The sequence below is a fragment of the Agelaius phoeniceus genome, chromosome 4, assembly GCF_051311805.1.
Source record: "Agelaius phoeniceus isolate bAgePho1 chromosome 4, bAgePho1.hap1, whole genome shotgun sequence".
In the NCBI taxonomy this organism is placed as follows: domain Eukaryota; kingdom Metazoa; phylum Chordata; class Aves; order Passeriformes; family Icteridae; genus Agelaius; species Agelaius phoeniceus.
In genome coordinates, this window is record NC_135268.1 from 65,492,966 (window position 1) to 65,595,367 (window position 102,402).

Here is a 102,402-nt window from a genome sequence, read left to right on the forward strand (position 1 = left end):
GACTTCACATAGCTACTTACTTAATTTAGGCATTAAGAAACAAACTTATAATTCAGCAAATACTCAATAAAACCATTTTATGAATGGAGCAACAGTAACTAATGCATTTGCCCAAGGCCACAAAGTGGTAGAATTGAAGCCAGTACTTTTCATAGACTCATGGAATCATTTTGGTTGGAAAAGACCTCAGAGATCATCAAGTCCAACCTTGATCCAATCACTGCCCCATTACCACTAAACCATGTTCCCAAGTGCCACATGTACACATTTTTTGAATACTTCCAGAGATGGTAATTCCACCATCTCCTTCCCAGCCTGTTCCAATGCCTGACCACCCTTTCAGTAAATAAATGTTTCCTAGCACTGAACCTAAACCTCCCTTGGTGCAACTCGAGGCCATCACCTCTTATCATGTCATTGGTTACCTGGGAGAAGAGACCAACCTCACCTGGCTACAACCTCCCCTCAGAGCTCCCAGACTAAACCATGCTTATCTTCACTTAATTACGAAATTATTATTAAAAAGTATGATTTGCCTTAACTTTGCCTCAAGGTGCACAACATCAAATCCAAGGAGACTCATTCAAATCCAAGGAGACTCATCCTTGGTGCTTTCTGTTTAGAGTGTGGGAGCACATCACATGTACCCATATACCACAATGAAGCACATGGCAAATATCTTTGAAGAATATTACAAATACATACATGCATTCCTCAAATGCAAAAAGTACAACTTCCGCTGTCTTCACCCAGGATCTCAAAAAAAAGAAAAGCAGTCATAATCATGTCACTCTTTAAACTGCTTTGTTAGTAGAGAATAAAGCCAACTTTCTTATCTAATTCCTAGTGAAAACAAAAGCTATGAGTTTTTAGCACCATTAAAAATCTCAGTACTTTCAAAGCATTCCAACTCTAGAGAAGGTATGATCTGCAACAATATTCACCCATGTGACATGAAACAGATTTCCCAAGCCAGGTCTCAATTTGTTGAGATCCTTGCCAAAGTGATGACATGCACTGCCATCTTGTGTTATGGTTTAGAACTGAAAAAGTCAGAGAAGCTGGGTGTCACATCTGCTTCCAGCTTCTGCTGTTTTTACAGCAATTTCTTCCCCAGCCACTGCTCCACATGAGGAGTCTCTCCAGTAACATTTTACATATAGAAATAAAACTAAGATCTAACTCAGGCTGCAACAGATGCAAGCTTCCACATTCCCAAGAAACAAAGTTCATTTTTTTCCACTGATGCAGGTGTTTTCAAGAGCACACCGTTTTTTAGTTTTGCTGGGACAACTGGTGCTGAGTGGCATGGATATTACCTTTTAGGTTTGAGCTGCTATTCCTCCAGCACAAGCAAACAAATCCATTGACAAACACTGCAGTGACACAAAATGTGAGTTAAGATATCAATCCCTTCCTCAACTTTTTCCTGAGGAAGAATAATAGAAGATGTCCCTTTTATGTCCCTGAACTATATTTTGAAGATAGGCATTGTTCTCAAACTCTCTTCTGCAAGAGGAGACTAAGGGTTCCTTTACCTACAATGGCTGGGTATAAGCTGAGCAACTATATTCTGTACCAAGAGCACACACTGGGATAGGAGCTCCAGAACAAAAAAGAGGGATGTGAAGTTGTGGATATTTCAGTGGTGTGCAGCCAACCCAATCCTGCTACATCCATGCCTCACAGGGGACATGAAAGCAATCATCTGTCAAACCTTCCCAAGCCCCACGCTGAGTGTAATGACATTGTGTCCTGCAATTCAGTCCCAAGCCCAGGGGGTGGATCACAGAAAAATATGTGTTAACAAGTAGACGAAAGAAAACTGTGCAACAGTTCTGGGAAAGGACATTAAATATATGATGAGTGGAAGATGAGTTTTCTTAATAAAAAAGAAAAAAGGAAAAAAGAAGAAGACTGCCTTACAATTTGGGTATGGTCATCTAGAAAGTAAAAAAGCTTCTGCTGCCTCTATTCTAAACAGAGTATCAGAGAACCTCTACAAGCGTGCTATCTTTACACAGTTCAAACTCCTAAATCACCCATCTTCTTTCTCACTGGGCATACTATGGAACTGCAAACCACTACTATATTGTTAACCATTTACCTGACAGCAGCACTGAACCTACCCACTTCACTACTGCACTGCTATTAAACCAGAAATTTCTGTATTACCTTCTTGCTCACAAATCATCCACTGAAATAGAAACATTACAGTAATTCACAAAAGCTTAGTTCCAGCAATCAGGAGGCATCTTTCTTGCTCTAGCAGATAGGAGAAACTATCATGTGAGTTGGCAAACAGAAAATATATCAAAGTTGATAAGCCTTCACTGATCAATTTTAACACAAGCTGAAATTCAGTTTACAAAATTTTTTGTATGTTTCTTCCTTCCCTTTCCCCACCCACGTGGAAAAAAGCAAGACACAAGTCATCTGCCATACTAATGTATTCCATCTTTCAAAAAGAAAGACATGATTTTAATATTACTTAACAATATGTTAAAAAAGTAGCCAGTTAGGCTTCAGTGTTAATACAATTATACACTCTATAACAGATTTGATAGTGTGAGTACTGTTCTTTTTTAAATTTTCTCATTCTGCAAGTATTCTTACACAAGCTGGCTACAAGTCAGGAAGAAAAAAATCAAAACACAAATAGCGTAACTTGTACACTCTTAAACAGTAGATTGTGAAAGAACTGAGGGAATACTTGTCCCATAAGAGCCTCTTTTTCATGAAGTCATGTCAGGAGAATTCTGGAGCAGATGAAAGCACAACTGACTAGGTCCATTCCTTTGTCAGGAGTCAGAATGACAAAACATAGCTAGATGCAGAAGTGACAGGAGCCACTGCAGATGATGCAATCTAGTATTTTGGCCTCCACCCAAGCCTAAGCAATTTAAAGTCTCTGAGGCCAAGGCATTCAGAAGGAGCTGGAAAAGAGCTATTGTTCCAACTCCAACAGCATACAGCTACAATCAAGTAAGTCTCACTCACAGACTACAAGCACACAAGCTAACAAATTCAGGTAGAAAGTGGCAATTTTTCAGTCCGCAAGAATTATCAGGCCAAAGGGTTCAGTGCAGATCCACACAGCACTGGGGACAAGGCAAGGCAGCACTGGCTCAAGACCAGATAAGCTCTCAGCACAGCAGGACAGGTAAGTGGAGTTGTCGTTCATTGATTCCTGCAGGGTTCCCTCCCTGTATTGTGTCATTTCAATGTGCAGCAAAGGTGGTTTTTTTTAAGCTAAAATTGGACCAGTTGATGGAAAGTCTCTGCCTTGTCTGTCTGGCAGAATCCAAGCAGAATCTGAAAAGAAAAAAAGCAATAAAGTGAAACCAGCATACTTAAAATCAATCCACACACGTTATCCCTCTTTTGGAGATAAGCTCTCATTCAGAAAGACAAAACCATACATTAAAAAAAATCACTTGTCCATCACTCAAATACATAATAAAACAGTTACTTTCAACACCACTGCATTATGAGAATTAAGCAAAGGAGGTAGCAAAGAATGCTGCACATTCAGCAGCACAGAAGCAAATTAAATGTCAACTAGAAACAGAAATGGTATTGCTGTACTCATCAAAAATTTTGAAAGGGTAAGAATGAGTGGTAGATGATGTGTAAAGCAGCATCACCAATGGCATGGGACACTGCTGCTTCTCTTCTTAAAAAAAGCTACACTGGAGACAACAGACCTAGGGAAAAGAGGTCTCTATAGTAAAGCAGATAAGTAGTCCACATGTCTGGAAAAAACACCCCTAGAACAAAAATTCTCTTATTTGCTTTCACTGACCACAGTTTATGGAATAACTCTAGAAAAAGTTGCCACATGCAAGGCCTTTCAGGGACTGTTAATCTGAGCTGAACTTTATTGAGGCAAGGTGCAGCTTGGTGAGGCTAAAGGCTGCATGACTGCATCAAAGCAGTGCAAATCTCTCTCTGGAAGGTTACACTGCTTCTGTAGCAACTGAAAGCCAAAAAGGGGGGCAGTCAGAAGGAGCACAATTAAACAGGTACAGTGGAAGACTACAATCAGCCTGATTTTTTTCTTTCTGTGCGGGTTAGAAGCAGCGTGCAATATTAATCATGATGTCAGGGTGTAATTAAGGTATCCATCTATTATACCACTACAAAACATGAAGAGAAGATGATGAATGAACTCCAAGTGAAAAATATGAATACAGTCAGCCTGTGCAGCTCATTGCCATGTAGGGTTACTAGAACAAGCCATGCTACTTGCCTTCCAAGTATTATGCTGAGCATTACCAAATGGTAGAGAACCTAGGAATTAAAGGTGCCTTAATGGCATTAAGTAGTTGGTTTTGTCCCCTAAAACAGCACCTATCAGGGCTTTTACACCTTTTCTAAACAGGTATCCATGAAAACCTAGACAGTTAGATACACTTCCTAACAGATGACAGGAAAGGAGTAGAGTCCATCAATTAGAGAACAGATTACAAACAGCATGCTTTAAAGTGCTAACTCTTCAGTTGGATAACATTTGACAAATTTATTCCCAAAATTCAACTGCACCTCTACAAATGTAAGACACTGTTTCATTCATTCTACTGAGAGTAAATAACTGATGAACAGAACTTCTCTATTCACTGCAGATGCTGCAAACTTGAAGGAAGGTAAGAATATTCCATAAGAAAGGCTTATACTGCATCAACACTAGCAGTATCTAACACATGCCATATTTCACCTGTAAAACCTGCATTTTGATTTTAAAAAATCCTTTAATTGGCACCACTCAGGAAAATAATTTTTAAGACTAGAGACCATGTACCTGTGACAATTCCATTGTCTTGCACATTGTGACTTCGTAAGTAATTAGATATATGCATTTTGTAGCAATAATAAGCAGGAGCTGTAGTTAGTTCCTTCCAAGACCCAGACACACATTACATCCCAGCCATGTAGGCCATGAAAATGATATAATTTTAGAAAAGAAATCCATACTGAAAGTCCCTTCTTGTAACAAATGGCTTGTGTTGCTTTGGGAAATGCTACTGTTGAGTCCTAAATTATTCAATTGCAGGAAACCAAGTTATTTGTGCCATTACAGATTTGGCTACCATAATGAAAGGCTCACTAGATGCATTCATGGGGAACCAGCACAACCAAACACTACTGGAGAACAAATTCAAACAGATTTCAGTATTATGGAAGAACACGTGCTACACTGTTTAAACATGAGCTGTCTCCTCATATTTGAGGAATTTAGAGGTAACTAATATCACAGAATATTCTGAGTAGGAAGGGCTAGGATCATTGAGTCCAATTCTCAATATGATGCACAAATCCCAAAATCAATCAAAAAGTAGAGAAGAAAAAAAACTTTCACAAGCACAGATTTATATTATTCTTCTACTGTCACTGTACTAGGTGAGATGAATGAGGCTTTGAGCAACTTGTTCTCGTGGAAGAGATCCCTGCCCATGCCAGGGGAGTTGGGACAAGATGGTCTTTAATGTTCCTTCCAATGCAAACCATTCTATGATTCTAGGATAAGCATCTCTCCTTAAAGTCTGGTGTAAGACCCTACCCCACAGTTCTACATCCCTGCTTAATGTGCAGTACAGAATTCCTAACTAACAGCTTCTGTAAACAAGGAAGAAAACAAAACAATCAAACCTTTCTGAAGTATCTCTTAGGAAACTTAAACCTTTTAAACTATTTATTTTAAAAATAATCACTTTTTTTTTTTTTTAAATAAAAACACTAATCAGTATTTGGCCTGTGTGGCTAATAAAAGAAATATTCACACAAACTTTGCTTATAAATAATGGTAATTGAGAATATTCTGAAGGCCTTCATGAGAACCTAGGAGTCACATAGATAATTCTGCCACTTGCTCCTGAATTTGTGGTATTCAGCCATAAGCTGTGCCCACAGATCACAGCTTTGGTGATTGTTTCAGAATGTCAGCTGTAACAGGATTTCATGTGTTACAACACAGGCTTTTCTGCCAGGAGTTAGTTATTAACTTGGGGGCTGATGTGGTGTTGTTTTTGCTTGCTTTACAACCATGACACATGGAAAGAAGCAACATCAGCATTATGCACGGGGATTACAGCACTTTACCTTTTAAAATACTCCACTTCTCGTTCTGTTTCATCCATTTCCACACTGTCTAGATCAATGTCTTTGGGTAGAAACACATCATCTACAAAGGAAAAATGATGGCACTATGTTAGATTCCATGGGGAAGGGGGAAGGAGAGAGGAAGAGCTGCATTAAAGAGATCTTTGGAGAACTGACTGAACCTCACAGACTGTTCATTATTCATATTTACACTGAATTAATACACACATAATTAAACAGACACTTCTTAAAACCCCTATCTCTGTCCAGACTTGAAGGAGTTACACTGGTAAAAAAGATGATTTAACAGTAAATTCACTCTTTGCATGGGCTGCAAAAGGTACCACAAACCTGGAATGCACATAAGAGTAACCAAATCATACAGAGGGCTTGATGAATCAGATAGCTGTTTAATGCCTGAAATTTTTGCTCTTACTACTAAAAATGTAGCTCTAGAAACATTTCTAAAACAATATTTATAAAGAAAAATACTTGGAAACTTCTGGGTTGTAGAGTTGCTGTACTCCCTCTGGCACATGAGGATCAGGCTGTGTCTGCAAGAGTTTAACTCATGCTAGCAACCAATAGACTTTAAAAAAAAATACCAAACCCAAATATTTAACACATTAATGTATGACTTGAATTGTATGGCCTCAACTATAAGCAAAGAAGTCACCATAGAGGCTGTTGGTATATTGTACTATCCCAGCATATGGTTCTCCTTTAGACTTTAAAAGGAAATGCATTGGAAACCACACATTTTTGTAGAAACCAATTTGAACATTTTCCTCTTGAAATTTTTTTCTCACTGCATAACACTCCAGTCTCATTTCTGAAGCAGCTTTACAATACATTTCAAAAACCAGGTGTGACAAAGCAAGTAACCAAACCCACCAAGTACACACCTGACTAGAGAATCCTTGAGATGATGAGAATACACAACTCATGGTAAAGACACTCGTGGAAGTTTTTACAAGTTTCATGTGTTTGCTATTCAACTTACTTCTGAGGAAGCAGAAAGCCCTACAAACACAGGGCATCCCTAACACTCCTAGCTTTCTCTAGCCCTTTTGTAACAAGGAGTAAAAATACTCTGCCAGAAGAAATTTCTTTAACAAACAGAGATCTCATCAAAAGCATTTACTGCTTTAACACTTCATATGAAAACTCAGTTAAAACCCCCTAGCTTTGTTTCCCTCTTTTCATGTTCTCTCAATTACCCTAGTTCTGTTTTTTTTTTCTCTGTTCAATTTTTGTGACTTTGCTAATTTGGTACATCAACCCTAGATCTTAAAAAAATTATAACTACATGAAAAATCATGTATTACAGTGTCTTTCTTGTAGCTCTCAGGTCAGAACGACTTAAAGGAAAAATTCAGTCTGAAGTCTACAGAGAACAGCACAATTTTTTCTTGACAAATTCAGAAACACATCCCTGTATTTTTTCAGATGTAAACATTAACTTTTGGAAATTTTAAGTATACTTTGACTTAAGCAGGAGAAAAAAAATGTTGGGGGCAGGGAGGAGGATAGGATGCAGAAGGTACCTGCATTCTCCTACAGTAAACACCCCCTCCCATATTTTCTCTTTCAAATATCTCCAGTCTTTTCTTTCTGATCCCAGTTCTGGAGCTCTGTCTTGCTCCAATCACTGGAGTACATTCTTCTTGTTAAATTAAAAGAGGCAAAACCCAAACACACCACAACAGAGTATGCACAAGAACTGAGGTGTCAGAGAAAATGGTTCCATACTGTATTGCTGCTTGGCTGACATAGAATGGAAACATTAGGCATCAGATTAAAAACAGAGATAGTGGGCTGACCCAATCCAACCACAAAATCACTAAAAAAATCACCAGCACTTCCTGCAACCAAGAATTAGCTTTACATTTTTGTAACAAAGCTTAACAAAAGTAAGTATTCTGAAACACTGGCAGAAACTGCCAAGGCATGAAGGTCTCCTGTCTTACCAGTCAGACTGGCAGCAAGAACTGGTGTACATTGAATTTATGCAATGTTACCACTCAGCTACCAGGTGATTCCAGGGGAATGACCAGGTGCTCCAAGCAGACAGATGTCCACACCACAAAGCTGCCATCCCAACTGGTAGTCCCAGTAGGGACCCAGGATGTGCAGGAATAAAGAAAGAGGTGTCTGAGAAAGCAGTTTGGCTATGGTGCTGACAAAGCCAATGGGCAGAACTGTGTGTGTTTCTCAGCCCTGGTATTAGCTGTTGGATGAGTTCAGGCGAACAAAAAAATAAGTTGTAAATAAAATTATTCAAGTGCAACTTGCTTGACTGAATCTTCTACAGTTTTATTATTTCTGAGAAATAAAAATAATTCTGTTGACTAAATAAGTTAATATGGAGAACACACTCAATTTTATCAACTAATTAACTAATCCCACTACAACTTTTCACTGTGGCAAATAAAAAATAGTAAATTAGTTTCTGTATTAATTTATTTACCTGTTGGTGTAATTAATATAAAAAAGGAATTACTGTCACTGAAAAAAATGCATACTTGAACGACCATACATTAAAGACCATTCTTTGACTGAAGAATCCCCTTATTTCCCTTGCCTAAAGAGTAAGACCAACTTCATACTGTACTCTTAGTGCTGTATGAGAAACAATCTTGCTTTTAAAGAAATTCAAAATGGATTTCAACATACTATTGAATTAAACAATATATTTATTTTAAGCAAGAAAAGAAAGCCAGTCTCCTGGATAGCCTAACTGACAAAGCCCCCTAGAAAACCTAGAGCATACGCTTATTCACTTGTTTTTAAAAGCATCCTACACTTCTTTATTAAAACACTATCCATCTCTTAATTGTTGCAATTCTGATGACTTTTCCAGACACCAGTTTTTCAGTTTCTCTGATTGACATTGGCAGGAATGCCTGAAGATAAATATGTCAGACTTCTGGAATTAAATGGTAAGAATAGAACATAAGCCAAATTCTTCAACTTTCCTACACACTTACCAATGGAATTGTTGACTTTGTCCCCTTTTTTCTTCTTGTTTTTCTTGTTCTTGCCTTTTGGTTGGGGAGAATCTGCAAGTATTAGCTTATTATTTTGCTGCTGCTCACTTGGTGATGGGGATTCACTTGTTACGGGTGCTTTCTCTTCCTTTACATGGTTCAACTGCTTTTTGTTGTTATTGTTTAATTTCTTCTCATCCTTTTTAGGCTCTGCAAGTGTTGGGAGCTCTGGTGCTTTTGCTTTGGATTCTATTTGGTTTCTGGTTTTAGTCTGAATCTCAGCTGCTTTGGGGGATTCAACAGGCTTTTTCACTTGTTCAACACACTGTTTGTTCATCTGTTTTAGTTTCTGTTTGCTGTTTCCTTCTTTATGTTGATGCATAATATCAAGCAGAAAAGAGAGGGGCTCATGCTGCTTTACAGTGCCCTCCTTCTGATAGAGCAGCTTTGAGTCTCTAGTGTTGACAGGGTTGGACAGTTCACAGCCTGTCTCTAGAACTGGCCTCTGTTCTGTGTGGTTCACATGTCGTGCCAGTGAACCAGCTGAGGTTTCTATCTTTTCTGATTGCTCAAGGGTACCATTCTGAATGTCTTCTGGGCTGTTTGGGACAGCTTCCTTCACTGCCTGGCAGTTCCTAGTGAGCAGCTCTGCCTTTGCACAGTCCTTACTTGTTCTCTCTTTCTTCTTTTTCTTCACAGCCCGCAGCTGCTGAAGCTCTTGGAGCCGCTGTAACTCCTGTTTCAGTCTCTCTTCCTCCTCTTCCTCACGCCGCCTCTGCTCCTCCAGCAGCTGGTGATGCTCCCTCTCCCTGGCTTCAGCCTCGAGTCGAGCTTTTTCTTCAAGCTGCAAAGTAACAATAGGTTTATTGAAAGTGACAAATATAATGGAAATTAAGAGTTTTAGGGATTATTACTACTTTTCTTTATGAACGTTATAAATCCTAGGATGTGACCATATGAGCATACTTAAATCTGTAACTCTGCAGAGCAACCAAATAAGTATACAAAGGCTGCCCTTTTAAATACATTACAATCTTTTTTCTATTCACATTTTCTGTGTTTCTGTAACTCATTTCATCACTGTTAATACTAACTGTTGATCCTTTTTTCCCTGTTTCTATGCCTAACTTCACATCAAAGTTTTCTACAGCCACAGAACATTCAGCTTCCTTCTCAAAGACTTGTGTGTGTTTCTCAGGTAACTCAAGCTTGCATAGGTTGTATCATTTACCTCTTCTCTTACTATGGTAGCAGAGTTGCTCTGTTTCAGAGATCACAAACATTAGGAAAAAAATCATTAAAAATATTCTGCACCAAAACACTAAGCAAATAATAGTTTCATTAGAAGTTGTCAAAAATCCTAAAGATGGCAGATTTCCACCATCAGACATTAGTTCATTAACCAAAACAAAGACATGAGGGATTTTGCCAGCCATTACTGCCAATGCCTAAAACTTTGCTGGGCAGCATTGATCTTGTATCATGAGCAATATGAAACAAAGTCATACAATGAGAACAACCATGACCATTTATTTTCTTGCACATTCAGAGGCACCTGTATAGCATTACGTTTTCACAGTTACAGAAGTCATTTAAAAAATGGGAATTACTCATGAGAATGACCCTATGGGAATTTTCCACTTCTTACACTCAAACTGCACGCTATGAGCAAAGTGAATTTTGCACTGCAAATTTTACAAAGTTGATTTTATTTATAAATAATCCACTAAACTCTCAAGATGCTGAATAGTGCTACAACATGAACATAATGAATTTAACTTGTGAACATTAGGTCTTCCAAACCCATGGAAGCATTTAAAGAAGGCAGAAGTAATGCCAGAAGAAAATCCACAAACAAGAAAATATTTACAGTGTGATCACAAAACACGCTTACCAGAAATCAAAAACATTCAGCAACCAATTAGATTGTGCCTTGAATTTTATACTTATGGCTGATACTTGAATTACTCTAAGAAAAGGTTTCCTGCCTGTTCCAACTTAAAAAAAAAGGGTATTTCCTCTGTTATTCCTTTTTCATATCTCCTCTATATTATCCTCAGCAAATACTGTTTTCAAAAAAATAATTTCACTATTGTACATTGGAATTTTTTAGAAATCTTTTGTGCCAATATTCATTTAAAAGCAACCTGTAATTTCTTCTTCCCTGCCCCCTCTCTGCAGCTTGCCACTCCAGCTCAGGATAACCCTTTGTGTCATCACGTGGCACAGCACTTAACCTCTGTCAATCAGGGCAGCAAGGTGCTCAGTGCAATTATTCTAAAAATACCAAATGCAACTCTTCCTCTCTCATAAAAGCACTGACCTATGTTTCCTGACATCCTACAGAGACACCTTATCAAAACCATTATCCCAGTACAGAAACACTGACTTTTTAATTTCCCTCACTTTTAAATGTCAATGCTACAAAACAATAAAATTTATAACATTTCTGATACTCAGAAGTAACCTTTGGAAGTGTGGGAAATTCCAATATAAAGCTGACTTGCACCAAAACACATCACAAAGGCATTTTCAGGAATCCTCCCAGTCTAGTACATAACTCCTCAGGTAGCCCCTGAACAGGTAAGCCAGTTATGTAAAAACAAACTGGCAGTGTACCACAAACCACAATTACAGCATTAGGATAAATCAGTATACACTGGCCTACTTGAGGAGAGTGCAGATATTCCAAAGTGTGAGGTCTAGAATAAACATAATTTCATGTCTTACCTTTCTCTGCTTATGCCTGGCTCGCTTGGCTGCACGAGAACTGCTCACAGGTTTGGTTTCAGAGCTGTTTATGAACTGTAGCAAGTCCTCCACCTTTCGATGGTCAACAACACTTTCCCTTTCAGAGATCTGATCTGGTTTCTTCGGCTGCTCCTCTTTCCTTTTTGTTAAACGTAAACGAAGCTTTTCTCGCATCTCTGCATAATTTCTACTGGTTGGTGCAGCTGGAGGCTGAAGGACACAGGACAAAAATTTAGTGACTAAATGGAAAAATTTCACTGACTTAATGCTTTGGAGATTTTGAAATACCAAAATACTCTCCCTTCAAATAACAGGGGAGGTCCAAACCTGACTATCAAACTCATTGTATGTATGTGAACCTAAAGTGTATTTAACAGGCAACAGACCTGCCACACTTGGTGCTGGCTTCTGAACTACATATTCCAACTGAAAGAACAGCTGACCTTGAGGAGGATGGCATGAATAACATAAAGAAATAACCTTCAAAAGCAGGAAAAAATACTGTGACTTATTTCCATAGTCTCTTGTGATTGGTAAGCTGTATTTGAAAATTTCAAAGGAGCAGATGTTTGCTCTGTTTTTATTTCCTGTGAAATCTGTTTCAGAGGTTGGGCTACACAGGCCTCTGGGCTGTACCTGTGAAGGGCTGGATATCCTGCACTGAAGCCTGCCAGCCCACCCTCCAGCAGAGTCCCATCAATAACTCAACACTGCTGCAAGTGGAATCCTTGCATCATGTTCCATATCTGTATTTCCAACCACTGTTCCTGCCTCTCCCCTCCTGATGCCTTACCCCCTCTGCTCCTGTACCAGACCTGGTGCCCATCTGTTCACACCTATACCAGTTCAACTCACTAAACCAGCAAAACAAAGCCTATTAACTTAAAAATCCTGTCACATTCTGCCACTTCAGCAAAATGAATAACTTACTGTGCAGTCAGGTAACCACCAAACACAAATCAAGCATGGACATGGTGGGAGCATTCAAGGACAAATGGGATGCCTTCCTTGGCCCCTCTAAGCCATCAGGGCAGGGGATTTAATTCACTTGAACTAAGATGAAACTGACCTGATCGAATACATGGCAAATAAACTGAGCTTTTACTTCAAATAGGAAAAATGCCAGTGACTCAAATTGTATCAATAAACTGATTATTAAAACAGGCCATACACAGATTTACAAGTTAAGAAAAAAATAATGTGTTATATTTCAGCTAAGAATCTAGAGTTTTTTCTCTCTTTTTTCTCCTTTTAAAGAATTGGAATAAAGTGAATACTTTGAGGATCATTATTTTTACAGCTAGCAGACTAGCTCATAAATTGCCATAAAGATTTAAACTAATATCCTATATAAAGGGTACTTTTACCCAACCTCATCACATTCATTGTAACTACAGTACTACAGAGGAGCAAATGAATTTTCTAAAGTTATTTAAATGGCTCAATGCCCCTGTTTGCAGTTTCAGTCAAACATGCATCTATTATCCAAGTCAGTTGCTTCCTAAATCTTTTAGTCATTTTTATTGCTCTTAAATGCTTTGAACTGGAAAGGTTTATTTCAATCCTTCATTTCAAAGAGTAAAATTACTTTTCAACTCCTTTTACAACCTCTTGAGTGAGTTCCAATGCCATCCCCTAAGATGCAGTCTGATAAATCACTTGCAACCTTATGATGACTAAGTGACAAAAAAGCAAACAAAAGCAATTGAAAATACAAAAACTTACTCCTCCATGGCCGAAGAACTCACAGTAACAGCAGTCACAGTATTTTCCTTCCTTCTGATTTGTGGAAGTTGAGGTACTGGAGCTATGCTCTGAGCAGCTATCTTCATCCTGGCTCTCCTCTCCATCATACTGCTGATGATCGTACGTGGTACTGTTCTCACAGCGATGGCCCTCACAGTCAGGATCACTGTGTCAAATTAAAAAAAAAAAAGCTTATAAAACCCTAATGATAATAAATAAGGTATAATAATAATAATAACCACCAATAACAACAACAATATTATATCATTATTTTTAAAATATATATATATACATGTTCCTGTCTCTAACAGGAACAATGGTTCTCAAACTGGGATATCAGCCGTCCTAAAGCTTTCATCCACTAACTTACAAAAAAAACCAAGCAGTAGGATAAAATGATACACTATAAAAAACAAATTTAGTGATGCCCTGCACAAGCAGCCTAGAGAGTGAGTTTTGGAACAGCTCTTCCTGGCTTTGAACAGGTAAAGCATTTCAGAAGTACTGACTCTGGCTTTTTTTAATGGAATAGTTTTGAAACTGCTGTCCCTCTCACCACTTGTGACATCAAGAAGGTTTCAAATGCAGTTGCAAATCTCCTGGTTTTAGATATATTTTCAAGCTCTTGACTTAAATAAAAAATCCAAGGTCAGCTAAAACCTAAAAGTTCCCATTTCCCTGTCTGCAACTTGATTTTGAAGGGGGAATACTGGCACATCTCTTCAATAAGCAGGTACATGGCAGCTGATTCCCCCAGAGCTCTGTGTAACTGCACACAACATTTCTACTGCCCAGATCTTCTAAAACAGAGGTCAGTTTGCTTCAAAAGAAAGCAACATTAAAAAAATCCCCTCTCTTGTCTATCATTAGTATTTCTTTGTTCTTTTGTTAGAAAGGTGAAAACAGGCCATATTTTCTGCCTTATCTACAGAATATGTATAAATCTTCTTTCTAACCTCACTCCCCCTCACCAGAATGCAATCACTGCTTCTGGGTCTCTCTCAGTTTGTTTTTTTTTTTCCCCAAACAAAAAACACCATGTTGGCAGCTGGAAACAATGATAAAAAGTTGGATTTCTACTGTGTCCATATTCAATTATCTCCCTGCACTAGGTAAGAAAAATTCTTTACAAAACTGCAATAATTTCTCAAGTATGAAAGAACAGTTACTTATCTTGAGACATCATCAATAAAACCAATTGGTAACAGAAACAAGGACATTTTTAGAAGCATTTACCAGACTCTACCTAAATCTCACACCATCTTCCAAAAACTTACAGCCAGGAGACTACATTGATACCATCCATGATCACAGCCCTACAAGTCACAGAACTCAGAGCAATGACTCAACTGCTTTTCTGTTATGCCTCCACCCTTCAGACACATCAAAGGGCTGCCACCATTGTCAGCCTGCCACAGTACATAACATTACCAAAAGACAGCTCCACCAAAGTCCTTTCAACCTCCAAGACCTTTGAAAACCTTCAGAAATCACGACATCCTTCCACGCTAAAACCACAGTATAAATGGTAGGAGTCATTAAGTCACTAAGAAGTCTTAAGTGCAGTCAGGAAAATGTGTCACTACATGGCAGGTTTCAAGACCATGTATGACCTCTTTATATTCTGAGCTAAATTACAGAGCAAGAGTAAGTCTTCACAGCTTTCCACTCCTGCTTGCCATGTAATGCCAAAATGACAGAAAACAAGAGGTTTGTGTCTCAGCAGCATCATTAACCAGTAAATAGAGTAAGAAAGAACAGTTTGACTTGTATATCCCAGCCAATATTTCTAGAAGTGAGCAAACATTTGTTTTCAAGCCTCTAAATTCAGTAACTGGACTGCACAATGGAAATCATATTTGTGAAATCTCACACCAAGTTACATACTAAGTGTCTGCACTTGGTTTCATTTGCTGAACACAAACACAGCTTTCACACTACAACCAGTGGCAAAGGAGAAGAGGTATCTGTATTTTAATTTCCTTTCTATTGTAAAGAAAGAATGGCAAGAATAACAACAAACTTACCTGCAGACACTTGGTGGGGCACTTACAGAGCTGTCTGTGGTTGAAGTAGGAGGTGCAACTGTAGTAGGACAAAGACCTGAATGAGGATCCACAAATCCAGGGGCTGTTGCAGCAGTTTTGGGGAAAGAAGGAGCAGCAAGGTTTGGAAGATGGGGTGTGGAGGCTGGAGACAGTGCAGCAGGAGACAGTGAAGGAAGGGATGCTAAACTGGTAGGACTATTTCGTGGTGCAACTGGTGCAGAATGTCTATGGTCCTCTTTATTAATATTGTGGAACACTTCACCTAAATTGGCAGAAAAAAACCAAACCACTTACAGTTAAAAATTATTAGTAAGTCCCCATAAATTATCCATAAAATCACACAGAGTACTGTATATTCTCAGCTTCTATAAAAATCAGCAGTATTTCAACTAAGTTCTATTACCAATTTCCAACCCTAACATCGAGGTCTCACAAAGTTCTTCAATTCAGAAGTACAGAGACTAACTCAAGAATACTAACAGCAATTAACAAAATCATCAAGATGCATGATTTTACTAAATTAAACACTTATATAAACCCCTACAGTTAGCTACATGTACTTGAGGCAGTTACAGAAGCATGTATGTGAGTAACAAATCCTTACCTATTGATGAAGGTCTCTTGGATGATACTTTGAACTGGTTGCTGCTTGACTGCACTGTAGTTGCTGTGCAGGAGACAGAAGAAGTGGCAGAAGAGGTTGCCATGACAACTTTATTAGCTTCCATAAAGGCATCCTGGAAATTGTACAGACATTTCTTCTTTGCAGCATTCTTTTTCTCTTTGCTGTCAGTAACTGCTGTTGTTTCATTGCTAGATGTAGTAGGAAGTGCTTCAGGTCTTATTTCTGAGAGTGCTGGTGCTAATATATCACTCCCTTCAATTAAAACACAGAGAGTAATTAAGAATCACATAATTACTGAAGTGTCTTTACAGGATTTAAATTACACATTCAATAATTCAGATGCAGACACAGGATATATTGTTAATGTTGGATTAGTAGGATTAGTGAAGGGAATCCTCCTTTCCCTCTCCATCCTCCCAGATACTGTAGGTGTAACAAAATGTGCTGGGAAGCATCAGAGCAGAATCACAAACCCTGAATACAGAATTCTAAGAATGTCACTAAATGTGTTAACAAGCAGCAAATGTGCTACAGATATCTTCATCCATTTATAATTGAAAAATTTTAATTTGACAACATTTTAACATGCTAAATATATAATATCCACTATCTGAAATCCAGGTAGGCCACAACAAAATTGTAAGATGAAACAGCATATCCATTTATGAATATAAAATTATAAACCATTTATTTATTTATTTGAAATTCCAGTTAACAGAAACACCTCTGTGATAGACCTTCCAGATGAGTCTGCCACCAACTATCTGATGGAATAGCTACCCACAACTACATTTGTAAATGGATGAGCTGTCCTACTGGGGAAGTTTTTCTGGATGTTTTTAATGCCTTTCTTTTTAAGTAACACTGTAGTGATTTGAACAACTTAGCAGCAGATGAGTCTGAAAAAGAAAGCCAACACACAAAACCCCCAAGCCTCCTTTTGTATACAAGACAAATAAAATAAAAAAGACTTCTTAGTATTTGCTAAGATGTGAATGGAAAGACTTCTCTCTCTCTCAAATTTTCCTTTTATTCTCTTTCACTTTAACCATTAGGATTTCAAACGCTTCTTGGCTTAACTTAATCTTTTTCTTGATTTGTGCCTCTTTCTCAATGACAATGTGGTTATCTGTGTGCATTATAAGAAGTAGGACACAGTGCCTTGTTACCAGTGCTCTTACTACCCTGTGGAAATAAGGCAGGCTTTTGTGGAGAAGTCCAGAAGTTATTTAAGTTTTCCTTTACAATACTGAACTTCTGAAGACAAACATAACTCTACAATGACCACAGGTGAAAACCAGCACGTTATTTGTTTGCCTTTAGCATCTTCTCCCCAGTACATAAGAATTTATTTTCCAATTTTCTGCCCAACTGGAGTTGAAGTGGCAGCAAATCTGCCAGAATCCCATCTTATAAAGCCATGGTGATAAAATCCACCATTCCTGAAAAGAAACATAAAACATAAGGCTTTTAACTAGTCAGTGTGAAGTAGTAACAAACCCTCACCAGGAATTGTGTCAGGCAAAAATGTAGCAGGATTCCAGTTCTTGTCATTCATCACCTCTGAACCCCAAAGACTTATAAATTTAGAGCTATTCCAATCTGGAGTGCTCCCAAAACAGCTTGGATAAATATGATCTTGGAGAGATGCATTGAATACTTGATGCTTGTTTGTATGATTCTGAACTGGAGCTGGTGGTAATGCCTACAACAAAAACAAAAAGTATTTTCCCCATTACTATTCTCTTTGCTTGCACAGTCACTCCAACAGCAATATTCAAATCATAGTGTTTTAATTGGGAAAAGCATTATCAAAAGCATAATAGACACTATTTCCCAGAAAGATAAAAAGGCTGATTTGTGGATAATTATAATGCATTTAATGTATTACACAGATTGTATGTACATGTCTGTATTTTACACTCACAAAGCACTGCTTTTAGAATCAACTAACTGATGAACAGGAAATACTCAAATCTCAAAAAATAGTTGTGTCAATATATAATTAAAACCAGTATTTGTATGAATTTTGCTAGGAATTACTATCTTTCAAAGCATGAGCTGCCTAAACAAACTAATCTTCTCTGACATGACAATCATTACCACAGAAGACAATTGTGAAAAAGGGATTACAAACATTTCAGCATTGAAAATAAGGGCAAGAGAAAAAGAAATAAAACACATAAACCAAAAGCTAATTATTTTCTTCCTTTCTTTTAATTTTCAAGCATTAAGTGGTTCCTAACTTAAAATTAACAAGCAAGGAATACACTCCTTCCTTTTAAGAACCAAGTGGAGGGAAAAAAAAAGGAAGCACACATTTTTTCTCATTTTACAGAGACAAGTTGTTTGGGCTCACCCCATTTCTTCTGGCTGAAATTGTTTATACACATTCTAAAATTACCTTTCTCCCCGAGATCTCATGCAACATAAACATTATATTCAAATACTGCTACCTTTAAAAAGGAAAAGCAGGTTTTTTTCTCTTTTTATACCAGATTTGATGCAAATTAAAAGCTATGCAGAAGTAGAGATATTATAGATAAAGATATTAAAAATATTTAAAATATTTAAAATATTTAAAATATTAAAAATATTAAAAATATCAGTTGAGTCCAAAGACATTTCAGACATGAAACTCATGGCCAAACAAACTACTTAAATACCTAATCACCCTTTTCTATAAAGAAGGATTTTCATTTTCTGCCTAATGGTGAAGGTGGGAGGTGCTGGAATAACCTGCATTGAAGAAAATTTGAATACATGGGTGCAAAGAAATACTCCCCATGGTTTCAGAAGAACAGCAATGGGTTGTTGCTGGCACATTGCAGCTATGGAACAGAAGTAAGGAAGGGACACCCAAGACAGGAAAACCCAAAGTGGATGCTTAGAAGGACAAAAAGAGCAAGTAAGAGTCATCTTGGTGGATTATTCTTGATCACTGGATCAGAGCAGGAGAAGACAAAGATGTACCTAATGACAAAGGCTTTTTTGCCCCTCTCAGCAGCACCCCCAGTTCAGCTGCTTTAAACATATGTGAAACAACATCCCCATTAAGAGGAATGCTTGGGTTTGACTCATATTTCTGTCACTTGGTCCCAATTCTTGCTCCACACCTTTCTCTTGTTTATTATTTACGAGTTTAAGGTCAAAAGAATTTTGCAGAACCTGCAGAAACACAGGTTCTCTTGAAGGACAAAAAACCTCTTACAAATATGAAATAAGACTCCTATGTCTCTGCTCAAAAAAACCCAACAAATCCCAACCAAAAAAAAAAAAAAAAAAAGAATTCACAAAAATTTTAATTACAAATCTCAGAATATTATTGCCAAAATGGAATAATAAATTTTTCTGATACATATAAAATGAAGACTTAATTAAGTTTTCTTACACTGACTGAAGATCCATCACTGCTTCCACCTAGCAAGCCTCATTTGACTCAACATGCTTTCTAATCATAGTGAAGACATTATCAGTCTTCCTGATGAAAAAATACCCTCAGCCATTCTGCATGAACCTTCCAGCAGTTCTGAATCTCCCTCCCTGCCCCTCAGCATTCCTTGCAAAAGGAATATTATAACCAAACCACAATTTGCAGCAACTTTGCATTGTTCCACTGATACTCAGGCATGCTGGTTTACACAGCTGTACAGAATTTTTCCTGGGATGGGGATGCATCCATCCCCACTAGTCAGGCTTACCTTATTGTGTGTGAAGGGAGAAGCAGTGTACAAGGTGGGATGGATAAGTGGACGAGGCAGATGAGGAATTGTATGCAATGGTATATGTCCATGGATGTGAGGGTAAAGATGAAGTGCAGGATGTGCAGGTTTTTCTGGATTCATAAACTGGTGCCCAGCAGGCAGGCGTCCAGTTGCAAGTGCAGAGACTGTAAGTCCTGAGGCTTCTTGTTTGCAAACATGACATTCACAAGCATTTGGACCTTGGTCAGCCTACAAAAAACCCCAACAAAACCCATTAAAAACTCTAACTACTCAACAGACAAAAAAATCCTACTAATCAGTAGTATTATTTCATTTTGTATACATCAATTAATATTTTCAGAGCATCCATATAATTTTTTTTCTAGTACCAATAGAAAAGTCTCATAGCAAAGCAAAAGCACTAGTGAAGAATCTTTTCCTTAGTTAAAAGAATACCCTAAAAACTGAGATTTCATACCATATAAATATTTAATGTCCAACAAGCAAAATACTGATACAAACCTTGACAGCATTCAATCATTACCAGGCAAACACCCCAGCATGAAAAGAAAACACCTGACTGGATTAACATTTTTCACAATTCTCCAAGCATATGTAAAAAATGGGTGTAGGAAGTAGTGGTAAGAGTTGATTAGCTGATCAAATTGGAAGCATCCTCAGTTGCATTAGACAGAGCACAAACAGCATGTCAAGGGAGGCAATCTCTCCACTCTGCTCAGCACTGGTGACTCCAGTGCCAGGCTCAGTCCCAGGCTCCCCAGTATGAGACAGGGACACCCTGGTGTCAGTGAAGGACCACAAAGATGGGAGCATCTGTCAAGGAGTGAATGAGAGCACTAGGACTGTTCAGCCTCAAAGGGGAGATTCACCCTGACTGGGTGGAGAAGGGAAGAACAGAGAGGACAGCACCAGGCTCCTCTCAGTGGCATCCCACGAAAGGGTCAGAGGAAATGGACACAGACTGAAAATACAGGAAATTCCACTCAAACCACTCATTTGTGAGAGTGTCTAAACACTGGAGCATATCATCTACAGCAGTTCTAAAGCCTCCACTCATGGTGGTACTCAAAACCCAACTGGACACTGTGCTGACCAACTCTCTCTAGGTGATCTTGCTTTGACCAGGAAGGCTGGTCTGGATTATCTGCACAAGCTCCTTCCAAACTCAACTACTCTGTAAATGTGTGAAGCTGACATTTCTCCTAAAAATCTCACAATTCCACCAACCATGAAAAATCCACACTTCAGAAACTTGTACTGATCTCAAGGTATCATCAGCCTCTGTTGTCTCAAAAGAACTCAAGACTTTAGAAGAAAAGCAGCCCAGGAAAGAGCAGCTTCATTTCCCTTTCAGCTCTTTACTTTTTCCAGCCACTGTCACCTGACATTTCACTGGTAGATAATTTTATCAGAAGCAATACCAAGAATACTTCCCAATTTCTCCTTTTCCCACCAATGTGGCAGTTCACATTTTTCTAAAAATGTAACATTAAGATTAGCTATCTAGAGAAGAACTGACAGGTGATGCTCTTCTTAAATATCCCTTCTTCTTAGAAAAAGTAACTCATCGTTATAATTTAAAGGCATTACAGCCTTTATCACAAGGTATATTTTAACAAATAACAGAGATGTCATAAACCAAATACAACAACTGAATTAATTTCATGTATAAAGAAAACACCCCCCCCCCACCTTTCTAATAAAAAAATCAGTACTATCCAGAAATCAACACTAATCTACTAACAAATGAAAATGGAAAAAATATTTCAAACAAACTGAGGAGACTCAAAACCCAATTCTGATTAATTGGGTACTGAAAAGGAATCCAAGAGAAATACAGGTACTGAGTAAATTAGCAAAACCAAGAGGTAATGCCAAAAAATCTCAAATTCACATGACATGTATAAGTGAAATTGATCACTTAAATACAACACTACACTACTCAGCTCTGATTAAAAAGATCAGACTAAAAAAAGAAAGTCATTAAGAGTTCCTCAGAATCATTCTGAAAATACTCTTATTCCTCAAAGAAAAGAAAAAGGCTAAATCCATCTTTTTGTCTTGCATTTTAGTTTGCTTCCCTAAGGCAAGTGGACTTATATAATCTAATTTGATTTTCCACAACAAAAACTGAATCTCTTCACCAGTTTCAAACTAGTTTGACAAGAGGACTCACCCCATGTAATTTTTATGGCACAGGTCAGCAATACATAGAATAAACCCTCAATGTACTTGCTGAAAGAAAATTCCTTTAATACTCTTAATACTTCCAGTGGAAAGTCTTAAAACATCCTAACCAGAGGATAACATCTGCTGGGAGATGATTATTGTCTAAGCTCTCAAAGGTGCACCAATATGCACTCCTCTCATGCAATAAGAAGAAATAAAAGTGACAGTGTCTCTCAAAGCAGGGAGCCTGTGTTGTAGCTGCAGGGTAACTTAGATTGAAATCCTTGTGGTTACAGAGACAAATCCATTGGATCTTTGCTTTGGTGCTCAGTTGTTAAACCAAACACTGCTACTTGCAGAGCAGATAGTCCAGGCATGGTTCTCTATGTGGTCTGATGACCTTACAGTCAAGAGCTTCATAATCTCAAAAAATTAAAAACAAACAAACAAACCAAACATTCCAAGACCCATGCTGTTAAGTCATGCAACTGATTTAAATACACAGGGTTCACACAGGGAAAGGCAATCTTCAAATAGAATATGAAGGAAATATGTGTTAACTAAGTACTCATAACATCCACCCCCCACCCTAATTAATTTCAAATAACGTAACACTAACATTTAGCACAGATCAGGCTGATCTTCCAAACAGAAATGCTTATTAGTTTATGTTTTTCATTCATACAGGTAGGAATAGGCTTTTTCCCTTTTTCCTTAAGCAACTTTTAATATAACTAACATATTTCAGGTTTTGACTAAAAGATTATTTGACGTGACAATGTAACAATTAGTTATTTTAGGTGTCATACTTACCTATGACAACTTAATATTTTAAGTTAAAAAATTAATTGATGATGTAAATGTCTTCTCATTCAACAGCCACATTTCAGAAATTAATCTACTACAAGATGCTTTTAGATGACTGTACCTGCTGACTGGGGTAAGAAGGTGGTGGACTATCCATTTTTGTTTCATCTTTCCTTAATGCCCTTTTTCCTAGAGACATTTCCTCCTTTTGAGTCCCTGGTGGTTCACCACTGCTCTCCCCATCTGCTTCTTCATCATCTGCTTCTGAGGAACTGCTGCTAGTACTGCTCACCTGAGGAGACTGGACAACATTAACTCATTAACATGGGGACATGAATAAGGACCAGGCTTTCTCCAGTGAGCACATCCAAAACCCAGAACAAGCTAGGACACTGTAAATACTGTACCTCATCTTTCAGGGCCATGTTTTCGCCGCCGCCGTTCAGCTCGCTGTGGATTCCGTTCATGTTGGCTACAACCTCTGCATCGTCGTAATTATTCAGTGGGTAGATATCAGCAAATTTTGCTGATAATGGTGCAACATCATCATCATCACTACCACTGAGGGGAAAAGAGGCTTAGATAAATCCCAGTGCTCAGTTATAGTGAAAGCAGCTAGAATATCAAGATGAAATAAAGTTCAAGGTATCCCTTGTATGAATGTTCCAGTTAGGAGTCAATGGATGGTCTTCCAAGTTGTTCAACTGAATTTACTTTTTCCACCAAGTAAAAATCAAACAATCTGCCACATAATCCTACTCAATGTAGCAGTCACATGCCTGAATGACAGACTTAATTGAAAATAAGATTCTCTACTGCTTTTGGGTAAAATATTTTTCAAACACTCTTTTCTGACCAAGAATCTAGGGAATTAATAATTCCAGGACACTGATGACCTTCAATTTGATGAAAAAAGCTTTATGCCAATGTCTTCCTTCATACAAATTGCTAAGTGGAAAAACCCACAATATGAAATTTAAGTTTTTCCACGTTAAATGTCACACCAGTAAAAAGGGAACACTAAACACATCACAGCAGCTCTTAAGTTTCTCAATAGCCATTAGTTTGTAGACAACCCCACATCTGCATGCTTTTCAAAATTAGCTCTAAGATACTTAGTGCAATTTTTTTGCCTAACAGATAGATAGTAAAAGGACATGCACATTTAATTACTCACTCCAGGGAAGTGTTGCAAAGATCAGTTAGTTCATGTTGCTACAATAATCCAGAGCTCTTATAAGAGCTCTTAAACTGTGCACTTTTATCTTGTTGCATTCCATAAAAACTCAGCCAAAATTTAATTACATGATGGCACCATTAGGCATATTTCAAATGTGCAATGAAGAAACAAAACACAGCAGATAGTATGAGACATAAAATGGCACTTCCCCAAGGAGCAGTGGTATTTCCCTAAAAATAGGCTTCTTACAGTAAATAATACTTGGATTCAACTGAACTGGATTCAACTGAGCTTCTGAAGAGACAAAGTGAACAATTTTTGACATTTCAGCACCAAAATTAGTGAGAGTTTATAGAAATGGCAAAGTACACATTTAAGAACATGTAGCTCTTTTCAAGTGCTCCCTGAATAGGTACAGAAACTACAGCTCTGTAATGGAATACTAAACCATTGGTGGTAGTAGATAAATGCTTGGAGAAAATGGAACTTAGTCACTGACAGTGACCAGAAACATCCCACACATCTGCACTGTCCTTGTTCATCACAGTGCATGAGCATGGAATACTGTGGAAAATTCCCCTGACTGCACCTACAGCAGGTATTTCATTATTTCAGTGTTCCCACCATGCAAGTAACTCAAGTTGGGGTTTTTAAGTATTTCTTTAGAACAGCACATAACAGAGGAGACTCCTGGTTAGCTGTAGCCATATTGAGCACAAAAGCCAGCCCACCAGGCAGCCTGAACTCTTTGGAATCACAAAGGGGTAGAAGTCCACCATTAGACTAATGTCTCAAATCTCATAAAGACTTGGATTGGAGTGTAAGAAATCGAGTGGCAGATACTTCTGATAGGGACAAAACTTTTTGATGCAAGACATACTAACACAGGTTCAACAATCCAAAAAGCCATATAATAAAGGCTTTTTTTGGAGCCAAAGCGATTCATGTGAAATAATGATCCTTCAAAGAAAGGAATGCCAGTTACCTTGCTCAGTTTAGGAAAATCTGACATTTTAAGACAATGCTCTAAAGCACTCAGAATCTGATGTCCCTGTAATTGCAAAGCAGGAAAGCACACACTACAAAAACTTATAGCAATACTGGTATTCAGTATCTTCACAAATTTTCAGAAATCTGACAGCATCTATTTTAATATATATTATGTTTGCACAACATACAGCTGGAGTTGTGGCCAGCTGAATACAGTACCATTATTAAATAATTTTCTGAGGCAAAACTAGCATTACATAATGATAGCCTGCCAATGTCATTTGCCTGCTTAAGTTCAATTCACTATAAAAATTTGAAACAGAAAAAGCAACTTACAAAGTTGGTGCAGAACCATTATCTGCGAGGATGAGTCTGGGATGCTGCTGAATTGTGATAGGTGAGCTGGAACCAGATCCTGAACTTGCTGAAGACATACTGGGTGGGCGGATCTCAGATAAATAATCCGGGGCAGAATCAATTTGTAGTGGTAACTGGTTAATGTGGATATCGTCCGTTATGGGAGAATCCATGATGCCACACGTTAAAATGTGTGAAAGGCTGCAGTCATCGCAAGTACACCTGCTCAAAAATTAAATCACAGATTTTTATAATCTTGTTTAACTAGCATTTATTTAAAGTAACCACATTCTTTGTTCCAATAATGTATTTCTTTATTTCTTTTTTTCCTTGAACAGAAAAGTAATGATTTATTATGATTTCATACCAAAAACATCAGCTCACCTTCTTCTATAATTACAGTTGGGACAGTCAGGCATGCTCAAACGTGATGACAGCATGTGTCTCATTGTGTCTGTGAAGTTGTTCTCCCCAGATAGTGCTTTCTTGTTATTAAGCTGAAGTAAATGGTAAAAGTAGTGTTTTAGTAGTGCAAGTCTTCCATTAAAAACTCAATGGCACATAACGACAAGTTACATAACCAAAAAGGGTTCTTTGGGCAAAATTATTTAAAAGCAAAATAATTCAGAATAATTCCATGAAGGTGGTGTTTTAAACACAAAAAGGAAGTTCCAAGTTACAAATGACAAACAGTTGGCATCAATATCCTTCAAATAAAGTCTGTCTCTGCTGTGAAATAGGAAAGTGGACAAGTCTGTCTCCCTAACTCATTCATATGTACATCTTGCACTGTATTTCTGCTGATGCATTCTGAACTTGAGCAGCTTATGTCTTGTTCCATGATATGCACAAAAAGACACTGCTGACAAATGGGGAAAGCAAGCTGACACTTGACTTGCAAATCAAAAAAATTTAGGACTAATTTGTTACCTACAATGGTATGGAGTCAAGAGTAGCTGCCCAAAACAGGACTTGACTGCATTAGTAAAAAATTACAATCCAAATAATCTCCACCTGGCAGAGGCCTAATCCTGAAAGCACCTAATTTCATTAGATACCTACAAGCCTTAGGTTAAACAAGGATGTGCCTAAGCTCCCACTTCTATAGATACCCAGACCTGATCCTTACCTAAGCAGCCATGGTCTTACAGCTCACTTAAGGCCAATTAGGATCAAGGAAAAAGAGGATTCTTCCTCAAGTCCTCTGAGGAGACCTGTATACCAGATGTTCTGAATACATGGTTAACACAGGCTTATGTTCCTTATAGGAAAAAGTACTTACTGATGACTGCTTTGAGACATTGCCAATTTAAGCTTAAGTTTAAGTTTATTAAAATGTACTATCATACTCTCTCTGGCTCATGACTAGCGTTTCTTTCTGCATACTGGTACAGGAACAGAGAGGTTCTCCATCCAAAGTTGACTCTAGCCGAAGCCCACTGTACTCTTATGGAAAGCATGATGCACACTTGAACACTTCTAGGCTGCAGAAGAGAGTACTGAGTCTTAAACAGCAGTTTAAGAATAAGGTAGAAACTTCTACTGGCCCCTCTCTGGTTACAGCTTAAAAAAAGGAACACAGTTCTGCTCAGCCTTTTCCCCAAAAAACAACTGCAGGAGCTATCTCTGGAGTCTCAACAGGTGGAATCTCCTGCCCTGACACTGAGGCTCACTCCTGCACACACACAGGTACTTGTTAAATTCCTGAGCACACTATTCCCTACCATGTACATCAAGACAGCTCCACACTCAATGTATTGGCTGTTTTGGACCCCACTCTAAGGCAACAAAAATTCCACTTTTTTTCGTACAGCTATTTTAAACACCTGGCTTTCAGTCCTAAGACAACAGTGTCTATGTTTTACCTTGCAGTAACTAGATTTCAGACTTTTACCTGCTCTTCTTGGATCTCACTTCTCTGTATTTTAACTGAGCAAATTTCATGCCTGGCATAGTTGCAGAATTAGATTGCAGAGAACTAGTACAACATACTACACTCATGTTTGCATCTTACAAATACATGTGCAGCATTAGTATAACTTAGAAGGGTATGGAAAAAAAATCCTACCTGCTCTTCAATAAAACGCCTCTGTTTAAAAAATTCCCAGTCTTCCTTTAGCATGCGTTGTTTTGTTTTCATTGCCATCTAAAACAGAATTTGAGGAAAACTCATTGATTTAACAATAGAAAACCTACTTTGCTGTCAATTGGCCTGTTTCATTAAACCTAGCTTATCTATACTACTCTCCAAGTACTCACACACTTAGTCAATATGAAACGTCTTTTATTTGCTAATAATTTGAGTCACTTAAAAGATTTTATATTTATTAACACAATTATTCACTTGTATTTTCCACTTGGATTTTTCCAGTCTTACTCCTTATGTTAGTATTTTCTTTCATTACATAGTTTCATAATATTTTTGATAAACAGTGATTGCTATTAAATACTCAACATCTCAGATTGCTTGCAATCCGTTAAAATCGAGAGATACTGGATTTACAGCAAGGCCCCAGTGCAGGATCAAGTGTAAACCCTGAAGTACCACATGTGGAACTAATCAGCCAAAGAGTCAAAGAATCAAAAGCAGTGACCTAGACTAACACTATTTAATCATCAAAGTTTTTCATGCCCCTTGATTTATCTAAGGCTGGAAAAATACTTGATAGTTTCTTGTCTCTCAAATCATATCAACATAAATGAACATAAGAGTCTGTAACTTTTTGTACACAAATGCTATTTTTCTGATTTAGTAAATAAATTGACTCTGAGGGAACACAAAAGCTTTCATGAACTCTAACACAACAAAATGCAAGAACAAAACTCCTCCTGTCATACCTTACAAAATTCTAATATCATTACTTCATCAGTGAGGAAAAACAACTACCTGGGTTATCTTTTATAGATATTTTTAAAAATTTACCTAAATAATAATCATCATCATCATAATCTATCACCTTATAGAATATAAGAGATTGCTTCATAAAATAGGTTAGTGAGCCAAAGACCACTGGGTTACACCACTAGCAACATTCTTTTTATCTTCAAAAGCATGCCTCCAGAAATTTATACCTGATAAAAAGTTTAAAGTCCCACTATTATCTAAGTATATTATAGCTATTATTATTTACTTAGGAAGATAAAATTTTAAGCTGGGGATCTGAAGCAGTATTAAGTGGAAAAAATCTGCCTAATTGATTTCTGAAACTATCAGCATCATATTTTAATTACCACTGTGGATTTGGATTTCCTTTACTCCAGTGAGATAACGCTAACACCAAAAAATTAGTTTACCACATCTACATGTGTTTATAAAAAATAAGAAAAAAAAGGACACCTATGAAATATTCTTAAACTACTCATACCATTTCTCAGACACACTAAAAGGTACTGCAGAGCCTGCAGCAAGCAACATCAGAAATTCCATCCTGGATGAACTATCAGCCCCTGAGAACCCCTGAGCTATATTTAAGGCCAGCAGTTCTCACTGGTTTGGGTGCCCTGACACCTGAACCCTCACCATCAAAGTCAGCCACCTGCATTCACTACACTTGGTAAGAGAAGACTTTTAATGCCAGAGAACGACATTTAAAACAGCCAGTGCATTGACTGGGAGCTGCCTACTCAAGCCTGCCAAGAAACTGTCACAGCAAACAGCACAGGGTAAGGCCTGGTACCTGAGCATTAATGGGAACAGGAGCTGACATTTGAGTTTTCCTGCTTCTACCTTTGCAGCCTTGCCAATACTCCATGTCTACAAGTATCTTAAGTTATTGATTCCATAAATAATAGAAATCCACTTCTCTCCCTCCTTTCTTTTCCCCAGTGAATATTTATTTCACCAGAGCAAAGCAGCTGCAATACAAACCACATGAATCATGCCCAAGAACTCTGCTAGGAAGTGAGAGATAAATTCAAATGCCATCAGAAGAAAAAATTTACACTTCAGTCTTGCACATCTGGACTGAATATGTTATTAACACTGCCCAATGGAGAAGAGAGGGTCACTACCACCCTCTTCCTTCCTCCCTACTTATTTGAGGCTAAAAAGTATTTGAGCTCCATCAGACAAGCAAGACAGGTGAATAACTATTCTTCCATTCTGAAATGGATGAAAAAATATGGCCAGCAGCCTGGTCAGAACAGAAACATAACATTAAATCATCTGTGGAAACCCCTGATGCCCAGACACATATCACAGGATGCTTGTTTCTTCCAAATTTTGAAGTCTGCACCAAATGTAAATCGCATATTTGATCTTCCCAAATTTCATGTGTGAATGTATTTTCCTAGACTATCTCACTAGAAATAAAAAAAAAAAATTCCTCCTATCACGAACTCTCAGCACACAAAAATAATGATTGCTTCAATTATCTATACAGCCACCATAAAGACAAAAAACAATTTATGCCCATATCATTTTGTCTATTAAGTGGACCAGGACTTGAAAAAAAAAATCACAACATTAATATGGAGAGACAAATAAGAAGCTCTGCCTGGGCAAAAGCATTTCAGTTAAAAAAATAAAATTATAATTTAAAAGGAATAAGAAAAGAAAATCCTTTGGCATGAAGCACATATAGCCATTACTTGTTGAAATAACCCAGGACCTCCTAGGTAAATGTAGTTTAAGTTTGGTAAGGAAATCAGAATCTGGATGTAGAGGCTGTATACACTTAAACCTCTCCTTTACTCAAGATACTCCAAAGATTTTCCTCAGATTTAGCATATGATTAATACAGGCACTGATACAGATGATTCCTTATTCTAAACTTTATCACAGCCTACAGACATGGCCCACCAGTGTATTAAGTTATCTCTGTGCATTACACAGCTATCTTACACAGTCTTAAACAATTAATATTTGTATTGCTTGCAAGAGCTATTCTCTTTTTTTTTACCAAGAAGTAACATAGCATACTATAGTGGAGGGTCCATCAATTATCTTTGTTGATGGGCTGCTTTGGGTATAGTTCCACAATACATAAGTGAGAACCATTCTTAAATCTCCTTTCCTTTTTAACTTTTCAAACACTACCAAGAAGTCCTCAATATTTTGTTGAGCCAAGAAGCAAGCAACTAATGAACATGCATTCACTATTAAGTGAATGATCCACAGTTTCTGTAGCAGCTGGGCTTTCTGATTTCTACTTTGCCGACAAAAATATCACTGCAAATTCATGTGTGATGGTTATGCTGAATAATGTATTTTTGATCAAGAGAGTATAACCACAGGTTATCACCAACACAGGGTTTAAGGCATGACTGTGAAAATGCTTTTTCCTTCAAATAAATACCAATAGAAATATGACTATTTTCTTTAAAATTTGAGGATTTAAGTTTTACAATTGTTTTTCCTACAGACCCCCACATCACTGCAGGTACTTTTGGTCATTAGGAAATAAGTCATCACTGGGAGAAGAGTGCCTGTCTGCATAGGGTACAGGCTTCACTGAGCAAATTTAAAAAATGCTACAAGACAGGACTTGTGGCAGCTGCATGGTCACTTGACAAAAAGAAATACAGAAAAGTCAGTTAAGAGCTAATCAAGTGGTTCAGGACAACAGTCAGAAACCAAATATGAATGTGACCCTACAGAAATGCCATTTAAAAAATAGCTGAATGATGGCAGTAAAGTGGGCTCCTTTCTAACCAGAGAGGCAATATCAGACAGCCATGGCACCCTGACATCGTGGGAAAGATGACTTCTAATAGCATAAAATGTGAGGTGATGACATTTTACTGAGCTGCAGTCAAATGTTTAGATGCACAAAAGCAGCCAGACCAAGAGAAAACTTTTTAACTCAAAGCTCACAGATGCAGTCCCCAAATATAGAGTGAACTCTAAAAATAAAATTAGTTATATCCTGTCTCCATCGATAAGGCACTGGAATTAATGGTAAAAGTTCACTTAAATCTTCAGCACAGGGAACAACTTCTGAAGGACATTTACAGTGTATCATAAGACTAAAGTATGTTTGTCATCTATAGAAGCAACACAGTATTACTGAATCTCAAATTAGCTCTCCATATTTTTACTCCTCATAAAACTTCAAAATAGAAGGAAATTTCTATATAATTCTCTATCTTCAGTTGTATTTCCAAGACATCTTTTCTTCTAGAACACTTAGGACTGAATTAAGCAGATATTCACTCTTTTCCTGAGGTGTTTTTAAAAAATTAATTTTTTTTGAGCATGAGGCAAAAGCCACAGGAGAAATTTTTGAAGAATATAAACAACCACTTGCAAAATAAACAGCTATTTTCCTGAAAATTAAGCTCTCACAATGTAGGAGTCAGCACAATAACATGATTATTCTCTGAAATGAAGCACAAATTCAGAATAAGCTATCAGATCATATACTTGATTAAAGGACTGCTTCAGAGGTCTCAAATATTTATGCCTTGAGACAAACTGGAGTTTCCATTTTGACAACTGTACAATGATCATCATGACACTATGAAACATGCAGTAATTTTTAAAATCTACCTCTTCCTCTGCATTTCATTTAATGCACTTATTATTTTGAAAGCTTAGGGGGTTTTGTGGAATGGGTATTTTTATTTCCTGTGGCTCATTTACTGGCTAAGATATTTATGAAATGCTCAAAGACCATCTCTAAACAAGAACACAACAGTCTGCTTCAACAATTTGAATATGTCATTGTACAATCACCACTAAGTATTTTAAGTTCATGCTTTTCTATTGTGAATGACTAACATGAATGAAAAAAGTTACATTTTGTTGCTTCAAAGTCCTAGATAAAAATACCCAAGAAATTTTTCTTCGCTGAAGGCACAGTCCTGCATGGGCTGCTCCCTACATAACCTTGAGACTGTTTGCATGACTCTTACCTGTTCATCAACATAATCATCTATTCTTTTCTGGCATTCAAGCCATGCTTCAGCAACTTGGCCCATTTCCTGTTCCAGCTGATGATACCTTTGTAGCAAGGTACTGTACATATCTTCACTACAGGAATCGTGGGTTGTTCCAAGCCTGAAAGTTCAAACAGCACTTGTTACACAAGAGACATTTCTCTGAAGGATCACACTTAAGATCTGCCAGCCAAAAAGAATGTTGTGAAAATGTGATTGTTGACACACCTAGGCCCACAGAGCTGCTTCTATCCCAAAAATTGAATATTTTTAGTAGTTTTTCAAAAAATATCCAAACTCTGCTTATTCCAATCTTCTGTAACCAACAATAGCAAGAATGTGGGAAGTGCCACATTGCTAGAGCCTCTTTCCCATGAGCAACCAGATGACAAATCTATTTGTTCAAATTTGGTTGCTTGATATATTTATCCTTCCAAATTCTATGGGCTAAATATACATGTTGACTATCCACTGCAGAGCTACATAATAAAAATAAAGCCAGAAGCTTGTTAGGCAGAACTCTCATGACCAATCTAAAAAGAATACCAGACGAATTGGAGTTCCAGGTGGGAAATGTGCTGTAGAATGAAGCAAGTGAGATACAAGCAGTTATCTACTATCACTTGAGCAGCATGGAATTCACAACATGGGGATGCCACTCACTGCTGACTGTGTCTGTGAGGGGGCCCAGAAATAGGAGACACACTTACCTCCCTTCCTACTGCTGCATTTTGCACAGCATAATGTCTCTTAAGCAAATATGCCAACTCCCAATACACTGACTTGACAAATAATAAAAGAAAAAATTCTACTCAATAACATGTGTTTAAACCACATTGAATTGTAATGACCTGTCAAGTGACATAAATAAACTGAAGCTTTACAACATTTTTCTACTCAGTAATTAAGGAGAAGCTGTGTGATAATTAATTAGTCACAGAGGTTGTGTAGCAATCAAAGCCAGTAGCAAAAAAACCAAAATTGAAGCAACACAAAATGTGATATTTAAGCCCAGTTCCAGCGTTTCAGGGAGGTTACAGATTTTCATTGCAATAGGATGTCAACCCAACCTCAGAACCACATAGTGTGGCTGTCACCTGGCAAAGAACTAACCCCTTAACTTGGCAATTAAGCATAATGAAGAGCTGAGCAAACGGACAACTCAGTAAGCACCAAGTTACAGCTGATAGTGTGAATTTGCCAATAAACTCAAATTTGTTTTGCTGTTTTTGCCTAGAACCTGCAACACAAACACTTACGAAGGGTGCACAAGCAACTCTGCACATTAAAAGTTGGGCTGTCCATGGGTTGAAGAGCACAAAAAGAAGTTTCAGTGGATACAGTGCCTTCATGCTACAACACTTCCCTACTATTAGTACAAACACTGTCAACTCCTGTTACTAGACCACAATTTACTACTTTTTTTAGAACCTTTGTTTCTAGTATTATGTAATTATGTGAAAATCAGATCCCTACTATATAAAAATCAGTAATTTGTTCTCATAACTGCTCCTGACTAGTACTCGTCTTTCACACAGTAGTTGTACATTTAATACTCCTTAAAATATGTTCAAGTTAAAAGCAAAAGAACTCAATTTAATAAAATTTGTACTAGCCATGCAACAGCATTTACACTTTAATTTTTTATTGTGACTCTGAGTAAAGGTAACATGATCCTAGTAAATACACTTTCACCCCCAAGGCAAGTATAAAGTAACAATTTAGTTAACACTTCAGTCCTCTTAACAGAGGTGCAATAAGTTCCTCAACTGCAGTAAAAACAAAGGTAATGAAAAGGATAACACATATATAAAATTTAACAAGAATTGCTCACTTTAAAGTAACTGACACTTCCAAGCCATACCTGTTGACAAACTGTATGCCTACATATTTTGACCAGGAACACAATTTTTTTGGACAATGGCACTTACCCTCACCACTGTCCCATCCCATGCTGGCAAAGCAAAGGGAACAGAAAAGCCCCAGATATTGGTCACTTCATTGGTCACCATCTCAAGAAAGCAGTGTGGTGAATTCAGAGGGCATGTCAGAGGCTGCATGTAATCAGAAGCATCTTAGCCCAATCAATATTATTTAACCTCTAAGAACCTCTTCATATTGACACCCTCATCAGGAAGTACTACCCACTCACCTATGAAAGAACTGGCTTTCCTCAAGCACTCATTATGAAAATACATCCTTATGAGATGCTGTGTCTGACCTAGAAGCCCTGCTGAATAATTAACTCTTGCCAAGCCATGGATAGCCCTTACAGCTGGTCTGCAGACTGTGCAGCTGAGCTGCCTCCTAAACTAGCCACAGATGTAGCCAAACAAGACACAACACATGAAGGCCCTGGTAGTTTACCCCAGCAGATGTCCCCTGTCAGCTGTGCAATACTGACACAGCTGTATTGTATCAGCTCAGCAAACTCCATCCCCACAAGGCTGCTGTTTAAACCTCCCTATGTGAACACCTTTTCTAGTCTGACATCTGATAAGTATCCTTGGAACTAACCACAGAACACCTTTTTGAAAAAGCCAGAGATATACAAAAAAATTTAGTGATTTAAGCAAAGGATGAAAGAAAGGATGAACACCCAGAAGCTAAGCGAAGCTGAGATGTCAAAAAGCCATTTCAATTTCTCTTTAGGAAGAGAAAATAATGAGGCCAATGCTCTTTGTAAAGAAACTCTGGCAATACCTTCTCTACTGCACATAAGTGATTCTCTGTTCACCAAATGTCCAGAGGACAAGGCTGATCCCTGCTTTTCCATGGGAGGCTTCTGTGATGGAACATTTCTCCACTCATTTCCAATGGAAGGAAGAAACATATCCTTCCCAGAGAAATCTAATTCTGTCACTTCAAGACACAGAGAACTCAACAATAAAATCCTGAGAGACCATGAACACAAACAAAATCTATGTTTATCAAAGAAAAACAAGACATACACTAAAAAACCCAGAAATGGGAAGCTTGTGCTGAACCTTTCCTGTCAAAAAATTATTCATGTCAACCAAACTAGGCAAAACCATAAGTTCAAGGGTGTTTCACATAAACTACCTAGAAAACACAAATGCACTGGAAAACAAAGTCCTGCAGGAAGAGATTCTGATTTCATCCTACCTGTAAGCTTTGAGGATGGCTGTCACCACAGTGACAGCAGAAACACAACTTCTGACTTAAAGTCAGTTGCTCCTTCTTTAATTGCAGTAGCACAGAACAAGTACAGGAAACGAAAAATGCTTTTGTTAACAAATAACCATAAAGTTCACTAGGGGCATTCTCAGCTCTGCAGTTAAAGGCAATATAACTACTTTTATATGGTCAGGATTGCTGGAGTAAAGAGATACAGAGAGACCTTGTCAAAAAGCATGGACATGATGAAGGATAGTCACAGAACAAGAAGTCACAGATCACTGGAAAAATACACAACATGCTGCTGAACACAGCAACAAAATCAGCTGTTGGGGCAGGGAGATAAAGGCTTTCAATATCAACCCAGTTCCATCTAAACAAATCAGGTAACTTGTGAGGGACATTAGACTTCTTGCTGAGCCTGGAAACAATTCAGTTTTTTTGTCTCTTCTTTTTTCCTTTCTGGTATCTACTAGCAAAAGGAGGACTCAAAAGAAAGTTTTTGATTCACTGTGTGCAACATCTCTTGTAGCAGAATTAGTCAAACTGCTCTTGCACCATGGAAAATTACCCAAGACAGTACCTTTAAACTACATGTACACAGATCAAAAATGTGTCTTCACAATTTCAATCACAAACAAGACTGAGAGGTCAACATGAACCACCCATGACTGTATGTTAAAAATGTTCAGACCTAGGGTAAAGAAAATTTCTATTAATACCTCTTTCCTAGAAAACCCAAACACTTTGGCAGTACACAAATTACAATCAGAGCAACCCTACTAAGAAAATACACAATGTAATGCCTCAGGAGCTTTAAAGCATGAGACCTACAAGCATACAGCAAGGGGGTTTCTCCAGTGAGAAGATGCTTAAAACTCCAAATTCAGTTCTGTGCACTATGGGAAGCAGAAGGTAATGAGGCTTTAATTTGCTTGTAGAGCTGTAGAAACAGCAGCAATGCCTGATAACTGAAAACAGTATTATTCAGTCATACCATCAGTATTTACACAGGATGCTGTCATTTTACTGGGTAACTTACAACTAAGCAAATTAGGGTTGTAATTCTTCTGACAAGCAAGTTATGACAGCAGCCTGCTCAATCAACAACACTCTTTTCAAGAGAGATCCACACAGATTTTTACCAATTCAATTGTAGCAGCATATTTTTTTAATGCTGAGGTTGCAAACATGGGTTTTCATCTCTTCTTAAAACCACAAAACAAAAGTTAAACTCTACCTTAGCTGTGACACCAGCATTGGCAAGCTATTCTGCAGGAGTGGCTCAGAAAATACCAAATTTTCAAACAGATGCTTGTTGTGCAATTCCCATGTCACCTGAAATTTCTTCAAATGTTCATTTTCCTATAATGATAAAACAACCAGAAATAAACCAGGGTTAAGGAAAAAAAATCAGAATTCTGTATAAGGCAAGAATTTTTTTTAAAAAATCTAATTTCCAACCTACAGACTGTATGAACTAGCTCAGATCTTATGTAGTTTTAAAACCCAAACCCTCAGAACTGAAACAATTTTTAATGACTTAAATAACCATAGCATCATTCCTTCTAAACTGTCATGATTTTAAGAAAAAAATAATTTAAAAAAAATCAGTCTACATTATCCCTTTCATTTCTGCACCAAAAGATGCATTTTATTATCTGAACCTGTAATTCTCAGGTTTTCTTGTCAAATAATTGTCTATTTATGATTTTTCAATTTTTTGAACTTATCTATTATAAGACACATATATAATGTCAACCTATAATCTTTATTTAAAACTGACATAAAATCAAATAAACAGTTCTCCTCGACTACAGCTTAAAGAATGAAGTTCTCTAAACAGAAGAGACCAACAGCTTATTTCTCTGGCAAGCAGAACATTTTTGTATTTGAGGTTATTTAACACATAATTCTATGTAATTTCAATATGTAAACCTTAAAACTATTATCATTAAAACACAAGAATTCAAAACACGTATAATATACATTTCAAGGCAGCAAGTTTTCCTACATATAGCCAGCAGTATGCAGGTTTTCTATACCAGGACTCAACCACAGAGCAGAATTAAATGCAAGCATTCTGGCTCTCAGATCAGCAAGTGGGCCTTAAGTACTACAACCCCAAGCACCCAGAAACACCTTTATACTCTGGAATTTTAAAGTTTTGTTAACAACACTGGGTTAAAAAATAAACCAACCAAACATATTTATATCAGACCTGAAGACAAGACTATCAGCATTAAAAAAACCCAAACAATTAAGTTCAAAGTATTATCTTAATAATAATAATAACCACTTTTAAGGGTGGGTAGTAGGTTTTTTTGAGTTGCAGAAGACGTGTACTTTTTCATTTTGAGTATTATGTTTTCAAAATATTTTAAATTTCTATAAAATGCGAATAATTTCTCAAGGTTCACTGAGGTTGATTTCTTAAGCAATTTCCATATTATGCTGTGAACCAAGCAATAAACACTTATCTACAAACTACCAGTTTGTGCAGATTGTGGTATTTCTCACAAAGCAACATCAGGCAAGTTTTTCTCTAGTCTGTATGCTGTGTACTTGTGGGCCCTTCTGTACTGACCAGTCTTTCCAAATTGCTGTCAGTATGATCTGTCATTCCCTGCATTGGTGGGGCACAAAGCTTTAGTTCCTGCTATTGAAGTCAGATGGATGCCTTTGAAAGGAAGAACAACTATTCATAATTTCATTGAGAAATCAGTTTCTCACAGGTGGAGGCTCAAGGCAGATAATGCCTTTATACAGTAAACTACATGCAAAGCTTTCATCCTTAAAAGGAAGGCAGCAAGAAGTTTAGAGATCTTGCCTGTTATGTATTTTGGCTGAAAAGATTCCTTTTTCCATAGTGTACTGGTATCTTGAGAGGAAACATCCATGTACACTGAAAAAACTAGTGACCCTACTACCTGTACTGCAAGCTGTGACATACTACTCAATTTAACAAATAGGTTATTTAATAAAGCTAAGAAATGTATGACAGAGACAGTGTCCTACATTCTCACATTTCAGTTTCTCAAGGCCAGCTTAGTAGAAAGATGTTTTCAGTACTGACTGGGCTGCAGAAGGAAAAAGAAAAAAATCTAGCATATTTTCTGTTTTCTTATGCTTCATCTTTACAAGAGGAGAAGAATTTTATTTTACTTTTTAATTTTGTCAGGAAAGGGGTTGACTAGGGAGTTCAACCATCTTCTGTTTCCTCATGGCTATGATTTCAATCTCCCATACCTACTGGTTTTCATAACTACTAGTTCACAGTAATTGCCAGGAAAAAGGTATACAGTGGTTATTTTCTGATCAGCTGTGTAATTCTGGCATTAAAGCGTTCATTATTGGCAGATCCACTTTGAGAAAGCTGAGGTGCACTGCAAACCATTTGCTTTACAGCTGAACCAGCTGCAATGCAAACCAATCTCAAGAGCCACCTTCTCTCAAGCACCTTGTTAGAAACTTAGTGACTGTTAAAAGCAGCCAATAAACAGGATATAGCAGTGACCTCATGTCTGTATCTAAGTGATAAAGCTGAGAAAGATAATAAACAACAGCAAATACAGAGCATAGACAACAAAAAAACCCCATCAGATATGCTCAAGTTTCTTAGAAGAAACATCTTCGTGCTTTGCCAATTGAATTTTATTGACAGCCCTACTTCAGTAATGAAACTCTGCTTCCTCTCCACTTTATATCCTCACCTGAGGCCACCATAGTGTATGTCCCATCTGTTTTTTCCTCTCTTTACCCATCCAGACAGTCAATTTCACCTAACTGGCAATAAAATCCAAATTCCCCATTTTTGCCACCATTTTTTTTAATCCTTGCACAAAGCTTACACGAGAAAAGGGATGGGCAGGATGATGACATTAACAAAGGATGCAAAAAAAGGATTAACAACAAAACAGGATTAATAACCTTCTAAGACCTTAAACAAATAGAATTACAAAATTTGCTTATGGTATTAGTCACCTGATGGACAGTTACTCAAGAAGAAATTTTTAAGGCTACTGCCTATTTTATAGCCAAAAATGTAATCCTAAATCTAACATCACAATGAGTTGGTAAAAAAAGCATTAACGGTAGAACCTTAGAAATAATAAATTACATAGCAGATTAAGGCTGAGGCAACACAATGTCTTGAAGCAGCCATCCTAGATTGAGAATGAAAAATTGAAAAGTTTTCACTCAACATCTAGGGTGGCTACTTGAAGAGATTGTGTTGCCTCAGAATACATGGAAACAATTTAGGTTAGTGTTACACACAGAATTGGTGTCACTTAATCATGGTTGTGAAGCTACCATTAAAGATTACCAGAGAAATGTTTTCCACATTAGGATATCTAATATTTTGTAAATCTGCTTAAAGATCTGTTTCAGACTAAGTGCCACAAACAACATCCCACCTTTTTCTTTATGAACAAAAAAATTACATCAAGCCACTGTAAGATATGCCTGTTCCACACTTCTGAATATTTAACTGCATTTTCAGAATCTCCCTGTCTGCAGGGACAAACACAAAAAGAATCTTACAACTTACAACCACAGAAGACATCTGAAAGAGCCCAGAAATAACTCTGCCAGCATCAGCCCTGGCAAGCAGGAGCACAAAGCTGTTTTTTCAGTCTTACCAGAGTAACTAGGAAGGCGCTGATTGTACAGGCTGCCTGGCAGAGTGCACTGTACTCTTCAAGCAGGAGGGAGATGAACTGCTGGGCCTGGGGGGGCCCTTCTGTGGCTAAGGTCGATGCAACCTTGGATCCCAGGGACAGGTGTCTGAGCAGGCGAACCTTCATTTCCAGCACGTATTCCCGAGCCTGCTGCTCCAACCGCTGGTAAAGCTGGTATGGATCTCTTTCACATAGCCTTTATTTATTTGTGACAGAAAAGAGAAAAAAGAGAGCATGTAATCAACAGTTTTCATTTGCCTAGGAGTATTGACCAGTTACCATTATCCTCATCAAAAATAACCTCAGTGAACTACCTTAAATCTCAGAGAACACAGTCCCGTCCCCTACTTGTACACATATGGGACTGAGCTCCTGTGTACCTTAAGGAAGAGGATGCCTGCACACCTGAGGAGTAAAATTATTTAGGATTTAAAATTTCACTTCAACTTGTGAGCTCAAAATCTTAACTCCATTTGCATCCAACCCTGCAGGCACCCAGACTCTTCAGATAAGCTTCTTCACAATTTTCCATGTTGTTCTTAACATGTGACAAATTAGTGCCTACAGAAGAAAACTGAACATGATGGCTGCTTTGAATCACTTTAAATAATCCAATTTCACTCTAAATTTCTGTGCATGGAGTTTAGGCACGCACAGAATGCTTTGGGTTTTTTACAGCACAGGGAGGTGGGGAAGAAGAAATGAATGGGGTAAGTACTTAAGAGTTAGATGAATAGAAGTCTGCAGCTATCTAATCCATATTTTTCCCTCAGCACTCACAAAACAGTTCCATCATACTGCCATCAAGTATTCCAACATACAATAGGAACATTACTTGGCACCACTACTTATTCCAACAAAGACAACCAGACACTCCATTTTCTGCCAGCTGTGTCTAACAAGAGCCAAGCATGGAAGTGGGAATTTCTGCCTTTTTAACAGAGTTACTCAGCCACAGCATGGTCTTCTGCATGCTCCCTAAATGGAAGGTATTTTAAAAATGCATTCAATACCTACATTGACCAGCTTTGTAAAAAAACTTCTGCATGATCTTAGCACTATAGACTGGACACACTGGTGCCTGCCCAAACTGTATCCTTTTTTTATTTTTCACTTTATAGGCCATAAGAAACTCAAGTGAAAAATAATCCGACTGGCATTTAAGGTTTCCTTCTTTGAAATCCCGTTTCTGTCTTTGTATTGTAATAATCTCTATCAAAAGTGAAAAACAGTTCTGAGTAATGAAAGCTACTCAGTACATAAGAAAGTTACCCAGTATTATGTTCTCATTTCCAAAATTTTTCCATTAAGGAGATGCATAACATCAATAACCACTTTAGCTGTGATTCAGTTTTAATTACCAAGACACTATGCAACATTTAAACAATTTTTATAGGCTTTGATTTCCAAGCCTATATTGCATGTTTTGATCACTTGAATAAACAAAGTGTGACTAATAGGGAGGGACATTATATTGCTCTGCTTATACACAACTCACATATGAAACCAAACAGTTTTTATATAAACAAAGTGCAATATGCTTATTTAATTATCTACTAAAGCCAGTTCAGGTGTACAGTCATATTAAGAACAGTGCTAGATTAATTTCTCTTTCAAATGTGTCTTTACCTCACCAGAATTTAGGTTCAACTAGGAATTGCACATGAGAACTACAGCTCAGGTCAGACTGCTCAGATCTCTGTGTATTAAGCATATATGGAACCAAGCAGAACAAAAACTCCTTGACCACACACGGAGTTAGAGAGAAACTGAGATGATCCTAGTGGAGCCCTTCAGAGTTTGCCACACTATTCTTAAAAGCAGAAAACTCTTCACAGAGGATCTCATTAGGCCTATTTTCACTTCAACACCTTCAAAAGCTACAATTATGACTTCTAAAATGAGAATGAAATTGGAATCGGCCTCATCTAGTGATCAGTGTCCAATATAACTTTATTTTATAAAATTTCTTCCAGGTATTACAATCACAGTAAGGTGCAAAGACTAACAACTACTACTATTAACTCAGGCTAGTTCCACAAGGTAAGATTTTCACATGGGGCAATTAAAACTTAACACTGCCTTATGATAAGGCCTTTTGAAGAATAACATTCTGAGACCCTTTCATAATTAAGCACTTGTATTCCTATTGCAAACAGCATATGAATTTAATAGCTTCCCATGCACTAAAACTGGTATTGAAAACTCCTGAATAAAATAGAATGAATCTTCTTTGAAGTAATATACCTATCCACCAGCTCTTTCATTCCTTCTTTATCTGGTACCAACGATTGGTCTTGGTCATCTGCCAGAGGGGTCCCAGCTTGACGATAAATACACCGGACCATGTATCTGACTTCAGACCAGTAATTCTGTAGCTGCTGAGGTTCACGTTCAGGCTCTGCTGAATTTTCTCTGCATTTGAAGACAAAAATAATTACCCTCTGTTTGTATTCATCACATAAGTGTATTGATTCCTACTATTCCAGAAAAAAAAAAAAAAGTACATCTGAAAATGTCTAGAATAAAGTATGAAACTGGGTGAATACTGACACCCAGAAATTACTGTTTCAAGAGTTTAAGCCTCAAACAAGCCACACCTACAAACAAGCTACACAACTGCCAAAGTCTGACCACAACCATGGTGCTGCTGAGGCTGAGTTCAGCTCTTACCTGCGTTCATTACAGGCCTCACAGTTGCATGCTATGTCTGAAGGAGAGGAATTGCTAAGATCTGCAGCAGGCACTGTCTGTGCACCAACAGTTATTCTTCCTCCTCCTACAGATTCCTGCTGTGATCCACTGTTTCCAAGAGGCATGTGCAAAAGGAAATCTTGGCTCTGAAAAACAAAAAATAACCCAATGTTTGTAAGGTCTGAAATGTTATTCGTTAGACAATATTAAAGTGGCAATTGTTAGTGCTGCATGTATTTTGGAAGGACACTCAATCAGGCACAAAGAATTAGTCTTTCAGAAACCTAATAAATGCAAGAGATGAACAGAGACAACCAAAGATACAAACAAAGCTTCATTTCTAATGACCAAAGTACACTGGCTATAATTATTACCTTTATGTACTTCAGCATAAACAATGAACTAAGCTAAAGGAAGGCTTGCATCATCCACACTTCATCATAAACCAGCACTATCTCTTCAGTCTCCATGTAACAGTATGTTTGGCTTCCGGAGTTTAACAATCCCTTCTAGTAAAAATGATAAAATCTCCTTGTTTGTGACAGCCAGACATAGTATTTCATAGCAATGAATGTCAGAGAGCTGCTGCCATTGGAGAGGGATGCAATCTCCTGTGCACAGTGCTGTTCAATTTCAGATGACACAGACCACTCACCCAAACTGCTGCTATTTTTGTTTGCAGTTTCTCTCCCTTCTCTGTGCTCCAGCCCCAGCACATGCCATGCTTCTCTCCTGCACCCTTCCCAAGTCTGCCACCAGATTTCTCTGGCACCAGGCAGAGACCTCTCTCACATCAGTATCATGACTGAAGGTGGTTTTTATTGTGCCCCAAATCCTGGATCAAGATGCAGACATAGGTAAGAACAAACCTGAATGCAGTTGCTACCAAGCAAGCTAATGAGAGCAGCAGCAACCTGAACACAGGAGCATCTACAGGAAACCACCTGTATTCTGAATTGCAGTCACTGGGAACATTTTTTTTTTTTTTTTTTTAGCTAATTTTGGCTTTTTTTCCCAGGTGGCTTCTCTAATTTGACTAGCCACCTAGTTCATGTAGTTGCCTTTTTAAGACAAGCTTCCAGCCTTGGAAAATCTATTTGTTGTCTGCTTTAAAAAATTCCTCTTTAAAAAGAAAACTGTTGCCAAACTAAAAAAAAAAAAAAAAATCTGAATTTTTACTTACACCTGGAGTATCTGTAAGTTAACAAAACATGTAGGAAGCAAAACCTGCCTTCCTTGCAACTCTAGAACACTCATTTTCTTTGCTAGTTCCTTAAACAGAGCTTAAATGTGTTAAAAGATTTGACTCAACTGAACAATAATGTGCCTCAGTCTTGCTGTGCTTTGAACTCTCCAGGATGTGTTTACCACCATACCACCAATATAATTCCCTTAGATGTAACCTCTTTTGATTAGTTTACTACCCTTGTTAATAGCAACATTATCTGTAAACACAAGTTGTATACAAGTGATATACTCTTAAATTTTCCTGACAAAAACGTCCTTATCTATACTTTTAACACAAACTTAACAACACCCTCTATACAATCTTTCTTCACAGTGATTTACTGAAATAAAAACCTGTGTGTGCACAGCCTGTTAGCTCTCTGCAAGGAGGTGTCAGCTGGAATCTACAGTACTTGCAATTATCCCAAGTGTGTGACTTCCCAGCTCAGTCATGAAGACTTGGTTCTGCAGTATAACACAGTTTGCTTCTAATGAGGTTTTGCTGGATCTGTCAATGAACTCTTAGTATCTTCCTGCAACAATAAGCACAGCTCTTACATGAGGTTGAATTCACAACTTGAAATATTAGTGCCACATATTAAATTGGTACTTGCTGTGCTACCAAGACTAGGAAACTGTTACATTCATGCTATGCAAAGTTGTGCTTGTTTATTAAAAAGTACAGGAAAGAAAAGACAGCAAAACTCAGAAATCTGCAGGAAGGCGTCAGTGCAAGTGCAGTGACTCAAGAAGTCCACTGAAAGAACAAGGAAAATTCAGATAGTTTACTTCATCAAGAGAGGAAAATACACCATGAGCAGACAGAATAGAAAAACGTGTAATGAGTAAGGTCATGTTGGTAAAAGTAGAAAAAAATTGTATTTAAGTACAGGGGATAAGGACAAAGCTTGAGATTCAATGAATTAAAAGCAAAAACTCTCAGTAAAAAACAGATCCAAACCTTGCTCTACTTAAAACTCCTCAACTCAGAACCAGAACTCCTCACTTTTGGAACAACTTCCCTGTTCATTTTAAATAAAGCCAACTCAAAATCACCTAAAAAGCTTTTCAAGCACTGACAGCTCCAGTGGTGCCAAAGCACAAAGTGTCATGCAGCCCATAATTAAGCATCTTCTCAGTCTACCGAGCTACCTGAACTTACCACGAGAGACTGCTCTATTGTAGCATGCCTCTCCTCCTTTTCCACTGTTCTTCTACAGTCTGGACACACCCACAGTGGGAGGTGCAGCATGTTGTTTGCTTTTGGAGATGTGGAAAGTGCTGTTTTGCTGGAATTCTTGATTCCGCTCTCTGAAAGCGAAGTATCTTTGCGTTCACTTCTACAAAGAAGACAATGCTCGCCAGTTGTATATGGTGCCCTCTGGCCCAAGCCAAAGGTAAATGGTGTCTACAAACAAATGTTTTGATAGATAACTGGTTATTCACAGAATACATATCAGAAAAGATATTCTGATATTTGAAACTAACAACAAAACCCCCCAAAACCAACACACATATTTTACTAGTCATTATAAAAGTGAATACTTGGAGTGTCCTAACAAACACAGCAGTCTCAATATACATGAGGCAAACAACTTGGACTATTAATACATTGCCATTTAGGAGGATGGTCTACAGTCTTTCCCTCTAAAGTGTTTTGGCCTAGATATAATAATCCAGCAAGTCAAATTAAAAAGGGGTATTTACTTTTACTGTCACCATTTACAGATAAAAAAGAAAAATATCTCCTCTTTGAACCTCTGTGACACTTCCTTTTATAATACTACCTGAAACAAAGTCACTTTCAGCTAAGCCTATTACAAAATAAAAGTTTAAGTCAGTTTCAACAACACAAGTCAAAAGGGTCCTCAAATCCACTATCAGCTATTGAATCAAGCAGACTTGGCAACGTACAAGGACAGAGGTACTTCAAAACCTGATTCTTTTCCAAGATGCTACTGGGCATGAAACTATGGTTCAGCCATGCAATGCTGATTCTTCACCAAGGCTGATAGTCAAAAACAACTCAGGCAGCACAAGACAAAGAGAACCCAATTTTATGAGACATAAGAGATGATTGGAACAAAATATCATGTAATGGCAGAATCACAGATTTGCCCAATTTTATTACAACTGCTAACTCTGCCTTAATTAACAACACCTTCTATGTAAGCATCCAAATAGTTTAATTCTTTCTCAGAGAAAAAGCACATTTTAAGTAATTCAAGCACTGCTCTTGATACTGCTCTAATCTCAATACTAACAAAATATATATAGCTTTAAAGATCTTGTAAGGCTCAACTGCACAAGCACAGGTGAACAATTCTTTAGGGCAAAGGACCAGTTCAAGCTAAACCAAAATTCGCTCTCTTCTTGTCTTCACAGCAACAACAAATCAATTATCTAGTGCTGACATCTAAAGAAAAACAGCAGAGCATTACAAACACTGATTTCTGTGCTTTTCACATTTGTAAAACTGACAGACTCAGCAATATGGAAAGGAAAACGAAGAATTCTAGACATAAAAGCCCAAAAGACAGACTGATTACATCTCCACAAATACCCTCCTATCTTTCAAAAGTTCATGAGAAATTTAACAGATTTATTAAGAACAGCTAACCTTTGCTCACTGCTGCCACTTCTAGAATTTGCACCTAAGCACTAAGGCAGGAAAAAGAACACAAACTCTCCAGGAGTCTACTGCAGGTTTTTAGAAAAGCTTCTCCTGCAGGAAGACTCCCTCTGCCAGCTGAAAGGCCAGGACTGACCAACTCCTTTATAGGCTCTACAAGCACCAAGACATTTCCCAAGTTGGACATTGCTCTTGGCTGACCTGCACCCAACTGAACATCTCATTCATGCCTAAAACCCTGCATGCAGGAGGCCATGGCTGCTTATCCCTTAGCCCTGAAAGTTTCCTTCTTAAATCAATTTTATTGAAGCCAGATTAGGTGAGTCCCTGTCAGAATGATGACATCTTCATAGCTATGTTGCAGGCAAATCCTTATGAACATCTTATGCAGGACATCTTCCAACAAGCAGGAAAAGAAGAGGACAAAAATGTAAAAGTTCAGAAGCTAAGACAACCTGACACTTAGTCTTTTGCAAAGGTAAAGGTCATGGCAAACACACCTCAGCCACTCTGAAGGGATTTTTAGAAGTTAAGGTGTGTGTGTGTAATCTCCTTAAAGCTGCACCACAATCACTAAAAAGCCATGGCAAACACAGCAGGAACAATAATCTTTGTTATGGCCACACTCAGTGAAACCCTAACAAATCTCCCCACTGGGCCCATATTTACAACAGGTGTGAATCTCAAATTAAAGCCCTTGGTTCCTAGAGCACAATGCAAATCAAGAATCAAAACTGAAACTTCAACAAAATCTAGACCACAAGCATCTCTGATACCTGTTATGACTCCATCCTATTAAAATGAAGCTATAAACTTCAGTTTCTTATTTATTTAAAGCATGATGAATGCAGCAACTGTTCATGTGACCATTTCAACATGAGCAGCAAACTCTTGCTGGATTAGGAGAGCTTGCAATTAGGTCACATTTCTGTGTCTCTTCAGTGCCATCAGAGCAGAGTGCACATTTTGTGAAAAGCAGGATATTTTTCCACTAGTCAAGCTTCAAAAAATGTGGGATGCATCTCTGCAAGAAAACACCCAGGCTCACTTTATCTCTGAAACATGTTCAGATATAACATTCATAAATGAAAGCTGGAAGTAGGACAAGTTGGAACAGAAATAACTGCATCTCTGCTATGTATTTAGATTTATTTCCAAGAATAACTTTATTACCATAAAACTGCATAGATTTTTTTTAACATCTAGGTCCAATTTCAAGCATACTATAACAATAAAATTTTACTAAATAAAAAAAGATTCCACTGTTTTTAAAGCTTAAATGGGAGATAATCAGAAATTGACTTCAATTACCAACATCCCAGTCTCACACAGCATTCTTTTTGAAGAGTTTGATTTAGTACCTTTAATACTGCTTAATATCTTCTCCCATTAATAAATAATTCTGCTTTTATATATACCCACAAAATTTGACTGCACATACCTGAGAAACACCCGTGAATTCTGATGCAACAGAACTGTCTGTAAACTGTGTACCATTTAGCGAAACCTGGAAAAATAACAACAGATTGGTTACAATAGCTGAGTTTATTGCTAAAAGAGCTTTATAAAAAATAAACAAAATCGTCCTCAGTATCTGAAGACTGATACAACAGCTTTTGAAATTTGAATCATCATTCAACTGCAGAGACAGAAATCTGCTTTTCTTTTGTAAAAAAGTTCAACAGATGCAAAAGTTTGGATTTTCAACTTTTGCTCTATAGCTGTTTCAGTAGCAACTCTGAGCTGAAAGAGCTGATAAAGGAAAACAGAAAAGTCAAAAACAAAACTACATTTTTCCTTCAGTATTTGATTGCTTGCATTTAGCTTTTGAATTTCTACTGTAAATCAAAACAATTAACAAAGATTTCTGCCTTTTGAAAGTTGAACACCGTACTGCTTAGAAAAATATGCAGTGTTAACCAGAAGAGTTTTCCACAGCAAGGCTCCCAGTGGCATTCAGCTACTCCAGTGCAGCAGCCTCCTCCTGCCCCAGGTTATGACTCATAGAGAAACCTCTGAGATCTCCTCTACACAAGTGCTCCAGAGACCAAACCAGACAGCAATGAAATGCCTTTTACAAGCCCCAAGTGCTCTCTCACAGCACTACTTGAGGACACTAAATCAAGAGTAAAGTCAAGACAATGTATGAATTCAAGTCAGTGACAATGAAGAGCTCTAGATCACACCAACTTGAAGAAAAGGCATTTCATTTCTTAAAAAATGGGAAAGGAGAAATAAAGTCAGTCAATTATCCTAGTCTCTCCTTCTTCTTGAGCACTGGTTGAGCTTTTGAATTTCAGACATCAGTAATCTCATGCTTCTGTTCCACCTTTCACATGCATTTTCTAAACTCCTTTTTGCCCTCCAGTTTCCCACCTATTGCTGTTGGATATTAGTGTTTCTAAGACTACTCTAAAGACCACAATAAAACCAGTCTGTCTGACCAAGACCCCCCAGATCTTGTGTGCTGTACTGACAGGATTCAGAAAACATTTCTGCCCTGTGCCCAAACCATAAACTCTGACTGGAGCTGTCCTCAGGGCAAAGGAGCATCCTTCAGTTTTATGCATCTCACAGCACTCCCAAACAGCTCAGTTCAGAGACAGGGAGATTCTTGCAAAGCCACTGCCTTCAGCTGAATTTTTCCAAAGGCAAAGTGGGGGATTGTCAAATCACTGCTAGAGAAAATACCAATAAGAAATCACACAGCTTCACTTCCATACCCTATGCTATCTTTCCAGAGTAGATATTTAAGGAAAAAACCCTCATACACAAGTCAAGCATCTCAGGTCTAAAATTATGGGAAGAAAAATGCTGATGTGGAACAAGTTCCCTATTTTTATTCAGGTACTTTCCAAAAAGTGGAAAAATTAAGGGTTGTTTGATAAAAAGAAGTCTTCTTCATCAAGAAAATATGTCCTCCAGTCTGGAGGCCCACTGGTTATTGGCATTCATATATATTGAAAAATAAAGAAACCAGTATGAAAGTTTAGAATGAAACAGTTATCTGCAGCTAAAACCACTTTTTAGAAGAAAATGAATAAAAAGAGAAATTCATCCAAAGACATTACTTATTCATTAAAGGAGTACATTTACCTTCTTTACATTCAAGACAGTGATAATGAGAAATACATGAGCCTTCACATTGAAACATGCAGGCATTGAGTGACCAAGTTAAGGTACTCAGAAATGCTACAAAAGTAAAGACAAAAACAATGGGAGGTTTTTGCTATCCACTAAATGTTACAGGAAGCCAAGACAAAATACTATCAGGAATGACTGCTTCATGGAAAGAGCTGTCAGAAAAGACATCTCTTGATCCTAAGCACTGTGCAGAACTTGCTTAAAAATATTAGTGCAACCCTTCCTCAGAATTTAATAGTGACCTAAATATCTGCAGGAGGAAAAAACACCAAGGAATTTAAAGAAAGGAATTAGATAAATAGGAGGCAACAAAGAGAATCATCAAAAACTTGTGTGTAGACAATGAGATATAAGACATTGTATGTGAGGCCTAGAGGAAACATAAAAATCACAAAAAAAGAAAGACTTAAGTGGGGATGAATAATGACGTGACAGGCAAGGAAGGAGATGGCTAAATAACATATTAGAGAAAATATTAGAAGAATCTTGTAAAAGTTGTCCAAATGAGGCTCAAACAATAGCAAGCTAAAAACAGAAAAAAAAAAGACAGTCCCACAAATAATTTAGTGAAGAAAAAAAAGTATTAAAGCTACAACTCAATCCTTTTTTGAGGCACATAAGAAGCAAGGAGCCTGTAAGGATTGGTAAGGGCACAGCAAGTAAATAAATAGAAGCATTAAGAAAAAAAAGCTTTAATAACCTAAAGTCAGGGTAAACTCAACAGAATTATTTTTTGCATGTTCATTAGGGAGGAGCTTAAAGATATTCTGCCAGTGAAAGGCCTTTATAGAATATGCATTAGAGGATCTGTTTCAAAGCAAAGCTCTGCTAGAAAAAAAAAGACAAAAACAGTACAGAGAAAATGGACAAGTGAAAAATTAGCAAACCACCAAGAGTGGATGACATTCAGCCAACAGTCCTAAGGAAATTCAAGGACCTCAGAGTTGCACTAATAATTTCAGTATGTTAATGCTTGCTTTGTGCTTCACTGGTACTAGAGGAGCAAATGACTGCTTTTATTATTTATTTATTAAGCTTTCAAAATTGCAGTTATCCAAAGCCTGTAACAAGACAGTGCCTGAGATGACAAAGTCAGCTAATAGCACTAAATTCTTCATGGAACTAAAGAGACTGGAGAATGGCAGAAGCACCATCCAAGATTGAGTTACTGTGCCATATGTTGACAGATGTAAGTCTGTGTGCAGAGGACTCAAGTGGAAGTGACAAGCTAGATGCTGTTACTTCTGGATTACCCTAACTTTGGTTATTTATTTAAAAAAGCCTTATTTTTTCATTCCTGAGTTTTTAATGATTTTAATGTTTTGTGTTTTATAAAGCTATTTTGTGAAGGTAAATGCCATAAGGAAGGCTGACATGGATGATGAGGAACATCTGAATCTCCACAAGCACTCTTCACCATAATGAAAAGTGTGTGTGTGTGAGTGTGAAGTATTTCTGTTCTTACTATTAATTTTATTTACAATGGAAAAAATATAAGGAAAGATATCTTGTGTTTCTTGGAAGTTACTGTCACACTAACTCACCTTCTCCAACACATTGATTTTCCTGGAGAATAAGACATGCAACATCTTGGCACAGTGTAGTTCATACCAGAAAGCACGAAGAGAGAGGGAATCCCAGTTTAAACAATACAGCCTGATTACACCAGAATGACCTTGAAGAACCAGTGGAGCAATTAGAAAATAAGCACTGAGAGACTGCCACAATTTGCTCTAATAGCCTGTCACCACTGCAATCAGACCTCCAGGAGGCTGAGTGACACATTACCAGACAACACACCCCCATCTGTCTCACAACTGAAGCCTGGGGAAGACACACAAACATCATAAAAGCGAGAGTGATGCAAGATCTCAGGAGAGCTCAGGAAAAGAAAGGCACAGGAAGGAAATTTAGATTCAATTCACCATCACTGAACCTTAAACTGTTCAAAAGAAATGTGATGCTCAAAATTAAAAAAAAAAAAAGAAAAGGCAAGACTGAATCAAAATTCAAACAGCAAGGATAAAAAGGATAAATTGCACTGATTTTCTCAGGTGCAGGAAAGACAGATCAGAAAAAAGCCAATGTTACCAAGAGACAATTACAGGTACACTTAATTCTACAAGGTCCTAATATAATAATTGTATTCCATACCACTTGAATCAATTACCTTATTTTTATATAGGGAGGTGAAGAATCAAGTTTGCTGAAACATCTGTCAGTATCTAACACTAAAGAAACCAGCCTGCTACCCCCCCCAAAACCCATCCAGATGCCTTGTCCATGCCACTTGTTCTCCTGCCTGCATTTTAAAGCCAAATCCCATTTGCCATGGCTTTGCTGTGCTCAGCCTTGCCTCAGGCACCTGGAGGAGCTCTGCTCACCTCCCACTGCCATCACCCACCACCCTTTGGTGGCAGCACTCTCAAGTCCCACTCTCTGCTCAAGACCTGCCACCCCACAGCCCCAGTGAAGCTCTGACTTGGGCAGGCTCCAGTCACAGCCTGAGCTTTCTCTCCTCTTCCAGCCACAGCTAAATTGGTGACAGAACTGCTGCTGGCAGCTGAGTGACGCTTACAAAATCCTAAGTGACTGCAGATATGAAGAATGATTTATTTATGCCTTTAGTTCTACAGATAGCAAACAACCTGATTTCAGTGAGTGAAAATTTAGGATCCTTCCCCCCTAACCGAAAGTGATTTAATGATAAGCCATTGTAAAAGCCAAATGCCTGGTGGATGAGGAGAAAGAATGATGATAAATGTATCAGAGAGACATTCAACAGCAGATAAACAACAAAATCGGATGCAGGACAGCCCAGGAATGGTAAGACCTGTGAAGGTGCACAGGAGGATTATTCTGCACATGCACTGCAATTCTCTCCATTCTCTAGCAGCAAGCACTGTCAGGGAGGACACCACGCTGGCCAGACCTGTAGCACAGCAAGGCTCTGGGGTTTGTTTCCAACACCTCTCCTGAACACAGGCAGGAGTGACTGCAGCCTCTGCATAGCATCTATTACAGCACTGAAGAGATATTATGATGTAAAGCACAGCAAGTGAACTATCAACACTTATCCCTTCCTTAATCCTCTTTAAAGTCCACATTATACCCAGTTAACATCTGCTACAACCCAGTTTTTTACAGGAACAGCAAACTGGAGCAGTTCTACTTGGCAGTGTCATCACTCTTGCCAATGAGATTTCATTCATTTCAACATACCAACTATTTTTCATCTCATTTAAGAAACCCATGAGCAGTTTTAAAGGCATAGAAAGGACACTACCAAGAGACTAAGCAAAGTACTACCTGGTTTCTCACAGAAAACATTTTTCCATACTCTGGACACACCAGTCTCCAGAAATTAAGAAATAAACAGCTGTTTTGTAGAATGGAGTGTACAGACCCAAAATGCACCAAAATGCCATAAGCCCTGCAAGATATCAACTACTGCCAAACTGAAGCAAACCAAAGCAGATGTCCAATAAAGCAGAACATAGTCTAGAAAAAAATACTCATTTTTTTTATCAAAGCACTTGTTGATAAGGATGCTCTAACACTGAAAGAAACAGTGCAGGAAGATCTTGGAATCAGATGAATGATTACCCAGAACTACACCCAAGAATCCTCTTGGAGAGGATGAGCACATCTAAATACTTATGGTCAATACCAACACAGCCAAGAAATGCACAAGTGTCCCATATCACAGCATGGCTGAGCCTGCTGTGCTCCAGCTGGGCTGGCCCAAGGTCACTGATGGTCCCTGTCCATGGTCACCAAAGTCTGACACCCAAGTGGAGGTGAACAGGAAACTTTTCTAATAGAAGGGAAACCCTTATTTTCATTTTTAAATAAGCCCCAGAACTACAAGAGCTTTTGTAGTAGGAGAGCATGACCTCTAAGACAAGCATACTAAAATAGTATTTTTTAACAGATTAAAGGTAAGAGTTTTCTTCCTAGCACTGGAGCAAGGAGAACGCAAAATTAGCATGCCCAAGAATGGGTCAGAAAATAATCAGTAATATACAACACACTTCCAGGTTCATTAGCATAGCAACATTCAAGCAGATATCAGAGTCTATTATTATTGGTTTTGAGGAGGGAAAAAAGTCTTTTGCCATCAGTTATATAAAATTTTATTTCAAAGACTTCTGATTCAGTAGCTTGAAAATAGGTAAATGTTTGATGGGCAAAAGGGAAAAGTTTGGGAGGTTCCTACTCCAAACATAGCTATAGTTTAGCATGAAGCAGCAGTGAAACATGTCTTAGTGGGGGAGGAATGAATGAAGACCACCAGTTAGTTTTATTAACTATAAAGTTAAAGGATGAACAAACTAAATAGTAGCCCTTCCTGATCTAGAAGCTGGAGTGTTTTGCTTAAGAAATGGACAAATATCTAAATTTTTCAGCCATAATCACACATCTCTAGTCACACTGAACAGAATGCAGTTGTACATCCTAACACAGACTTGCCTGCCAGGCAGTCTCAGGATTATATCAGAGACACTGATAGATAAAGTGGTTCCTGATTATCTGCAGCAGTCACCAACAGGGAAAGTTGTGAAGGCTTCCTATGCAGAAAGATCCTTAATTTTACTAAGGGTGCCAAAGTACCAAATAAAACCAGCACAAGCAAAGACAAGGTGATAATAATTAAAGTTCAAATATCCCTTTAAGGCAGTCAACACCTGATCTGGCCAATTGAGTAACTTTGCAGACTATCAATTCATTTTACCAAGCATTCTGTCCTTGGCATTAATATTCACGAACACCTAAATTATCTTTTCCCAGCCTCATCTGCATTATTCTAGTACACTCCACACTTTTGAGATTGGGAATGCTTTAATGAAGAAAAAAATACACATAAACAAGTCAGTGATATCACAAGTCAGCCCTTGGAGCTCCTTTGAAAAGCTACGGGACTGGACATTATTTCAGAGAACCTTTAAACCTTTATCTCAATTATCAGGATATAAAAAAATGAAAGCTGAGAAAGAACAAGCATTCCAAGAAGAGCTACAAGACTGTTGTGATTCTCCTGATATTTGGATTTTTTTAAAAATTGTGATATTACTTTCAAATACAGATAAACCAGCTTTTAGAGATGAAAGAATTCAGAAGCAGGAGAAACAGAAGTTGCAGAAGCTGAACAACAGTCAAGAGTAAAGTGTTCATGAGAAGCCTGTCAGAGCTCCAGAGGGCAAAAGCTCTGCACATGAATACAGCCAGCATGCTGACTCAACCCTGATTTATGTTGCTATCTAGTGCACAGCACATCTATGTTCCATAGCTATAGTACTTAACAGAAATCATTAAAAAGCAGATTTGCTGCAGAACACCACATGAGAGACATCAACCAGCTGTGAAACCAGCAGGTGAGTGGTTCATGTAGCATCTTGTGTACACACATTTGGATGGGGCAGGCTGGAAATCCTGTGACTGTAGCACACATCAGCCCTTTCCACCATGCTCAGCCAGAGGGAATTACACAGTCAAGGCCTAAACACAGGAAATGACCTATGGAGATGGAAGGAGGAAGAGAGACAATGCTGGGTCTAAGACTGTTCATGTCACTTGAGAATTGACACTTGCTCTGTTTGTAAAGACAAGCAAGAGACAAAACATGCAGAGCAGTTACAGTCCACTGCAAACCCAAACACTTGCAAGGAGCTAACAAGGCTGTTGTTGAAGTCAGTTTAGCTCTCAAAAAGGTGAGGTGTGATATTACCTCATATTAGGGACAATATATTAGGATAAAGATATATTTGGCAATAGACACTCATCATACTAAACCAAAAGGATAGGTACTCCCTATCCAAGCATTTTCACAGAAAGTGCTTATGAGCAAAACTGTTTCTCTCTTTTTTGAATTGTACTACTGCCAAAATAAACTTGGTCAGACCCCAGGTTAAATCCTCAATAGCCAATATAATTAGCAGTCTTATACGAATAATGAGGAAAAATACAAATAAAATCAACATGAGATTTCAATAATCTTAGTGACACTTCTACTGTAATTTTAATCTGTTTTATATAATAACACTGACTTCCACTGTTTTTCTTATTAAGTAAAATCACACCATTACAGAATCTGACTAACCTGCAAGACAGGTTCTCTGAAAGCTTTTCTTCTTCAGCAAGTCATGTTATTAAAACTTATCACTGGGCTTTAAGTAAACATAACACTATTTTCATAGTTCAGTAAAAACTAGTCCTAAAGTAAATTGTTGATGTCAAGCAAGCTGGCAATCTGAGGGTGGGGAGGCTTGAACTAGAAAGCTCCATTACCTTGCATGTAGGTTATGAAGCAAGTGAACCATGAAAGGCTCAAATCCCCAAAATTATTCCTCTCCTCACACCCCCAAGATCTCAAATCTAAATTTCTTATTTTCCAACAGGGATATCCTGTAAGAGCTTTGATACTAAGTCAAAATGCCAACAGAGTTTTCAACAGGAACTGAAATTATTATTTCAAATTACACTTTTTCCACTTGAAGTCTTTGTTTTCATAGAAGTTCAATCTATGGAGAGGAATTACAGAAGTATAAGTAGCAGGTATACACAGGACTTGTTAAAAAGGACCAATACTTTCTGATTTAGCAACAATTATGATTCAAGAGTGAGGTCAGGGTACATGGGGAGGCTGTTCCTATCTCACCCATTTGGGAGCTATCCTAAATGACAAGATGACAAGATATCCAAGATGACAAGTGCCTACTACCTCCTGCTAAAACTCAAGTCTCAGATACTTGGCAAAAAAAACTTTTCCCCAAAGGATTTTTGTAAGATTTGTAAGATTTTTGTAAGGTTAAGTATTTACAGGCTTATCACAGGGGTGGGGGAAGAAGGATAATCAATCACTTGTACACAGAGCTGCATTTCAAAATCAGGCATATTAGTAGTCTGAGAAAGTTAAAGGCATTTTTTCCTCCACAGTTTGCAAAAGTGTTCATCATGCATTGTCAGCTTCTGGCAGATCAAGTGCATGGATGACTTGTAAAAGTCTGTGCAAAAAAGGTACATAATTAAGGTTTTGTTTTGTTTTTGTTTCCCAGACATACACAAAACCTTCAAAAATAGAGCAGGGAGGAAGGAAATCAGACAGCATTGGACAATGGAGAATTGAAAGAAAATCAGTTTTCCCTCTACTCCAGTTCTATAAGACTCAAGTCCTCTGAAAATTAAGTAAAATCACCCCCTCTGGTAGATTTACACAGAACTGATTATTTACCTGCTTCATTTATTTTTCCTTTGGATCCTCAGTGCCAAAATAAAACAATTCTACTGTAGCACAGTAATCAGAACAGACTGAAGTCTAAACAGCTACTTAAAATTCACAAACCCATCAAACCTGGACTGACAAAAATCTACACTCAGAAACGCAGCCATCTGAAATTACATTATCTACACTGCAAAGAAAGCTGCACAAAACTCCCCAGTGAAAGTTTTTTTTTCCTCAGTAGTACCTTAAAAAGACAACTTTGAAGTAGTACTTTGAAAAGAACACAGATACTGTTACTCTGTAATGAGTTTTAAGGAAGCAACATCTATATTCTGTGCCATACCTCCCACACATTCTTCAATAGCACACTTAGTTTTCTTTTAGCTGAATCAACCTAAACTACATCCTCCAGGAAATGAGCACCTCTTAGGAAATAAGGAGTTCACAGGTTACAGTGCTACAACATGAAAATGTTAGCACACACAAAAAAACCATGGTCTCTACAGGAATTGGGAAGAATTCACAATCCAAAATTAAAAAAATGAAACTCTGATGTGTATCCTGTTATAAGACAAAACAATCTACATTCACTTAATTTTTAAATGGAAGTTAAAGCAAGGTAGTACTCAATAAGTTTTTCTTATCTATTCCACTTTATTGAACAAAGTCAAATTACTTCCTTGGCTGTTAATTTGAATGATGCCAACTTTAACTATTTATTCCATGAAACTCACAGATGGGTATATTCATCCCTGCCTCAACCCCTCCCATAGAATTCACCTCCCCTGCTTCTATATTTTAAAAAGTCTCATGTGACAACTGATCACTATCAAAAAGTACCCTAAGGAAAAAAAATTAAAAAATAAACAGTTGTTTTGTAGAATGGAGTGTACAGACCCTACCAGAAGTCCCTGCTGTGTTCTGTAGATACTCTTGAGTCAAATTCCACTGCTAAAACCAAACCTACATATGCTGTAATTAAGAAATGTATCTAATTGAGAAATGTATCCAAGTGCTGCCTGGCACACTATCTCATGAAATTTGTCTTGACAAAGGCCAAAGACCTTCCTGAACTAACTACTGTTGGGTGTTTTTTCCATAAGATATGATCTGGCATAACCCCTATGTAAAAACTGCAAGTAGCAAATCATCTCTAAGAGAATTCCTCTAGGCTCAGAATCTAACATCAAGTAGTGCTCTTCATCATCACTCTTCTTTTGTTATGTATTCAGATGCTTTTATCTGATGAGCCATTTTCTCCTTATATGCCAAGAAATTGGAAAGAGTTAGAGAACAGGTCCTTGGGAGACAGGGACACAGACAATTACATCATCATTCCTACAAAACACTCACAAGAACTGGTAATTCTGGAAGAAATCCCTGCCAGATACCCAACAACCTCCCACTTGACGCCATTGTGAAGAGATTGTAAAGGATCACTAAACTCTTTTTTTCTTTTCTTTTTTTTTAATTCACAGAATATTGTGCACCCAGACAGGGGCCAGCAGCACAGCCATCCTAGAGGTCACTCTACCTAAGTCACATGAAATTTGGCAAGGCTTCCATGAATACTGTTTGCAGCATATGAATAAGTACTGGGTTTTGTCAGGCTCAGAGCTCTGATTATCCCTCTCTAAATTGCTATATCCCCTAGAAGTTTTACCAATATAATTTCATGTTTTCTTCCAACGCAACATAAAAAGAAAAACAACATTACCACAATTCCCTATAACCCACGAGCAAACCTGTTACTGAAGGTTTTCCATTACTACAAGCTGGAAGATCCATGTCACCTGGGAATAAAAATACTCCTATTGCATTTGCAATCTAACAAGCTGAAGTCTCCTTTACTTTTTCAAAAGCAGTGAGCAGTAGGTGCAGTGCTGTCCCACCCTGAGGACACAAGTGCCCAGCTCTCTCCATGGCCCTGCTCAGGTCCCTTCTCAAGGAAGATGTACATGTCCAAGCAAGGGTTAATAACACCATAGTGAATCCTACTGCAGTCTCTGGTGGTTTTTTAATTGCTTCCAGCAGAGAAGATCACTACAGCAGAAAGCAACAGATCCCTGATGCCATGAAAAGTACCTACGCTTGCAAATCCCAACTTGTCATTTTATCTTCCTTTGACCCTAAAACCATCTGTCTTATCTTAGAAAAATTTGAGAAGTATTAGAATCACAATTTCTACCATGCTTACATTTATAAACATATACTAGAAAAAATACATAACATCTACCATACAGAAATACATATTGTACTGCCAGAAATGAAAGATTTTGTCCTTGGGGAGCAGGAGGGGGAAGAGAAACCTAAACTTACACTTTTGCCCAACTGTTAAGCTTTACTTTGCAAACTGCAGCACCACTGTGTTTGTACAAATGGCAGCTGCAGCTGATGAGCCACTCCTCATAGCATAATAGAGGAAAAATTCAGTTCCACAGTAAAATAAAATTATTTTGGCCATTAAAAATAATTTTTAAAAATACACATTTAAGTTTAAGAGAGTAAGTTAAAACATAACTTAGCATAGAAATATTATAGCCTACTTAGGGTAATAAATAATGACACTTCAGCAAAGAAGTGGTGAAGATGGTAAGAATCACAAAGCCCCACATTTTGAAGTAAAATTTAAATACCAGTCAGAAAGCTGCAAACCGTAACATTAGCTTGTGTTCATCTTAGGTCTTCATTTTTCCTAAAGAAAATGTTTTTAAACAGAAAAAATTCAACCAGCTACAATACACATGAGGCTATCAGCTCTTAAACTGTGTGAAACCAAGACAATGCCTATACTTGTGCAACCGATTACTTGGCTAAATAAGACCATTTATTCAGATTAAAGCCAGTAGAATTAATATCCTTTATTCTTTGTATTTTGCTTTGCACTGATCTGAGGTACTGCAAGTAAATTAAGAATACATTACTAGAAATTGGTTATTTTTAAAGAAGTATAATCATGCACATGTATATTTAATTATTTGTATTGATGATTCTGTAATTTTTGTCTTTCACTATATTCAATTCATTATTCATAGTTTACACTTCCAACTGTCAGAATTTTTCAATTCCTATCTCCAAATCCAAAAACTGCACATCCTAAAGGTGCATTGACACTGACAAGTGTCTCATTCTGTATTTGCAGCCAGAGAGGCTTTCCCAGATTAATCCTCTATCGGGACTGGGAAGTACAAGGGGATTTTGTTATACCAATGGCTGATGCTCATCACTACGACTGTGAAAAGGAAACATGATTCCAAGATGCAGCACACTGTTTTCAAGAGGAAGGAGGTATTAGTGCTGCTTCACAGCCCTCTGGAGGAGACTTCATTTGGTCAACCACCCTCCAGAAATGCCTAAGTGGAACAGACATGGTGACAGCCAAACTGGGCTGTCAGCAAGAGCCCTGCCTTGTTTAGCTCAGCAAAGCAATTCGAGTCTCTATCTGCAAGGGTGCAGGGGATGGGCAGAAAACAACAATTAAACCAAGGACAGGGAGGCAGAGTGAAGTGTCCTGGAATACACTCAAACTGAAGGACAAGACTATCAGCCACAGCATGAAGCAGAACTGAAGACATGGACAGTGAAAATCTGTTTCAAATGAAGTTGAATCAGCTAGTGAAAGGCATTTTACATATTTCTATAGATAAATAGAATCAAAACAGCTGCCCCAATCCCTTCACATTTTTATCACCATTCACATGAAAAAGCTTTGCAGCCTCCCAAATACATCTGCAACTCAATTGTAGTATCAGAGCTGCCTTTGTCTTCTGGATGGTTTTTTTCAGCAGCAGGGGAGAGGAAGGGAAATTTGTCTACAAGAGTTTTTACAAAGCTCTTACATATCCTTTAAACCTGCATTTAAAATAAAATAAAAAGGAAAAAAAGAATAGTATTTTGTGTAAAGGTATGAACAATTTGCAAGGTAAGGAAACTTGAAAAACTGAAATCAAAATCACAGGGGAAGGAAATCAGGTCTTTCACTGGTGGACGTGCAGGAATTCATTGTATTTCATGGGTTTCAGCACAGCATTAAATGCTATCCCCTAGCTGAAAGTGAAATGGCAGCAGGTATACAAAATAACAGAACTTAAGTGCAGACAAGCTTGGACTTGAGTGAAAACACACTTGTATCTGTAAAACTTGCATGTGCAGCTACAAGAACCCAGGCCTTCCAGTGAAAAAAGGGAGGGAAGGAAATTTTGTTCTAATTACACACATTACAAATTCTTAAGAAGCACATACCCCATCCCACATGCAATACTTCCCTCTTTGTAGCTAAATATGACACAGCAGAACACAGCCAATCCACCTCCTACCAGGATTCTGTCTTTTCTGTTCTAGGAATATGTTCAACATTTTCCCAGTGATTTTGCAGCCACATGCTAAAAAAAGGTACCAAAAGCTAATAATGAACACGATTCAAGCATTCATTTTCCCAAGTACAATGAGCAAAGTGCTCTGAGCAGATAGTTAAAACACCCCAAAATTCTCTCAACTAGCCCTGACAGGTAACAACCATGCATATAAATTCTTTTCCTAGTCAGAATTGTTAGAGCTTTAATCTGTTGTTCCAACTTCAATACTGAACACAAACATGTAAAATTAATAGGATTACACAAAACCAACCCAACCCCAAGATGTACCTGATGAACAGTAGAAAGCATTCATCCCAAGGCAAGTTTAAGATGTGTAAGACAACATCTAGGAATTATCTACCTGACTATGTAACTTCCATGCTACAACTGCAGATGCCCTACTCCAGGAATTATGCTACAAGAAAATGACCTCAATTGTTAAAGGGTTAAACATACATCCTCCTGACAGAAAAATCTCATAAAGCATTAAGTAAAGCCACATTCTGGACATGGGAGAGGCCATTTGCCAACTGATCCACCACTGCAATCTCTAAAACTAGCCATGTTTTTCCCTTAATAGAAAAAAATAAATGTCAGGCAAATTACATATGCTGTACTAGGATGAGACACTGACAGCACAAGCCAGAGAAATTCTCTATTTCTAAGCCATTTCAATTCTGCAAAAATCAGCATCAGTAAGCAGCAGAGTCCTAGTTTTAATAGTTAAGAGCAATCAGCAAAATTACAGAAGATGCAGCAAGTTAGCCTTAACATCAGAACTGCATTCAAAGGCTGTGTTTCTAATAAATCATTACAAAGTTAATAAAACTCCAAGTTAAGCTGATAGCCACACAAGATTAGCCCTTGTACTTCATTATCCTCAAACTGCCAAGCTCTCAATGCTCACCATGCACACACATATCACATCACATCACTTAGGAGTTTCTCATGGCCACGTGAAATACACTGCTGAAACCCAACACATGCTTTGCTTCAAGCACCACCATGGGAGGGAGCAGAAGTTTACTGAATTAAATGAGGAAACATGTAAAGCTTGAAGTCTTTTGACCCAAATTTACTGCCACAACTCCAGAATCAGAGATCAGTGTCCAAGGAGTCTGTTCAGCTACCCCTCACCAAAATGCAAAGGTGTAAATGGCAGGAAGATAACAATGATTCCAACACACATAGAAGGAACTAAAAAACAAAGTGGCATCTCCAAAACTTTCATCTGGAATGTTCCCTGACCCGAGGATGAAAAGGTTATAATGACACAGTGAGACAAATTTATGTCTTGGACTGGATTTGTAGGAACATTTGCCTGTATTTCCTATGCTGAGGGAGATTACAAGGAAAACATACAGGGCCCATAGCTCTACACAACAGATTCTTAGAAAGAGGTTTTGAGATTTGGATTGTGGGGTTTCTTTGGGGGGGGGGGTGAGGCATTAAGGAGAAGCAGGAGGCAGCTGAACCAAGACATCTGTGACTGTTAAGTCTTTAAGGCAATTCAATGGGAGACTGCAAAAGACAAAGCCAAGTAAACAGCTGTACCAGAAAAAACACCATAAAGAACCAGCTGTATACTGGCCCTACTTGGATGCATGCTGCTCCAGATGCTCTTTGCCTCTTTCAAACCCAAGAAAATAAAAGCTGCTGAGATGTCATTCACCACTGACTACCCTTCCTGGATACTACTAACAACAACTGAGGACAAACAGGAAGCTCCCAACCAGCTCTCCACACCCCAACACTGTCAGGAACAAACTCTCCTTGCAGACAACCCCACAAATTTGAAAATGCTATCAAACAACAGCTTTGGCTTCTCTGACCATGTGATGAGGGTCTGTGTGCTGGTAGGTGACAATGTACATTAAAAGGAACTCACATACAAAAAAAGCCTTTCCTGACTGTCAGCTTGAGGGAAGAGTATTTTTCACTAGGATGATGAGCAAAACATCAAGAGTTCAAAGATGATATACCAGGGTAAGAGCCAAGAAGTAAGTACAAATAATTATTCACAAAAGTTCATAAATCCAATCAGTCACCAATCCATCAGTCTTAGACAAATGCATAGTAATGTATAAAGCATAAGAAAAGGAGTTAGAATTCTCTGAATGGGAATAACACAATGATCTAGTCCATAAGAGTCCCTTTCCCACTGGAATACTAACAGAAAAAGGATCCAGTCAGTTCACCAAAAAACACAACAAGCACCTAAACATGCAAACAAAACCCCAAACCAAACAAAGGCTGAGGAGTGTTATGCCCTACACCCAAAGGATACAAGCATCACAAATGCAGAGAGGTATCCTGCAAGTCTGCAAATAATAAAAAGAGGAAAGCACATGAGTGCTAACAAGCTGCAAACTTAGCACAGACCATCAAAAAAGGCTAACAGACAAAAATCCTTTTTGAAAGGGGAAAGAAAAACCCGTAATACTTTTTGTTACAAGGAGATAATAAGAATCTAGGCATCTACTGGGAATGGCTCAAGGAACGTTCATTTTTGAAACATAGAAAGCAACTCAAGACACTTCCTTTAACTGTAGGAGCAAGAAAAAAGTATTTGACAGTAAACAATAAGAGTTTCACTGGAAGTGAACCATCAATTCAATGGTTACTGAAGAGGGAAAGGAAGGAAGAATAGCAAGAGACAGATTTCACATCACTCAGAGCTCGCAGATGAGAAATCTATGGGAAGGAAGAGTTAATTCTCAAATGACAATAGAAACAAACAAATTTAAGAAAACCAAGTATAGCAAGAGAATAGAAAACATAGCAAGAGAATAATGACTCAGAAAAAGCACACATGAAGGGAGTAACAAGCATAACAATGGCAAGAGAATAAGAGGGACAAAAATGAAAGGCTAAAGGCACAAAATGAAAGAATTCTTACTAAACAGCTTGAGGCTACTAAGAAATCATTCTATCAGTATACTACTACTACTAGAATTTCTCCATTACTGAATGAAGAGAGAAAACAGATTGATGAAGAACAGTCCTTGAAGAGATCAACTACAAGCAGGTGACCAGCACAATTAGCACAAGTAAATGAGTAAAAATATCCACCCAGAATCAACTGACTATTGGAACGAGCCATACTTATATTTTTTCCAAGTAGGTTAGATCTGATAACATTCAAGAAACTCCCTCAGGAAATCCTTTGAGCCACCTTAAAATCAATAATCCAATATTTGAAAACTCATGGAAGATGTCTTAGATAATTAGCTTAGAAAAAGGTGAACTATTTAAACCCTTTCTTTAAAACAAAGAAACAACCTCATTCCTCAAAGAAAACCCAACCCTTCACCAAAGCAAACAAACAAAACAAAGCAAAAAAAACCAAACAAACAAAACAACCCAAACAAACAAAAACAACACACCAAAAACTGAAGGAGGAAGAAAGGATAGTGAAGGTAGAAACACCTGAGGAATAGAATGTCTTCAGTTCCCAGACAAGTTAAATATACCCAAACAATCTTTTTAAGCACTTAGATGATATGGAGAGAAGGAACAGCCACCTTGGTTATGTCAAACCAGTAAAATTTCCTTCAATGAAAGATTTACACAGGGGAGGAAGAACAAATGTCATGATTTACTTGATTAATGTCTTTGACAGCCTTAAGTACTGAAACTTTCTCATGACCAAATTAAATAGCAGGATCTTGACAATTACCATGAATTTCCAAATAGTTCTAAGTGACCACATGCAAAAGAGGAGTCAACAAGGTCAGGCTGATGGAAAGAATGAATGCTACCTTGGGATGCATAGCTTATGTGACACAGGACATAATCCTTTCACCTAATACTGCTCCTCAGAGTCTCAGAGGGACAACTGCAACTCACTCTGAGCACAGGTCTTGGAGCCAGACAGGAACAGCTGGAGAAAAGCCACAACAGAATTACCACCAGACACAGACAATATTATTATTAATATTATTATTATTATTTCCTGCCAGGAAAGGCTGAGAGAACTGGGGACACCAACCTTACTCATTAAAACACCGAGGAGAGAGAAGAATCAGTTCTCTCTATCCACGGCAAACAGAATAAGCAACAAAATGTTTGAATTGCAGCAAGGGAGAATTCTATGCAATAGAAAATTAGCAGCAAAGTAGTTAAGAGTCAAAATAGGCTGCTTGGTGAGGTTGTGGAGTCTCTATCAAATAGGTCATTTTAAGAGCAAGTTAAACAAACAAGTAACAAAAGTAGACTCAGTACTGTCTCCACTGGGCAGAAGACAGATGACAGAGATAAAAATAAGCATGGAAAAAACCTTGAAGTTAAGACTCTAGAGCACTGATAGGAAATTCTGGAATATCATAATCAACTTTGGTGTCAGATTTAAGGAGCTGGTTTTACAAAGATGGCTGCTTGGATTTTTGTCTACTTCCTAGAGTGCAATTAAAAACCCCAAAACAACAATGACAAAAAAAACCCCAAACAAACAAACAAAAACAAAACAAAAAACCAAACCCATAACATAAAATGATCTTAAAGAAAATCAATTGTATTCCTCAGACAAATCATCTACCTTTTAATATGTATCAAGATATATAATTACAAATACTAATGTGCTTTAATATTTTAAAAGAAGATTAAAAGCTCAAGAATTACTGGAGCCTACCTGATATGATTCACAGAGGGGACAAAACAGGGCCAAAAAGCTCAATTCCCCTGGAAGCTACACAGCTCCTGATACCCAGTGGTGCTCAGACTACCTGCCCACCCAGTACCTACTCACAGTTACATGTGCTCTCTCTCACAAGTGCCCAAATGAAAGGGTGATTAGGAACATGAAAAATAAGACAGTCTAATTAGAAGGATAAATCCCCACAGCAGCAGTGGGACACAGACATCCTTTCTGCCTCTCCCACCCCTATTCATGGCAGTACAGTGGAGCTGGAAGCCTAACCTGTATAATTTCCAGCTAGCTCAGGATGTCTGACCACAAGGACTGGTTTTCCGTAAGAGGAGCTACCAAGGTCCTTCCTGCTCAATAAATTTTGCTTAAGAGCAAAAGAATCCAAATAGCATATTGGAAGGGCAGGCACAACAGGTGCCAGAAACACATCTTGCAGTGATCCTCTCATGCTTTAAAAGCAGGGATTTGTGCTCCACTACACTCCAGTAAAGTCCACTAAGCAGAAACACCTACAAAAGAAATAATCATCAGACCTAACACCTTTCTGATCATGTAGTAACATTCATTAACAGATTACTGCTATAGCTATGCAAACTCTCTCAATGTCACAAACACCACCCTACACAATAGCCATTTTGGTGAAAAAATTAAGACAAGGACAATTTCTAGTCATAAATAAAGTCTTAAAAGCATCAATAAAGGCAGTCCATTGCATCAACTAATTTTTGCTGATCATGAGTTAATACCAACACCAAAAAAACTTTGCCTGTAACTTTGAAAAGTTAAACTACTCAAGCACACTATACAAAGAATATATTTGTGGCAGAAGTGTCAGAGACAAGACAATGCAAGCAAATTAAAATGGTGAAGACTAATTTCCTGTTATAAAAAAGAAGGAAATACATGAGTAACAAAGAAACCACAGAAATTTTTTTTCCATCAGACAAATTCCCTAACTTGGGAAAAAATTAAAATGTAAAAATACAATTATTTGGGAATTATTTTTTATTATTAGGACAATACCTCACATAATGAGGGCTGGAGTGGGAGTGTTGATCTGCTGGAGGGCAGGAAGGCTCAGCAGAGGGATCTGGACAGGCTGGATCAGTGGGCCCAAGGCTCTGAGGTCCAACAAGGCCAGGTGCTGGTCCTGCCCCTGGGTCACAACAACCCCTGCAGTGCCACAGGCTGGGGCAGAGGGCCTGGAAAGGGCCCCATGGAAAAGGACCTGGGGGTGCTGGGTGAGAGTGGCTGAACATGAGCCAGGTGTGCCCAGGTGGCCAAGGTGGCCACCTGGGTTAATTATTATTAATGAAATCAAATTAAAATTAAATCAGCAGTGGTGTGGCCAGCAGGACCAGGGCAGTGACTGCCACCCTCAGCACTGAGTCCTGGTGTTCAGTTCTCAGTCACTGAGGTCCAGAGGAGGGACAGAGAGCTGGTGAAGGGTCTGGAGGACAATTCCCATGAAGAGTGGCTGAGGGTGCTGGGGGTGTTTAGCCTGGAGAAAAGGAGGCTCAGGGGTGATGTTACTGCTTTCTACAACTCCCTGACAGGAAGCTATTGCCAGCTGGGGCTCAGTCTCTTCTCCCAGGCTACCAGCAACAGGAAATGGCCTCAAGCTGTGCCAGGGGAGGTTTAGGTTGGACATAAGAAGGAATTTCTTTGTGAAAACAGTTGTTAAACATTGGAATGGACTGCCCATGGAAGTGGTAGAGTCACATCCCTGAAGGCACTCCAGAAATGACTGGACACGGCACTTAGTGCTATGGTTTAGCTGACATGGTGGTGATCAGTCAAGGCTGGACTCCATGATCTCTTCCCAACTGAATTGACAGTGTGATTCTGTATCCTCCATTTTGTAACATTGTACACTATTTATATGCTATTTCTCCAAGTTAAACCTTCATGGATAAAGCTCATGATGTTGATTTTTCTCAGGATTATCACAAATATAAACAGGGTTAGGAGTAAATTTCTTGGATTTTTTTCTTTTTTTTAGTGTTTTCAGTGCAAAGGAGGTTTAACACCAGTTAGGATCTTCTAGACTTCAGCAGAGGAGACACAGCCTACCATGGACTTTTGCAGCTTAGCTGTCAAATCATTAGTAACACCTTACTGAGAGGATGAGCCAATCTCACCAACAGGTAACACCATCAAGTGCAATCCACTGACTTCAGAGCTTGTTTCAAAACTGGCTTCCCATTTAGACAAAGCCTCATTTCTTACTTAAAAGAAATGTGACCTTACTTAAAAGCCACAAAGGCAAGCATACATTCAGACTTCTGTCTGAACATTCTACTTAAAGAATAAATTACCACAGGCCATTTCTAGCAAGGTTTTAACAAATTTCTAGGGATCAGAACAATCCCCTAAACCTTACACAATCACTAGATTTTTTCATCTGAATAAAAATGCAAACAGAGGCTCAGAATTACTTTAAATATTGACAGAAGAATGTTCCTCTCCATTTTTTAAGATGCAGCCATCAAATTTACAAAAAACATACAACAAGCAGCCCAAATAATATTCAGTGTGTGATTGTCATAATTTGTACATAATTCTGAAAAGCAGTAAGCTAGGTAACCAATGACAGCACTTCTGAAAACATTAAATAATAATTAATCTTTAACTTAGTTACTATGCAATGTTTCTTAGTACAAAGTTCCATACCCTCCTACATAAGGTTTCAAATCTCTAACTAGTGTATACTATAGAAGTATGGCAGCCTGTTTTCCAGAGAGAAAAATAATTGTATTTTTTTTACTTTGAAAACATAAGAATCTTTCTGACAGCTTTTTTTATATCTAAAATTATAGAACTTTAACTTAGTCCACTTTCATTCTTGTGGCTCAGACTATTATGATGCTAAAAATCCCCATCCTAGTCAGCTTCAGGCTGTGCTGCAAGCTGTCTCAAATCACAGCAGACACCAGCACAATTCCCTGCAGACTCCCTGAAAAGAAGTGCAGAATGACAGTATAGTGGAGCCAAATCTTGGGAGTAGCCAGAAAAAAATGTGAAGATGAAATAAAGATGATCACACAGATAAAACAGTAAAGTTTCTTTGACAGTAAAGGAGAGTTCTATCTCTTGCTGGATGACAAACTAAAACCTTAATTCATTTGAAGCCTATTCCAGGAAATATCTGGGTTTCAGCTACACATTAGCTACAGCCACATAGATAAGTTAAGGCCACTAAAACAAAATTGTGAAAAACTTCTAGTGAACCTCAGCTAAACCACCATCTGTTGTGGCAGCAGCTTATTGAAGATAAGCAGCCTGGAAGCATTATGGCAATTAAGAAATCTTTTGGTCATTAACTCCACACCAATTAAACACTAAAGGCTGGCAGAACCATACTGTGGCTCAGAACTGCTTTTTAAGGTGAACTCTTCTGTTTCCTGTGACTGGTTTCAGGATGAGACACAAAGAACCTTTAAATATTTACTCAGGTACTTTGTCCATTGGCAGCCCACATATATGCATATTCTCCTACTCAAAAATAATTGCCATGCACACATACAAATTATTTACTTCATTCCTACACTTATATAGCAACCTCTTTAACCCATATTCAAAAACACCATGTTCCAAAAAGGCTCATGCACACACACATTATCACACATGCATCTGCCTATGGAAGTGTCTCTGGGCTTGCATCATTAATGTTACCCAAATTCAGAGTATCATATCTATCTCAGTGAAATATTCCTATAACACATTTGAAACTGTCAACTGTTGAGTTTAATATAATTACAGAACTTGAAAGAGATTTCCTTAACTTCCTTTAATATTTATAAACTAACAAAAGTCTGCCTATTACAACATGTTTTTCTCAAGGCATTTTAAAATTAAACTACCAATCTCAGTGGGGAAAAAAAAAAAGCACCTAATAGTAGAAATATCTGAACTACCTGCTCAGCCTCAACAAGAAAAGAAGACAAAGAATACATCTTATCAATGTCTATAAGCATCTGAGAGGAGGGTGTCAAGCACATGGAGGTAAGTTCTACTCAGTGGTGCCAGGAAATAGCACAAGAGGCAAGAGCTGGGAACTGATGCACAGGAAGTTCCACCTGAAAAGAGCTGGGAACTGATGCACAGGAAGTTCCACCTGAAAAGAACTTCCTCACTATGCAGGTGACTGAGCCCTGGAACAGGCTGCCCAGAGATGCTGTGGATTCTTCCTCACTGGAGATAGTCAAGAACTGTCTGGAAACCACCTGTGCAAGGTGCTCTAGGAAGACCCTACTCAAGCAGGCAGGTGGGACCAGATAACCCCACCAGTGGTCCCATCCAACTGCAGCAATTCTCTGTAAAATTCAATGGCATCATCACCTCCTCAGCTTAGGAAGACTTCTGCTCTGAGAGCTTAAGTTTCTATTTCTGCACAGAGGGAAAGAAAGAAACAAACAAACAAACTCAATAACACCCCACCACCAAAAACCAGAAAACAAGCATTGGCATTAAAAGAAATTCCTACTTTAAAACCTTCATTATTTTAGCCCCAAAATACAGAAGAAATCATAAAGTTTGCAGTGCCCACAGTTACTGCACTGACTTCAACCACATCAACACACAGCTGTTTGTACTAGGTCTCTCTCTTTGAAAAAAGCCTCAAAGAGAGAAGTGGGCGGCAGAGTGTATTCAAGTCTGGCACCCCTGCCTGAAGCCACATCGTTTGCTTCCAAGGAGCCATCATTGATGCAGTTTGACAGCACAAAGCTGAAAGCAGAAGAGGAGTCAAGGTAGAGCCTTACAGCACTTTACAACACTACATGTTCACTGCATTTAATATGTTTCCAACATATTTCAATGCTACACATGATGAGATAGCCCCTAACACACAAACTTTAGAGTCATGGCTCGCATTAATTAACAAATTGCTTTCAGGAAAAAGATTCAACTGACAGCCTTCTTTTCCTTCCCTCACTTTACAATCCTGGTATCATGACAGACATTCAAAACCTGAGGCACACAAGCAAAACTTCTCAGTCAAATTCAAAACACAAGTCAACATCATGCCATGTTTTTCAGCTAGTGCATTCAACAGTCTGTCTTTCTTTCTTGAACTCAACTGTCCATTTCAAAAGGCCGAGCATATTTCATGTACCATCAACAATGCTTGCTCTTTTACAGTTTTCTCCCCTCATTCACATTGACACATCTCCTACTTCATCCAAGAGGAAAAAAACTCACATTTTAGTCTTATTCTATCCCTCTAAAGACCCCACCCTCATTCACTACCCACAGACTTCTGTTAACTTACCAACCCTGTATCTGCCACCTGTTTCTTCTGACATACAAGGAGAATAAAAGCAGAGCAAAAGAGACCAGTCCCCAAGAAAGCAGTGTTTTTCTACAAAAAAGGTGCTGCTTTAGGATCTTGTTCAGATATCAGTCTAGCTGGCAAATATCCATGTTTAGAGCTCCTAAATGATGGCTGGTGGGCAGAGCTCAACACTAACACTGAGTTATCCTGCACTAGCTCTGGCAGCAGCCAGCCCTGCCAGCACACAGCTGTGCCAAGCCCACCTGAGAGGCAGCTGACTACCCTAAATCCAGATCATATATTAGCTTAGATAACCATGTTTTATAAAAGCTGGCTCGGGAGATAGATGGTCCTAACACAACATGCCAGACTCATTTCCCCCTTCTCAACAGCTTTACGAGTGTTATAACTGAGATTCCCAGCACTGTAAAACCTCCTTCAGCTCCTGACACTGTAGAGAAACATGCCTACTACTCACTCCTTATTTTCCAGTACCCTTTCTGAGGACTGACTTTAGAGGTTAGTTCTGCTAAGCCTGCAGATTTCCTAAAGGAGGTGAAACCTAAAGGAGGAAGTAAAAAGATAATGATACAAAAACATGCCTCAATTAATTCACTGTTGTCCACCCAAGTCTAAGTAGCAAAACACTTGGAGTGGGCTTCAGTTGCCAGTGTCTTTATTCCTAATTCATAAAATTACAAATAGTTATGGTTCCATGGAGCCATGTGAGAGCCCTTGACATTTTTAAATGACAACTACTAGAGCTAACTTATCATTATTTAATAACAGATATCAATCACTAGAGTTTTATAGTCCAGTGATGCATGCATATGTCAATAGCTCATGTCTACAGCACATGTACAGGTTTGTGACATAAACCAAACACTGCCCAGTTCTCTACACAGTTTGGTCTTGTTTTAAGTAGAGAAGATACTATTTCCAAAAAGAGCACCAACTGACTTAGGAATCAAAGTGAGCAACACTGACATTGCAATGCAAGCCTTGACTAAACAATCACTTTTTGATATTGTAGGCATAATTAATATCTAGAAGAATAAAGATGGGCATCTGAAAATTTACATCTAGAACAGTGATGTGTTCTGTGCTGTCAGCCAGACACTTCTATTCAGCCTGCTACCTTTCCCTGGAGAAGAGAAGAAACAGCTATTTAGAGCAGCAAACACTGCCCCAACAGCTGATCACATCCTCCATCTGTCTGCAGCTCAACACAGACCACTGAACTGCTGCCAAAGCAGTTAAAGGGGGGAAAAAAAAAGCCAGCAGCTTTTTCCTACAAGCAACTGTCACCCAGGAATCCTCCCAGAAATTAGTCCTCACTGCCCATTGTGGCTCCTCCTGGACCACAAACAATTTACCTCCCACAGGCACATTCTAAGAGGAGGAGGAGATGAGTCCATAAGAGAAGCCCTGAAGTCCAGATGCCATAAGTGACAAGTTTGCTCAAGATCCAGGCAGTCCACAGCTCTGGACTTCAAAATAATTACATTTGTGACCTTGTAAAAACTTAATTATTTACCTGGGTGATTGTTGTCTCACATTTTTGAACATCCTTTGCAAGTAAACACCTGTCAAAACTACTACAAGCCAGTTGAACAGATTAATGTGTGAAAGGGAGGACTAATGTAAAGGACTACTGTGCATGAGGACTTTGTGACCTTCAGCACTAAGTAACAATACAGAGGCACCTAGAGCCCATTGTGGCTTGTTCCTCTAGGCCTGGGGAGAGACTGTGTATAGAAATATTTCATGGAAGCACACAGAGATTTTCTGAAAAATGTACAATGAAGTAAATCTTTTATTTCCTCCTTATAATGAGCAAAGTTACTCTTTAAGATTTAAGATATGACCTAAGGGGGGCTTGTATCATAACCTATTTGAGCTCCAACTTTTTTTGGTTTTTTAAGAGGAAGAAACCATAACTGAATAGACAGGTAGAGGCTAAGCATGGCCTCCTACAGAGGTTTTTCACCTTAGCTGACTTCAGCACTCAGCTTGTACCAAAATGTCTCCAGGCTCCCTTCAATAAAACGTGGAGAGAGACAGCCCCTCTACAGAGTGATGCAGAACAGGAAGCTGCCTCTCAGATGCCTGAGCAGGTTCTATCATTGCTAGGAATTCTGAGATGGAGAGAACTACCTTTGTGCCTTTTGCAAAAGAAGGGGAGTTGATTATTTAAGAACATGGTTCAAGTTGCCACCCCAAGGAAGTTTCTCACCAGTCCAACACGAACAACAGAACAACTTCACAAGAGGCTCACAGGCAACCCCATTAATATTCCCCCTAAAATCCACTTTGCAAAACAGTGCCTGGACTAACTTCTGCATTACTATAGCAGCTGTACATCCTCTATTAAAAAAAGTAAATAACAAATGAATATTTAGGAAAAAATATTTACCTCATTTAAGTGGCTATGCTGCTCAAATGTATCTTTTTAGTATTTCTGGTGTGTTTCCTCACAGGGGGGAGGTGAAGGTCAGTAATGTCATAGGCTGCCTTGAATTTTTACAACACAAAATTAAGTAATTGTTGTGTCAAAAAAAGGCATATTTATTCTACTGCATTCTCAGAAAAGCCTCAATTTAGGCAGTTCCTGTATTACCATTAAGAGTAACATCACAAATGTAATTTCCCTGTTGAACTCTTCATTTGCAGCAAAGAAGAAACTGAACTGCATTATTCTTTGAGACATTTAACTAAAATATTTCATTATGTTTCATTATCCTAGGTAAAATTCCACATATGGAATATTCTTTCTCAAAACAGACCAGTCCACAGCTACCTTAGTCACTATTACATTTTAAAAAAAACATCACAAGAAAGGAAAATGTAGGGACTGTTTCCATTACCCTAATAAAAGGGGATATATGACCTCCTTTCCCATCAGTGAAGGAGCCCCAATAAATATTAAACCTTCTTTGATTCCTCAGATCCATACAAACCCAGAACACTGCCCAGCACACCCGTGAAGTCCTGTACATGCTAAGCAAAGCAAGCTCATTTCCCAGTTATTTCTCCCAGTCACATCTCCACAATATGCCCTCAGCAGGTCTGTATTTGTTCAGGACCACCCTTGCTAAACACACATATCAAGGTCTGAACATTACTCTCATAGGCACCAAGCACCGCCAAACTGAATTTCCACATCCTCTCAGCTCTCCTTGGCAGGCAGAAGAGAAGCTGACTGGATCTCCTGTTGTAAAGGAGAAAGTATCCAAGGACTCCCCCCAAAATGAGATACCACTACAGCAGGAAAAATGCCAAAACCAAGAAAATAATGTAGCATTAAATACTTACATAAAGCTTTATGTACTGTTTGGGGTCAAAAAACTTGCAGGATAAGAACCCTGGATATTCCCATCAATATAGACCTACTTCAGAACTAACTTTTCAAACTAATCTAGTTCCAAATTAAATCACCAAGGTTTTGCCTCCACAGTCGGGAAACAAAAGGGAGGAGAGGAAGGGAGTCGCTATGTTTTTTAAAGTAAAAAATTCTCTCTCTCAATCTCTCACATTTTGTAACCAATACAGCAAGGAGAAAAAAAATCCTCTGCCTTCACACCTGGAATTAAATGTCTCCTAACAAAGGCAAAGGAGGATCCTTGGCTGATATGGATTAGACACTGCTGAACCAGATGCCATTATTTTCAGACATGCTTTTGATATTTTGGTTGTTTCATTTAACAATTCACAACCAATTATTGTCATTATCAGGTGACCATGATTTTGCAGGTGCAGGAGGTGGGGGAGAAATGGACTGCTCAAGGATTGGATATACATCAAGGTCACGAGTACACACAGGCACTCTCTTCCCAGGAGCAGCATTATGAGAACTGACCCAATCACTGGTTCTGTGCCTCTGGTCTCAGGTTTATTAGCTGAAAAATGCCTTAACTGAGCATGGGAAGAAGCTATGAAAGAGCTAATAATGTCAATGTTATGCAACCACTAAGCTTGTTTTAAAGTTTGAAATGTTCTGTTTAGATTCTGCTTCTAAATTAGCAAGTTAACTCAACCATACCATCTAAAGCAAATCCTAATAGTTTTATCCCATTCTGTCTCCTTTTATTACAAAAAGCAGAGCATAAGCTCTTCAGGGCAGGCACTGCATGTCTATTACCAAAAAAAAAAAAAAAAAGTGAAGTACCTTTAATCAGAGGAAGAAATTTACTACCTGACTGTCACAAAGGTGCTTGTTTTTCTTCAAGTCAGTGTTTATAAGTACTGGCTGCCTCAGCCTGAGGAGCAGAGTTAGAATACTGTTTTATTAATTGGAGTTTATCTAGTTTACCTGAGCCTTGACAAAAATTGGCCAAAAGAAGTTTGCTTTTGGAGAGGAGGAGGCCCTACATAAAAGGACAAAAGCTAGCTATTTGCTGAACTTCTGAGCTCCTGACAAAGCTCCTCTTCTGAGTGTTTGAATCATGGAAGGGGAAGAGAGAACAGGGAAAATCTGAAATCACAAATCAAACATACATATCACTAAAACACAACGAGCTACAAAGCTGCTGAAGAAATTGGCAATGTACATTCTGCTATGTATAGAATCTCTATTTAAAAAGCAGTACCCCATAATAAAAAAATAGTCTGCTGAAGTATTTTATGAAATTCTCAAAGAGCTCTCCAGTGTAAGAAGATTCAATACATTACTACATTTGACATACAATACTTTGAAAAATGCAAGTGAGAGAATTATAAAATGGCTACTAAATTATTCCCCTTAATAACACAAGATTGGTCAGACCTGTAACAAAAAGTATTTCTGTAGTTGATCAGCTACTGACACACCACTCTTCCCTCCAAAATACCTGAACATACTAATGAATAGCCAATTTTGCTATAGTATATGTATGAATTATGCAGTGGTTGCTAGAGATAATCAAATGCCTCTCACAACAACAATAACCCAACTGTCCGTCAAAAATTTATAGGATCAAATGAAGAAAGCCTGATGCAATGCATTACTGAATTAAAACAAAACCAAAACAGAACAGAAAGCAAGATCTAGTTCTATAAATACACATATTAATAAGAAGAAAAACCTAGAGAAGTCCCGCAGCAGCACTGGAAAACTAAATGTCTTGGTTTCCAGTTCCAGTTAAAGTTGACACAGTTACAGGTTCAAAACTGAGACTCTCTTGCACTGATACACTGCCAATGCACCCTTAACTTCACTAGCACTCCAAAGCATCTGACAGTGCTTCAGAGGATGAATTCAGATGCTACAAGGCATGTGCATGGAATAACATTCCTTCCAGGAAGATCCCGTTAGCAGTTGCCCACTTGAACCCCAGAACAAGACTCAGCATGCACTCTAATGCAGAATTTAGCCTACAGTCTCCAAAAACCCTCCAGATAAGCTGTATAAAAACATCAATTCAAATGTATTTGTTAGCTCTAACAGGGTTAGCTGGAATTTCAGTACTGGCACATGAGCTTTTAGTCTGAACCATAAATACATTCATTTTTAAACTACAGTCAACCTGTTCTATAAAGGAGGTTCAAAGTATACATTATCCTGAACAATTACTGACACACAAGAATGTGGACCAGACACAGGATATTCATTTAACATCCTGTTTCATTCTGTCTTTTAGACAAGATTTGGAAGAATCACCTAACAGAGCACTAATAGAAGGATGTGCCCACCCCACCCAGAATGGATGCCCTAAAACCATGTAAGTGACAAAAGCTGGAAACTGCATGAGAGCAATGAGAGCATGAGAACAAGTAGAACACACTACACAGTGCAGCAAACACTAAATTTGTGGGGGGCTGGTGGTTATATTTTACATCTTTTCAAAGATTAAATATTTAAGTTAGTTCAGCAGAGAACTGGTTGATGATTTCTTATCCACCAAAGGGAACTTCACATTATTCTGGTTAAGATGAAAGTAAAGCAAGCCTGGTTACTACTTTACAGCTATTAGTGTGTTGCTTACTCTCCATCCAGCCAAAACAATTGCACCTAATTTAGAAGTGATCTGTCCTGTAAAATACAGTTTTTCTTCTCAACTTCATCCAGAAAAAACATCTGCTAGTCTTTCACTCAAAAAACCAAGTCTTGTTTTGACCACGTACTTAAACTACCAAATTTTTACACACCATTAAGGTGATCCTATTCTCACATCAGCAAGAGTCATGCAATGACACTTTAAGATTTCACCTTTGCAAGAAGATTATCAGCAAATGTTTAAGTACTGGCATTTTCATGTCACAACCATTGGAAAGCTATTGAAAGCATTGAGAAACCACTGAAACCACTATGGAGCAAGCAACCCCAACTTTAAAGCAGCATTATGGGGTATAAGCATTTACCTTCCAAGAAACTGAGCACAGGGATTTACCTATCCTCAAAACCTCATTCTAACATGCTTACTGTTTGATTGATCAACATCTGTGCTGCAGGTGTATTCTAGTTTAACTAACTAATCTGTTTGTTTAACTGACTTAACTCCCCACTTGCCCATCAGTCTTCAGAATCACTCATATCACACTACAAATGGAAATAGAAACATCTGACAATTCACATACACATCTAAGAGTAGAGGCAAAAAAAGACCAGTTAAGACAAAGTCACAAATGTATTAAATCACATGTTGTGTACACTTAAAAAAGTATGAATAACATCTAAGTGTAATAGACAGATGTATTCTCCCAAAAATATAGTGCTGAAACACAGTACTTAATTTTCAAGACATGACATGACATACTTTCACAGAGATTTTATTTGGAACTGCCTAGTCTGAAAGAAATAAGGAACACAAAGTGGGTAGACTAGCAATGATTTTGGCTTTTAAGATAAATTTCAGAAAGATCCCATACAGTCTGATGAGAACCAAAGTTCTAGACTGCACATAACCACAAGCCACAAACATCAAAATATTGGGGGTAATGGAGCCACATCAATGTCCCATTCTAAGCATCATTTTGCTGCTGCTTTTATTTCCCTTGGCATGATGATGTCTTTCAATATCTAGGAACTTTATTGCCTGTAAAGGCTTGTGATCTAAGACACAAAACAAAACAAGACACATCTTCCTGGTACAGGTTTAGTTAGAATAGTGTTGAGTGATGACTTGCAAAGCTGCAAATAAAAACCTTCACACGCACACCTCTTGCCGTTAAGCACATCATTCTTCTGGGTATCTAAGTCACATATAGGCTACTGTCACAAAAGGAAATTATGCATGAAGTTAAGTGTCAGATTAGGACAGACATACAGAAACAGTTAATCTAAAGTACAGTAGCCAAGTATGAAAGTGTATGAACCCAAGCTTTAAACAGAGGGGGAAAAAAGTCAACCTACATCACCAGATTGATTGTTGACCCAGCAATATAGATGGGCACAAAACTACACGGAGAACAAAATAAACCCATTTTTTGTATCATGGCATTTCAGACATGCTACATCACAAAAGCCAATTCTTTCATTTCCCCTTCATGTGCTCAACAAGTTTATGAGAGCAAGAGGAAACGGAGCAGGTGGTATGACATGCACATGGAAGTCTGAAGATGCTGTCAGCAGGAAATGCTGCTGTAAATATGATACCTGAACACAAGCTCTGCGTTGATAACAAAAAAACTTGAGGTAACCTTCACAAGAGAAAGGAACATGAACTTATTTGCTCTTTTGCTACTTGAACCAATAGGACGCCTTTTTAAGGGCTTGATCCTTGAGTATTTTTCCTTGGGAAAAAAATCAGTTAAACTACACAATCTGCTCGAATAAATGTCACCATAATATGAAATAATGTAACAGATCTGAATTATTCCAAGGCACCAGAGTGCCAACCACAGGGCAAGCTACAATGAACCTCCTATGCTTAATAACGAAGTTGGCTACTGCAAAAAGGGCGTAATGGAGGTGTCTTTTTGCTTTCTCAAGGCCCGCCCGCCTATTTCTTCCATCTCCTCCATTAAGGTGAGACCCCGCGGCTGGGGAGGCCGAAGCTGATTTCAGGACAAACCCCAGGACGCGGCGGCCCCGCGCAGCCGGCGCGGCCCTTCCCCCACAAAGGGTGGGGAGCTGCGGCCGCTGCCCAGCCCCAGCCCCACCGCCCCCTCCCCGCAGCCCCGGCCCAGCCCCGAGACCCCACCGGGGCCCGAGCGGCCCGGGGGGATGTCGCGGCGCAGCCCCGGCTGCCAGCGCGGGTGTGCGATGTCACCGCGCCCGCCCCGGCCCCGCTCACCTCGCCGTGTCCCGCCGCGGCCCCGGCGCCGCCCGGGGCTGCGCTGCCGCCGCCCGGAGCTGTCAGCAGGGCGCCCACCGCGCCCGGCGGGGCGGGGGCCGCTGCCGCCGCACCCCCGGCCTTGCCCAGCCCGCCGGTGCCGCCGCTGGGTCCCGGCCCGCCGGTGCTGCCGAGGCCGCCGCCCCGCTTGTTCTTCCGGCGCTTCGCTCCGCGCTTGGCGTCGGCCGGACTCATGGTGCTGACACCCGGGCACGGGAGGAGGGAGCGCCGGGGAGGAGGAGGAGGTGGGGGGAAGGGGCGCGGAGTCGCGCCAAGCGCCCGGGGCTGGCGAGGCCGGGCGGGGCCGGAGCTCCCCGGGCGGCGCGGGCGAAGCGGGGCTGTCACGGCCACGGGGACTCGCTCGGCCCCGGCGCCGCTGGGCAGAGTTACCGTCCAATATGGCGGACACAAGGGGAAAGTGATCCCCCTTTACGTTGGGGGGCTCCCCCTCGGCGCTGACGGGAACCGGCGGCACTCGGCACGCTGGGAGGCGTAGTTCTGTACCTCGCCGTAACCTACCATCGGTACTGGCATTGGACTACAGTTCCCAGCGTGCATCGCGACGCCCGCCTGGGCGCGGCGATGAGCTCATCCGTCCCCGCGATTGCTGCTGGGAGTCGTAGTCCTCCGGTCCGCCGTTAGCCGCGCCGGCCAGCGTTGCCACCCTGGTCAAGGGACTACAGCGCCGCCCAAAAGCCATGTGACTCCTTAAAGGGGCCGCAGCGCTCGGGGATGAAGCGTGAGGGGATGTTTTAGGCAAAGCTCCGCGTAAGGGGCCGCAGCCCGCCTGCTGTTCCGACATAACACAGCCCTTAAATGTAGGGCTCTTTTGTCATACTGTCTTTGTGCAACCATCCCTCAGAACAAGACAGGCACCACCGCTCCCATATCCCACACAAGGCAGGCTGAAAATGGAGGTTACACCGCGCTGGGGCTGAGGGCACTGCTGTGCCCTGAAGTGCCGAGAGGCCACTGCCTGAGTCACCATCCCTGGAAGTGCTCAATAAATGTGTAGCTGTGGTGCTTCGTGATAGTTTAGTAGTTTGCCACAGGGTCTAGTGCTGGGCTTGGCAGTGCTGGGTTAATGGTTTGACTCACTGGTCTCAGAGGTCTTTAAGAACCTGAAAGATTCCATGATTCCATGTTCTCCTCAGTGACAGTGCATGGTCACACGCAGGCCCAGGAAAGGTGAAATGCTCTAGCTTTGTGCCTTCATTCATCTGGGTGGCATGAGGCAGAAATCACAGATGTGAGCACATTAAAATTGGTGATAATTTCATGGGATCATGGAATCCATTAGGTTGGAAAACACCTTTGCAATTTGAGTCCAACCTATGACCAAACAGCACCATGTCAATTAAACCATGGCATTGGGTGCCACATCCAGTCTTTCCTTAAACATCTCCCGGGATGGGACTCCACCACCTCCCTGTGCAGCCCATTCCAATGTCTAATCACCCTTTCTGTGGAGAAACTCATCCTCATGTCCTACCTAAACCTCCCTGGCACAGCTTAAGTCTGTGTCCTCTTATCCTGTCATTTTCCTAGGAGAAAAGGCCAATCCCCACCTGGGTACAGCCTCCTTCCCTGCAGCAGGGATTGATAAGGTGCCCCCTGAGCCTCCTTTTCTCCAGGCTGAACATCCCCAGCTCCCTCAGCTGCTCCTCCTCAGACCTGTGCTCCAGACCCTCCACCAGCTCCATCGCCCTTCTCTGGATGCAGTGAAATGCTTTAACTTTGGGTGGTGTAATGCAAAAATCATAGCTGTGAGCACACCTGGTGAGTGCTTAAGGCACTCTAAAATCTCTTTTGCAGCATTAAAATTGTGAAGGCATTAAGAGGTTGTGATGGTGAGTCAGAGGATAGTTCAGGAGCACTGGCATATTTGCCTTTTATTCACCAATGACCATCCACATAAAAGATCATGGGAAAGACTCAGGAGTTTTGGGAGAGCAATGGAAGAAGGCCAGTAGAAGATGCCATCCACACTGAAGCTGTTCCAGGCTTAGTTTATCTCAGTGCACATAGAGGAGCTTTGCTTTTACACACAGCCAGCTGTGAAACCAGGAGATCACATTTGTTCATTCTAGTAGGGGGAAAGGGTTTTTTGTGGCAGGACCCTGGTCTTCAAAAATACATTCAATGCTCAGCACACACAGCCCTGCATAAACAGCAAATAGCAGTGGCAAGAGTAGCTGTGTACACATAAGCACACACAGCCTTTTGCCACAAACAAATAAATCCCAGACCCTGAAGTACAAATTTGAAGTTGACTTATCTTCGTAATGTATGGCATTATTTTCAGAGCTAACATCTTTCACTTGAAATGATGACACAGTCTTATATAGGGCTGTCTTTATCTTCCTTTCCAAATTATATTTTCACTTGAACCCTCTTCATTTAACACCGTGCTTTTGAAAGAAAGATTATAGCTCTGTCAGTCTCTCTATCCCCTATGTATTACAGATAAAAAGCATTATTATGAGAAACTATTATAGTAAAATCACTCAACCATACAGGAGCTAAAGTAATACTACTTAGTCTGACATCACAGTATTTAATTCTGATAATCTTATTGCAGAAACAAATGCTTTCCTTTTACACTTCAGAAAATAAGGGACATCCTGATGATTTTTTTAAATCCAGCTTTCAATATTAAAATTCACAGTGCAGGACAGTGAGTTTTTATAAACTATGCAGGCCAGGGTCTTTTTTTAAACCTGAAGGTAAATGTAGTACTCTTACAGGTTTGCACTGAACTTAGCTACCACTTTCAATTAGCTGCTGAGCCAATAGGTTGTTTTGGAAATGAACTTACTGCTTTGATGGTGGATTTGAATGTTTGTATGAACCGGAACAAAAGGCAGAGGAAATTAATTTCACTGCTGTGGAAACCTATGACTATGTTTCTTGTCCTTACTTGAATTAAATTACTTATAACATTCCATCTCATCCCTAAGAAAATAAACATAGTCATTTGAACAAGCTAATTTACCTCACTGTTAATCTAAAGCATGGCATTTCAAAACCCTTTTGGGGGGAAAAATTATTTATACTCTGAAAATTTTTCACATTTTCCAGGAATGCCATATATAAAAACTCACTGCATAAACAGTGCAGATCACTGCAGGGCTTTCTCATGCTCTTCCTTTGAACCAAGCCAGTTTTAGCAGCATTGTAATTTTCCCTGTGAGCCATTAAGTCAATAAAGGGCTGAATAGAGTGCTCAGGTCACAGTTACCTTTGAGTTCTGCCTTTAGGATGTCAGCATGGCTGGAAAAACTCAATATGGTTTTACCAGCTCACTGGAATATTTGTACTGGTCTCCTGTTGCACGCAGAATGATGTAAGGAGTCTATACACTGAACCACTGTTATAACCTCAAGTGAAAATTAAGAGACCAGTTAGTCATTACATTTTTTGAAATAAGAGTTTCTGTGCCAGGGAGGTTAAAATTTATGGTTTCTTTCATTTCAAGGGGTTCTTAATTATGCATTTAGTTCCCAATTTTACAGGTGCTACTTGATGACATTGGTAATAGACTGAACTCAAAGAAGCAACTCACACACACGGCAATGCCATGGGCAGTTTAAAGCACATCAGGCGTTTTAGGAATCTTCTGGCCTCACTTGTACCAGCTGTGATGCTTCCAGTTAATTTCTGGCAAGTTAAAGTCCCCAGTAAGGACAGGGGCAGTTGGCTTGGAGGTGTCCCTTAGTTCCTCATTTTCATCATCATCCTGGCTGTAGGTCTGTAGCTGACTCCCACGATGACATCCACATTATTTGTTTGCCACTTGATTGTAATCCAGAGGCTCTCAACTGTTCCATCACCAGCTGTGAGCTCCATATATTCTAACCCTTCTGTTCCATACAGTGCCATCCCTCTGCCTCTCCTGCCTATCCCTCCTCAAGAGCCTAGTAGCATCCAAAATGGCACTCCAGTAACAGAACTCATCCCCCCAGACTGGGCGTAAAGCTTCTAGCTCCTTGGCTTTGTTCCTTATGCCTTGTTAATTAGTGTAGAAACAGTTCAGGTGTGGTACATTGTAGCCAATACCTTGTAAAGCAGATTAAGGGATCCCAGTAGTGCTCATTTCCTCAAGTTTTTGGCACGCAGTGCCCTCACTCCTCACAGGTGAGCTTGGTTTTATCCCTTTGCCCCTTCCAAGCTGGTTCAAAGCTCGGTCAAGGAGCCCCACGAGCTCCTGTGCTACAGCTCTGTTCCCCCCCTGAGACAGGTGTATCACATCAGTGCTCAGTAGACCAGGAGTAGATCATCTCATGGTCAATAAACTCAGTTTTTTTCCTATTACACTAATCTTGGAGCCACATATTGACCTGATGGATCTGCCCAACAGCATTATTCCTTATAACTGGAAGGATCAAGGGAATCAGCACCTGTGCTCCCTATCCCTCTGCCAATAGTCCCAGGGCCCTTAAGTCTCTTTTGATTGCCCTCAGACTTCTCTTTGTTATTTCATTGCTGCCAACTCAAACAACCAATAGCAGATAGTAATCAGATAATCAGAGCCTTACTAGGCTGCAGAATTTGCCAGTAATGCCCCTTGCCCAAGCCTATGGGAGACAGTAGAATTCTGTGTGAGTTGGGTCCAGTCTGGGCAACTTCAGCAACTGGCACAAATTTGTCTTTGCTGTCCAAAAGGTGCCATTTTAATAGGAGTTCATTTTCCTCTACAGGAGAGTGAAATGCAGGTGGGAAGGTATAGGGAAGGATGTATTTATACATAAGTGTGCAGCATCACAGCATATGTGTACACTGACTGTCTTTTAATCACCTTACCTGCACTTCTCACACCAAATTCCAGAGTATCTGAGCTCCTTTCAGGAATGATGGATATTGACAGCAAGCTCCTGGACAGCCATGGACTCTAGGCACTCCCTCCTTTTCAAAGAAAGTAAATGTTCTCTGGGTGAGGTTATCAATTTATTAGCTTTGGTTGAGAGAGTTTCTGGTTGCTTGGTGGGACTAAACTGAAGAATAATGAAAGCAGCATCATTCTTCCAGCAAGGCTTTCTGTAAAGCAAAAGACTGCAGCTTTTCTTTTAGATGGCCAAAATTAGTTTCACCCAATCTCCTCTGGAATTTGTTTCACAGCCAGATGCCTCAGCTGAGAAGACTTTATCTAATGCTGAAGAGGTTTAGAGCAAAATAAAAGGAATCTCACATGATGAATAATAAAACTTCATTTCAGGAGCCTTATGACCCCTTTGACTTTATGGTTCTTGAATTTTTTCCTAGACAACCTTCTGGTCCTTGAACTATGTGTTTTTTAAAGCCATAAGCACAGAGGTCTTGCAGAAAGTCAGACTTATTCCAGGGCATCCACCATGAGAACAGTGTCCCAAGGGGAGCCTCGACTTGGTGCTTGCTGTAGCTGGGAAGATGTGTGATTCCTGGCTTCTTGTTCTCAGTGCCTGTGCTGAAAGGCTCCTGTGTTGTGCAGAAGCAAAAAAGCAAGAAAATATTTTTTTGTCTTTCCAAATAACAGTAAAAAACTGAACAAAGGTGAATTTCTTACCATGGGAATGAATCTCTACTGAACTGATCTTAATTCAGCAACTTTTTTCCAAACATTACTTTGATTCTCATTTTTTCCCCATTTAGAGTAGACTCTTTCAGCCTATTCTGAAGAATGCCTTTTGAAACATAACCTGCATTGTATAAAGAATTACCTAATTCTGGCCACTGAAATACGGGTTATGTCATGTAATGTTGCTTCTCTGCCAGCTGGCATTTTACATAAGGAAATTCGTTGCCTTTTCTGCATTAAAAAAGCAACTTTGCTGTCCCCTTGTTCCCTTGTGAAACAAAGAAATGTTTTGCACATCAGTACGAAGACAGCAGGTAAGACTGTACTGGTTCCAGTTTTTCCTAACCAGAGCATGAGGTTCCCCCTCTGTGAGGGAAAGGCTGTGGCTGCAGGTTACTGGCACAGCTGGAGGGTGTCCTCCTATCAGCAATTCCAGAAGCAGCTCAAATTGAAGCAGAGCAGCTTGGACAAGTCTGCCCTCAGATGCTTTCAAACCCTTGAAATAAAGTGTACAGGGAATGATGTTTGGTCTCTCAGCTAGCATTTGGGAAGAAAATCCAATTTCCACCTTTCAGAATAGGTGTTAACTACACATTCAGAGCTTTGATGGTGTGCTGGGGGACTGAAGAGGATATTTTCATAGTGTGATCTTCTCTTTTCACAGAATCCCTGTGCAGCACGAAAATACAGCAGCAGCTTCCTTGCTCACAGTTTCCAGTCCTGCCTGCCCAGCCAGCTCCCTGCCTTCAGGAGCCCAGGCTTTCCACTCCCTCTGAAGGCCACAATCACCAGGGATGTTCCATTTCCCTGCCTTTTCTTCTCACCAACCCTTAAAATGAAGCATTGGCAGCCATTCACTGAGAGGTCTCCCAGCATTTTTGGTTGGTTCCACATGTCAGGTTCAAATTATTCTAGGAGTCTTCCTCCTGTTTCCAGCAACTGCTTTATAACAAGGTCTGGGGCTCTTTTGACCCTTTCATTTCACCTTTTAAAAGATGCCAAATCCATCCATCAGTTTTAATCCAGAGTATGACAGCTGAAAGATCAGAACCTGCCTCCTGGCAGCCATTAGCACCTACAAGCACATGTCCAATTTCTTTGTGAGTTGTACCAAAAGAAACATGTTCTGCTTTTGCACTCTCTTCATCTGGAGCTTTTTAACATTATCAAAATGAACAATGCAAGCTATGAATCTTTCTTACTGTTTATCTTTCTGCTTTGGCTTTTAAATTTATGATCATGGGGGAAAAAATAGTATGCCATTGCTCTTCTGTCAGCTGTTTCTTCAATAATTTATTTTTCCCTGTGACTGAATTGTCATTTTATTAGCAGATCTCTTCATAACATGAAGAGACAGAGCTCATGGATTACCCAAGTTTCCACCCTATGTCTAAGAAACCCAACAGAGAAAAAGGATAAGAATTTCCTGTTTGCCTCTGTTCATCTCTGAGCAATCCAGTTCATGAATTTTAATTGACATTTGTAAAGTAGTTGAGCCCAGAGTAACAGTGAGGGGGTTTATGGGTTTGCGTCATCTTTCTTGGATGTCAGGAGAGACAAAGTCCCAGATAGGAACATCTCCACACCAGCAAGCCCATGGGGAATTAACAGCAGTCTCAGTCAGCATCTTTTGTCCATCCTGACAAAACAAGGTGGAGAACTGGGCCTTAGGATGCTCTAGGTGTTGCTTTAAAGCCTGGACAAACCAAGTTTACCTTCAACAAAATCCTTAACATTTCACTTATTATTGTGATGCCCCCAATCAGTTTCTGGATGTTTTCCAGAGGATGTCTGGCCCCAACCTTAAAAAATACCAAGTAACAAAGGGCATGTGGTCACATGGCACTGTTTGTTGTGGCACTGCTTTTTATGGTGCCCTGCTCAAAGAGAGTAGCAGGAACTCAGGTGAAGCTGATAATCCTGTGTTTCCTGTTCTTGACCTTTGCCTCTCTTCCCCAGGTCTTCTCAGTGTGGCAGTCCCCATTTCTGAGCAGAGGCTGAGACAGAAGAGATCCATCTACAGCCTCTATCTGTTTTACAGGAATGGGGTCAAGCCCCCCCTGTCCTCTTTGCACTCTAAGCTGTGATGCAGACCCTGACCCCCAAACCATGATGCTTCAGCTGCATGACTCAGTGGAGGACACAGCACCAAAACTAAACTTTGCTGCTTTTACCCCTGACACAAGTTTAACCTGGTTCACACAGTGCCACACAGCAGACAGAGCCCATGTCTGGAGTAGGGTTTTTGTCTGCAAAAGAGCATACAAGTTTAAGCACTAAAAACCAAAAGAAGCTAGGAAAGTAATTTCTAGAAGCTGTTCACAGCTGTAGTGGGAAAAGGAAACCAAACCAATGCTACCACCTTGTCTCAGTGACCCAATTAAGAATTTTTTAATCCACCAATCACTTTCAGTCCCATTTGACAGAGGCAGTGATGACAGGTATGCCATTCTATGAGTTTCAGGCTCATATTAGCTTTACATCCCAGGGTAGTCCCACCAAGGGAAAACACTTCCAATCCCTTATCAGGGAGGCAAGAACTCAGTGGCCAATCAGCCCATGTCAGCACAGCATAAAAGATGCTGCCTCTTGCCTGGCCAGGCGGAGAGGAAATGAGAGAGCTGGGAAGGATAGGGAAGGACTGTGAAAATGCAGAGTCCAACCCCATGGGAAACTTCACTTCCACTCTTCACAGAGCAGCCTATTTCCATGGAGACTGAGATTTACAGGTGGCCTTGCAGAGATGTCTCCAGACCTGGGGTGTTGGGGGCAAATTTTGGTTCAAACTCAAAGATACCAAAAACAGCTGTGAAATTCCAGTCCAGACCAACTTTCTTACCACAATAAGCATCTGTACTTCAACTTAAATATTTGATGAGATTATTGCAACTGACTGGGTGTGCCCCCACATTGTTGAATCATTTTCATCTTGTCTCCTAAAGTCCAAACCTGGTCTTTTAATCCTCAGAAAAATGAACGATTAATATAATGATGTGTTCCAAAGAGATGCCAAGCACCAGAAATCTCATAGCAGCAAGTATGAATATGTCTGGATTTCAGCTGCAGGTCCTTTAAGAGTTACCTGTTATTCTAACCAATTCACATCATTTGCACAGTGGGGCTTTTTGCTGGATTGATAAGCAGTTCTCTGTAAACAACCATTTCATGGTATTTATATGAATAGAGGGTGCCATAATTCTCAGCTTCTCTCATCCCTACAAGAGAAATTATTCAAAGAAATTCCCCAAAGGGCAAGTCACATTTGGATAAGGCTGGCATCACTCCAAGAGTGTGAGATTGCTAGAGAAAAGGAATTTACTTGAGGAAGAATGAGAATATAGCAGTATTTACCAGCTAAGAGCTGTTCCTGCAGGGAGTGGAACATCATCTGCCTTGGTATCAGAGGAAACTGAGGCCGTTCCACATCTCAGCCCCAGATTTAATAAACACTGACATGTTTGCACAGTATGTGCTTGCAAGAGGCATTTCTGTAAGTGCAAGGAAGCAGTTTGTGCATTAGCAAGGCTGGCAGAGGCATTTTCTGTGCCACTTCAGTATCAGAGTTGTCAAGTGCACTATCAAAAGCTTCAGCAGAAATGGGCTTTTTAATGTACACTGTTCCAGGGCACAAACCATTAGCAGAAGGCTACAGTTGCTGGGTTTTGGGGCTTTTGCTAGATTATCTATTGATCTATCTATTTATTTATTTTGAAGTAGTAGAAATTTCATGTGAACTGACTTGTACATGAAAGAAAAAGGAACATTTAGCACACATCTTTGAGCATACCATTATTTTTAATCTCAGAGAAAACCAGGACTTTTAAAGCATCCAATTTCAGAGAGTGCCTTGTACCATCAACCATGTGCCATTTGTTTGTGAAAAGGGTGAAACAAGGAAAGACTGGGCATTGCAAACATAGCACCTCACACAGCCCAACCCATTACAGTGAACATCAACAGACAGCTTGTAAACACAGCAGGGGCACAAAAGCAGCACCTTCCTTCCTTCCTTCCTTCCTTCCTTCCTTCCTTCCTTCCTGCCTTCCTGCCTTCCTGCCTTCCTCCTTCCTTCCCTCCCTCCCCTTCCTCCCTCCTTTCTCTTCTTCACAAGTCCTTTTCCCACTTGTTCCAAAGCCCTCCAGGATGTTTCCCAAATTATTCAGAACAACAGTGAGAAGCCCTGCAACTTTAAATAATCAGAAATCGTTTTTCAAGCATAAATTCTTCCCATCCTGGCTAATTGAGTCAAGGCTGACTGAGAAATGATAAATTTTCTCTTCCCCCTTTTAAAATGTCTACATTATTGTCGATAATTCATGCCAACTGAAGTCAAGGGATACAGGCTACTGTTGGGTTTGGTTATGATAACTTTATTTACATTTATTTCTATCACATTTCAGCTTCCATAGGCCATATAACATCTCCCTGTCTCCAGCTAATGAAGCACTTCTAGTCATCTCATTTCAAATTAAAAATATGGCACTGCTGTTGTGCCAGATAAGACATGGGTGTATTTTCCTAATTATTTTATTTCTTGGTGACTAAATTGGAAACAGACTGAACAAAGAAGAGATATTTCATTATATGTCTGCAAATAAAAGATATATAAAACAACTACATCATATGCTTCAGTAAAATAACTTGCTGCTGTGAGAAATACTCTCTGCTAAAGATTTATTTGAATATCCTGCACTTCTCAAAGAAGGGTTACCTCTCTACATTTCAAGCAATTTTATTTTCTTCCAAGTGCAAAAGAAAAAAAAGTGGAAAAATGTTTTAATTTAAAAGTGTGTGGTAGCCAAATGCATCGTAGATGAAAATAATGGATAATAACTCAAATCCAGAAGGGGCAGCAGATTCAGCCTGAATTAATTCTAAAGCTTTGTCAAAGAGAGCAATTCATTTTTGGCAGCTTGAAAGCTTAGAAAGCTGGCAGGGGAAGGGCTGCCAGAAATGTGTTTCTTGGAAGGAGACTTTCTCCTGAGGATGCCCTTTAGAAATTGATCTAACCCGGGTCACCCACAGATGCTGCTCGTGCTCTGGTTTAGGAACTACAGGGATGGGTGAAGTTTCCTTTCTGCCCAATGCCCTCCATGATTCCCACCCTCTATTTAACCTCCTTGGGTTCAGTTTCCCAAGAATTAAATGGAAATAAAACTCATGGGGCAAATCTTCTTTCTGAGCCTGTTATGATGCCTTACTGCAAGAACCATATAAATCCCATCTGTAAAGTAGATTGCTCTGTAAAAAATCTGCCACAGTTGAACTAACCCCTCATTTTCTCTTAAAAAACACAACATTAACATCATATAAAAAGCCAGTGGAATTTCAATGGCATAGAAAAAAATCATTGACCATTTGTCAAGTTCTGCATAAAACTGGAAAATGCTTCCCCTGGTACTGTTAAACTGCAAGAAGTCTCATCGGCTTGGCCTAGTTAGCATGGGTGAGTTTTTTCAGTGTGTTCTTCCTGTTATCCTTGTAAATGAAAGAAACACAGCAGCTGTGGAAGACATACCCCAAAAAAAGGCCAGAACATGACCTCACAGAGCTGCAAGTCAGGAAGAGCTGGGACTTGGGCAGGGAGAGCAGGTGAGTGTCCCACAAGAAGACATGGATTTTGAGAGATGTTTCATGGACATGGATTTTGAGAGATGTTTCTTCTTCTTTGAGAAGGCATGGATTTTTGGAGATGTTTCTTGGACTTCAGCTGTGGTGAGGGTCTCCTGAAAAGCCTCCAGCAAGCTTCTTTGGCAGCCAAGAGGGGAAGGGGTGAGGGTGTGTTAGCAGAAAGCAGGAGAAGATGGTACAGAAAATGCAATTCAAGCAGAAGAACAAAGGACAGAGGGGACCAGGAAAAATGTGGAGGTTTTGAGTTGCCCTTTCTTTCACTGTATGGGGCCCATGTGCAAAATCAGCTCATGAGCAAAGCACTTTTGCAGGTCTGTGCAGAGAGTTAAGTGTTGTGGCAATCTGAAAATGCCCCACTGCAAGACATGTGAGCTCATCCATGTTCCCTCAGCACAAGGGATGAAACCTCTTTCTTAAAAAAAAAAAAAAAAAAAAAAAAAGTTAAAAATTTTCTTTAAAATTATTGTTTAGGAGACATACAAACAAATGCAACCTCCTGCTCTTTCTCAGCAAGTCCAGGCAACACTAAACACCCACCTTCTCTTTTTTCCCTCCATTAATGGTCACTGCAAGGGAAGGAAATCCTGGCTTTGTCAAAGCATTGGGGAGGTTTTGCATGGCTGCACATCTTCAAGCTCAGGCCTTCTGCTGAAAAACCTAAACATTTGTAAATAAAAAGGGTGATTTCCCCTTGTTCATATAATAGAGTTCTGTTTTCCCCAATTACAATGCTAATTAATGGTTTTCACTTCATTCCCACTGTGACAAGCAATCACTTCCCAAAGCCCAAAGCCCTGTTGGTGCCTCCATCATCTTGAGATGCAGGTGAGCTTCTTTTCCCAGACTCTCAGCAGCACCAAAGACAGATGTTTGTGGTTTTTTTGCTTGCTTCACTCTCTGTGAAGATTTGATTTTCTCAGCCTGAGGCAGCCTTCAAGAGTTAAGGTAGTAAATTAACCTGTCTGCTTTATGGTTTGTAGCCATCCTGCCTGGCTGCCAAACTGCTCAGCGTGGCCACATCTTTCCTCTGAGCCTGATGGAGATGCAGAAGGACCACCCCCACACACACAGCCCTGGAACATCAGCTGGTGACAGATTCTCCTGGTTTTATCTCCACAAAATTGTGCCCAAAGTCCTGAGTCCCATCTGCCTCCATCCATGGTGAAAATTGTGCATTGGGTTTTGTGTGGCCACTGGCACCAGGAGGCATTGCCTCCCTCTTTGGGCAGCTGGCAGTGCTGAGTGTTGAAGGCAGCATGATGTGAGCTCTCAAGGTGGACAGTGAAAGCAATGAGCAGGGAAAAGCCTGATTTCCCCTCCAGGTGCAGCCTCTCCACCTTTTACCCAGGGGACTTTCCTGTCTCATCAAGACCAAGCATGAAGGTAAATGTCTTTTCAGTGTCAGGAGCATTCTCAGTGTGTCTCACCTTTAGTAAAAGCATCCTTCTGCCTGCAAGCTGAAGAGCTCATTATTCTTACAGCACCTCCATATCACCTTTAGAAATAAAGGTGTGTACAAATATCACAGCTAGCTGACAAGCTGGAGACAATTACTGCTTGCTCCTTCTGACCCTTGGCCACACACTCTCTGCTGCCCTTCTGCCTTTTTTCCCGCTTCAGTCTCACCAGAATCCCCAATACTGCGTTTTGCAGTGTAAAAATGACAAAGAGCAGCTCAGTTCATGATAAACACAGAGCACATGTGGCTTTCATGTCATTGAAGGCTGCAACACTCCCTCAGCACAGGGCATCTCCCCCAGCACAGGATAGTTCTTGCCAGATTCCCTAGCAATGAGATAAAACAAGCAGGATTCCCCTTTGTTTGTAGCAGGACAAATGCTGACCTATGCTACAGGTGCCTTCCCATGCCTTTACTTGGTTTTATTTATGGCAGTGTGTTGGAAGGGATCCCTGGGGTGGCCAAAATGTCACAGGAGACTTTGCAGCTGACTCCAGCAGCCAGCAGAGCTATTCCATGTGCCCAGGGTGAGGGTGTGTGACAATACTGGGCTGTTGGGATAAAATGTGATTAAAAGAAGATAGAAACAACAGCCTGACTTCATTCTACAGCTCTGTAAGTGTCTGTGTCACTCACCTATTTTTTTTTCTACATGCTATTGGTTTTCTGCTTTGTCTTTTATGAATACACCATTTCCATGTATGAATACATTTTGTCTATTAAGAGCCACAGATTTGCAGGCAGTGAGGCCATTCCCTTCCACAGTGACATCAGCCAGTGGAGGATGTGATTTATTTTAGCACGATGCAACTCCCTGTAATCAGAGTAATGTTGCTGCAGTGGCCAGAGGCTCCCTGCACAATGCAGAACATTTTGACGCAGTGCAAAGACTCCTCCTTGCCATAACAAAAGAGACACTGAGAGATGTGCTCACCAGAGCTGCACCACTGACACTCACACAGGTCCTGAAACAGCAGCCCAGGCCTGGGTGCCACGAGCTGTGCCCCAAACTGCTCTGACCCCACCGTGCCCAGGGCTCTGCAGTCAAGGCTGACAATGGCAGCATCAGCCCACCTCAATCTGCCTCCACCTGGGACTGTTGTTGCCATAAAACAGACTGAGAGCTCTTTGGAGAAGGGCAATGCCTTTTCATTCTCTGCAGAGCATCCCACTCTCCCCTGGACACTGCACAAAGCCGCTCTGCCGTTTCCAAGGTGATGCCTGGAGGTGAAGCCTGTTATGTATTCTCTTGCAGGTAACAGCAGCTGTAGCTCAGAGATGCCCTTGGATGGGCTATTGTTTGAAAGGAGGTAGGAAAAGGACAGAAAGATCTATTAGTAACCAATTTTTAAAGACTGGAAAGAAAAAAAAAAAGAAAATAAGGACATTTATTTTATGTTTTCTAATGCAGTTCAAGTTCTCACACCTAGCAATGAGCATTGTATCTATGTTGTAAACAACAAAATCAATCATTTGATACTGGTTTAGTTTTGTAAGATAATGGTTACAAATGTTGTTTATGCCTAGTATTAAGTCTTGAGTTGCCTGAGGAGGACTGACTTTATAAATCAAAATGTAGATGTTCCTTCCTGAGGTCTGCCTAGAGGAAGAGCTGGCTGTGGGTACAGCACTTCATCCCTCACTGCCCTTGGACCTCTTGAAATCTTAGGGAACACTTTTTAAACTTTAAAATATCTTTCTGGAATTTCCTCTCAGAGTCTTGCCACAATCCAAAAATTACATTATTTTAAGCCTGATTTACATTCCCTGGAGTCTTTCTACTGATCTCCTTCAGCTCAAAATTTCACAATACCCTGTGGTTTTGCAAGAAATAGTTTAATAGACACACTACAGTCAGTGTGCTAAGAAAACAAAAAGCTGACTCCAGAAGATGCTTGTTTCCTTTCTGGTTTTCCTCCTAGTAGCTCCATGTGGGAACCATAAGTGTAAACCATACACACTTGGATAAAATGGGCATTTCTTCAAAACATGAAAGTCTGTTCTTGCAGGATAGTGTTGATCTCCAGCAAGGCCAGAGCAACATTTCATCCAGGCTGCTGTCTGCCACTGAGAAATCAATGCCGGACATTTGAAAGGATGAGTGATAAAGCCAATGCAACAGCTTGGAAAAAAACCAACAGAGACCACTGCTTCTTCCAGCAGGATCCATCTTTATTACACACAGTCCAGTATTTATGTTTCTACCTGGGAAAGTTTAAAACAAGTCTTGGGGTACAGAAGGAAAGACAAAACAGCCACAGCCACACCACCAAGCACTTGTTAGAGCAGACATTTCTGCCCTTAGTGGCCATTCACCCAAATGCTCTGCCTCCCAGTGTCCTGGGAGGCAAAGGAAAAACATTCACACATGGTGTTTATGGCTGCAGTCATTGCACCTTTCCCAAGAGAACAGAGAGTCTTTATCAAAGGTAAGGTCAGTGTAACAGGTTGCTGTTCTACACAGAACTCTCATTAAGGCCAGGATGGCTGCCTCAGGTCGCTGCTTCTGCAGCCAGTGCCAGGCCTGGAACACAGGCAAAGCTCTCAGGCCCATGGGGTGATTTTTGGGGCTGTCTTGTGCAGGGCCAGGAACTGGACTTGGGGTCCTTGGGTCCCTTCCAACTCAGGATATTCTATGAACTGAAGGCAGGGAGATGGTGGGCAGTAAGTACATCACAGACACTTGAATCGCTGCTCTCAGCACATTGAAAGGCGCTGGTGGTGCCAACAGAGCGAGGTCTGCCCCAGCCTGACCCAGAAACTCCCCAGGTCCAGAAAAATGGGAAAGGGGAGGATGGATGGAGATGAAGAGGGCCTGGTCATCTCCCCTCCTTCCTCCAGTCCTCACCAGGAGCAGAATACAATTGTGGTCATGCAAACAAGCACCCACTGAGCTGAAGTCTTTTCAACCATGGCCTCTGATGCAATAGAGACCTTGGAGGCTGGACTGATGTCTGTGGTTGTTCAGGAAGTAAAGAAATAAGTAAATCATCCATCACAGAAGCACTTTTTTTGGATGTTAAAATGTGATAGACTACAAATGTACTGGTGTCTGTGAGATGAGTGGTTTATTCCCCTCCTCAGGCACGATCCCACAGGGGCACCATCATTCCCACAGCAGGACCTGCTTTGCAGAGAGAAGACCAGGAGGACTCTCCTGCTTTGTAGGCAAGATGCAGGGCATGACCTCTATTGCAAGAGAGACATCCTGGGGCCAGTTTAGCAGTTCAGGATTAACTCTGTTAGCACTGCTTAGCCTGGCACAGAAGGCTTGACTGCCCCTCTGAGAGCTGCTGCCAACTGTGGAATGGTGCCTGAGCATCAGCATGGGATGCTGCAAATCCTCTGCCTCCACATCCAGCAGCACAGCACTGCATTAGGTCATGTATTTGTTATTTTTACCCAGAAGAATTGGGCTAGGGCGTGGTAGGGAAATACTGAAAGTTTATTTTCTGTGGAAAACCCACATGGAAAATCAAAAGCACACTGACACCTCTGCTGTGCAAATCCTTGGCATAGAGCAGCTCTGCTTTCCATCTGTGTAAGAACATGCATATCTATTTACTGTGCTGAGCTCCAGGCAGCACTGGTACATCCAGAGGGCACAAAAGGCATCTCAATTAGACTACAAGCATCAGTTCAGTGCATTTTGTGTATATAGTTACTGGCAGATTACAGACTTAACAGACATTTCTTCTAACTGGCACAGGGAGCACCAAAGAGCTCAAAAGCTGTTTCGAAATAAATCTCTCTCAACACTTACATCTGCTCATGAAAGCTCTGGTCTTTTAATCTGTCTCTGATGTACTGAACTTCTGCAACATGCTCCTTGTTACTGATTTACAGTTCTTGCAGGTGCCTTCAGGGCTCACAAAAAGGTCCAACAAGGCAGACAAGGGCAAAGGGAAAAAGGCTGCTGCAAGCAAGAGCTGCAGTCCCCTGCCTGGAAGCAGTTACTGTCCTCAGCTTGGGGTACATCACATAATGCTGTGGGCTGTGCTCATGCAGTAGCTCTGGGATGAGAAGATGCCCTGCCCTGTTCCTGGGGGCTGTTGCCAGTCTCCCTTGGGCACTTGGCTGCCCACTTAGGAGTGGGGTGCACCTGTTTCCCTGGGAAGCATGAGACTTGAAATGCTGTGCTCAGTTTGGGGCCCAGTCACTACAAGAAACACACTGAGGTGTGGAAGCATGTCCAGAGGAGGGCAAGGAAGTTGGAGAAGGGTCTGGAGCACCAGTCCTGTGAGGAGCAGCTGCTGGCACTGGGGCTGTTCAGCCCATCACTGGACTGCCCACATCAGACACTGAAGGAACCTGACACCTCCTCTGTGGCCATCCCCAGGTTCCAGCTGTGCACAGGCACAGACTGGCACTGCTGGCAGCAGCACTGACAGATTTCCTGTGAGAATACAGACACTTTTCATCTTTAAGGGTCTTGAAACATCAGGATAACCTCAGAGGGGGCTTGGGAACCCTGAGGAGGGCACGAGAGAGGTGGAAGTATTTCTCTGTGTGGTGGAGTGGCTTGGAGTAGGTGCAAGCCTGCAGCACTTTGCTGTGGATGTGACTTGAGCTGACAAAATGCAATTACTGGATCTGGCATTTCTCCAGGACCCCAGGATTAATGTTCTGATTCACATGAAACCTATTAGATCCCCATAAATACATAACAACATTTTAAAGAGTTAATTTATTTTCCTCTCCTCTTCTCTTCTTCTGCAATTTGCATTATCTGCTGCTAAATATATTATGGCACGCTTTACCCCAATTCACCACTTCAAAGACCTCCCCGTAGCAATTTCATAAGTAAATCACTACTTGATCTTATAACTCAAGTACATAGTGTCAACCACAGGAATTTTATTTCAGTCCAAATCACCATGCTTTTGGAAAGTTAATATCCATTATTTTCCTCTGGTAGTTTCATCTGCTCTACAGCAGTAGGAAAAAAATATTTCTGTCCAGCTGAAGCCATTAGGTGGAGATCTGTTTAATGGAGACATCCCAATGCTGCCTGTTAATCTCTCCTCTGCAGCTGAGGTCATTTGAAAAATATGCGTGTTTACTTTGTTCACCTCTCTAATCTGAGCCATAATTTCTTTTTCCTCACAGACCCTGGAGCACACAGAGATTGTTGTTGTTTAGGCACATCAGGCACCCTCCCTCCAGGGCAAAAATATGACGTGAATTTATAACTCAGGGATCCTCAACTCCTCTCTGGCCCACAGGTGACCGATGTGGTGGCATGCACCAGAGCACCAGTGACCACCTTCTGTGTCAGGTAAATCAATATCTTCCCACCTTTTGACCCTTTTACAACACAGTTGGCCTTGTACCAACCAAATGTGCTAGGAGTTGTCAAGGCTCCTGGAAAAAGCAGCTTTGGAGGTGGTCCTCAGTTCTGAACAGGGTCTGATCTTTGCCTCTCCAAGTAGCAGTGCCAATATTTTATGCTGTTGGCAGACTCTTGTCCTCTCTGCAGCCAGAGAATGGGAAAAATGGCTTGTCTGGCCTCTGCTCCTGGACTGGTCCACACTGAGGTGCACCTGGCAAAGTCACAATCAGCTCATGAGTGGCCAAGTGAGGGAGCAGCCCCAGAGGCAGACGCTGCCTCACCAGTCACCACCTAGAAGGGTGCTCAGCTGCTTGACACAGAAATTACTGTGACAGCAAAATTAATAGGAATTAAAACCAGCATGAATTGAAACAAATTTGAACAAGGAGGGGAGGGATTCCCCTCTTGGCTCAGCACAGGAGCTCACAAAGGCCCATGTACTTTGGTGTGGGGAAGTCAGCAAGAGCTGAATGTTGTGTATCAGTGTCCTGCACTGATTTAAGACCACAGTCATAAATAAAAATATTTTTCAAGAAAATACTTAGCTCTTGAAAAAAAATATTTGCTGTTTTTTCATGATTATGTGTAATTCTTAATTTCTAGGCTGCCCAGAAAACCCTGAGAGGGGCCTTATTTACTTTCCTTAGAAATATTTTGAAGATCTTTTCTTCAGCAAAAGGCAGGAAGTGCTTTTCCTCATTGGTGAGTGGGATGTCCAGCCAGGAGGGGCAGCATTAAGAGCACAAGTGACCAACACTATGCTATGAGGTTGCCTACCCCAGATGTCCCTTCAGGGCTTGCACAAGGCTGCATTTGTTCCAATCTGCTGAAGATGAGGAGAGGCAAGTTTTGCCTTGATCCACAGCTGCAGAAAGGAATCAGATTCTAAACATACCCAAAAGTGAGATTAAAATACAAACAAGGTTAAATGTTGGTACTCCAAGTGATAATTCAACTTTATTTTTTCATAAAAGAAGAACAAAAGAGAGAAAATAGTAAGGTGGGAAAATGCCAAGAGAAGCACAGGAAGGGGGTTACCAGCACCATGGGCCCAGCCCTGGCTCACAGAGTGCAGGAGGGAAGATCTGTGCTGGCTGTGATCCCAGCAGCCACACCAGCACAGGGAGGCAGGGCAGCAGCAGCACAGACAGAAAATACTCCAGCACTTGGTAGAGGGACATTTTGCAGCAGCCTCTGTGGCAGCTTGGGCCCTTGCTTATGGAGGGTTTTGAGAGTAGAAACCTCAGGTCCCCCTCACAGCAACAGCACATCAGGGCAGAAATTCTTTGCTCCCCCAAAGTTCATTGGCTGCTTGTTGGTATCCAGGTGAAATTCACCTGATGTATCCTTGCTTGTCTGCATCAAGGCCTTTTAATGACCTCACACTGTGTGCCTCATTTCCTAAAATGAAGCAGTTCAAAGCTTGAACTGTCAAACCTCAAATCTTCAAAGAGGCAATGGAGAAACATTGCTCACATTTTACTGGTTCACTATGGGACACTCCCAAGGGTTGGGAGCTCCTGACAGAGACTCCATTGCTAAATCCAAACTGCCCTTCTGTGAGCTGTGTCTTTTTCTGTCCATCTGTCCACCCATGTGTTGGTCAGAGGTTTCTCCTCTTGTCTCACATGTAAAACCTAAGATAAGGTATTGGTGAGATGCCTGGCTCACAGCTTAGTGCTGAAAGGGAGAACTACAACTGCACATTTTAATGTTTGCCATTAACCTTTAATAAATGCTTCCCTCTTATTGGGCCTGTCACTGCCATAAATTTCAAAATACTAAACACTTGAGTTAAATCCTTTCTAATAGTTCCCTTGTTAGGCTGAATAAAAGTCAGATTTCTTCAATATGCCCCACCAAGATCCCTAATCATCTCCATTGTTTTTCTCTTGGCTTCTTCAGTATTAACAGTATGCAGTTTCAACAGGAACTGCCAGCTTCCTCATCAACTTTAATAACAAGTGTTTAATAATTGCAGGTATAATTATTCACAGCACTGACAAAATTTGCTATTCACCACTAATTTCTTCAAATTACTGAACACATAAAGCAAAAATAGACTAGTTAGAAAGACAGTAATTTTTAATAATTTTCATTACTGTTGTTTAATGAACAAAATCTGCAACTCAGCGTTCCAACAATATTTCAACACAATATAAAAGGAAAGCCAGCAGGATTCTGGGTTGCATCAACAAGGGCATCACCAACAAACATAAATATGTCATTATCCCACTTGTCAAGCCACACCTGAAATACAACGTTCAGTTTTGGTCCCTCAGTTGGGACCCACTACACAAAAATGATATGGACAGGCTGGGGAGAGTCCAGAGAAGGGTCAGAAAGGTGATCAGAGAATTGGGAACCAGCCCTAACAGAAAAGGCTGGGAGAAGAGGGTTTGTACAGCCTTGGGAAAAGAAGGCTTAGGGGAGACTTTATTGCCATGTCCCAGAATTTAAAGGGTGGCTACATATAAAAAAATGGTGTGGCTACAAAAAAAACCCCAAACCCTTTTTACAAAGAGTCACATGGAAAAGAGGGGAGGTAACAGGTACAAGTTACTCCTGGTGAGACTGGACACAAGAGGAATTTTTTTCACACAGAGAGCAGTCAGTCATGGGGATAAACTCCCCAGAGATGTGGGGGACTCCCCAGCACCTGACATTTTTAAGATTCAGCTGGACAGGGTGCTAGGCCATCTTGTCTAGACTATGCTTTTGCCTAGAGAGGTCAGACCAGGGCTCCTTCCAAGCTGGCACTATACCACAAGAGGAATAAAGACCATGGTGATTTACATGCACATATGCTTTGGAGCTGGCTGGAAACACTTACCCCAGACTCTGTCAGGGTGTGAGCCCACACCAAGATGGAGCAGTACCAGCCAACATTGTATTTCCTCACCTTGGTTTTATTCTATTTGCAAGTTTTGATTAGTACCACAATCAGAAATAGGGAGACATGGCACAAAAGCCCACACAAAGGATTGGCAGAAACCCAAGTCTCCCATGCACTGTCACTTCCTCCTGTCTCTGAGGCCAGTGCATCCCAGAGAATGTTTCCCACATGCTCCCACCTGGCACAAAACCCCTTTCCAGAAGAAATCTGGCAGCAGGGGGCAGCTTCCCAAGTCACTCCAGGCATGTCAGTGCTGGATTGTCTCTCCCAAGGGATCTTGGCTGCAGCACGAGGTAGGAGCAACATAACTCAGTTTGGGATGTGAGCTCCTGCCTGCCAGGAACCAGCCAAAGCTGCACTGTCAAACACCAGGTGTGTCCCAGAAACAGCCTCAAACTCTTCCTAGGTGTTGGACCTCACCTAAACCAGATACAAAGTGTTTTCTGTCCTAGTGAACTGCCTTGTGCCTGATCTGGCTTGCCATAATTCCATCTGGGCATCACTGTGGCAGGGAATGGGGGATGCAGGACACAAGCCCAGGACCACAAGGTATTTCCCAGCCCACAAACACAACACCTTACCCGAGGGATGTTTCAGATATTAAGGGTGCAATCTTGTGGATATTGGCAATTTCAGATGAGGAAGCCCAGAGGGATGACTGAGGAGGTTAGACTTGACAGTCTCACTCTTGTCCAGGGTATCCAAGCATTGCAAGTCCAGCTGTAAAATCAGTGTGTAGGATAGATAAATACATTAACATTTGCTTTCAAAATAACATCCAAAAAGTTTTTTCCAGGCATCCTAACAGATACAAATATGCAAACAATACTAAAACCAATAAAAACCTATAAAATATCTAGGTAGCGATGCAGAGGTGTAGTAAGAGTATATACAGCTTTCCTGTCCATTTTTTAATTGCAAACCCTTTCTACTTCTCTTGCATTTCCAAATGCTGTGCATACAACACAATTATTTCATTCATCTTTTGAGATGAACAGGTACTGCCCTGCTGTGGCTCAGTGAAACCCCACTGCTGCCAGAGGGAGTGGCAGGTTCACAGCAGATCCAGCAAACTGGGCATCAGTCTTTTCCCTTGGCATCCCTGAACAGGGCAAACAACAGCTCTGATTTCTCAGGAAAGGAGGGTCCAAAATGAGGGCTTGGCCTTAGTTCATGCCTGGGACCCTGGTGGCATTCATTAAATCCCCAGCCTCCAACACTGCTTGAATTGCTCATCTCTGCTCCTCTCCAAAAACAGCTTTGGGGGACAATTTGCAGCTCCTGCAGATGGCTGTAGAAGTTTATGGAACTGGCTGATTTTTTAATGAAATAAATAATAAAAAAAATTAATAATAAAAAAATCAATTTTAGGGTCCAAGCACCTCCAGCTGGAAGTCCCCTTTCCAAATGATGGTGACAGTGGCTGAGCAGCACTTTGCTGCACACAATGCTCTCTGCTTTCAGATAGGAGAGGTGGGAGAAGACAAAAATGAAAGGAACACTGATGGCAAGTCTAACAAACTGTCTCTACAGACAGAGAGCCCTCAGAATGCCCAAAGCACTTCAAATATTTCTTAGGCAGAAGTGTCAGAAAATCAGTCTTTTGTGAGCGTTTCTCCTAATTAGCTCTTTGCAATTCATGAGGCCTGGTGTGGAGCAGGCAGCTCCTTCCCAGCGGAGCCCTGGCTGCTCCTGCAGCCCCGTGCTCAATTTGCTCAGCTAAGGGGAGTTAATGCTTCAATATGCAGCAGGCACTTTCCTAAATGTTGAAAGACTTAAACAAATTATAGCCATCCTATAATTTGACAGGTTAGGAAAGAAGCTTTTAAAGAGTCTTGTAAAACGAATGACTTAAACCTTCACCCCAGGCTATTTTTAAAATTCATTTTTCTGCA

The 102,402-nt window shown here is 39.8% G+C and overlaps 1 protein-coding gene across 2 annotated transcripts; it reads right to left on the reverse strand.

Moving 5' to 3' along the window:
• Positions 1-2,437: 2,437 nt before the first annotated feature.
• FAM193A (family with sequence similarity 193 member A) lies at positions 2,438-80,069 on the reverse strand. 2 transcript variants are annotated; one of them, XM_054632837.2, is made up of 22 exons: positions 79,597-80,068; positions 48,181-48,246; positions 45,270-45,515; positions 42,860-43,026; positions 42,434-42,601; positions 40,148-40,382; positions 36,745-36,869; positions 32,343-32,487; positions 27,556-27,633; positions 25,872-25,984; positions 25,467-25,709; positions 23,368-23,521; positions 23,082-23,261; positions 19,961-20,212; positions 17,766-17,964; positions 16,239-16,511; positions 15,614-15,896; positions 13,566-13,752; positions 11,820-12,050; positions 9,090-9,933; positions 6,100-6,181; positions 2,438-3,315 (listed from the first exon to the last, which is right to left on the reverse strand). In XM_054632837.2, exons 1-22 carry the CDS (start codon positions 79,828-79,830, stop codon positions 3,222-3,224), a joined length of 4,599 nt encoding a protein of 1,532 aa, XP_054488812.1. In that variant the 5' UTR covers positions 79,831-80,068; the 3' UTR covers positions 2,438-3,221. The 2 variants fall into 2 exon arrangements, with proteins under 2 accessions (XP_054488812.1, XP_054488813.1); XM_054632838.2 differs by lacking the exon at positions 27,556-27,633 and having other exon boundaries at positions 79,597-80,069.
• Between the last annotated feature and the right edge of the window lie 22,333 nt (positions 80,070-102,402).

Bases quoted from the DNA above. Each gene is read 5' to 3' on its own strand.
- FAM193A (XM_054632837.2), bottom strand. From the start codon at position 79,830: ATGAGTCCGGCCGACGCCAAGCGCGGAGCGAAGCGCCGGAAGAACAAG. The intron at 27,634-32,342 runs GTAAGAGTCATG...ATTCTGTTTTAG, and splicing joins ATGATTATGTTGATGAACAG to ATGGCAATGAAAACAAAACA. The intron at 20,213-23,081 runs GTACAGTCATCT...GGTTTTTTGTAG, and splicing joins CTTCTTACCCCAGTCAGCAG to GCTGACCAAGGTCCAAATGC.